The sequence below is a fragment of the Cervus canadensis genome, chromosome 11 (genome assembly GCF_019320065.1).
Source record: "Cervus canadensis isolate Bull #8, Minnesota chromosome 11, ASM1932006v1, whole genome shotgun sequence".
In the NCBI taxonomy this organism is placed as follows: domain Eukaryota; kingdom Metazoa; phylum Chordata; class Mammalia; order Artiodactyla; family Cervidae; genus Cervus; species Cervus canadensis.
In genome coordinates, this window is record NC_057396.1 from 13,676,971 (window position 1) to 13,786,557 (window position 109,587).

Consider the following 109,587-nt stretch of genomic DNA (forward strand, 5'->3'; position numbering starts at 1 on the left):
CCCTGATTTTCATACCAGCTCCACCTTCTTGAGAGGTGGAGGAATTTTTGTTCTTATTTAGTCTTGGTTGGAATTGTCACGGTGTAGGAACCTGATGGGTACTTCTTACCTTCAAGGCTAATTCCATTGTAATGAGAATACAATGAACAAAAGGTTACATTTGGAAGCTGGAGATTCCCACCTTTCTTTGCCTCCAGGATATTTATTGACCCAAAATATGTCTAGAGATTCCAGCTCTTCTTTGTCCGCCCAAGGATCCCCATTGACCTCCATTGTTTGCAAGGCATGTGGGTTCTTGCCATTTGGCCCATGTCCCCTTTCTCTGCTCATGTCTAGCTAACTGCCTTCTTTGACATTATTATCATAAGAATGTGTGATGAACACATTTTACAAAAGTTTACTTAGTATAATTTTTGTCATGTTTCATATTTGTGTCAAGCCCATTCATGTGCACATACTGGCTCATAATGTTCCTAGTGCTGGACAACTCTTCACATTGTCCTCTGCCCACCTTTTACCTCCAGCCCTTGCTGTGGTGATCAGCTGCACACAGTGTAACCTCGGCTGCACCATACCTCTCTCTCTCCAGCTTCCATCCTGGGGCTTCTCTGCTACTGCAGGATACCCGTAGGAACTCACTCAGCCATTCCAATAGAGGAGCAAACCTGGAAGTGTGAAGAAGTTCACATCTTACACTAAACTTGGCCAGTGTGTCATGGGAAATGCTGGATAAATACTCCCTTCTCCACCCATTGGGCAGACTGCTTTGTGGTGCACTCTATGGCTTCACAGAGGGTCCGAGTGGGATCAAGTATCAAATGTCACAGTGGTGCTCACCTGGTAATGCACTCTTGTGTGGACTTCATCGTCCCTGTTTCACTCTTCCTTCTCCCTCTCTATTGCGTCTTGCAATCACTTCCCAAAAACAGACTACTTGCATGCAAACCTTATCTCAGGTTCTATTTTGGAGGGAACCTAGTATCAGTTGAAACAAAAAAAAAAGTGCAATCTAACAGGGGTACAATCTAAAGGTACAATCTAAAAGTACAATCTAAAGGAGAATTTGTTTTATGTAGTGGTCTTTCTGCGGACTTCAGGCCTGGGAGGCAGTCCCTCAGCAGGGACTGCTCCTAAGAGATGTATCAAGAGTCTGTTCAGTTCAGTTCAGTTCAGTTGCTCAGTCATCTCTGACTCTTCGTGACCCCATGGACTGCAGCACGCCAGGCTTCCTTGTCCATCACCAACTCCCAGAGCTTGCTTAAACTCATGGCCACTGAGTCAGTGATGCCATCCAACCATCTCATCCTCTGTCATCCCCTTCTCCTTCTCCTTCAATCTTTCCCAGCATCAGGGTCTTTTCAAATGAGTCAGTTCTTCACATCAGGTGGCCAAACCTTTAGCATCAGTACTTCCAATGAATACTCAGGACTGATTTCCTTTAAGATTGACGGATTTGATCTTTTTGCAGTCCAAGGGACTCAATAGTCTTCTCTAATACCACAGTTCAAAAGCATCAATTCTTTGGCGCTCAGCTTTCTTTATGGTCCAACTCTCACATCCAGATATGATTACTGGAAAAACCATAGCTTTGACTAGATGTACCTTTGTTGGCAACTTCAGCTTCTTCAGCATTACTGGTTGGGGCATAGGCTTGGATTACCATGATATTGAATGGTTTGCCTTGGAAACCAACAGAGATCATTCTGTCGTTTTTGAGATTGCATCCAAGTACTGCATTTCGGACTCTTTTGTTCACCATGATGGCTACTCCATTTCTTCTAAGGGATTCCTGCCCACAGTAGTAGATATAATGGTCATCTGAGTTAAACTCATCCATTCCAGTCCATTTTAGTTCGCTGATTCCTAGAATGTCGACATTCACTCTTGCCATCTCCTGTTTGACCACTTCCAATTTGCCTTGATTCATGGACCTAACATTCCAGGTTCCTATGCAATATTGCTCCTTACAGCATTGGACCTTGCTTCTGTCACCAGTCATATCCACAACTGGGTATTGTTTTTGCTTTGGCTCCATCCCTTCATCCTTTCTGGAGTTATTTCTCCACTGATCTCCAGTAGCATATTGGGCACCTACTGACCTGGGGAATTCCTCTTTCAGTATCCTATCATTTTGCCTTTCATACTATTCATGGGATTCTCAAGGCAAGAATACTGAAGTGGTTTGCCATTCCCTTCTCCCTGCTTATTTAACTTATATGCAGAGTACATCATGAGAAACGCCCGGCTGGAAGAAGTACAAGCTGGAATCAAGATTGCCAGGAGAAATATCAATAACCTCAGATAGGCAGATGACACCACCCTTATGGCAGAAAGTGAAGAGGAACTAAAAAGCCTCTTGATGAAAGTGAAAGAGGAGAGTGAAAAAGTTGGCTTAAAGCTCAACATTCAGAAAACTAAGATCATGGCATCTGGTCCCATCACTTCATGGGAAATAGATGGAGCACAGTGAAAACAGTGGCTGACTTTATTTTGGGGGGCTCCAAATTCACTGCAGATGGTGATTGTAGCCACGAAATTAAAAGATACTTACTCCTTGGAAGGAAAGTTATGACCAACCTAGATAGCATATTAAAAAGCAGAAACATTACTTTGCCAACAAAGGTCCGTCTAGTCAAGGCTATGGTTTTTCCAGTGGTCGTGTATGGATGTGAGAGTTGGACTGTGAAGAAAGCTGAGTGCCGAAGAATTGATGCTTTTGAACTGTGGTGTTGGAGAAGACTCTTGAGAGTTCCTTGGACTGCAAAGAGATCCAACCAGTCCATCCTGAAGGAGATCAGTCCTGGGTGTTCATTGGAAGGACTGATGCTGAAGCTGAAACTCCAATACTTTGGCCACCTCATGCGAAGAGTTGACTCATTAGAAAAGACCCTGATGCTGGGAGGGATTGGGGGCAGGAGGAGAAGGGGACGACAGAGGATGAGATGGCTGGATGGCATCACTGACTCAATGGACATGAGTTTAAGTGAACTCCGGGAGTTGGTGATGGACAGGGAGGCCTGGCATGCTGCGACTCATGGGGTCACAAAGAGTCGGACACGACTGAGCGACTGAACTGAACTGAATTGAACCGTTGTTGGCAAAGTAATGTCTCTGCTTTTTAATGTACTGTCATGTTGTTCATCACTTTTCTCCCAAGGAGCAAATGTCTTTTAATTTCATGGCTGCAGTCACCATCTGCAGTGATTTTGGAGCACAGAACAGTAAAGTCTCTCACTGTTTCCATTGTTTCCCCATCTAGTTGCCATGAAGTGATGGGACAAGATCCCATGATCTTAGTCTTTTGAATGTTGAGTTTTAAGGCAGTTTTTTCACTCTCCCCTTTCACTTTCATCAAGAATCTCTTCAATTCCACTTTGCTTTCTACCTTAAGGGTGGTGTCATCCACATATCTGAGGTTATATTTCTCCCAGCAGTCTTGATTCCAGCTGTGCTTCATCTGGCCCAGCGTTTCACATGATGTACTCTGCATACAAGTTAAATAAGCAGGTTGACTATATACAGGCTTGACGTACTCCTTTCCCAATTTGGAACCAGTCTGTTGTTTCATGTCTATTTCTAACTTCTGCTTCTTAACCTGCATACAGATTTCTCAGGAGACAGGTAAGGTGGTCTGGCAGTCTCCTCTCTTGAAGAATTTTCCAGTTTGTTGTGATCCACATAGACAAAGGCGTTGGCATAGTCAATAAAGCAGAAATAGATGTTTTTCTGGAACTCTCTTGCTTTATCTGTGAGCTTTTTCAAGAGCCTGGGTTCATTGAAACTATTCCTTTGATATGCACCGCAAATATTTAGGGCCACTATCCTGTTTTTTTTTGGGCCTCACTGGTGGCTCAGACAGTAAAGAATCCACCTGGGATGCAGGACACCCAGATTCCATCCCTAGGTTGGGAATATCCCCTGGAGAAGGGAATGGCTACACACCCCAGTATCCTTGACTGGAAAAATCCCTTGGACAGAGGAGCCTGGCAGACTCCACCAGATTGCAAAGAGTTGGACACGACTGAGCAAGGAACACACATAGTGACTTCATGACTGTAACAGTCTTTGTTTACTGATATATCAGGCAGCATTTTTCTTTCTTTCTCTTTTTTTAGGCAACATTTTTTCATTCAAACTAGGCTAGCCTCGTTCAGAAAGCAAATGTAGTATTTACTCATTTAAAACATGTTTCACACACACCCTGGACACAAACACTGGTATCTGAATTTTATCCTGCAGATCAGCTGTAAAGTTTTTCAGTTATTTTTCAGTTTTTCAGTTATTCATTCCAGTGGTTGTAGCTTAAATTTTTGAAATGATTTTTATTAGGAAAACCCTGCAAACAATGACAACCTACTAGTGCAGGCACATGGTTGAATACCTGTGAAATTAGTGTATTAGTGGTGTTGTCATCTTTGGACCTTATTTTAACACTTTAAAATTAACACTGGATTAATTTTAAACAGTTTCATTTTTTAACTTTTTATTTTTAAATGTATTACATTTACAGAAAAGTTGCAAGACTAGCCCAAAGAACATTTCACAAGATTCACCAGTTAACATTCTGACATACTTGTTTTATTCTTTTCTCTTCATGTTGAAGCTAAATCTGGCCTCCGTGTTCCAAGGTCAAATTAAATCTTGAAGGCAGAGTTTTGGGTGAAGTTCAAAACTGAAAGAATAGCTTTAGTGCTTGGCCAGGCAAAGGGGGCTACAGTGAGCTAATGCCCTCAAAATTGTGAGTCTCCCCAACTTGGAGGGGATAGTGAGAAGTTTCACAGTAAAGATTCAAAGAGAGCATGATCAGGTGGTGGACATTCTTCTGATTGATTGGTGGTGAGCTGAGTGGGAATCAGCATCATTAACCTTCTGATTCCAACCAGTCTGGGGTCTACGGCATACCGTCCCTCAGCCATTAACTTTTCCCACCTAGTAGGGGTTTCAGTATTTGCAAGACGGCTCAGAAGATCTTGTTGTGTGAATCCCTTGATGGGGAACAAGGACCTTGTCCCAAGGCTGCAATACTGTTTCTCTTGACTTTGTTTTTCCTTTGTCTCTCATCCCCTCTTCTTCCCTAATTTACAACTGCTTCTGTCTACCCACTGGAACTCAGGAAAGGTCATGCTGAATGAAGACTACTTCCTGTAATCAAAGAAATGGGGGAACACAGAAAAGCTTTGTGCCCAGGAGCCCCAAAGGGCCCTGCTCATTATCAGTGTGTGTGTGTGTTGCTGACCCATTTACAAAGTAGTTGTAGACATTATACCCTTTGACCCCCTCATATTTTAGTGTGCATTTGTTAAGAATAACAATATCTTCCAATTTTCTTGTATAACCACCAATCCAATCCCAAAATGTAACATGGATAAAATACTGTTGTCCAAGTATCATCAATACTTAATTTAGACAATATTCCCCAAATGTCCTTTAAAACTTTATTTTTTTTTTGCTTCTCCAGAGCCTCAGTTTTTTCCTTTTATTGTCATTTTTTAACCAGCCCGTGTGGCATGTGGGATCTTAGTTCCCCAACCAGGGATTGAACCCACCCTTGTCCCTTGTGTTGGAAACATGGAGTCTTAACCACTGGACCACCAGGGAAGTCCCTGTCGCAGTCTTTTATTTGTGATGTGAACTGCCTCTCTCTCTCCCTCTCTCAGCAAATTGTAAAAAATACACTACTGTCATTACTAAAATATCCAGAGAAAGAAAAATTCCCACTATGTGTGTTAACTGCTTAGCGACTGTGATGGGAATCTTTCCAAACCATTTCATCTGCCTTTTGGTCTGCAGTGAATGCTCTGCATTCAGTGAATTCCTTCTGGAGACATGAACTGACTAGCACTGAGTGTTCCATGCTGCAGAGGTATTTTTATCTCTGTGTGCCCGCTGGTGCTCCAGGAAGGATTTGAGGTTACTTATACATGTACAAGGTAAAAAAAAAAGGAAAATGTTTACAGTAGAGAGCTCCTCTATTCCCTAGTTCCTACCCTAGTTCTCTAGCCATAGGCTTTGTAGACTTCCTGCACCTAAAGCCTGTTTTGGTTGAGAAAATCCGTCCAACAAAAAACTGCACCCCAGTGATTTCAGAGCACCATTTTGACTTTCCTTGGCTATAAGCACCTTCACCTTGGTGGGCTCCTTTTTCACTTAAAAGATATTTAAAATTATATCTTATAACTTAGGTGATATAAAGATGAATATATTAACATTATATAATAGAATATTTTCTTGGAACTCAAATTTTTCCTTTTTCAATTTAAAAGAAATGAAACATTTTCAAGCACTCCCCCCACCAAAGTATTATGGGCCCTAGAGTGTTAGGGATGGCCCCCGACTCCCATTTCCCACCAGAAGTTCACAGAAGGTGGGTGAGGGTGGATCCCAGGCCAAAGATTAATAGTCAAGGGCAGATGTGAGTCCTCCAGGTCCGATTTCCTTTACAGCAGTCCCCTCTGTGTGAGCTGTATGTCCACTTATTTTCTTTAATTATGGCAACTCTTTAGTTTTGTTGATTTTCTCTTTTGATTTCTGGCTTTTGATTTCATTGATTTCTGCTCTAATTTCTTCTGCTTCTTTTGTATATAATTTGCTATTTGTTTTCTAGTTTCCCAAGGAGGAAATTTAAGTGATTGATTTAAGATCTTTTTTCCTTTCTAATGTGTGTGTTCAATGCCATACATTTCTCTCCAGCACTGTTTTCACTGCATCCTACAAATTTTGATAAGTTATGTTTTCATTTTTATTTAGTTCAAAACATTTTTCAATTTCTCTTGAAATTTGTTCCTTTACCCATGTATTTAGAAGTGTGTTGTTTACTCTACATGTATTTGGAGATTTTCCAATTATCTTTCTGCTAATGATTTCTTCTTTATTCTCACTGTGGTTGGAGAGCAGACATGGTATGACTTCTATTGTTTTTAATGTGTTAAGTGCGTTTCATGGCCAAGAAAGTGGTCCATCTTGGTGAATGTTCCAAATGAACCTGAGAAGAATGTGTATTTTTGTGTTATTGGATGAAGTAGTCTATAGATGTCAATTATGTCCAGTTGATTGATAATGCTGTTAAGTTCAGCTATAGCCTTATAATTTTCTCCCTACAGTCTGTCCATTTCTGAGAGATAGATGTTGAAGTCTCCCACCATGAAAATGGATTCATTTATTTCTCTTTGCAGTTCTATCAGTTTTTGCCTCATGTAATTTAATGGTCTGTTGTTAGGTGCACACATGTTAAGGATTGTTGTGTCTTCTTGTAGAACTGACCTTTTTATCATTATGTAATGTGCTCCTTTATTCCTGATAACTCTCCTTGCTTTGAAGTCTGCTCTGTCTGAAGGAAAATTCTATCCATTCCTGTATTCTGTCCTGGAAAATTCCATGGACAGTAGAGTCCATGGGGTCGCAAAGAGTCGGACATGACTGAGCGACTTTCACTTCACTTCACTTCACTGTCTGAAATTAACACAGTTACTCTTGCTTTTTGAAATTAATGTTAGCAAGGTACAATTTCCTCCAACCATTTAACATTTAATCTATATGTGTCTTTATATTTAAAGTGGGCTTCTTGAAGACAACATATAGATAGTTGGATCTCGTTTTTTAAAATCTTTTCAAAGTCTTTTTAATTGATGCATTTAGATAATTGATGTTCAAAGTAATTATTGGCAGAGTTGGATTAATATCCACCATATTATATCTACTGTTTTCTTTTTATTGCACTCATTCTTTGTTACTGTCTTTGTCTTCTACACTTTCTCTGGGGTGTTTTTTGTGGTTTTAACATATTTTTATTGAAATATATTTAACATGCAACACTGTGTATATTTAAGTCTTCCCAGATGGCTCAGTGGTAAAGAGCCCACCTGTCAATTCAGGAGATGAAAGAGATGTTGGTTCTATTCCTGGGTTTGGAAGACCCCTGGAGGAGGAAATAGCAATCCACTCCAGTATTCTTGCCTAGAAAATTCCATGGACAGAGGAGCCTGGCAGGCTACAGTCCATGGAGGTCTCAAAGAGTTGGACATGACTGAGCAACTAACGCTACTACTATTACACATACACCACATATTTTGTATCTATACACTCATTGATTGGCTAGTAGACTATTTCCAAATCTTAGCTATTGTGAATAATGTTGCAATAAACATAGGAATGCATATATATATTTGATATCTTGTTTGTTTTAAATTTCCTTTGTTTATATACCCAGAAATGGAATTGCTGAATTATGTGGTAGGTCTATTTTCAACTTTTTGAGGAACCTCAATATTGCTTTGCATAGTGGCTGAACCAATTTATGTTTCCACCAACAAAGTGCAAGCATTTCCTTTCCTCCATATCTTCACCAGCATCTGTTATCTCTTATCTTCTTGATGATAGCCATTTTAACAGATATGAAGTGATATCTCCTTGTGGTTTTGATTTGCATTTCCCTGATGATTTATGGTGCTGAGCATTTTTTTCATGTACCCGTTGATTATGTGGGTGTCTTGTTTGGAAAAATGTCCTCTGCCCGTTTTGAAATCAGATTGTTTGCTTTTTTTAATTATTGAATTGTATGAGTTTTTTTTTTAATCTATTTGGATGTTGACTCCTTATTGGAATATGCTTTGCAAAGAATCTCCCATGGATGCCTTTTAATTTTGTTAATTATTTCTTTTGCTATGCAAAATGTTTTAACTTGATGTAGTCCAATATTCTTTTGGACCAGTATCATAGTTTTTACTACTATGGCTTGATAATTTTGCTTGAAATCAGGAAGTGTAACACCTCTGGTTTTGTTTCATTCCACCAGAGTGCTTTGGTTATTCAAGGTCTTTTGTAGTTCCATACAAATTTTAGGATTGCTTTTTCTATCTCTCTGATAAATACCATTGGTACTTTGATGGGGATTGTGTTGAATCTATAGATGTGCTGCTAAGTCACCTCAGTTGTGTTCAACTCTTTGTGAGCCTCCGGACTGTAGCCCACAGGCTCTCCTGTCCATGAAATTCTTCAGGCAAGAATATTGGAATGGGGTGCCATTTCCTACTCCAGAATCTATAGATGGCTCTGAGAAATATGGACATTTTAACAGTTATAATTCCTCTGATCCATGAACACAGAATGTTTCCCATCTGTGGCTTCTTCAGTTTTTTTTTTAGCAGTCTTATCAGTTCACTTTAGTCACTCAGTCATGTCCAACTCTTTGCGACCCCAAGGACTGCAGCACACAAGGCTTCCCTGTCCATCACCAAATCCTGGAGCTTGCTCAAGCTCATATCCATTGAGTCAGTGATGCCATCCAATCATCTCATCCTCTGTTGTCCCCTTCTCCTTCAATCTTTCTTAGCATCAGGTTCTTTAACAAGGAGTCAGTTCTTCGCATCAGGTAGCCAAAGTATAGGAGTTTCAACTTCAGTGTCAGTTCTTCCATGAATATTCAGGATTGATTTCCTTTAGGATTGACTGGTTGGATCTCCTTGCAGTCCAAGGGACTCTCAAGACTCTTCTCCAACACCACAGTTCAAAAACATCAGTTCTTTGGCATTCAGCTTTCTTTATAGTCCAATTCTCACATCCGTACATGAGTACTGGAAAAACTATAGCTTTGACTAGACAAAGCTTTGTCAGCAAAGTAATGTCTCTGCTTTTTAATATGCTGTCTAGGTTGGTCATAACTTTTTTTCAAAGAAGCAAGCATCTTTTAATTTCATGGCTGCAGTCACCATCTGCAGTGATTTTGGAGCCCAGAAAAATAAAGTCTCTCACTGTTTCCATTGTTTCCCCATCAATTTGCCGTGAAGTGGTGGGACCAGATGCCATAATCTTAGTTTTCTGAATGTTGAGTTTTAAGCCAACTTTTTCACTCTCCTCTTTCACTTTCATCAAGAGGCTCTTTACTTATTCTTTGCTTTCTACCATAAGGGTGATGTCATCTGCATCTGAGGTTATTCATGTCTCTCCCAGCAATCTTGATTCCAGCTTGTGCTTCATCCAGCCTGGCATTTTGCATGATGTACTCTAAGCAGGGTGGCAATATACAGCCTTGATGTACTCTTTTTCCTATTTGGAGCCCATCTGTGTTTTCCATGTCCAGTTCTAACTGTTGCTTTCTGACCTGCATAGAGGTTTCTCAGGAGGCAGGTCAGGTGATCTTGTATTCCCATCTCTTTTAGAATTTTCCACAGTTTGTTGTGATCCACACAGTCAAAGTCTTTCACATAGTCAATAAAGCAGAAATATATGTTTTTCTGGAACTCTCTTGCTTTTTCGATGATCCAGTGGATGTTGGCAATTTGATCTCCGGTTCCTCTGCCTTTTCTAAATCCAGCTTGAACAGCTGGAAGTTCATGGTTCACATATTGTTGAAGCCTGGCTTGGAGAATTTTGAGCATTACTTTACTAGCGTGTGAGATGAGTGCAAATATGCAATAGTTTGAGCATTCTTTGGCATTGCCTTTCTTAGGGATTGGAATGAAAACTGACTTTTTCCAGTTCTGCTGGGTCATATGGTGGTTTTATTCCTAGTTTTTTAAGAAATCTCCATACTGTCTTCCATAGTGGCTATATCAATTTACATTCCCACCAACAGTGTAAGACCGTGTCCTTTTCTCCACAGCCTCTCCAGTGTTTATTGTTTGTAGACTTTTTGATGACGCCCATTCTGACCAGTGTGAGGTGACATCTCATTGTAGTTTTGATTTGCATTTCTCTAGTAATGAGTGATGTTGGACATCTTTTCATGTATTTGTTAGCCATCTGTATGTCTTCTTTGTAGAAATGTCTGGTTAGATCTTTTCCCCACTTTTTTCTTGGGTTGTTTGCTTTTCTGGTATTGAGTTGTATGAGCTGCTTGTATATTTTGGAAATTAATCCTTTATCAGTTGTTTCATTTGCTATTATTTTCTCCCATTCTGAGGATTGTCTTTTCACCTTGTTTATAGTTTCCTTTGCTGTACAAAAGCTTTTAAGTTTAACCAGGTCCCACTTATTTACTTTTGTTTTTATTTCCATTACTCTAGGAAGTGGGTCATACAGGATCTTGCTTTGATTTATGTCATCAAGTGTTCTGCCTATATTTTCCTCTGAAAGGTTTATAGTTTCTGGTCTTATATTTATGTCTTTAATCCATTTTGAATTTATCTTTGTGTATGGTGTTAGGAAGTGTTCTAATTTCATTCTTTTACATGTAGATGTCTCAGCACCGTGTATTGAAGAGTCTGTCTTTGCCCCATCGTATATTCTTGCCTCCTTTTTCAAAAATAAGGTACATGGGTGCATGGGTTTATTTCTGGGCTTTCTATCTTGTTCCATTGGTCTATATTTCTGGTTTTGCTTTTTTTTTCCCCAGTACCATGCTGTCTTGATGACTGTACCTTTGTAGTGTAATCTGAAGTCAGGGAAGTTGATTTCTCCAGCTCTATTCTTCTTTCTCAAGACTGCTTGGATGGACAGGGTCTATTCAGGGTCTTTTGTGTTTCCATATGAATTGTGAACTTTTTTGTTCTAATTCTGTGAAAAATGCCAATGGTAATTTAATAGGGATCACATTAAATCTGTAGATTGTGTTTGGTAGTGTGATCATTTTCACAATGTTGATTCTTTCTACCCAGGAACATGGACTATCTCTCCATCTATTTATATTGTTTCTGATTTTTTTCATTAGTGTCTTATAATTCTGTGTACAGTTCTTTTGTCTCCTTAGGTAGGTTTATTCCTAGATATTTAATTCTTTTTGTTGCAATGGTGAAAGGGAGTGGTGCCTTAATTTCTCTTTCTGAATTTTCATTGTTAGTATATAGAAATGCAAGTGATTTCTGTTTATTGATTTTGTATCCTGCAACTTCGCTAAGTATACTGATTAGCTCTAGTAATTTTCTGATACTATATTTAGGGTCTCTATGTACAGTATCATGTCACCTGCAAACACTGAGAGCTTTGCTGTTTGGCCTCTTCGGCCAGTCTTTCTCCATAGCTCTGCCCATTCAGGCACTTAGAAGGCTCTTTTGCCTGGGATTGTTCTCTGTTGTATGGTGTGTCAGGCACACAGAGGGGCCCCCCTGGCTGGGACCCTACTCTGTAGTTCAGTTCACCAGGCGTTTGGTGGGCCAGCCTCTCTGTTGTTCAGCTGCTGATGCTGGTATGTGGGAAGAGAGAGGCTATGGTGATGGCTTCACCCCCTACATGTGCCTCAGCAGTATCACCTTGCTTCCATGGCTGCCTGGCTTTCCTCCACTGTCTTTTCCCACCGTGATCTCCTCCCTCATGTCCCCTCGATCCGTCTCTCCACAGTCAACATCAGCCCTAGCCCTGGAATTGCTCCACAATCCCCAAACTCCAGCTCCTAGCCACTGCGCCTTCCAGGGGACCTGCGTCCCTGTCCAGGGTATGTATGGCTGCAGCAAGGACTGTCTGATTCTCATCCCAGTTAGGCTGCCACAGATCAACTGTTTTACTCTCAGCCTTAAATGTTTCTCCTGTGACTCAGACAGTTGCCCCGATGTGGGGATCAGAACCCTGCTTCAGTTCCCCCACCCACTGAGGGTAGGTCCAGTCCTACTAACACTCCTGTTTTTCTCCCTTGTTCCTTTGTCCTACCGAGTTTTGTGTGGTTCTATACATTCTTTGCCACCCTCAGCTAGTGTTCTGCATGCACTTCTGTGTCTGAAGCTGTGTTCCTGATGTATCCATGGAGAGAGATATACTCCACATCCACCTACTCCTCCACTATCTTGTTCTCCCTTTCTCTCCTTGCTATTTTTTGGAACTGTGCATTCTGATGGGTATATCTTTCCTTTCCTCCTTTGCCTTTAGCTTCTCGTCTTTTCTCAGCTATTTGTAAGGTCTCTTCAGACAATCATTTTGCCTTTTCGTATTTCTTTTTCTTGGGAATGGTCTTGATCACTATCTCTTGTACACTGTCACAAACCTCCATTCCATAGGTCTTCAGGTACTGTGTCTCTCAGATCTAATCCATGGAGTCTATTTGTCACTTCCACTGTGTAATCCCAAAGGATTTGATTTAAGTCATACCTGAATGATCTAGTGGTTTTCCCTAGTTTATGCCATTTAAGTCTGAATTTTGCAATAAAGAGTCATGATCTGAGCAACAGTCAGCTCCTGGTCTTGTTTTTGCTGACTGTATAGAGCTTCTCCATTCTTTGGCTGCAAAGAATATAATCAATCTGATTTCAGTATTGACCATCTGGTGATGTCCATGTGTAGAGTCTTCTCTTGTGCTGTTGGAAGAGGATGTTTGCTATGACCAGTGCATTCTCTTGGCAAAACTCTGCTAGCCTTCTCCCTGCTTCACTTTGTACTCCAAGGCCAAATTTGCCTGTTACTCCAGGTTTCTCTTGACTTCCTACTTTTGCATTCCAGTCCCCTATGAGGAAATGGACATCTTTTGGGGTTGTTAGTTTTAGAAGGTCATGTAGGTCTTCACAGAACCATTCAACTTCAGCTTCTTCAGCATTACTGGTTGGGGCATAGACTTGGATTACTCTGATACTGAATGGTTTGCCTTGGAATTTTGTTGTATACATCTTTCGCTTCCTTGGTTAAATTTATTTCTAAGTATTTTATTGTTTTTGACTGTAATTATAAATGGGATAGATTTTAACATTTCTTTTTCAATGTTTCATCATTTGTGTATGGAAATGCAACTGATTACTATCTGTTGATTTTGTATTCTCCACCTTTACAGAAATTGTTGATTAGTTCCAATAGTTTTTTGGTTGAGTCTTGGATATTTTCTCTATGAAAAATTATGTTGTCTGCAAATAGCAATAACATTACTTCTTCCTTTCTAATGTGGGTGTCTTTTATTTCTTTGTCTTGCCTACTAGCCCTAGTTAGGACTTTCAGTACTTTTCTGAGTAAGAGTGGTGAGAATGGGAATCCTTGTCTTATTCCTGTTCTTGGAGGAAAGGCTTTCAATTTTTCTTCATTGAACACAATGTCAGCTGTACATTTGTCATATATGACAGATATATCTTCATTATATTGATGCATGTTCCTTCTAGGAGAAGGGAATGGCAAACCACTCCAGTATTCTTGCCTGGAGAATTCCATGGATGGACAGAGGAGCCTAGCTGGCTAAGATCCACGTGGTTGCAAAGAGTCGAACACGACAGAGCTTCTAAGCACAGAACAGCATGTGTTCCTTCTATACCCAATTTGTTAAGGTTTTTGTCATGAAAGGGTATTATATTTTGTCCAATGCTTTTCTGTGTCTATTGAGATGTGATTTTTATCTTCCTTTTACTAACATGATGTGTTACTTAATCAATTTGCATATATTGAACCATTCCAGGGATAAATTCCTCTTGGTCATGACATATGACCTTTTAATATGTCTTGAATTTGGTTTGCTAATATTTTATTGAGAATTTTTGCATTCATATTGATCAGAGATATTGGTCTATAGATTTCTTTTCTTGTGGTTTCCTTATCTGGCTTTGGTATCAGGGTAGTGCTGACCTCAAAAAGAGTTTGGCAGTGTCCCTTTCTTCTCAATTTTATGGAAGACTTTGAGAAGGATTGATGTTAATTCTTCTTTAAATATTTGGTCAAATTTGCCAGGAAGCCCTCTGGTCCTGGTTTTCTGTGGTGGGACACAGTGATTATTGATTGAATCTGGTTATTAGATATTGTTATATTCAGATTCTCTTTTTTGTCCTGATTCAGTCTTGGTAGGTTGTGTATTTCTAGAACTTTACCCATTTCTTCTACGTTATACAATTTGTTGGCTAATATTTTCTATTAGTAGTCTTTTATTTCTGTATTAGTATTTCTATTAGTAGTCTATGTATTTCTGTAGTGTTAATTTAATGTCTCTTCTTTCATTTCTAATTTTATTTGTATTTTCTCTCTCTTTTTCTTAGCCTAGCTAAAGGTTGGTCAATTTTGTTTATCTTTTTGAGAAACCAGCTCTTACTTTGTTGGTCCTATTATTTTTCTGTCCTCTAGTTCATTTATCTTTGCTCTGATATTTATCTTTTCCTTCTTCTGCTAAATTTGAGCTTAATTTGTTCTTTTTTTCTAGTTTCTTGAGATATAAAGTTAGGTTGTTTATTTGAGGTATTTCTAATTTCTTTTTTAATTTATTTGTTTTTAATTGGAGGATAATTTCTTTATAATATCGTGTTGGTTTCTGCCATACCTCATCATGAATCAGCCATATGTATACATAGGTCCCCTCCCTCCTGAACCTCTCACCGCATCCCACCCATCTAGGTTGTCACAGAGCACCAGGTCTGAGCTCCTTGCATCACTCCACAAATTCCCATTGGCTGTTTACTTTACATATGGCAAACAAGGTATATGTTTCAATGCTACTTTCTCAATTCCTCCCACCCTTTCCTTCCCCTGCTGTATTCACAAGTCTCTTTTCTATGTCTCTGTCTCCATGGCTGCCCTGTACATAGGTGCATCAGTACCATCTTTCTAGATCCCACATATACGCATTAATATATGATCATTTGTTTTTCTCTTTCTGACTTACTTTATTCTGTGTAATATGCTTTAGGTTCATCCACGTAATTAGAAATGAGTCAAATGTGTTCCTTTTTATGGGAATGCAAATGTGTGTTAAGTCACTTTAGTTGTGTCTGTGACTCTGCAGACTGTAACCCACCAGGCTCCTCTGTCCATGGGATTCTCCAGGCAAGCATACTGGAGTGGATTGCCGTGCCATCCTTTAAGCGGATCTTCTTGACCCAGGGATCAAACCTGCATCTCTTATGTCTCCTGCATTGGCAGGCGGATTCTTTACATGCTAATTCTGTAGCATTACATGGGAAGTCCTTTATATGGCTGAGTAACATAAAATATAAAATGCTTCATAAATTTGAAAAGCATCCTGTGTTCACTGATTAGAAGACTTAATGCTAAGCTAAGATGGAAGTACCTCCCAAATTGATCAATAGATTGCATGCAATCCCTATCACAATTCAGCTGGCTTTTTGGGCAGAAATTGTAGACATTTTAAACCATTTTTTAAACGTAAAAATTATATTTGATCCAAAGGAATGGACTCAAATGATGTCATTTGTAAAAAGTAAATTGCTTACAAATCTATAGTGTACCAGATACCATTTTAAATTCTGGAGATTAAGCAATGACTAGGACAAAATCTCTGCCTTTCTGGTGATTTATCACCAGACTATAATCTCTGGTGATTTATAGTCTAGTTATATAATTTTTAATGTATAGTTTTACTCTTTGTGGTTATAGAATCTATATATTTATGTTTAACGGAAAGCAAATATTTAGCATAATTTTTTTCCTTTTCATACTTCAAAAATTTTCAACATTTAGTTCTGAAATATATTTTCACATATGAAAAAATAATTTTTTACCAGTATCTTTTATCTTATATTCCATTCTTCAGTCTGTTTCTGAAGTTTTTGTTTGTTTGTTTATTTCATTGTGCCAACACTACAGCTCCCTGGCCCGCGCCCCCTGCAGTGTAAGTGTGGGGTCTTAACCACTGGACCAACAGGGAATTCTCTACAATGTTTTACTTTTAATGGGTTTATAATTTGCTTTAATATCTATCTATTAGGGAACTTTTTACTGTAATGAAATGGCTAAAATACCATTCTAATATAGTTACAATTTCCTAACTTTGACTTTTTTCCACCTATACCAGAATGTTGTGTACTTTCCTATGTTTTTATGTCACTCGCATCTTTTCATTTCAAACTGAAGAACTCCCTTCAGCAGGTCTGGTGGTGGTGAGCTCCCTCAGCCTTTGTTTGTCTTATAAAAGCCTTTATTTCTTCTTCATGCATAAAGGATAACTATGCCAGATACAGTATTCTTAGCTGGCAACTTTTCTCTTTTGACACTTGGAATATGTTATTCCACTCTCTCCTGGCCTCATCAGAGTTTCTTCTGAGAAATTCACTGAGACTCTAATGTGATCCTTTGTAGGTAATTTTCTTTATCACTACTTATTGACAATTTCATTATAATGCATCTTGGAAAAGGTCTTTTTGCATTGAGAAAACAGGTGTTTTATTGACTTTACGGATGTCCAATTCTTTCCCCAGGTTTGGAAATTTCTCGTCTTTAAATAAACTTTCTGGGTCCTTCTCCCTTTCTTGTTCTAGCACACCATCTATACTTTTATCTATATTTCCAATCAAATTTGATAAATCTTGTAGAGTTTCTTCACTTTTTAGAAATCTAATCCTCTCCCAACTGAATCATCACTTATTCTTTCTTCCATCTGATCTGCCCTGTTACCTGTGCTCTCCAATACGTTCTTTATTTCATTCATTGAATTCCTCAGTTCCAGAATCTTCGTTTGGTTCTTTTTTATAATTTAAATTTCTTTGGTAAAGAATTCCCATTCGATAATTTTATTCTTCAGTTCATTAAATTGCCTGAGTTTTCTTGTAGTTGGTTAAATTTCTTCATAACAGATATTTTGAATCCCCTATCTCTTAGATATCAATATTCCATGTCTTTAAGTTTGGTTGCTGGAGAATTATCATTTGCTTTTTCTGAGGTCATATTTCCTTTATTTTTCATAGTGTTTGATAGTATGAGTTTCTGCTTTCATACTGTTTACATTCGTTCTTACATTTCAACAGGCTGACAATTAGAAAACTTCCCTGGTGGCTCAGACAATAAAGAAACTGCCTGCAATGTGGGAGACCTGGGTTTGATCCCTGGGTTGGGAAGATCCCCTGGAGAAGGGAAAGGCTACCCATTCCAGTATTCTTGCCTGGAGAATCCCATGGACAGAAGAGCCTGGTGGGTCCATGGCATCACAGTCAGACAGGACTAAGCAACTAACACTTTCCAACTTTCAACCTTTGCATTCCAGAAGGTGGCGCAATTGTTCGTTTTAAAAAATTTCTATTGAGCTGGTTCTAGGAGCTGCACTCAAGGGCACACACAAGGAACCCTCAGCAGAGTGGGGAGCAGTGTGGGTTTTGCATCTGGGACTTTGGGGGTGCCCACAGGCCTCACAGGGGACTTCCAGAACTTGGAGTTGGACATCCTGCTGAAGACCCCAAGCATACAGCAAGAAATGTGTTCCTTGGGGCCCTCTGATATTCTTATCTGACTCCTTCCCCTTTCTTCTCTCACTCCAGTCACAGACGTCCGTCCCTCATCAGAAATTTGGGCGCTGCTAGAGAGAAATGGGTCCCTCCAGCTACAAGCACTGTGGTCAAGCAGTCTGTCTCTCACCACTCTTGCTCTCCACCTCCTCTGCTGGAGAGGCAACTTCTGCAGTGTCACCTCGGGAAGGGGCTGCCCTTTCCTCCCTCTCCTCTGCTGCCAACCTCATCTCTGTCCTGCACTGATGGCATGTCACATTCCCCCAACAGGCAAGCCGGACCTCCACAAAATATCTCCTGTGGATGTCTGCCCAGCTTTGCACTCTCCAGGCTTCCATTTCCCCAGTTACAGTGAGTGGGGTGGGGCAGGCTTACCGACTCTGATTTGCAGCCCCCTCCGAGGTCCTGCTTGGGTGCTAAGTCGATTCAGTTGTGTCCAGCTCTGTGCGAGTCCATGGGCTGTAGCTCTCCAGGCTCCTCTGTCCACGGGGATGCTCCAAGCAAGAATATTGGAGTGGGTTGCCATGCCCTCCTCCAGGGGATCTTCCCAACCCAGGGATCAACCTGTGCCTCTTATGTCTCCTGCATTGGCAGGAGGGTTCTTTACCACTAGCGCCATCTGGGAAGCCCACAGTGCCCTAATTTACTGCACAGAGACTCCTGTTCAGTTATCAATGTTCAATTAATTGTAAATCAAAGAGAAGAATAAAAGGGAACAACTCAAACCACATGATGCTGATGTTGCTATACTTCTTATGCTTTGACAGGATTTTAATAACCAGAGGGGTGTCTCTATGTGATCATTTGTTTCCTTATTCCTTTTACCAGAGATATTTTAAAGATAAGCATGAACTGGACAAGGTTTTATCATTTGCAATATTGAAAAATAAATCCCAGGCACCCATTGAGATCCTAAACTGAGCTAACTTCCCTAAAGAAGTTGCTAAAACCCTGACTAATTGGAACTAGCTGTTTGTCTTCCATTTTCTGACCATGACAGACCCACCTGTCCACTGGAGAAATACTTACTCAAAACTTTGTGACTAGAAATAAGATTTCAGGTGGCAGTCCAACCCTGGCAGTCCAGTGGTTGAGACTTTGCCTTCTAATTGCAGGGGGTTCGGGTTCAATCCCTGGTTAGGAAGCCAAGTTCCCACATGCCTCGTGGCCAAAAACCCAAAACACAGAACAAAAACAACATTATAACCAATTCTATAAAGACTTTAAAAATGGTTCACATCAAAAAAAGAGGCACATGACTACTCTAGAGGCAGTATGCCTCCTTCCCCTGAGTGAGCTCTCCCTGGCCAACTAAGATCAGGTACACGAAGAAAAAGGACAAGAGTTATGACACATTCATACACAGATCGGCCCACAAGCAACAGCTCAAGGAAGAGGGCCTTGCTCATCTGAATCACTATGCCTATATTACAGCCATAGCATCCTCTTCCAAAACAGTTTCTTCAAAGACTTTTGTAACTAGTTTCCCTGGCGTGGGCTCTTTTCACCAACCACATCCTGGACTTTGTCACAGTAGTTAGGGCTACTTGACCTGTCAATCTTTTCCCTGGTTTCCTGGTGTCTAAGGCTGCTGTGTGGCAGTGGGTTCCTGAGCCAAGAAGTTACAACCCCAGTGGTAGGCCAGAGGAAGCTGGTGTCTTACTGGGCTACTTCTGCATTATTCCAGGAGTCACGCCAGAAAGATCTAGAACATACTCTTTCAGCATGTCCAACATTCCTGAACTAAATCCCTCTCTTCCTAATTAAAATAAATAAATAGAAATACACACATGCACAAACATACAAAAGATAAATCTTTTCCTAATTAAAACACCTTATTTTTTTTAAAACCCAATTCAAATGTCTCTTCCTTTTTGAAAGCTTCTTGTGTCTCCAAGAAAACATTTTTCATGCTTTAACTTCTTTAACATTTCGTATCTTTCTTTTAGTGCTGACCACAATGGTTATTGGGCTTCCTAGGTGGCACTAGTGGTAAAGAACCCACCTGCCAATATAAGAGATGTAAGAGACCACAGTTTTCATCCCTGGGTCTGAAAGATCTCTTGGAATAGGGCACAGCAACCCACTCGCGTATTCTTGTCTGGAGAATCCCCATCGACAGAGGAGCCTGGCAGGTTACAATCCCGGGGGTCGCAAAAGAGTTGGACACAACTGAAGCAACTTAGCATGCATGAACAATAGTTACTGGTAAGGCTGTCTTTTCAAAGTTATTGAATCATGAGTTCCTTCAGCACAGGAACCAGTCTGGCTTCTAATACCATCCTAAATTTAGAATAGTTCCTTGAACACAGTAAACGATCAATAAACATTGGTTTGAATACTTGAATTGGAGTTTGGCTTGTAAAAGTGTAAAGATTTTTTACAGAAGAAAGCAGAAACTTAAGAAGACACAGCCTACAAAAATGGCAAAAGATGAAAAAGCTTAATCGCTCAGTCATGTCTGATTTTTTGCAACCCCATGAACTGTAGCCCACCAGGCTCCCCCCCAATGGAATTCTCCAGGCAAGAATACTGGAGTGGGTTGCCATTTCCTTCTTCGGGGATCAAACCTGCCTCTCCTGCATTGCAGGCAGATTCTTTATCATCTGAGCCATCAGGGAAGCTCAAAAAAGTGCATAACAAACAGAAAAGGAAACACAACTTGCCCTCATGGAACACAAATAAGGAACACTGATTATCTGGAACACAAATAAGGAACACTGATTATCTTTCTGTTCTAATCAACAACAGCAAAGAGAGATTATCAAGACTATAGGTTCTGGTTCAACGACCACGTAGGCAGATACTTTGCACACCTCCTCCAGTGGACACATCAAATCTATAGCTATATATGGAATAATTGACACTGAAAAACAAAACCAGAAGCCAAAAGTAGCTGAGTGACTTCCATGCTTTGGGCAAACTGGGAAATACCCTCGTGGTATTCCAAGTGGTCATGAGAGGCCGAGACACAGTCCTGCCATAAACCCCATCCCTGGCATGGTCACCCACAATCAGGAGGGAACTCTCACAAACCCGGGTTTCTCCCTGAGGAGTGAAGGGCTTGAAACCCAAAATTGGCACTCCAATTTTTAAGAGTTATACCTGAGAGACAAGCCCCTAAAATATATAGCTTTGAAAGCCATGAGACCTACAGTGAATAGGGAACTGAGAAACAGTTCTTAAAGGACTTGCCCATGCAGATTCACCCATCCCAGGACCCAGTGCAGAAGAAGCCGACTGAAAGGTGCTGACTTCCCATGAAATATGCTTGTTTGCTCAACTTACGCCATTAGCCTGAGGGACAGGCATCTACTTTAACATACATCTAGGGGCCTACTGAAACAGTCTCCAAAGACAGAGCTTGGTGCATGCCATTTTAGCGCTCTCTTTCTGCTCTGCTCTGTTAATAGCTTCCTAGTTATTCTTTAGTCACTAAGTCATGTCAGATTCTTTTCTGACCCCACGACTGTAGCTCGCCAGGCTCTTCTGTCCGTAGGATTTTCCAGGCAAGAATACTGGAGTGGATTGCCATTTCCTTTGCTTGGGGGATCTCCCTCACTCAGGGATTGAACCTGTATCTCCTGCTTGGCAGGCGGATTCTTTACCACTGAGCCACCAGGTACCACCTAGAAAGGAGTTTGTACCCTTGTGTTGTGCCTGGGTTTTTATGGCTGGGGCTCAGCGTGTGATCTTTGATTGCTTGTCTCCAGTGGCCAGCAAAGCTTCAGACTGTGAGTCCCCTGGGGCTGTTACAAACAGAGGGGCAGTTCTTAGCCAGCTACCACCCACAGGCAGTAGCACAGGCAGCTTATTGAAACACAGTCTCAGCCTTTCTATGAAAGAGGCCTATTTGTCATCCTGGAGCTTTGGCCCGAGGGGCAGGCTTCTCTGGTTTGGCACACACTTAGAGGTTGCCCTGGGTGCTATCTTTGTGCTCTCCCTGGGGCTCACTCCTGGGCTTCCTTGGTGGTTCAGACAGTAAAGAATCTGCCTGCAATGCAGGAGACCTGGGTTTGATCCCTGGGTCAGGAAGATCCCCTGGAGAAGGGAATGGTTACCCACTCCAGTATTCTTGCCTGGAGAATTCCATGGACAGAGGAGCCTGGGAGGCGACAGTCCTTGGGGTCACAAAGAGTTGGACACAACTGAGAGACTAACTTTTTTTTTTTTAATTTTTGAGTCTGACTCCATACTGCTGATATCTCCCAGAGAGGAGCTTGCACTGTCATCTGGAGTTCCACTTTAGTGGCTGTAGCCCCGTGAACACTTCTAGATGGCCTGGTTCTGGTGGTGGGTGGGGCATATGCTCATGGATCCCACAGGATTGTAACCAACAGGGAAAGAGCTCTTCAGTGGCTAACACCCACAGGACTCAGCTCAGAGGCAACAGACTGAGTGAGGAGCCCTGAGGCCTGTTAGGCTTGCTGCACAGCTGTGGCCTGAGGGCCAGGCTTCTAATGAAACACACAACTAAGGGCTGACTGTAAATCCATCCAGAGACCTCAACGGGCAAGTCCTATGTCACAGTCTTCCTCCTCTGCTGAGTCCCAGTATCTCTCAGAGGGCAGCTTGTACATGGATCTGGTGCCCAGTTTGTGTGTGTGTGGAGGGGGGTGTACTTCCCTGGAAGATGCCCCTTGATTGCCTGGATCAGGTGGCCAGTATAGCCTGTGTTCCTGAACTCAGCAGGATGGTAGCAAAGAAAGAAAGAGTTCCTAACTGGCCATCACCCCATCGCTCAGCCCAGAAGGAGAACACAGAAATGCCCAACTCCTGTTGCAAATAAATTCATCAAGAAGGAGCATTGTTGAGTGGCCAAGGTGGTAGAGTTGGAGGACTTGAGCTCACCTCCTCCCACAGGCACACCAAAATGACAGCTATTTACAGAGAAACTATTGATAAGAAAAACCAGAAGATGGGCAGAACAGACAAAAGGCATCTTCTACAACTAAAAATATAAAGAAGGAACCCCAACAAGACAGGTAGGTGGGGTTGAGTCATGATACAGTCATGTCCAACTCTGCGACCCCATGGACTCCTCTGTCCATGGGGTCCTCTGTCCATAGAATTCTCCAGGCAAGAATACTGCAGTGGGCTGCCATCCCTTTCTCCAGGGATATTCCCCACCCAGGAATCAAACCCGGGTCTCCTGCATTGCAGGCAGTTTCTTTACCATCTGAGCCACCAGGGTGAACCACAAATGGGAGGATAGTTACAACTTTACAGATTCTTCCCAAGTAGCAAGGAGTCCAAGCACCTCATCGGGCTCCCCAGCCTGGGGATCTTGCACCAGGAAGAAGAGACCCCAAAATGTTTGGCTTTTAAGGCCAGCAGGGCTTATTTAGGGCAATCCATAGGGCTGTGGGAAATAGACGATCTACTCTTAAAGAGCACACACCAAATCTCACAGCTCTGGGACCTAGTACAGAAGCAGTAATTTGAAAGGAACCTGGGTCAGATCACCATAGGACTTCCCAAGTGGCGCAGTGGTAGAGAATCCACCACTTCTGCCAATGCAGGAGAAACAAGAGACCCAGTTTTGATCCCTGGGTCAGGAAGATCCCCTAGAGAAGGAAATGTCAACCCATCCACTCCAGTATTCTTGCCTGGAAAATCCCATGCTCAGAGGAGCCTGGCGGGCTACAGAACATGGTGTTGCAAAGAGTCAGATGCAACTTGAGCACATGTGCACATGCGCGCGCGCACACACACACACACACACACACACACACACACACCTGCTGATCTCAGGAAGCCTCCCAGAGAGGCAGGAAGCAACTGGAACTCATCCTGGGGACACAGACACTGGCAACAGTCACTTTGGGGGTGCTTTTTCTACCATGTGGATACTGGCGCTGGCAAGTGCCATTTTGGAATCCTCTCCCTAGCTTATTAGCATTGGGATCCACCCCCAACCCTCACCAGCCTGTTGGCACCAGTACTAGGATGCCTCCAGCCAAGCAACTAGCCAGGTGGAGATATAGCCCTGCCCATCAGCAGACATGCTGCTTAAAAAACCCTGAGCCCACAGCTGCCCCAGACCTGGCCCTTTGAAACAAACTGGTTTGCTTATTGCAACAAGAGGGATTTTAGGGTAAGGTAGAGTCGTTTTCATTTTCATTTGGCATCATTGACTCATGAGTGTGAGCAAACTCTGGGAGATAGTGAAGGTCAGGGAAGCCTGGCGTACTGCAGTCCATGGTGCTGCAAAGAGTCAGACACGACTTAGCCACTGAACAACAGTCATTTCAGAGTTCAGTTACTTAAACCATAGAGCTTCAACTTCCATAACTGAATGATGGAATATTACAATCTATCTTGTATAGTTATTGTGATAATTAGAGATAATACACACAAAACTCCAATAAGATTATTAATGTACAGTAGAAACAAAAGGTGTTTATCATTCTTTTATTTCAAAGCAAAAATGACAAAATGATTTTTAGTGACTGATTGTGGACTCCTGGTACACTATCATGAGAATGGTATGAGTTTGTGGTTTGACTCAAGATCCATGACCCAGGGTGAGTGAGAAATCTCTGCCATGGGCACAGTGACAGAAGCTGCAAACTGAGTCACGATTTACTGCACTCTTCCAGTTAGAAGTCCTATCTGAAAGGAGGGAATGGTAAACAGAGAGGGTAAAAGTAAGTATAGTTCCATGAGCTCTCCTGAATCTATGAATCAATCACTGAATAAGTTCAAACAATTGACAACTGATCAGCTAAAAAAATGTATTTTACAAAAATCTGGAATAGTGTCTACTACCCACAGGCAAAGTCAGAAGGCAACTAGCTATGGAGAGGAGATGAAAATTTTAAATAAATAGGAGGTTATTGCAAAAAAAAGAGAGAGGGAGAAATCAGTGTCAAAGTACTAGAGATGAATATTTACTGATGGTTTTATAACTGATTCCCACTGTACTACGTGGGACATGCTTAAAGTAGTCAGAAAAGTATTTGCAAAATACCACTTTTTGGATCAACAGGGCAGCAAATATTAAAGTGGACAGCTGACACCAGAAGCCTAATTGCTATACCTTTGCTTTTTCTTCAGAATATATTTATTGCAAATATTCTCTACTCTTTTTGCCTGGCTTTCATAAGAGAAGCATAAACAATAGCTCACCTAAATCACTACAGTCATACCATCAGTTATATTACAAAAGGCAGTTAAATGCGATTGTTATTATTTTTGGCTGTGCTGGGTCTTCGTTGCAGCTCCGAGGCTCTTCATTGCTGCCCCGAGTTTCTCTGGTTGTGGCAAATGAGGGCTACTCTTTGTTTGTGGTACACAGGTGTCTTGTACTTGGTGGCTTCTCTTGTTATAAAGCAAGGGTTCTAGGGCATCTGGGCTTGGTAGTTGTGACACACATGCCTAGCTGCCCCATGGCATGTGGAATTTAGTTCCTGGACCAAGGATCAAACCCATATCCCCTGAATTGGCAGGCAGATTCTTAACCAATGCACCACCAGGAAAGCCCCACAATTATTACTTTCTTTAAAAAAAAAATACACCTTTATTTTGTGGCTGTGCCTTGCAACTTGTGGGATCCTAGTTCCCCAACCAAGGATCCAACCCATGTCCTCTGTAATGGAAGCTGGGAGTCTTAACCACTGGACCTCCAGGGAAGTCCCTGCCATTATATTTTATTACAAATATTACAATAAAGAATAGATCTCTCAAAAAACATGTAATGGGTTATTAATACCATTCTAAATAAATTGACAAAATTTTAAAAAACTGTTTTACTCCTAGTATGGTAAATATTGCATGATAAAACCTACATAAACAAAATTATCCTTAGGGTACTACCATATCATCCAGCAATCACACTCCTGGACATATGGAGAAAACCATAATAGAAAAGGTATATGCACCCTTGTAGCACCCCACGTAGTTCACTGCATCTCTATTTACAATAGCCAGGACATGGAAACAACCTGAATGTCCATCGATGCAGGAATGGATAAAGATGTACTGGGAATTCCTGGTTGTCCAGTGGTTAGGGCTCTGCACTTCCACTTTGGGGATCACAGGTTTGAACAAGTTGCTACTCGTGACCAAAAGCAGAAAAAAATTGTGTGGTATGTATATACAATGGAATATTATTCAGCCATAAAAAGAATGAAATAATGCCACCTGCTTTAACATGGATGGACCTTGAGATGATCATACCAAGTGAAGTAAGTCAGAGAGAGAAAGACAAATATCATGTGATATCACTCAAAGGTGGAATCTAATTTTTTAAAATGTTACAAAGGAACTTACTTGCAAAAGAGAAACAGACTTACAGATATCAAAAACAAATTTATGGTTACCAAAGGGGAAACAGGGAGGAGGGGTAAATCAGGAGCTTGGAAAGATAGATAACCAACAAGGACCTACTGTGTAGCAAAAGAAACTCTACTCAATATTCTGTGATAACCTATATGAGAAAAGAATCTTAAAAAGAATAAATATATGTGTATGTATATTGGAATCACTTTATTGTACACCTGAAAATCAACTATATATATTTCAATAAATTAAAAAAAATTATCCTTAGGGTTCTCACTAATTCTTGGAGAAGGGAACGGAAACCCACTCCAGTATTCGTGCCTGGAAAATCCCATGGACAGAGGATCCTGGAGGGCAGGCTGCAGTCTACCGGGTCACAAAGAGTCAGACATGACTGAGTGACTAACACTTTGTCACTAATTCTAAGACAATATAGATAATATTGAATCAAAATGTTTTGAGAATGATGAGTCAGTTCCTGGGGCAGGACTCAGGGTGACGGTGTGACAAAGAATGTTTCAGACAGGAGGAGAGGGCTCCGGGCAAAGCCCGAGGCCTCCCCCTGGTGTGGGTGTCAGGTCCCAGGTGTTTCCGATAGAGGAAGCTCAGTGCTGCGGTGTCCCGTCTCCCAGGAGTTTCATTTCTTCCTCTCACAACCTGTGTCAGCTCCTCCTGCTAGAGTATTCACCACTTTGCCCCAGGTCTTAACTCCCAATGCCAGGCCCATTTCTGGGGCTGTCAATCCGGGTCATCAAAAGTGTTAGTCGCTCAGTCACGTCTGACTTTGTGACCCGGTGGACTGTGACCCCGCCAGGCTCCTCAGTCCATGGAATTCTCCAGACAAGAATACTTCTCCAGGGGAATCTTCCCTCCCAGGTATCAAACCTGGGTCTCCTGCATTGAAGGCGGATTCTGTACCGACCAAGCCACCTGGGAAGCCCAGGGTCACCGAGGGTCCTGGTTAAAAGTCCGCACAAAGCCAGGACTGATTCTCCCCAGACTCCCAGGATCCCGATTACGGCGCCCCAACCTTTCCAGTTGCTGCTCTGTGGAGGGGGGATGGTCAGCAGACCTGGGAAGCGAGTGCGGGCCCAGCAGAGAAACGAAACTTGTCCGGGAATAGCTAAGAGGGCGGGACTATGTGGGCGTGGTTGGTCGCTGGGGCGTGGCCAGGACCTCAGAGCCTGCAGGGGATTGGTGGAGGCGTTTTGACAGACGTATCCTCCGCAGGGGACCGTGAATGCGTTGCCTGCGACGGCGACGTTCCCTGGCCCCGAAAGAGAGCGCTGTCTGGGGTCGCGTATCGCAGGGTGGCTCGTGCCGCCTGCGCAAGCGAGACGCAGCCGGTGAGGCGGAGCGCCACAGGAACTATTTGGAGGGGCCATGCTGCGGGGGGTGGTACCCCAGACTGCTGGAGAAACCTACTGGAAGGAAATGCTGAAGCGGATCTCCCCGACCTCCCTCTGGGCTGACGCTAGCTTCCCACAGGAGGGAAAAGTGAAATCAGCGTCAGAATACAGCCCTCCTTCCGCTCTGTCTAGACTTTTATCTTCTGTACCAGAAAGTGACTGGCCCAGAGGGCCCTCCTTTCTTTATTTTTTCTTTCTATTTTTGTTTTTCTTTTTTCTCATACATTAAAGTGAAAGTCGCTCAGTCGTGTTCGACTCTCTGTGATCCTATAGTTCATGGAATTCTCCAGGCCAGAATACTGGAATGGGTAGCATTTCCCTCCTCCAGGGGATCTTCCCAACCCAGGAATCGAACCCAGCTCTGACACATTGCAGGCGGATTCTTTATTAGCTGTGTCACAAGGGAAGCCCAAGAATACTGGAGTAGGTTGCCTATCCCTGCTCCAGTGGATCTTTCCAACCCTGGAATCGAAAGGGGGTCGCCCGAAATGCAGGCGACTTCTTTACCAGAGTTAATTTCTCATACATTAAAATCGACTCTTTCTGATGTACAGTTTCATAAATGTTGACACATGTATGGATTAGTGCAACTATCACTACAGTCCAATATGGAAAAGTTCCTTCACCCCGGAAACAGTCTCTCAGCTGTCCTTCTGTATTCACATCCTCCTCCACCCAACCCCTAGCAAAAGCTGATCTGTTCTCTATCACTATGGTTTTGTCTTTTGGAGAATGTGGTAGAAACAAAATAGTTGGGCTTCCCCGGTGGCTCAGCAGTAAAGAATCTACCTGCCAAGCAGGAGACTGTTTGATCCCTGGAAGATCCCCTGGAGAAAGAAATGGCAACCCACTTCAGTATTCTTGCCAGGGAAATCTCATGGACAGGGGAGCTTGGCAGGCTACCGTCCATGGGGTCTCAAAAGAGTCAGACATGACTTAGCCACTCAACAACAACAAAAACACAATGTAATTTTTGACACTGGCTTTCTTTAAAGGACTATTAAAGAATACAGTCTCTCAGGATGGAGGGAGAGATGATCCCTGAAATGACTGATCAGAGGTTCCTTTTAACCCTAGCGGCTGGATTGGGAACTAGGACTTTCTTTCCCAAGGCCCATTCTCCACCTGAGAATGCCTTTGGAGGCCTCCTTCCAGCATTTTTAAGTCATTCACCCTCTACCCAGTCAGGACCAGCAGTCTGTATTCTCTTTCTTAGAGACCTGAGGCCTTCTACCATGGGCTCTCACTTAAATCTAAGAACTTTCCAAGGAGCTGAAGATTAACCCAGATTCCCCAGTCCAGACTGATATCTGGGTTTTCTGCTTCTTCCTTCTAAACCAATTGTGCTGAATATTCTCAGGATGGGCAGGCGTGCCTAATCAATGCTCAGTGTATCCTGGGCTTGGGTGTGGTCACTCCTCAGCTGGCTCATCTTCTCTGCTCCTTTGTCCTTGTCCCTTTGGTAGAGCCTTGTCCCACTAGCACCTGTGGTCACAGGGGCGTGAACACCACCTGGGCCCTGTCCTTTCCAGGACCGGGGGCGGTGAGGGCTTCGTGTAGCTGGGTCAGCCTAGGCTCAGGCCTGAGTCCTGCCCTCAACTCCCATCATTTGCGTGCAGTATTTCTCTGGATTATGCCTGCTGTTTTTCGTGTCTGGAGTTCAGGTCTCTTTCCCCTATGCATTTGCCATCTCTCTGACAGAAGCAGGGCTCATTTTGCCTGTCATTGTCCCCTCAAGTCTCAGGGCAGCCCATGCTCACAGGCATCTCGGTGGGACTGAAATGAATTCCAGACTAATCCAACTCTTGCCTTTTTTCTAGGGGTGTTCCCTGGATTTTTTCCCCCATTCTTTACCAATGTATTTTTTAAGATAAGATTCTGGAGTGAGCAGAGAAGAGAGATCTGACAGTTTCTCATCTTAATTAAATTCTTCTTGGGTTTCTATCTTCTCTGCATCCTGTACCTTCTCTCTGCCTTAGCTCTAGTAATCTGATTCCTGGCTCCAGTGCAAACTCCTGGATTTATTGCATCTGATTTTGATTCACAGTTGGTCAGAAAATGGGACCTACAAGCCTAAGCTTGTCTTTTCTGGAAAGAGAAATGTAAATGAGTATAACCGTGCGCTGTACTGTGCAGGAGGGTTGGTGTGGGAGGGAGGTGCTTCGTGGAGGGAGGGGAAGGCAGCACTTGTGAGAAAATTACAGGGGGCACTGATGTCAGTGTGAGTGATGCTGTGCTGTAGGGCTGCCTCACAGCAGTATTTGGCCTAAGGCTACATTAATAAAGATATTTTCTCTAGAATAGGGAGGTGCTCTACACTAATCATTCATTCAACTGATATTCGTTGTGGGTCAGATATATGACATTGTATTTTTTGCATCTAGGAAAGCTCAGTGAACCAAAAACAAAAAACCATTACTGACCTTGTAGGGCATGTTCTATTGGAAAGAGGCAGGCTATACCATAAGCATATTAAATGGGGAAGTGTTTATGTTAGAGGTTGTGTAGTATTTTGAGGAAGTTGACTCAGTATAAATGTGTGGGAACAGCATAGCTGGCTGTTTTCTGGTGTGGTCAGTGTGGTTCTCAGTGAGAAGATGACCACTGAGAAAAGATGTGAAGGACATGAATTGTCCAAGAGGATATCTAAGGGAAGTTCTGTGCAGACAGGAAAAATCTCCAGTGCAAATGCATTAGTGCAGGAGTGAGTCTGTGTGTTCAAGAAAAGCGAGGAGGCTCAAGCAGCCAGAGCAGAAGGGAGCTGAGGTGAGGCCCGGTGTCTGGATCACGTAGGCCTCAATGATACTAGAAAGATTTCAACTGTTCTCTGAGTAAGACGTGAAGTTACAAGATAGTTTTGAACAGAAGACAGATCTGGTACGACTTCTCTTTAGAAGCAGCAGTCTGGCCACTGCACAGAATGGACAGGTGAAGGTTGAGTGACTTGCAGAGGAAACTGTAGTATGCAGTGGCCAGGCTGGAGATATTGGTTGCCTGTCTGGGATGTGAGCAGGGAAAATAACAGAAGGTGGGTGAACTCTGGATATATTTAAAGATGGACTTTACAGCATCTCCTGATGGATTAAATCTGAGAAGGAAGAATCAAGGAGGACACTCAAAGCTTCAGACAGGATGAGGAGAAATATAGGAGGACTTCTGTGGAAATGGTGACATCATAGGCATCTAATTTAGTAAAGTTGAAGCTAAGATGTGATAGTCACTCAGTCACGTCTGATTCTATGCGACCCCATAGACTGTAACCCACCAGGCTTCTCTGTCCACCAGAATTCTCCAGGCAAGAATAATGGAGTGGGTTGTCATGCCATGCCCTGCTCCAAGGGGTCTTCCATGCCAAGGGATCAAACCTGAGTTTCCTGAATTGCAGGCAGACTCTTTACCATCTGAGCCACCAGGGAAGCCCTGAAACTAAGGAATCTATTAGAAAATAGAAGTGAGGTTATCAGGTGGATACAAGAGTTTAGGCAGATATCCTGACCGGAGAAATAAATTTGGGAGGTGATACCATGTAAATGATATTTAAAGCCTTGAGAAGGGAGAGAAAGAAAAGCTGAGCGAAAGAAGCAAACTTGCCAAAATGTTAACATCTGCTATATCCAGATGAAGATACATTGGTATTTATCATACTATTGCAACTTTTCTAAAGGTTTTCACTGTCCACAACGATAAGATGGAGAAAGAAAAGCAAGCTAGGTTTGATTCTAGCTTCATCTTCATATATAGTCTTGGTAGGAAATAAGCAAAATTCCATTGAATTTAATAAGCCGAAATAAATTAACCTTGACTTTCAAAAAAAAGCCTTGAGAGCGGATGAGGTTAACCAGGGGAGTAATGACTATAGAAGAGAAAGGATCAGGGCTGAACCCCGGAACGCCCCTGCCCTGTGCTGAGGGGTCTGATCAGACCACACACCAAAAGCAGACTGCACAGTCCTGACATCACATCTGAAGGCATGACGACAAGGGAGTCCCAAACGTTACTGCGCACAAGAATCACCTGGACATCTTATTAAGATCTAGATGGTCTAAAGCAGAGCATGAGATTCCAAATTTATAACAAGATGCTGATGCTGCTGGTCTTCAGATTACACATTTAGAAGCAAGAATGTAGACCAGAATTCCAACATGGCTGTGAGTCAGCCTCCTATGTAGGGCTTGTTAAATTATGTGTTCCTGACTCCATGCCCTACATTCTAAGATAAGGGGTCTGAGGACAGGCCTGAGTGTTTTGTAATAAACTCACAGGTAATCCAGCCAGATTGGGATCCGGGGAGCTCAGAGATCAGAGAGGACTCAGGGCAGAGAGGGGTCTTAAATCCACACGGAAATTTTTTTTTTTTAGAGAGAAAAAAAAGACAAGATGTATGCTGTTTTGTCTACTGTGGGGTAGAGGCAAGTGGAAGATTTAGGAAATGACTATCAGCTCAGCATAAAGAAAACTCTTGAATAAGAAAACTCTTGAGTTGCTAAGAGTCTAGATCTTAAATGTGCTCCCCACAAAAAAGAAATGGTAATAATGTAACATGAGACAGATTTTAGCTAGTGCTATGGTGGTAGTCCTCCAGTACTCTTGCCTGGAAAATCCCATGGATGGAGGAGCCTGGTAGGCTGCCATCTATGGGGTCGCACAGAGTCGGACATGACTGAAGTGACTTAGCAGCAGCAGCATGGTGGTAGTCATTTTGCAAAATGTAAATGTATCAAAGCAACAAGTTGTACAAATTACATTCCCACCAACAGTGTAGGAGGATTCCCCTTTCTCCACATCCTCTCCTGCATTTATTGTTTGTAGTTTTTTTGATGACGGCCATTCTGATTGGGGGCTTCTGATTAAGGGCTATTCTGATAAGGTGGCACTAGTGGTAAAGAACCTGCCTGCTAATGCAGGAGATACAAGAGATGCAGTTTCGATCCCTGGGTCGGGAATATCCTGATGTTTTTATATTTTTTTAATATAAAAATATATTCATATTTTTATTTATTTTATATATTTTATATTTTACAGTTTATCTATTGTTGCCTGGAGAATCCCATGGACAGAGGAGCCTGGTGGGCTGTGGTCCATAGGGTCTCAAAGAGTCAGACCAACTGAAGCGACTTAGCACACATGCATTCTGACTGGGGAGAGGTGATACCACATTGTAGTTTTGATTTGCATTTCTCTAAAAGTAAGAGATGCTGAGCATCTTTTCATGTGTTTAATGGCTCTCTGTATATCTTCTTTGGTCGGGGGGAGAAAGCTCAAGAAGGAGAGGATATATATATTTATATTATTATATAGTATATATTATATTATTTATATATTATATATTATATATATATTTTATATATATATATAATTAAGACTGATTGGTGTTGATGTACAGCAGAGACCACCACCACATTGTAAGGCAATTATCCTCCAAAAAAAAAAAAATAGCAACAGGTTATACATCTTAAATTTACACAATGTTATATCTCAATAAATCTGGGGGAAAATCTCGGAATCCTTGCCCTCTGAGACTATTTCCTACATGAATTTCTCACTTCTTGTGTGAACAATGGATTCCAAATTGTTCTAATTGAAGCATAAGTGAAAATGTATGCATGTATATATAGGGTGGTGGTTCAGTCACCAAGTCATGTCCAACTCTTGCGACCCAATGGACTGTAGCCTGCCAGGCTCCTCTGTCCATGGGATTCTCCAGGCAAGAACAGTGGAGTGGGTTGCCAGTTCCTTTATCAGGGAGGTGTACATATATACATATGAATTTGGGCCTTGTTTTATTTCAGGGAAAGCCATAGAACAGTCTTAAGACTACATAGCTAAGAACCGGATCTAGAATCTCACCCCAGGTTGGGTCCCACAAAGGCACCACTGCCATGCTGTTAGGCCCAGATGCCAGTGTTCACACCGCTGGCTCCCCTGATGCTGGACACTGTGCCCTGGCCCTAGGACTGCTTTCTCTGTTGCTCCTGGCAACTGGATAACACCACTGCCTCTCCTGCCACCTGTGCCCAACGCATTCTGCACTGTCCCAACCTGTCTGTCACCAAGTCCTGAGCCAGGCGAGGGCTTCATGTCCTGCCCATCTGCAAGAATGCTTGGAAAAGTGAGATTTCCTCTCTTATGCAAGGAAGTGGTCTCTGGGACAAATAAGGTAGAGGTTTACTAGCTTATACTCACTCTCAGTACTTACATGTATCTTATTGTAGGCTGATAACAAGCAGTTCACAAACCAGCACTGGCTTGCAGAACACGCAGAGTAGCTTTGCTTTAGGTAGATTTGTATTTCAGTACTTATATCCTGATGCAAGATAAACAGCAGAAATGAAAGGAAAAAAAAAGGTTAATTTGGGCTCCATTTCCAGTTACAATGTAGGTTAGGTTTTAAAGCTGTCTCTTCCACTAAAAATGACTAGAAATAATAGATGAAATATAAAAACATCCAGAAGAATGCAATCAAGAAAACAATCAAGAGAGTAATCATTTAGACCAAAAATATCTGTGTGGTTATGGAAAGAGAGAAAAGTTGTTTTTATCTTTAGGGCATTTGCCAAATCTGAAAAAATCTTAGCTTTTGTTTTCTCAAGCTCATGAGCTATAACAGACAGGAAATGATACCCAGAGCTCAACCACATGGGGAACATATGAGACGTCCTCTAGCGGAAAGTCTGGGGATCCAAAACTCACATGCTCAGAGTAAGGATGAAACAAAACAAAATCTGCTGTATCCTCTAATTCAAGAGTATTCTAAGAAAATTTGCCTTTTGAGGCAGGAAAAAAAAAAAAAAAGAGCAAACAACTGTTTTTTAAGATTTGCAACCATGGTTTAGCCCTCCTATGATTTGCAGTCCAAACCTGCTTTACTATTTGGGGCCAAAATAACCTCAAGCCCTGACTTTATGTTATAATGGCCCTGGATTTGATGGATGTGATGACCCCAAAAAAATGGAAGAAAGAAATAAAATTCTCTACAGAAATCTATAGTTAACCTGAGTATCAAAGAATTTACCAAATGATTACACCAGGAAAAAGAGCAACTCATAGCAAGAAATGTATGGAGAACAAATGGGAAAAAAGACAGTGATTGAAAACCAGTATAATAAAATACAATCTATTTATATTTTAAGGCAGGAAAAGAAATTATCTAACATAAAATTCTTTTTATTTGCTTGTTTGGGCCTTCTCCCTCCCTAATATATACCATGCATCTCCATTACACATTAACCAGAGCCCCTCAAAGATGGGAGTGCCTGCTGATGCTAGCAATGTAACTTCTTAAAAGAATACAGTGATAAATGGTGTGGCCTTAAGCAGGCAACTCAGCCTCTTCAGTTCAGTTCAGTCACTCAGTCGTGTCCGACTCTTTGTGACCCCATGGACTGCAGCACGCCAGGCCTCCCTGTTCATCACCAACTCCCAGAGTCCACCCAAACCCATGTCCATCGAGTTGGTGATGCCATCCAGCCATCTCATCCTCTGTCATCCTCTTCTCCTCCTGCCCCCAATCCCTCCCAGAATCAGGGTCTTTTCCAATGAGTCAACGCTTCGCATGAGGTGGCCAAGGTGTTGGAGTTTCAGTTTCAGCATCGGTCCTGCCAGTGAACACCCAGGACTTATCTCCTTCAGGATGGACTGGTTGGATCTCTTTGCAGTCCAAGGGACGCTCAAGAGTCTTCTCCAACACCACAGTTCAAAAGCATCAATTTTTTGGCGCTCAGCTTTCTTCACTGTCCAACTCTCACATCCATACACGACTACTGGAAAAACCATAGCCTTGAGTAGATGGACCTTTGTTGGCAAAGTAATGTCTCTGCTTTTTAATATGCTGTCTAGGTTGGTCATAACTTTCCTTCCAAGGAGTAAGCATCTTTTAATTTCATGGCTGCATTCACCATCTGCAGTGATTTTGGAGCCCAGAAAAATAAAGTCAGCCACTGTTTTCACTGTGTCTCCATCTATTTCCCATGAAGTGATGGGACCAGATGCCATGATCTTAGTTTTCTGAATGTTAAGCTTTAAGCCAACTTTTTCACTCTCCTCTTTCACTTTCATCAAGAGGCTTTTTGGTTCCTCTTCACTTTCTGCCATAAGGGTGGTGTCATCTGCATATCTGAGGTTATTGATATTTCTCCCGGCAACCTTGATTCCAGCTTGTGCTTCTTCCAGCCCTGCGTTTCTCATGATGTACGCTGCATATAAATTAAATACACAGGGTGACAATATACAGCCTTGACGTACTCCTTTTCCTATTTAGAACCAGTCTGTTGTTCCATGTCCACTTCTAACTGTTGCTTCCTGACCTGCATACAGGTTTCTCAAGAGACAGGTTCAGATGGTCTGGTATTCCCATCTCTTTCAGAATTTTCCAGTTTATTGTGATCCACACAGTCAAAGGCTTTGGCATAGTCAATAAAGCAGAAATATATATATATATATATACAGAGAGAGGATATAATGAGGATCATAAGACAACCCCAGGGCTTCCCTGGTCTTCTAGCAGTTAAGAATCCACTTGCCAGTGCAGGGAACACTTGTTTGATCCCTGGTCCGGAAAGATCACACATGCTGCAGAGCAACTAAGCCCGTGTGCCCCCACTACTGAGCCTGCACCCTAGAGCCCATGAGCAGCAACTACTGAAGCCTGCTCATGTAGAGCCCATGCTCCGCAACAGAGAAGCCCCCAAAATGAGAAGCCTGCACACCAAAAGGAAGAGTAGCCCCCGCTTGACGAAACAAAAGAAAGTCCTCAGGCAACCACTAAGACCCGGCCCAGCCAAAAATAAAATAAAATAAATAAATAAATCTTAAAAAAAAACAACACAAAGTAATATGAACTTGTAGTTTAAAAAAATGTGTAAACCCCCATGGGGTGACAGAGGATGAGATGGTTGGATGGCATCAATGACTCAATGAAAATGAGTCTGAGCAAACTCCTGGAGATAGTGAAGGACAGGGAAGCCTGGTGTGCTGCAGTTTATGGGGTTGCAAAGAGTCATACACAACTTAGCAACTGAACAACAACAACCCCCAGGGAGCGTTGTGACTGTAAAATAGGATAATGTGTGTGGGAAATGTATGTGGACCAGCTTAGGTGGGCATACAGCAGGTGCAATAAAGTTCACCTTCTCTGTGCTCCCCTCCTCATTTAGGACCATGCTATATATATATATTCTTCCTGTGAAAGGAATTTCTTTCTTACCCTATGGTGTAGAACTAGCTTTCTCTTACTCTAGCCCCGGCAAAGATTAAAAAAAAAAAAAAGCAGGATATCACTCTGAACAATGAGCCCCCCCTCATGTATTATGGAAAGTTACTTTCTCTGTCTGGGTACCTATTTATTTTCTGTTCCCTTCATATCATTCCACCATGAAGAATGAAACTTTGTATGCTGGCATCTTTAACCCCAGCAAGGAATCAGGTCCTAGTACTTGGCAGAATATTTTTTGGATGATGGAAGATGCTTGAAGAGTATGAGAAAACTCCCCTTAGCTTTTTCTTCTCTGGTTTATTTTGTTCCATCACTTCACACTTTCCCACAGGGCACTTTTATTCCAACTCTTTAATTATGTTGTCCAAATGGCTCAGTGATTTTGGCAATTATGAAAGCAGAATACTAACATAAGACAAAATCACTTATTCTCATGCATTATAACACACAGAAGTAAACTTAAATCTTGCTTAGTTCAACTGGCTCACTGTCTGGAGTCTAGGTCCTAGACTAGTATGCTCAATAAATAAAACAAGATATTATATCCATAATCCTAAAGTAATGCAAATGGAAATTTAAGCAGAATGGCAGGGTTGCAAAAGCTGATGTCTAAATAACTGTGGTTTATGGTATATGCTACATGCTTTACAGACTTACGAGGCATAAAGGACTTGGTAAATCTTTAAAGAAGGAAAAGACAGGGTATGACTATTTCTGAGTGCTACATAAAACTTTCAATTATTTTTATTATGAAATAATGAAAAAAGTTTAGAATTTTATTAGTCATTCTGGAGGACTGCTGGCAACTAAGTGCCCTCAGATAGAGCAAGGCATATGTAAGGAGTACAGACATTCATTTATTTTGGCCTCAAGGGGAGCTTATCTGTTCAGACTGGTAGAAAGAATAAATGTAATACAGAAAAGTACTAAAACAAAGGAGCAAATAAATTTGGGCAGGGGAAACTTTCAAAATGGCATCTAAATGAGAATTTTCTGGTCAGTTATGGACGGAACATGACAAATAGTTGCTCACTTAAAACTGTAACTCAGAAAAAAAAAAAACAACTGTAACTCAGAAATTCTTACAAAGTGTCTATGCCTGAAAACTCAAAGAGATTCCTAGCTAAGTGGAAACAAAAAGGAATCTTTGTAGTCAGTCTTACTGATTTGCTTTACAGACAAAACTAGAAGGCAAAGCTGCAGGTGCTACTATAAATTAATCACCATAACATCACATGAATCCTTCTCAATCAATGGATAGTAGGACTGGCCTGTTTACTTGTATGGGATGGTTTCATTCGAGGCTTCCTACGTGTTCCAACTCAAACAGCAGTCCCGACTTAAAACCAAAAGTGGAGCCACATACAGCTGTATGTTTGCCATTTTAGTCTCCTGGGTAAGAATATCAAACCATTTCCTTTCCAGTACGTTACGTAGAATTGCCAGGCCTTTAACCAACAATGAAGAAGAATGTAGTAGTAGCAAGTAAGACAGCAAAAAAAAAAAAAAAGAAAGAAAAATATCAATAGTTTCTTCTTATTTCTTGGGACATAAAAACCTGTATTCAGGAATTAAAAGGAAGGAATTACTGACAGATACAATAATATTGAAGAGTCTCAAAAGCATTATGTTAAGAAAAAAGGAGCCATATAGAAAGGCTGCATACAGCTCAGGTTCATTTATGATATTTTAGGAAAGCAAACTACAGCAATAGAAAACAGATTAGCAGTTGTCAAGAGCTTGGAGTGGTAGGAGTTGTGTCTGAAGAAGTATGAGGAAAATCTGGGGAATGATGGAACTCGACCACAAGACCTGGTTTCTAGATCCTGGAGCGGCCTTGGCAGTGCTGTGCCACGAAAATCACTGGACTAACTAAATTTCATTAGGCTTCAGGCATGCAGGGGAACATGGTGAACTGCACACCTAAGACTGCTATCCACTCTGGGACCCGGAACGTGGGCCTGTATTTCTTGGGCATTAATAAATCTGATTGACTAACTGTCTGACTTTGGATTTCTACCACCACTTTGTTTTCAGATACAAAATTTATAGAGACTAAGTTAGACTATAATAGTGGGAGAAGATAGTACATACCAGGTTGGAGGGGTCATAGTTGAGCATTGATTGCCTACAGATCACCCATATGCGCACCATTCAGGAAATTCTCGTGTCACGGCTTACACACTATCAAGATGACAGGCAAATCAGACTACCCAACGTTCCTACATACTCTTCCAATTTGATCATGGTTCTATAGGCCCAGATTTAATCTCAAGTATAATAACAAAAAACTGGACTATGACTGAAATACTTCTTACTCTGCTTTGAGGAAAAGAAAAAGTGACAGAGATGGGGGAAAGAAGACAATATACTTCGCTTAGATAATTATTGGGGATGGAGCTAGGTTTAGATGAATGAGACAAAAATGAATAAATAAATCAATCAACTATTCACAAGGGAAGAATGTAAAAATTTCAAGGTGATTTTCATATGTAATTTTGGCATAACAATGGTTTCTTTCAAATATCCTTTCAATTTAGTAAGTTGGTTACAATATAGAATTCAAGTAATATAAATGGTATCTATAAATATGCAACATATTATTTGGTTATTATTGTTAAAACTGGGCTTCCCTAGTGGCTCAGTGGTAAAGAATCTGCCTACCAATGCAAATTTGATCCCTGGGTCAGGAAGATCCTCTGGTCAGAGGAAATGGCAATATACTCCAATATTCTTGCCTGGGAAATCCCATGGGGAGAGGGCCCTGGCAGGCTACAATCCATGGGGTCACGAAAGAGCTGGACATGACTTAGCAACTAAACAACAGCAATAGCAATGTATGCACGTTTATCCTTATTTCCCGTTTGCATTTAAAAATGGGGTACCAAAACTTTGGAGGACAGCCTTCCTGCTCATGGTGACTAAACATTTTTGACAGCTGTGGTGGATTCCCCAGTCCAATCTGGACAAACTTCTTTTTGGGAGGGGAGGGGAGTGCATGGTGGGAGACCAGGGAGATGTGCTGAGCTGCGCACTGGAGGCTCCTGATTATTTCTTTGCTTTTAGAGAATCAGAAGTTTCGAGATGGAAGAAGTTTATTCAAAAGATGCTCTCTTGGATTGAAGCTGAAATTTTTATGTAACACTAAAAAAAAGCACTTTACAAAGGAGTTTGGTAGCTAGCTAAAACATTTTGATCTAAGTATTACTGACATAATGTGGATTTGTGGATTTCTCCTGTAAGAATTACTCTAAAACTAGAATTATCTATCCTCTCTTAAATATCAGCCATTTCCTTTCTTGCTATAGTGTCATTATTCTGAAATTATATTCATATCGAAGGCATCTTTGTCCTAGAATTATGTTTCTGTTACTAGTAGACATATATTACTTAAGCTACAGACAAACAGAAATAGCTAGAAGGGATGATAAAATCTGAGCAATACTGTGTGGCATGAAGGATCTTAGCTCCTCCACCAGGGATTGAACCCTTGCCCCCTGCAATGGAAGCACAGGGTCTTAAACCCTGGACCATTAGGAAAGTCCTTCAATAGTTATTTCAGTGACCACAACTCAAAATTATTACACTGATTTTCAAAACTAAATAATTTGTTGTTGTGGTTTAGTTGCTAAGTTGTGGCCGACTCTTTTGTGACCCCATGAAGCCTGCCAGGCCCCTCTCTCCATGGGATTTCCCAGGCAAGAAGACTGATATGGGTTGCCATTTCCTTCTCCAGGGGATCTTTCTGACCCAGGGACTGAACCCCCATCTCCTGCATTGGCAGGCAAATTCTTTACCTCTAAGCCACAAGGGAAGTCCCACGCATACATTACAAAATGCTATAAACTGAGTCATCTAAGAAAATTCAGGGCCATGGCTACAAGAAGTCAAGAGCTGAGATCAATGGCCAGGGCTCCATATTTTACGAGGGTCAGCACCCTTTCATGTTACCGCCTCTTCTGTTGTTCCTTCACTGGGAATGCAAAGAACTAGAATGCAAAGAATGAGGAATCTGGCACCAGACAGACCCATCAAGAAAAGCAATTATGTTTTCTAGTCTCCTTCCCCAGCTCTGCTCAGAAGACTTGGAATCTTCTCTAGCTCTTGCCAACCTTATCCACTTAGGGGCTGGACCCCACTTATGCACTCCCAGCCCATTGTTGTGATCCTGCTTTAAACCACATGGATTGACCACCTGAAACAGCAAGGTTACCACTACCCATTTGGCCACACGGACACTCTTGTACTCAATCCACAAGGTCAAAACTGCTATTAACTTGAATCTGTCCCTCACCATGAGGTCTCTGGGCTTTCGTTGATACCATAGTAAGAGCTACTGGCTGCCACCCAAAGGCATTGCCTCTAGTGAGTCAATTACCCTTGTCTAAACCCTTCAATGCAGGAGACCTGGGTTTGATCCCTGGGTCGGAAAGATCCCCTGGAGGAAGAAAGGGCAACCCATTCCAGTATTCTTGCCGGAGCATCACATGGACAAGAGGAGACTGGCAAACTACAGTCCCTGGGGTTGCAAGGAGCTGGACAAGACTAAGCAACTAACTTAAGCCCCTCCCAGTTCTGAATCCTGCTTCTTCCCAAATGCCCAGACACCGAGGTCCCAGCAAGCTTCCTGGTAAGCCAGTGCTAAATATGTGCCTCCATATTTTACAGATGAGAAAAATCCAAATTTAGAGGAGTTGAGAAGATTGCCTATTTAATCAGCAAAAGATTAGGGAAACTTATTACATATTCGGACAGAGGGGCATACCTCACAGTTACTGCAACACTTAGACTTAATGAAAGACAGGGTACTATAATGAAAGATTTGGAATCAAATGGAGTTATATTAGAATCCTGGCTTGGGTACTATCTGCAGGACTGTGCGTGCCTAACCTGTTTCTCATTTTTCTTATCTCTAAAATGGGAAAAATACCAGTGTTAGTGATCTATTGTTACATAACAAATACCTCTACAGAAACCCTAAAACAGGAGACATCTATTATCTTACAGATCCTGTGGGCCGGGAATCTGGGCATGCCTCCCCTTGGGGCCTCTGACTCAGGGTCTCTTGCTGCTGCTGCTAAGTCGCTTCAGCCTTGTCCGACTCTGTGCGACCCCACAGATGGCAGCCCACCAGGCTCCTCCGTCTCTGGGATTCTCCAGGCAAGAACACTGGAGTGGGTTGCCATTTCCTTCTCCAATGCAGGAAAGTGAAAAGTGAAGTGAAGTTGCTCAGTTGTGTCCGACTCTTAGCGACTCCATGGACTGCAGCCCACCAGGCTCCTCCATCCATGGGATTTTCCAGGCAAGAGTACTGGAGTGGGGTGCCAGGGTCTCTTAAGAGGTTGCAGTTAAGATGTCAGCCGGGCCTGGGTCTCCTCTGGAGGTTCCCGCATCTGGTGGGCAGGACGCAGTTCCTCACTGGGTTGGTCAGAGGGCCTCCCCCTGTTTCCTGTCCCAGGGTAGCTCACATCCTGTCAGAGCAAGCAAGCTATAATGCAAGAAAGGCCCCCAGAATGGAGAACCAGGCCTTTCATGATCTAATCTCGGAAGTGTCAGCTTTTCACTTCTGCCATATTCTTCTAATCCAGACCAAACTCAAAAGGAAATAATTACACAAAGGTGTGGACCACAGGGAGCAGGAGTCAATGGGGGTTATCTTAAAGACCGACTACCACAATGTCTAAAATGTAAAGAGTTAAAAAACAGAAAAGGAAATATGTAAAGCACCCTGCATATACTAGGAGCTTAATAAATAACACATATTAGTGAGCTACAATTTCTAGCAAAAAATCCTTGTGTAAAAGTAACAAATGTATATATATCTACCAAAGAAGGTGGCTTGAGAAATCCTTAGATGTGACTCATTTTTATCTAAACATGTTTCTGTTTGATCAGTGTGATGATGGTGCCTCATTGTATTTCAGAATAAGTTTCAGGAAGTAGAGCAGAAATTCCTAAAGTGTTTCTCTAATATTATGAGAAGGAGAAAACCAAAGGGTATGAGTGGGTGTGCCTAGCTGCTAGGAGAGCAAAATCCCTATAGAGATTGACATTTAGGTTAGTTCCATGTCTTGGCTATTATAAGCAGTGCTGCAATGAACATTGGGTGCATGTTTCTTTTCAGACCATGATTTTCTCTGGATATATGCCCAGGAGTGGGACTGATGGGTCATAAGGTAGCTCTATTTGTTTTTTAAGGAACCTGTATACTATTCTCCCTAGTGACTGTACCAACTTACATTCCCACCTACAGTGTAAGGGGTTCCCTTCTCTCCACGCTCTCTATAGCACTTACTGTTTGTGGATTTTTTGATGATAGTCACTCTAGCTGGTGTGAAGTGATACCTCATTGTAGTTTTGATTTGCATTAATCTGATAATTAGTGATACTGAACATCTTTTCATGTGCCTATTTGCCATGTGTATGTCCTCTTTGGGGAACTGTCTATTCAGGTCTTCTGCCCATTTTGGAGTGGGTTGTTTTGATGCTGTTAAGCATCACGGGCTGCTTGTGAATTTTGGAGACTAACCCCTTATCAATCACTTCATTTGCAAATATTTTCTCCCAACCTGTGGGTTGGCTTTTCATTTTGCTAACTGTTTTCTTTGCTGTGCAGAAGTTTTTGAGTTTAAGTAGGTCCCATTTTTTTTTGTTTGTTTTTATTTCCATTATTCCTGGAGATGTATCAAAAAAGATGTTGCTGTGATTTATGTCAGTGAGTGCAGAACATATACTTTTTGAGTGCAGAGTGCTTGCCTTAGTTTCATTTACATCCCCAAGTCCTAGCACAGTATCTGCACAGAACAGACACCCAAGAAATGTTTGTAAAATGCTGTTGAAATCCATTTCCCTATAATTCAGATTAAGACTTGTAATTCTCATGATCTAACAGAGTATTAGTTTTTAGCATATTTAGGGAAGATTCAGTAATTTTCAAAAACTCTAAATTGAAGATCTCAGAAATACAATTCTTTACAAGTTACTTGAAATAGTTTTACAATAGGTTCCCCATGACACTAATAAGGTACTAAACGTTCTTTATCCCTTCTATGTTTTCCTCTGACTCTTCCTCAATGGAGTCAGTTGGTGATTGTGGCTATTTTAAAACACAATAAATTTCTCTAAAAGTAGATACTGAATACAGTTGAAGCATGCTGACTGGAAATAAAAAATAAAATAATCTGTCACAAACGTGATTTTTCTCCAAGATGAGAAAGAAGCATTCACAAGAGTTCAAGAAGCTGTTGTAATCAATTAAGGGCACTTCCATATTTCTGCTGAAATGTTAGTTTATTCCTTGTTAAGTTCCTGACTCTTTGTCAGTAATTTTAAACTTCATGATTTTGCTTCTCATTTGCCAAAGGACACTGCATTTCACAGGGGAACAAAGGTTTCTTTGGAGGACAGTGGTATTGAATGGTAGATTTTACTGTCCCTTCATTCTCTGGACAGATGTTCCTCCTTTATCCTACTTTCTTTGTCATCTCACTATATCTTCCCTCTCCTCTTTTTCTATCTTCTCACTTTCTCTTCAAGCTCTTTGTACTTATTTACCCCAACGTCTTTCTTTTTCTCTTCCCTCCTCACATATACTCACCACCTGTTCTGCTTTATAATGCATTTCTTTTAACTCTTTCATTATGGAGTCCTCTTTTCCTGTCACACCTGCTCCTACCCCCTACTGACCATCATCATTTTTCAGTACTTAAATGAGCACATCAGTGTGTGCCTACTGGAGAAGGGAAACTAGGGGAAATAGTGATCTTCCGAGTTCCTCTTTTCCCCTTTTAATAATTTGAGCATCAGCAGTTAAGAAGAGAGATACCTCTGCCCACCATCACAGTCCCAGACTTTAGTTCACCTCTTTTATTTTTAATTTTTTGGCCATGATGCATAGCTTGTGGGATCTTAATTCCCTGACCAGGAATCAAACCCAGCCCTTGGCAATGAATGTACAAAATCCTAACCACTGGATGGCCAGGGAACTCCCATTATTCCACCTCTTTTAAAAATGGTATTATTTAATTTAGTGCACAGAAGCTAGAGATAGTACAGAGGACATCTGAGCTCTTAGCAAAATAAACTGGAATAAGAGAAAAGAGTATGCTACTTACACCCTTGGAGAGGAGTCACTGGGTTAAAGTGAAGAAGCCAGACAAGAAAGAGCAGAAGGCAAGCTGAATGAGACCTTGTGTGGTTCAGAAAAGGCAACGTCATCACATTTCAGTTCCCTTTCTAGAACCAGTGAGCTTACAGAAACCCCTTGACCAAGAAACACCCAATGTATCATTGTTGAATTCACTAGTACCTGGGGAATATACATTATAAAAAAAGAGTTATTTTTGATCTCATTACTTTAATCGTTTTGTCAAAATAATCTGAACTTGGGTACATAAATACTCAATTTGTTATTAGAATGTGCACCTTAAAAGTCCCTGAGAAACATTCAAAATTGACTGAAATGTATTCAATGTAATTATTTACCATACTAATTGCCAAGGACTTGGCTCCTTCTCTGATACTTAAGGCATGCAATGTATCATACATGTATACACACACAACATCAAAAAACTTAAGGTCACGGCATCCAGTCCCACCACTTCATGGCAAGAGGAAGGGGGAAAAGTGGACGCAGTAACAGATTTTATTTTCTTGGGCTCCAAAATCACTGTGCACAGTGACTGCAGCCATGAAATTAAGATACTTGCTCCTTGGAAGGAAAGACATGAAAAACCTAGACAGCATATTAAAAAGCAGAGACATCACTTTGCTGACAAAGGTCCATATAGTCAAAGCTATGGTTTCTCCAGCAGTCATATACAGATGTGAGAGTTAGACCATAAAGAAGGCTGAGCGCTGAAGAATTGATGCTTTTGAATTGCACTCCTGGAAGATTCTTGAGAGTCCCTTGGACTGCAAGGAGATCAAACCAGTCAATCCTAAAGGAAATCAACCCTGAATATTTTCATTGGGATGACTGGTGCTGAAACGGAAGCTCCAATACTTTGGCCACCTGATGCGAAGACTGACTCACTGGAAAAGACCCTGATGCTGAGAAAGACTGAAGGCAAAAGGAGAAGGGGGCGGTGGAGGATGAGATGGTTAGATAGTATCATTGACTCTACAGACATTGAATTTGACAAACTCCAGGAGATAGTGGGAGACAGGGGAGCTTGATGAGCTGCAGTCCAAGGGGTTGCAGAGTCAGACATGACTTAGCGACTGAACAATAACAATATGTTCACATATATAATGTAAATTTATAATTACATATTCTATATATATTTATTTTATATTAATGCCACATCAGAGTCTCCCTCTCTGTTGCCTGCATTTTTTTTTTTTTTGCCAATTTACTGATGCTGCATAGTAAGTCATTTCCAGACGGGAAGGCACTTAGGGAAGTAAATTAGTTCTTTAAGCCCTAGGGTGCCAGTTAGTCGAGTAAGGACAATGGAACTAGAAGGTCGCAAAAGAAGATGTTGCCCAACCCCCTCATTTTTCAGTTCAAGTGACAAAGGCTCAAAGGGGTTGTGCCTTGCACAAGCATGTCTGGTTCTGCCACTATTACTGTGAAGTAAAACTGGAAGTGTTAGTAGCTCCAGTGTCCAACTCTCTGTGACACCATGGACTTTAGCCTGCCAGGCTCCTCTGTCCATGGAATTCTCTAGGCAATGGAGAATTCACTGGAGTGGGTTGCCTTCTCTAAGGGGATCTTCTCCACCCAGGGATCGAACTCAGGTCTCCTGCATTGCAGGCAGATTCTTTACCACATGAGCCACGAGGGAAGCCCCAACTATTACTGTAATCTTAGACAAGTCCTTAACTACATCTGGACTTCCACTCTCTTCTCTGTAAAATGACAGGTGATCATCACAGCTAACATCTTTCAGGTGCTTCCTGAGTTGCCAACACTGCCCTGAGTACTTTAAGTGTCTTTTCTAATTCTCCCAACACCTTCATAAATTATATATAATTACCTTCAATTAGAGATGAGACTATCAAAACACAGAAAGCTTAAATAATTTGCCCCAATAAGACAACTGAGAAATGTTGTAAAGCTGGCCTAGTAATCTAGGAATAACCACCTCCAAGATTCTCATATTCCAATTCTTAAATCCCTTCTAAGAAAACTCCATCAGGAAGCTTCTCAAATTCCTCTAGCTCTGAAAGTCTAGAGCAGAGTTAACAAACTATGTCACCGCCTTTGTTTACAGATAGGTATTGGCTGCCTTTGCACCACCAACAGCAGAGATTAGTACCAGCAATAGAGGTTGTATGGTCAGTAAAACCTGAAATATTTACTCTCTGCTTCTTTACAGAAAAAAGCTGTGCTGACACCTGCTCTAGAGCTTTGAAAATTTAGAGTATGCTGAAACTGTACAGCATTTTACAATGTACAAAGCACCTTGGCAAATGTCATCACATTTAATCCTTGTTTTGCAAGGGGCATTCAAGCACTATAAAGGAGGAAGTTAATTTAAGTAACTTGCCTAATCAGGGTCACAGAGGCAGACAGTGGCAGAACCACACACCCAGGTTTGGACTCCAGATTGTGAGCTCTTTCCATGAAGCTACCCTGTCTCCTCTAAATTACTGTTAAGGAAGGGTTTGGAAACTGGAAAAGACCTGTAAATACTGAAGGTGAGTCAGACTGTCTTCCTGCTGTCAATATCATTCCAGGTGCACTAGTAATTAAAGTCATCAAGCACTAAAGATAATAAATTAAATTTGTAATAAATTGGAAAGAAAAGTTTAAGAAAGCCACTTTGGAATATATGATGTATTTCTATGTATTTTTGTACTAACGTATATGAAATTTTAAACTACTCAACTTAGAATGACTTGAAAAATGAAATTACATAAAATGAGCAATTGCCCATTTCTCTTGCTCTTTGATGAGATTAGCCTTAAAATACACTGTTTTTTTCCCTACCTAGAATTTGCCCATGAATAACACTGCAATTATCCTTCCTCATGCTTAGCAATAAAAAAATACATGGTTAGTTTTAAACAGACTTAATACTAAAGAGAATATTAGTAAAATAATACTTAATTTAACAACAAAAACTTAATATAACTTAACAAATTAAAAAATAATTTTTTTCAAAGAAAGCATAGGTGCTTCTTCCTACCCTGCAAATTCAAGCTCAATCTAAATAGCAATGATGCATCTTGAATAGTTAGTATGGCTAGCTTTAGGGATTCATTTGAAATACATGATATGAGGTCACTTGCTTTTTATTTCAGATATATTCTGTAACATATCTTGAGATTTAATTTTATAATCCATATAAGTGGATATGGAGACACCCTGAAATCACTCCAAGGGGAAAAAACCCTATTTTTCTGTCGCCAATTGAGTCACCACTATGTGTTAGGCACCTTTTTACTCTGTTCTCTGAACAGCTCATAAGCCGCTGTGAAGCCATTTCCTGCTCCATTTAAGATGAGAAAACTGAGGCCCCGGGTTATTACTAATTTGCCTGAGGTCACATGGCTGGAATTCAAATCTAAGCCAGATTACCTTCACAATCCAAACTATCCCCCAACTGTCCCATGTAGATTTCCAATAACCCCAAGATCATTAGCCAATAAGTCATAAATAGTTATTTAAAGAGTAGAATTTTTCCTTCTTTATTGAATGACTCTACTTGATATTGTAATTTTGCCCATACTATTTTAATGAGGAAATTTTATCCAGGGATTTCAATTTCTCTTTTTAAGGAAAAGGAAGAACTGAAGCACCTAGATTTTAGTGAGTTTTTTAAGTCTGCAACAAATGTTTACAAATAAAAGTTACTTTATGAATCAGCTCATTGTACTAGTCAAATGCAAAATTACTGTTTACAGCAGAATTCTGTATAAACCTAATTAATGTTGGACCTCACCTGCAATAATTAGTCACTGAGGATGCTTATTATAATAAATCAAGGAGGAAAAAAAGACCCCATTATTTTAGGTTTTAAATCAACTGGCTTTCTAATAATTGATTTATGGTACTATTAAGAATGTCACTTTACTCCTAATTATTCTTCCTCTTCATATTAGGAGTTTGGGATTAACAGATACACACTACTATATGTAAAAGATAAACAACAAGGACCTACTATATATCACAGAGAACTATATTCAATATCTTGTAATAAGCTATAGTAGAAAAGAATCTGAAAAACAATATATATTATCTATAATATATGTTATAGAGAATGTAGGGCTTCCCAGGTGGCGTTAGTGATAAAGAACTGGCCTGCAAATGCAGGAGACATAAGAGACTCGGGTTCAACCTGTGGGTCAGAAAGATTCCCTGGAGAAGGGAATGTTTACCCACTCCAGTATTCTTGTCTGGAGAAACCCATGGAAAGAGAAGCCTGTAGGACTATAGTCCATAGGGTCACAAAGAGTTGGACACGTCTGAAGCTACTTAGCATGCACACTCATAAAACTCAATCACTTTGGCACACACCTGAAACTAACATGACATTGTAAATCAACAATATGTTAATTTAAAAAAAAGAATGTTACTTTAACAAATAAGGTCTGCCAATTGCTTTTTGACAAAGGTAGATTTCAAGAGCCCCAAGATAGGGATCCTGCCTTACATATTTTTGTCTTTCTCACGCTCAGGGTTTCACACAGTGCAGGTACATGTTGACACCTAACATGCTGTTCATTCAACAGTTTTTAGTCAATGGATATATTTACAAGGTTGATCCCACAGCACAGTCTCAAGGGCTGTAGAAATGTTTGTATCTAGATGGTAAAGAATCTGCCTGCAATGCAGGAGACCTGGGTTTGATTCCTGGGTCAGAAAGATCCCCTGGAGAAGGGAATAGCAACCCACTCCAGTATTCTTGCCTAGAGAATCCCATGGACAGAAGAGCCTGGCAGACTACAGTTCATAGGGTCACAAAGAGTCAGACATGACTAAGCAACTAAGCACCTACATGAACATACTACTGGGCAGGCCAGAAGGGGAACCTGGTGGCCCCAGGGAGAATTGCAGATTTTTGTACAAATGATAAAGTTTTACTGCAGGCACTGATTTAGTTCTATTCCCTAGCAACCAAACATTTAACTTCAAACTGACAAGAGTCAAAAACTGCCATTAACAGCCGCCAGGAGACTTTTTCCCTTTTGCATGATTCCATAATACAGTGCAACCTCACTCGCTGTTCTGCAGAGAGGTAATGCCGGCACCCCTGGAGGACTGACTTTCCGGGTTTAAATTTCAGCTCCAGTAAAGACACAAAAATAAATAATTCTGTGGAAAATGACATTATGGCTTCCTTTTCTAGGTAAACATAGGCTGGATTTCTGCAGTGAAGGGAGAAAAAGGTTGCTTCTGCTTTATTTTCACATCTGTAATTATGGTTTTTAAAAAATCTAGGTTATAGAAAAACGGATACAGAAGAAATCAGGAGACGATTATTCACATTGTAAAGGGATTCTCCACAGGGTTCCACTAAACACTGCGCTCTCTTATAAGAGTGGATTTGATTAAAAAGCGGCCTTTCAGGAACACATTTGTATAAAGCGAGGTACACCAAATATTCACTCTCACTCTTCTCCAAGGACAATCCAGCATCTTGTTTCCATTCATAAAGCAGGGGAACAAACAACACTAGTTGTTACTGAAGTCAGTGGAGGCCTGGACCACCCTCCTCACCTTTCTTAGGCGATGAGGCTTTGAGGAATCCAGGTACAAAGAGTAAGACCCACTGGTAGCCACAGTCCCTTTGCTATCCTGCAACAAGGCTCTTTCTAAAGCCAGGGTTTTGCAGCATTTGGCCCAGGGACATGTGAGTGGAGGAGTCTGTGAAATTTGGACTCAGCAGAGGTCACAAATATAGCCTGTGGCAGATGAGGAAATTCAGAGCCATGGGACCATGGTTTCTTGTAGGTAAACTGTTTTCTCAACTTAAAAGGAGGAGCAAAGGTCCCCTTCTTCACCCCTGAACTCGGATGCCCTCAGACAACCACGAGTTATGCAAAACCCACGAGCACCCAGGATCCTTCCCACCCAGTCTTTGTGTTGAATGAGATTAACTGGTAAATCAACTTGTTCCCATAGATTAAAAACAGGTATTTGGGAAATGCAGTCCCACGACTCAGTGGTCAAGGAGAGGCACCGCAGAGCATCCAGACTTGGCCTCCAGGGTCACACCCGGGGACAGTGGCCTCACTGTTGAAACCAGCCAGCCAAGTTGGGGACGCTCTTGCGTTGGTCCCCAGCCTTCTGCACAGCCTGGCAGGCCAGGCACCAGGGCTCATCCCAGAAGGAGGTGACATGCACGGCATGGCTCCGGCGCCACCTGAAATAGCTGCGATAGGCCGTCGGGTTGCGGTCCAAGAACTGCAGGTGGGCGGCCAGGGAGGACGCAGAAGGGAAGTCGTCCACGTGGATGAAGGCATAGGAGGGCACGAAGCGCTCATAATTGGTGCGGTTGGGGCCCAGCACTATCGGCACGGCTCCGGCCAGGAAGGCGTTGCGCCAAAGCTTCTCGGTGATATAATCCAGGTGCTGCGAGTTCTCGAAGGCCAGGTAGAACTTGTAGCGGGCCACCGTTTGCACCAGCTCCGCGTCGGGCAGCGGCTGCCCGGGCCCGGCCTTGCCGAACACGTCCACGGGCACGAACTGACTCAGCTGGCGGTAGTAGCGCACGCGCGCCTGGCGCTCGTCCCAGTTGCTCACCACCCAGGCCACCAGCCCCTGCTTCCGGGCCAGCGGGGGGACCAGCCCCGGCGGCTGCTCGCTGAGATGGGTCCTGGGGTAGAGGTAGCCGTAAGGCACGAAGATGTCCGAGTCGGCCCTGTAGGAGAGCGTCCAGTTGAAGATGTTACCTGCCAGGCCCTGCAACCCCGGGGAGTGGGAGGGCGACTCGAAGTTCATCCACACCCAGCGCTGGCCCGGGGGCCGGGGGCCCAAGGCGGCCAGGGCTTTGGCCTCAGCCGCTTGCCTCTCGTCGTCCATCACCAGCACTTTCTGCTCCTCCGCCGGGGGCATTTGGACGCCCCAGGGCGGGGGCCAGTCCGGGGGTCCCTTCACCAGGTCTCGGTGGTGGAAGAGCACCGCCTGGGCCTCCCCGTAGGCCGCGCGATCCGTGTGCAAGACGCAGCCGCTGATGTTGAAGCGCCGCTGGCAGTCGGGGGGCGGCCTGCCGGAGTTGTGTCGGCCCCTGAACGGCTCCCACCACAGCAGCACGTTCACCGGCCGCGGCGGGCCAGGGGAGGCCCAGGGCAGAGGCGGCAGCTGCTTCAAGCAAACGTAGATGGCCAGGACGGTGGACAGCAGGCTGGCGGCCAGCAGCGCCAAGTGGGTGCCGGGCAGCCCCGGGCCTCCGCGCCGGGAGCCCCGCCGGCCCCAGCGCGCGCGCATGGACAGCGCCGGCAGAGCCGCCGCCGCCGCCCGCCGCGCGGCCGCGAGCGTGGAGCGCCGGCGCCCGCTCTCATGCTGCCGAGGCGGCTCCAGCTTTCTTAGGCGCTCGCCCCCCGCCCTGGAGCGCGAGAGGGCGGTCCCGGGATCTGAGGACCCGCGGGTCCCGCTCTCCTCCCCGCCGCTCCCCTCCCGGCGAGGTTCCCGGGCGAGGGGGGCGGACCCGACGGCCCAACCTGGCGCCGCTGGGCCCCTCCCCTCCACCGCGCCCCCGGCCCGACCGGCCCGGCCGGGCCCCGGGCGCTTCCTGCTGCGCCTCCGTCCACTCCCGCGCCCCTCCAGGGTTTCTGGATTCCCCGGCCGCGCCCCACCCGCGGCTCCGGATGCCTATCTCCGCACACCCCAAGCCCCGGCCTGTAATATTCCCTCCCAGATACGCCCCGGCCCTCAATCGCGGCGGCCCAGACGCTTGCCTTCCAGGGTGAGGGCCGGGTTCACCCCCTTGCGCGGGCAGGCGGCGTGAGACCCTCCGAAGCCGCGGCGGCGGCGCGAGAGGATGCGGGCACCGGAGAAAGGCGGCCCGGGGGTGGGACCGGGGAACCGCTTCCTTCCTCTCGTGCCGTCCGGGGCCGGTGACGCCGGCGGGAGGAAGGGAGCGCGCGAGGCCGAAGTGCGGAGCGGACGGGGGCGCAGCCTTGATCTCGTGACCTGCCGCCCACCCCGCAGGCCCTGCACTCGGCCTCCTCGGCGCGGCCCACAGAGGTGGTGCATTTTGTGAAACCAAGTTTTCCAGGAAAGCCTGCTGTCAAAAGGACCTTCGCTTTGCCTATCGCTCCAGCAGTGGAGAGAGAATTGCTTCTGAACAATGGAATTGTTCTGTTTCTTCCCTCCACCACTGAATGAACGCTTCTGCCTGCTGGCTCAAAGCTTTCTTTGTACCAGAGCTAGGAGAACTCGTAAACCAAACGTAAAAATGTGGCCCTTGAGGCCATTGTCCTCAGGGAAATTCCTGCCTATTCAATGAGATGAATGAATGAACACTATTTTTTTCCTTCTAAGCACTTAAGAATCGGCTTAGTATCTGCACTTAGGAATAGGAAGATCATACAAAACACAGGACTATAAAATGATGACTAAGATAAATATCATAGCATCCAAGTTCAGGATATAAACGGTAAGTATCTCAGTGGTACCTTCCGGTTGATCAGCGAAGCAACCGAGGCATCCACCTCCACAGTGACTTAAGGAATTTTTCCCCTACGGCTTGATTTTGAATTTCTGGGTTTTGACCTTCATTTATGTAACTAAACTTTTCTTCAGCAAATTTCTAAATTGGGCATGGGCCGGCTGCTGACCTGAGAAGAGCGGGCAGTTTTGAGAGAATTTTTAGAGCCCAGCAGTGCATGGGTGGTGACCCAGCCCACTACCAGGTAAGTTACAAGATGTTAGGGAAGAAATAGACATGCTGGGAAGGGGCCAGCCTGACAGGTGTTTTTGATGTTATGCCGTTCGGATTTATTGTGAAACACTTTTTCATTGAAAACCAAGTACAGATGGTAAAAGCTTCCATAAAATGGTTTCAGGTGGCACTTCCTGCCTGCCTACACTGACAGTTTGGAAGCTGAATGAACAGTGTTAGGTGCTCTGGCTATACCCATCAACCTAGTGATACTTTCTCCTACACCGAAACTTTTTATAATGTTTTTCTTTCCATAGAATCACTTTTCAAGCTATTAATAGTTAAGCAAATAGGCTTTGAAATAAGAGATCTCGGTGATTCTCCAGTTTGTTTTTAATTAGAAAGAAAAAACTATAAATGAATGAATAACTTCCTTTCACTCAAAAGAAGGAAAGGACATGTTGGGTTTTCTTTTTTTTTTTTTTTTTGGGTTTTCTTTTTATACGATTCAGAAATCTATATCTTTATGCCCATCCTCTCTCCCCCACTTCAGTAAAATGAGACATCATAGATAGAGCCTAACATCGTGTTTGGCATTTGGTAAATGTTAATCTGCTTGCTTATTTATTCAATTTTCCTTTGTTGTTGTTCACTCGCTCAGTCATGTTTGACTCTTTGCAACCCGGTGGAGTTGCAGCACACCAGGCTTCCCTGTCCTTTGCTCAAACTCATGTCCATTGGGTTGGTGATGCCATCCAATCATCTCATCATATGTTGCCCCCTTTTCCTCCTGCCCTCAATCTTTCACAGCATCAGGGTCTTTTCCAATGAGTCGGCTCTTTGCACCAAGTGGCCAAAGTATTGAAGCTTCAGCTTCAGCATCAGTCCTTTCAGTGAATAATCAGAGTTGGTTTCCTTTAGACTGACTGGTTTGAGCTTGCTGTCCAAGGGATTCTCAAGAGTCTCTCCAGCATCACAGTTTGAAAGCATCAGTTCTTCAGAGCTCAGTCTTCTTTATGGTCCAACTCTCACATCCAGACATGACTACTGGAAAAACCATAGCTTTGGCTAGACGAACCTTTGTAGGCAAAGTGATGTCTGGCTTTTTAAAATATGCTGTCTAGGTTTGTCATTACTTTTCTTCCAAGGAGCAAGTGTTTGACTCCTGGAGAAGGAAATGGCAACCCACTCCAGTTTTCTTGCCTGGAAAAATCCCTATGGACAGAGAAGCCTGTTGGACTACAGTCCATGGGGTCGCAGAGTTGGACATGATTTAGCAACTGAAAAACAACAACAATATAACCAGTTAACAATGTTGTGATAGTTTCAGGTGGACAACAAGGGACTCAACCATACATATACATGTATCCATTCTCCCCGAAACTCCCTTCTCATCCAGGCTGCCACATGACATTGGGCAGAGTTCCATGCGCTATACAATAGGACCTTGTTAGTTATCCATTTTAAATATAGCTGTACGTACATGTCCATCAAGATTAGTATTCTTAAAAGCTCACTTGTGAAAGGAGATGGGTATACACATGAGATGGGCTTCTGGTATGCTGGCCGTGTTTATTGATGTGGGCACTGGTTAATGGGTGTATTTGGTTGAGGAAATTCATCAGACTGTATGCTTACATATGTAATTTTATGTATGTATAGTATGTCAATAAAATGTTGCTAAGAAATCATTCTGTCATCAGTGAAGAATGAACTGGGTATGGTGCTTAGTTGCTCAGTCGTGTCTGACCATTTGGACTGTAGCCCGCCAGGCTCCTCTGTCCATGGGGATTCTCCAGACAAAACACTGGAGTGGGTTGCCATGCCCTTCTCCAGGGAATCTTCCCAACCCAAGGGTCGAACCCAGGTCTCCCACATTGCAGGCAGATTCTTTTCCATCTGAGCCACCAGGGAGATTGGGTATTAGGGACCAGGATAAGAGTAAAAGTATCTAGTCCAGTTAGAAAGCTCTTGCTATAATTAAGATGTGAAATGAGAGCCTGAACTAAGATAGTAGCTGTGAGAAAGAGATTAAAATTAAAGGAATCAATTCAGAGGTATGTAGCAGGCCAGTCTCTTTCTCCAGGAAGCCCTCCTGGACATCCATACACATACATCTGGGGTAGGTCACATGGTCCTCCTGTGTGTGCCTATATATACATCTTTCAGAACATGACTGGGCAGTGATCATGGCTGTTTCTGTCAAACTCTATCCCTAGCACAGAACCAGGCATCTAGTTGTATTCATCATCTCAATGAATACTTGTTGAGAGAATGAATGCTCTTATTGTATCATTAAAATGCTCTGTTAATATCACTGATCCCCAGCTAGAAAGTGGGCAAGTATCAGGAGAAGCTGGCTATTTGAATGACTTGTTGTGACTTTAAGAAGTTCCTTAGGCTTTCAGTGGTAAATGCTATACATATATTAATCAGGACCCTGAGGACAGTCATCAGAAACTCCATCAAATTAGGCTGGGTCTCACTGGCACAACCCGGACCAGGCACCTATGCCTGAGCAATCACTGGTCAGGGCATGTGGACTTCCTTCAGACCCTCTTCTGGGTCTCAGAGGTAGAATCAGTCCCATATAAAGACGGTGGACTAACAATGGGGGAAAGGTAATTCCCCAAAGGAGAAAGTGAAGTGCTCTTCTTACCTGAAGAAGAGAGAAGGGACAGTGGCAGACACCGAAATCATGTGTCTACCCGCCTTGTGCAATTCTTAATAAATTCTAAATCACTTTAGAACTTTAAACATTCTATGATTCTTTTTAACTTTGTAACAATAAGCAAATGCTTCTTTTGTATGTATTTAAAGACCTCCTAGTTTCCACAAAATATTACACAAGAAGAACTGGATTTCAGTCGTAAGCATGATGACAATGTCAGGTATCAATAAGGAATTTTGACTAAAGGTTTGTAACTTTAGTGACAAACTAGAGGAGAGCTCCAAAATTCAAGGCTCACTTCATCAAGATGGTTGACGGAGCCATGCACAGTGGGACCAAGGATGGTGTATTCAGTTCCAAAATTTGATATAGGGACTGGATTCTCTGGGGGCAAGAACCAGGCCAACTGTGGTTCCTAAAAATTCAACTCATGCTTTGTTCTTCTCCATGGGAAGAGTTCATTCTAAGCCTGTCCTGCTGCTCCTCAGGACTTCCCAAGTGGTGCAGTGGTAAAGAACCTGCCTGCCAAAGCAGGAGATGTAGGAAACATGAGTTCCATCCCTGGGTGGGGAAGAGCCCCTGGAGTAGGAAATGGCAACACACCCCGGTATTCTTGCCTGGAAAATTCCATGAACAGAGGAGCCTGGCAGGCTATAGTCACGAAGAGTCAGACATGATTGACTGAGCACACACACACACTGCTCCTTCCCAGAGACAGATGCTATTTTCCAGAGATGCCTCAGAATGTGTTGTGACTGCCCCGGGTCTGCCCACCAGCGCCAAGCTCACAGTCAGCCTGGGGTCCGTGAGAATCAGACTGTCCTCAAATGGGTTGCTATTTTTGATTAGATCTGAGATGTCTGCAACTGAACATTGACCTGCTAAATATACTTCAATTTTTTTTTTCCCTTGAAGACAGAAAAGGGCAAAGTTCCTCCCAGGATGACATACTTACTAGGAAATGGGGAGCAGCCAGTGAGCAGGTATAACTGGAAAAGCTAACTCATACGCAGAAAGGTGATTATTTCTTTTGTCAGATACGATTTTTCTCCTGTGCATAATTGGGCTGATGATTATGGAGTTATTTAGTTAATAACTGTTAAGGATTGTGTAAGTTCCATAACAATCCACAAGTTATTGTTCATCGCCCTATTAAATCCTTGATAGAAAAATAAAACTAGCACCAACTTTTAAGGTTGCTGGTCTTTATCTCAGTGCAAAATTTCACTGCCCCTAAAAGATTGTGATGAATAGTCAATATGAGAATGTATTACACTTACTTTAGGATTTTAACTCTTATGCACTCAAGTTCTTTCTGTATTCTTACTTGATTTGAACAGGTAATGCAAGAATTTTGGATGTTCAGGAGAAGGTACATTGTGAAATTCTGGTTTACAGTCAGAAATATTTGTATCATATTCAAAATGTTTGTAGGGCTTACATCTGCATTCTCCTTGTTAAACTACTCTTTCTTAGAGTGTATTTGCAGTCACGTGTACAAGTTATGGAATACAAGACTTACACGACAGAAAATTATTTTGGCCTTCTGAGGTGACCCACAATCTGTCTGTGGAATGTGTTTCTCTCTAAATAAACCCACTTCTTACTGCCCAAAAAGAGAAATAGAAAATTACGTTGACATTGCAATGAACATGTTAATATCACACAGTGCAGTGCCTGGCACATGCAAGGTGTATAATAATTGTTTGTTAAATAAGCGAATAGATGAGTGAATGAGTGAACACCACTTTTATTTATTTATTTTGGCTGCATCAGTCAGTATGTGGGATCTGAGTTCCCTGACCAGGGATTGAACCCACATCCTCTGAGGTGGAAGTGCAGAGTCTTAATCACTGGACCACCAGCGAAATCCCCACTTTTAATTTTACATTTCATGAAGCACTTATGAAACAGTTCACTTTGTTCATTCATGAAGAGTATGGAAAAGACTTTGGACTGAAAAATAACAACTAAGATAAATAATATAGCACAAGTGTAGGGTAAAAACGTGGAGTATCATACTGGCCTCCCCAAGCCCTCTTCATCTTCACCAGCACTATCTTCATACCTCACTTGAAGTCTATCTGGGTCCTCAGTCAAATGAGTTAGCACAAATCCTGTATAGTCTCAGGATTGCAAACAGGTCTGATCTGGGTTTACTATGGTACTGGCTCCACATCAGAGCTTATGTGTGGCCATACTCAAGGCAATCAGACCCTAACTCAAGACAAGACCCGAACTCAGGGAGGCAGCCCAGCTCTTTACAGTTGGAAGAAGGGATCCTGAATCCCCTCATGTTTCCCCTGTCCTGACCCCACTTCTCACACAGACCCAGGGCACAACTCACTACAGAAAATGGAGAGGAGGTGCATTTTCCACAGAAGTCAGGGAAGTCCGCCTTGACCAGCAAATTTCCCTCAAGCAACCACTGAGAACACAAAAGTAGTCAGATCAGATTCCATCACGCTTGTTTCTGTGATTCTTCTTCTAAAAGGAGTCTGAGGTACTTGAAATATTAAGAAATACTTGCTGGATTAAAGTCAGCAGAACTTGTGACATATGAATGATTTTGAAAACATATGGGAATGGAAGGGTAAATGCATGTTGCTCATGCATGGCAAAGGAAAATTATTGTCAAAGAATTATTGCCACATTTTGTAGTTCCATGACCAGCTTACTGTGGTCAAATAAACCACGGCCCCAAAATCTTGCACGATTCACTGTGGTGAAATCACGATAAAAATGCTGGTTATATTATTTTCAATCACTCCAAAAAGAGCCTTTGGGTCTGAATTTACCCTTAGCAATGTTTCTGTATGCTCAGTTGTGTCTAACTCTTTGCTACTCCATGGACTAGAGACTGCCAGGCTCCTTTGCCCGTGGAATTTTCTAGGCATGAATACAGGAGCGGGTTGCCATTTCCTACTTCTGGGGATCTTCCGGACCCAGGGACCAAACCTGCATCTCTTGTGTCTCCTGCATAGGCAGGCGTATTCTTTACAACTGCACCACCTGGGAAGTCATAACAATGTTTAACCAGATTCAACAAACATTTGATCTCAGGAGAAAGAGACTCTACAGGTGAATAAACACTGCCCCAACTGTCTGATTGCATTGCCGGAACTACTTCTGGCCTCACAGCACCACACAATTCTGCAAAAAAAAAGGAAACTTCTTTGCGTGAGTCACTGTTCAAAGACAATTTCCAGGAGCATCTAAGACAGTAGGAGGAGAGCAGCCCCTCTTAAAGTCAGAAAAGAGAAATTCGATGTGATTGAAGACTGGAGATGCTGTCTGATCACCATTCACAGAGCCCGCTCTTCATCACTGCAAAGCTGCTTTGCCTCCTCGGTTCCCTCCAAGCTCTCAAGGACCCATTTCCCTGTCCACAGTTTGAGAAAGAACTTTAGGGATTGTTGTTAGAAGATTTTGATATGATGACCTCAGAATTGTCTGTGTTCCTTTAAAAGGTAAAATGCTGTGATTTTTCTTTATTTTGATATATTTTCACATTGTCAGCTTGCAGAGCTTTCCTAAAGTGTTTTCCAAGCCATATAGCACTGAGAATCACTCTGTATTGATATTGGGTTGGTTTAAAACCGAACAAACTTTTTGGCCAACTCCATATTTGCAGGGCTACATTAGGGTCAGAACTTGTTTGGGTTTAAAAATTTGCAAAAGCTGTAACTTCATGCAGTAACACTTATTGGATGTCAAGTGTGTGCCAGGCACGTGAGGTATATCTAAACAAACAAACAAACATTTCTGCCCCTGTGGGACATGCTAACTATCACATTCAATCCATACTGTGAATTGTAGCTTTAGAGAAATTTCAGACTTGAAAAATCCACAAGTAGACTTCAGAAGCTGTGATGTGAGGTGAAAAACCGTGCCCCTTCCCTGGCTAGCCCGAATTTGCATAGGGCAGGCTCACTGGGGAGGAGACAAAAAGGAACAAAAAGAGGCAGCCTCTTTTGAGGCCTCTCCATTGGAGTCCGCCTGCCCTCACACCTGGAGGTTGCACGATTCTTTGTTTGCCAAATAAAATTCTTGAGCTGTAACTGAACTGTAAAAAAAAAAAAAAAAAAGCTGTGACGTGTTGGGCCTTTAGTAATCCTGCCTGTTTGCCTCTTGAAGCAACATTTCCTTGATTGCCTTGTCACTTTGTTCTTTGTCACTTTGAATTAATCAAGTGTTACCATCAGAGTGGAAAGTTCTTTTAGACACCTATCTCTGCAACTCATTATTAGTTAAGCAAGATTTTTTCATACTGTCAAATAACTTTTTCAGGTTAAAGGGAAGCTAGGGTTTGTGAGAGGCGGGGTGTAGACATGGATCTCTCCACCCAAAGTTTCTACTTTCTCACCTTTAGTTATAAAGATGTGGAATTATAAACTGGAAGGAAGCTATTTAGCCCATAGGTGTGCTCCAAGGAAGCACTATAATTAAGACAGATAAAACTAAAAGCAGTTGTACTACTAAGGATTCTTTTGGTTGCAATTACAGTGACCTACTAGAGGCAGCTTTTGACAAAAAAGAAAAGGGTGAGGGACAAAATTTACTATTATGTAAGAAGTAGGTCTCATAGTGACCCTTCTGTTTTTTTTTTTTAAGAGTTGAAGAGTTTTATTAAAAATAATAAGAAAGCTAGTGTAATTAAGTTAAAGAATCACTCAGCAGAAACTTCCTTAAATGATGCAAGATTAAAGCCATCTGTGAGGCCAAAGGCCCCTCCACTGAGGGACAGTATCCAGTGATGCTCTGCAAGTCCACTGGCTCCCAGACTCTCACCTGACATCATGAGTATCTAAGGCCCTGGTGTCCTGCACCCAAAGCTAGTCTGTGACAGAGGGCTCACTTGAACAAAAGTTACTCTCTTGTGAGAGGGGTTTCAAAGTCCAAAAGGAGGACTGCGGGGCAGAGAACACTGTCAGAATTCTACATCTGCTTCTTTCCCTCCACCCCGCCACCCCCATCAACTCTTTCTGTGTTTCTCCCATTTGCTGGGCAGAACAGAATCTTCCGTAGTTCCAACAGCAGTGTCTGACAAGCAACTTTGATTTTCAATTTTAAGTCTTTGGCAGCAAGAATCTGACTGCACTGTCTTGGGTGTGGTGTACACCCAGTGAAATTAGCTATGGTCTGGCATAGGATCCAGAGGTGTGGTGGTCAGTGGGTGGGCTGGGGAAGGGAGAGGGGATGGTAGTTCTCAGAGAAATGAACACCTGTGTGAGCTGAACAGTTCTGAAGAGGTGCCTGACTCTTGTTTTTCTTCTGATTTTAGACATGACCAAGGAAGGAACTTTCTCAGTCTATTATTTCCATAAACAAATGTTTCCTTATGTCTACTCTAAAACAACTTATTATGAAAAACTATAAACACATACAGACATAGGAAGAAAAGGGTGGTGAGCCCCTCAGTTCCCTTCATCAAGATTCAGCAATTGTTGATTATTGATTACCCACATATGTTCCACCTAACCACTTTCCCTTTATTTCTTTTATGTTTTCAAGTAAATCCCATTTATCATATCATTTCACCCCTTCATGACTGCCACTACAAAGTCTACTTACTCAAAAGTGATTACATGAATCTAATCAGGCCTGGTAACTTAGCCCTGGTAAGTTGGTAAATTGGTAACAGTGTCCCATTGTTGCACTTACATCATGTTAAGATTAATTACAGATTCTGGTGGTGCCCAGCCTGCCCTCCCAATGAGGAATCTCCCGTCAACACTTGTCTAATGGTTTCATCCACTGACGAGCAGAGTCAGTCAATGCTTTGTGGATTATAAAATGATGGTTTCATTAATCTATCATTCTTTCCACATTTATTAACTGAAATTCTGTAAAGAAGATTTCCCTTAATCTACTAGGGCTCTTAGGTACCTAAATTACCAAATTGCTCAGAAAAGGTAAGAGAACAGATGATTCTTTCTTTTCAGTTACTACCTTTGTAAATAAGAATTAATGCCTTTGCAAGATCTTGATTGGTATTTAGTGAAGCTGGCTTTTGTTTCTGTTGTTGCTGTTTGCCTTCATTCTCTCTCATTTAAAAAAAAATATCCATTTGAACTCATGGCTCTTTATATATTCAGTGAGTGTCAATTATTTTGTGCTCAAATTTCCCCATCTTTGCCCAGAGGACTGCTTTATGGTGACTCCTAAGTGCTTTGGATTGTGACCTATTAATTTTGGAAACTTCCCTGTTTTCTGGAACAACAAGATGTTCTAATTGCACTCCTGGAGATTTCCTGCCTCAGGTCTAGAATCAGACATTTTTCCAAGGAGCCCTGGTTTCTTTTTTAATCTAAGTGTTTTTAAAAATCAGCTTTATTGAGGTACTAGGAGTTAGGCTTTCAACATAAAATTTTTGTGGAGACACAATCCAACTAATAATACTCAAACCGGGGAGATTTTTTTTAAAATGTTATGAACAATATTATTTAACTTATCAGGATTCCCTTTCAATAATGGCTACCAGGATCAAACTTGATAAACTTTAAATTAGAATTTAAATGAAAGAATATAGTGAAGTAAAGATCAGGATCAGGAGGAAAAAGACATAGCTTTTAATGATCCATGCACACTTACAGCAGGGAGACTAAGAATCTCATTGTACAAGAAACTGAAGTGATAAATCTCTTTTTGAAATTGACCAGAGCATAAGCAAATAAAGGGTAGATGGGGAAGGAAGGAAGGAAGGCAGACAGACACTCAGAGAGAAAAAAACAAAGGAAGGAAAGAAAAGTGAGAAAGAAGAAAGGAAAAAGAGAGGGAGTGTGGCAGGGGTGGAAATGAGAGGAACAGAGAGAGACGGACTCTGGCCAAATTAGGAAGTGGGATGAAGCCCTATGACTCAAGTGACCCAGCACCCTATGGCAACTGTCCCTGGCTTGAATCCAGGCAGCATGGGAATTCCAGACCCAGGAGTGGATAAAATGAAGGAAGAAGGTGGGCAAGATCCAAACATCTTAGGAAAAAAGCAGTTTTCTTTTGTCCTCTCCTTGAAAAGAATGCTGCTGTCGCGTTTCATCAAGAATAAAAAGAGCCATTGGTTTAAGATTGCTATAGATTTTTATCATTTGAAAGAATGTCCTTGTAACCCTGGCTTTCAAGGAGGTTTCATTTAAAAGTGCTTTTTAAATTTAAAAAAGAAAAATAACAAGAGGCATCCTATTATATAGTAATTTAAAAAATCATCCTCTACATTATTCATTATTATAAATAATCCTGGCATGAAAAACCCTGTACATGAAACAGGTTCGGAAGATGTGCAGTGGGGCCGTGAAGAACAGAATTTGACCCCAGAAGGACCAAGGCCCCAAAGTAGAAATGGGAGGGGAATCCCAGCAAGGAAACAGTGCGGTGACATCAGTCCCGAGGGGGAAGGCTGCCGTGTGAGCCAGCGGTTGGTCCAGAAAGGAGAGGCTGCTGGGGAGCCCCCAGCCCAGACCGCAAAGCCGAGGATGAACTGGGGGGAGCTTGTTTGGGGGCAGAAGTAGAGCAGACATGGGGAAGGATATTTCTCAAGTCACCCTGAAAGCCCAAGTGCAAAGAGGACATCATTTCTAAAAGCAGGTGGCTCAGTGGTAAAGAATCTGCCTGCCAGTGCAGGAGACTTAGGAAACTCAGGTTTGACCTCTGGGTGGGGAGGATCCCCTGGAGGAGGAAATGGCAACCCACTCCAGTATTCTTGCCTGGAGAATCCCATGCACAGAGGAGTCTGACCGGCTATAGTCCATGGGATTCCAAGGACATGACTGAGCTGCATGTGCAAATAAAAGTCAGTCACCTACAGAGTCCCCCTTGGGGTCTGTGAGCTAACAGCAAGGTTTGTATCTTCTCCACAGGTAGAACCAGTGGAAACCAAGCTATCTTTCTTATAGTGAAACAAGATTTCGACTTATGGCATTAAGAGCAGCACTGCTGCTGCCTAGATGGAACTACCAGCCAGCTCCCTTTGGGACAACATCATTCCAGGTCCCTTTTGGCCCTGGCCACATGGAAAGGTATATGAGCCCAGAAATCTTCTCTGAGTATTATTGTCTGGTGTTGTATCTGTACTTGAGTACCTAATAACCATTTTTCTATTACAGTAGGAAAACATTTTTCAAAGTTCTTTTCTAATCTTTCCTTACACAACATGTTTATTAATCAGAAATAAAAGGATGCTGCCTATTTTGTCATGAAAGTTCAAATCTATTCAGCCAATATTTGCAGAGAATAGTCTAATCATCTGGCATTTATGTCATCTTGTGAATTAGGGCAAGTTTTGGGATTTGGGGCAAATTACTTAAATATTCACTCTTGGCTATCTTGTCATATGTATATGTGATTTGTAACATGAGATTGAAGTGAAGTGAAATCGCTCAGTCGTGTCCGACTCTTTGCGACCCCGTGGACTATAGGCCACCACGCTCCTCCGTCCATGGATTTCCCAGGCGAGAATACTGGAGTGGGTTGCCATTTCCTTCTCCAAACATGAGATTAGCAATGTATTTATTGTTAAATAGGATCTTGCTATTCAAGAAAACAAGACTTGCCCCAATGCCTGGAGCCTAGTAAATAATGAATAAAAGGTAACTGACAAAACAATGATGCCAGTGATGATAAGTAGGAATAAAGTCACATTCATCATTCATTTTCTGAATACTAATCATAGCAATCTATGTTTTATGCCTTGGAGCACATTAGTAAAAGTAGTGTATATATATATATATATATATATATATATATATATATTTCTGTGTGTTGAAATGTTGCAGACATGTTGATGGTAAGAATTTTGATAAGGTTAAGATTTTAGATTTGTTAGAATAGTAAATGCTTTACCCCAACTCCAGGTAGTTTTTGGTGTTATATTTCTTGGCTCACTGAAGACATAATCTCTCCAATTTTAGCCACTGGCTCACAATGCTGTTTTTTAAGTATCCAGTGATGAGAGAGTTCCATAAACATGGTGGTGGCTGGAACTGGCTTACATGTAGGATCTCTGAATGTGTGGAAATGAGTGGAAATTTTTACATTAAATCTGGAAAAGTTTGGATTTTGACTTCAAGAGATTGTTGACTGTTTCATAGTATAAATATTTTTAAGTAGGGAAGGGACATACCCAGTCAACAAATCTTTGTTGACCTGAGTTGATTTATTTCATTAAATCTGAGAGAACTTGAGAACTATAAACTGGGGAAAGCTTTAAGATGAGCTTGAGAGAGGAAGGTGAATGAAAGTTATGTAATCACAAGACTAGGAAAAAAATTTTTTTTTAATTTGAGGGGAAAGCTGTAAGTAAATTGGGCTTCCCTGGTGGGTCAGCAATAAAGAATCCACCTGCAATGCAGGAGATGCAGGAGACACTATCTGAAAAACCCAAATATCCAAAAAGTAGAGTAATAAATGCAAAAAAAAATTAGTACAAACATATACAGATTTTTTGGAGAAGGAAATGGCAACCCACTCCAGTACTCTTGCCTGGAAAATCCCATGGACAGAGGAGCCTGGTAGGCTACAGTCCATGGGGTCGCAAACAGTCGGACACGACTGAGTGACTCCACTTATACAGATTTTTAATGTAATTATTCAGTTATATTTTAATGAATAGGAATGATATGTTAAAAAGGGGTAAAATATATAACATACAATGTGAAATAAACATGTGAAATAAAACATGCATAGGAAAAAAGAATAAAACTGTATCAGCATGTTATCAGTGGTTAGTTCTAGAAACGAAATACAGATGGGTTTTTTTTTTTTCCTTTATTTTCCAGTTTTTCTATATGGTATATGTATTACTTTTGACAATTGTGGGGGAAAGGAAGGTTAGGTTTTTTTTTTTTCTCTCCTTTTTAACCTCTTTTTAGCCCAGTTGTATTATATTGAGTATTTGTAAAACCTCTCACCCGACTCCTGTTTTCAAGATCACTTCATAAATTTCCCATTTCCTTACTTTTTAGTGGACAAATTCCAGAGAAGTGATGAGCTCTACCAAGGCTAGCATTAAAATGGTTGTCTCTGAGTCAGAGGCTTTTCATCTCTGCCATTCATTTACTAACTTTTACCTACACCTGGATATTCTTTTTAATAGATGACCATAATTATACTACAGTGAAAGGTTAACATTTATAATGTTTACCTTGAGGACTCAATAAAATGTCTTTGTTTCTTATCATATTTGGCATGTTTAATAAAATAAGCTGAATTAGACATCCAATGTATTCCAACTGTGACAACTAAAAATAAATATAATATTTTCCTTCATTGTTTTCAGGTGCTTAGCAAACTTTACCAATAGTCTTTCATTGCTTTGAATTAATTTACAGATAGGAACTAATACCGATAATAGGAATTACAGGCTAATATATGCTTTTTGTACACATCTAAGCTGTGAAATAAGCTTGGGTTTCTTCTGTGACATCAGGAGATAGAAGTTTCTTCTCAATGGAAAAGTTGTTCATCTTATCCTAGAGTAAAGAAATAAGTGGACAAATAAGCAAGTTTATTCTTTGGGGGAAACATTCTTTAGTCCCAACCCCATTTTAATCTAAAATTGATTTAATGTTCTCAGTAGTGTTTCACTGGGCAGAGCAGCATGTAAAAGCATGTAAATCACCCAAGTGATTCAGGTAACTGGAGAAACCCCAGTCTTCTAGACCCTCCTCACTCAGAGCATAGTGTCTGGACTGGCACCTGCATCATCACCTGGGTGCTGGTTAGAAATGCAAAACCTCAGACCCTACCCAAGACTGACTATATCAGAAACTGCTTTTTAATAACATACCCATGTAACTGACATGCACATTAAAGCCTGAGAAGAGCTGGGCTAGATAGCTTTATTATTATTATTGCTTTGTTGTTCAGTTACATGCCACAGAATAAAAAGGAAATGATAAAAGTAAATAATTCAATCTTATTAGTATAATGAAAGCAGGAGATACTTCACAGTCTCTAACTAAAGCGGTTTTTAAAAATTTTTTAAATTATAAAAGCATGATAACACATTCACAGGAGATTTGGAAAATACAAAGTTACATCTAGTCCCACTGTATATTACAATTACTTTATTATTTTATTTTTTATTGGAGAATAATTGCTTTACAATATTGTGTTGATTTCTGCCAACATCAACATGGATCAGTGCTTTTCAGGTTTACTATATCCTTCTACTTTTCTGTCTATTCATTCTATTAATTTTTGAGAGTTTGATATTGAAACTCCAACCAAAAACTTCAACTTAAAAAAATAAAGATTTTTAGCTGGAGTTTCAATATCAAACCCTCAAAAATTAATAGAATGGATAGACAGAAAAGTAGAAGGCGATAGTAAACCTGAAAAGCACTATGAACCAATTCAACATAACTAAGATTTATACAATTTTCACACAACAGCAGGATACAAATTCTATTCAAGTTCCCATGGACTATAAACTATAAGACACTGGAACATATCCAGGGACATAAAACAAGGTGCAAAAATTTCATGGTCTAAAGGTATTGAAATCATACAGAGTCTGTTCTCTTATAACTGAGGCATTATGTTAGAAATCAATATCAAAAGATATTTGAAAATAGCCCACATATTTTCAAGTGCAATGTGACATTTTCCAAGAGAGACATTTGACTTAGTCATTGAAAGCCTCAATAAAGCTAAAAGACTGAAAAAACACAGATTGCAGAGAAGAAAGCACTTAAACAAGAAATTGATATCAAAGATGTTTTTAAAATCCCATATATTTGGAAATTAAATGTCCACTTTTAAATGATGGGTATATTGAAGAAGCCATAACAAGAAAAATTAGAAAATAATTGTAAGAGAATAAAAATGAAAATAATTTATCAGAATTTGTTGTATGCAGCTGAAGTTGCTCAATGCAACTAAATACAATGTGGAATGTTGAATAGGTATGAAAACAAATAATGGAAACTAGCATAAAATTTTGTGAAATTTGAACAAATCTGTACTTTAGTTAATGATACTGTATCACATGTTAATTTCCTGTTTTACTTTTCTTTTCTTTTTTTACAGCTTAGTATTTCTTTGTATTCTCAGAATTGGTTTAAAAGTTTCAAGCTTCAAAAAATTGTTTTAAATTATTAAGATAATAAGCTGTCTAGACTTTTTCGCAGTAATACTAGATGCCAGAATAAATGGAACTATATCAAAGTTTTGAGTGAACATAAATTAGAAATCTAGCATTCTATTCATACTTAGTCAAAGAAGTGGAACCAAAATGTCATAAATTTTTTAGCTAGGCAAAAATTCCTAAGTTTCCTAAGCTATAAATATTATGTCAGATCTGAAGGTGGCTGGCAGTGAGGGGCAGCAGGATTGCTCTTGAACTGGCTTTTCTGGGTCTGGCATTTGAGAGAGAGTTTCTGACAGAGTACTTTAAGAGTGGTACTCCTTTTTTTTTTTTTTTTTTTAAGAGTGGTACTCCTTTCAGATACTCTCTTGAGATCTCCTAGGGGCAGGTCCGGATATCTGGGAACTGAGTGTTGGGGCAGAGAACTGCTCACGGAACAGCAGAGCCGGGTTCAGAGTCATCTTCTAGCTCCTATTTAGGTTGAACTTCGGTTCGGTCAAGTGCTTAGGGTAGCGCCTTGCACAAATTCCAGGTCAAGTTGGTGGAGCAGGACAATCCCGGCTCACCTCCTCCCAGGGACACACCAAAACTACAACATCATAAAGAACAGCTGTCTCTCAGGACTGACCTGAAGACTAGCACAACAGACTTTCTACAACCAAGGCTATAAGGAAAAGGCCACGATGAGAAAGGCAGGAGGTGCAGAGTCCTGGTCCATGAGAACCAAACCCTGGTTCTTCTCCTGTGAGGCAACCCACAACCCCAAGAGACATCACAACCACAGAGATACCCCCTGAGGAGTCAGGGGGCCATCATGCTCCCCAGCATCTGGACCTGCATGGGGAAGCTGAGTCCCCAAAAGAGCTGGTTCTGAAAACCAGCAGGGCTTACACCTGGGGGAGCGGGGGTGCGGGGACCAGGATGGGGGGTTGCCCTGGGAAACAGCAGAGACACCACTCTTAAAGGGCTCAACGCAGAAACTCACTCACTCCAAACCCAGCGCAGAGGCAGCAGCTTGAAAAGCTCCTGGGCCATACAAGACGGGGAGTCCTTGACTCATTTCGCGGCCCAGAGGGGTAGGGGTCCAGTGGAACTTCCTCTGGGGGCGGAAGTGCCCGCAGATCATCGTTCGTTTTCACTTTCTTCTCATGTAGCTGGCCTGGTGCTAGTGAGCCCCGTCTCTATCAGTCTCCAGCAGCACACACAGCAACTGCTGTCCACCCATCACAGGAGGGCACACGCAGCCTACACAGGGGATACCCCGGGGGCACCTGGCTGGTTGACCAGGGGAGATTGTACTGCTGGGCCCCATAGGACACCTCCTACATAAGACCACCCTTTCAAGACTGGGCGATGAAGCTGATATACTCAAACAGAGTTCAGGAGTCAGTCAGTTCAGTCGTCCGACTCTTTGCGACCCCATGAACTGAAGCCCATCAGGCTTCCCTGTCCATCACCAACTCCCCGAGCCTGTTCAAAGTCATGTCCACTGAGTCGGTGATGCCATCCAAACATCTCATCCTCTGACGACCCCTGCTCCTCTCACTTTCAATCTTGCCCAGCATCAGGGTCTTTTCTAATGAGTCAGACCTTCCCATCAGGTGGCCAAAGTATTACAGTTTCAGCTTCAGCATCAGTCCTTCCAATGAATATTCAGGACTGATTTCCTTTAAGATGGACTGGTTGGATCTCCTTGCAGTCCAAGGGACTCTCAAGAGTCTTCTCCAACACCACAGTTCAAAAGCATCAATTCTTCAGTGCCCAGTTTTCCCTTTTAGTCAACTCTCACATCCATACATGACCACTGGAAAAACCATAGCTTTGACTATATGGACCTTTGTTGGCAAAGTAATGTCTCTGCTTTTTAATATGCTATCTAGGTTGGTCATAACTTTCCTTCCAAGGAGCAAGTGTCTTTTAATTTCATGGCTGCAGTCACCATCTGCAGTGATTTTGGAGCCCAAAAATAAAAGTCTGTCACTGTTTCCATTGTTTCCCCATCTATTTGCCATGAAGTGATGGGACCAGATGCCATGATCTTAGTTTTTTGAATGTTGAGTTTTAAGCCAACTTTTTCACTCTCCTCTTTCACTAACATCAAGAGGCTCTTTAGTTCTTCTTCACTTTCTGACATAAGGGTGGTGTCATCTGCGTATCTGTGGTTATTGACATTTCTCCCAGCAATCTTAATTCCAGCTTGTGCTTCATCCAGCCCAGCATTTTGCATGACGTACTCTGCATATAAGTTAAATAAGCTGGGTGAAAATATACAGCCTTCACATACTCCTTACCCAATTTGGAACCAGTCCGTTTTTCCATGTCCAGTTAGAAACAGAATTAGGCAAAATTAAAACAACAGAAAAAAAAAAAAAAACTAAACAAAGAGGAGATAAAGTTTATCAGATAAAGATTTCAAAGTAACAATTATAAGATGCTTATCAGACTCAGTAGAAAACTGGACAAATTCAGGGAGAGAATCAACAAAAGGCTCAAAGAATTGTAAGTCTCCTTCACCAAAGGGCTAGAAGATATAAAAAAAGAAAGATTCCACAATTTTGAATTCATTAACTGAAATAAAAAATATACTAGTAGGAACCAGCAGGAGATCAGAGAATGAAAAAAAAAAAAAAAACAAAAAAAACCCCCAAAAACAGACAAGTGATTTGGAAGACAAGGATAGTAGAAGTCACTCAATCAGAATAGTAAAAAGGAAAGAGAATAAAACAAAAGAAATAAGAAGAGGGCCGTGAGGGGTCCCAGCTCCTCTGGCAGCAGGAGGAGCATCAGTAGACAGGCAGCCCAGCTTCTGGATTTCTCTCAGCACCCCCAGCGTGCGCCCGCCCCACCACCAGCATGTCCGAGAAGAAGGGCAGCTCTGCATAGAGGACAGTAAAAGAGGACCCCAAGAGGAGATCCGGGAGGTTGTCATCTAAACCTGCTCCTCCAAAAGTGGAAACAAAGCCAAAAAAGGCAGCGGGAAAGGATAAATCTTCAGACAGAAAAGTGCAAACAAAACAGAAAAGGGGAGCAAAGGCAAAACAGGCAGAAGTGACCAACCCAGAGACTGGAGGTTTACCTGCGTAAAATGGAGAAACTGAAAAGGAGGGGAGCCCAGACTCTGAGGAAGCAGGAAAGAAAGAAGCTATGTGTGGTTAACATCACACACCAGGTCCTATCGGTGGTCCTAGTCTACCTTCTCGTTCAATCCAGATGCATTATTATTATTATTATTTATTATTAGTTTTTTTTTTTAGTGGTTCTAGTAGTATTTTTAAGAAGGAGGGAATCCCACTTCATTCATTTTTAAACTGTAAACCTTTTTTTTTTTTAATTGGAGTATAGTTGATTTACACTGTTGTGTTAGTTTCACATGTATAGCAAAGTGAATCAGTTATACATCTGTGACTCTATTTCTGTTTTGTAAATAAGTTTATTTGTACCATTTTTAAAGATTCCACATATAAGTGATATCATATGGTATTTGTCTTGCTCTGTCTGACATTACTCAGTATAACAATCTCTAGGCCCATCCATGTTGCTGTTGTAAACAATTTGCTGGTTGTTTTCTTTTTTTTGGTACAATCAGAAATAGTGGAATATTGAATATGGGAAATTTTGATTGTGTTAGGTGTCAGCTTAGTATTCCATAGATGAGGTAGCTTTTATATCCTATAACTCAAAGACTACCAAATGACAATTTGGAGTCTGTTGTGCATTTAATGTCTTGAACACTTTTTTTTTTTTTTTTTGGCTGTGCCGCATGGCATGCAGGATCTTAGTTCCCCGAGCAGGGATCAAACCCATGCCCCTGCATTGGAAGCATAGAGTCTTAATTACTGGACCACCAGGGAAGTCTCACTGAACACTTTACTTCTCTTCCCATGTTGATTTTGGGTAGAATTGTTTCCTAAAACAAACCACTCCTTGATCTTGGCTATCCTGGTCAGAATTTTGTGCACTGTGTACCATCTTTCTTTGGTCATGGTAGTCCAATTTTCCTAGAAACTTTGTTAATGTGCTGTGAACTCATCGAAAACTTGAAAAACTTGAGTAGGTATTGTATATAATATCAGACTGTGAATTAGTGGGACTTATGATATAACAGCACATCAACATTTGAATATATTGGTGCCTGTATCCTGTTAAGGAAAATTTGCCTCCACCTTTTCAGCTGGATCATGAGAAACGCTGGGCTGGAAGAAGAAGCACAAGCAGATATGATGACACCACCCTTATGGCAGAGAGTGAAGAGGAACTAAAAAGCCTCTTGATGAAAGTGAAAGAGGAGAGTGAAAAAGTTGGCCTAAAGCTTAACATTTCAGAAAACTAAGATCATGGCATCTGGTCCCATCACCTCATGGGAAATAGATGGGGAGACAGTGGAAACAGTGTCAGACTTTATTTTTGGGGGCTCCAAAATCACTGCAGATGGTGACTGCAGCCATGAAATTAAAAGACACTTCTTGGAAGGAAAGTTATGACCAACCTAGATAGCATATTAAAAAACAGAGACATTACTTTGCCAACAAAGGTCAGTCTAGTCAAGGCATGGTTTTTCCATGGTCATGTATGGATGTGAGAGCTGTGAAGAAAGCTGAGCGCCGAAAAATTGATGCTTTTGAACTGTGGTGTTGGAGAAGACTCTTGAGCGTCCCTTGGACTGCAAGGAGATCCAACCAGTCCATCCTAAAGGAGATCAGTCCTGGGTGTTCATTGAAAGGACTGATGCTGAGGCTGAAACTCCAGTACTTTGGCCACCTCATGCGAAGAGTTGACTCATTGGAAAAGACCTTGATGCTGGGAGGGATTGGGGGCAGGACGAGAAGGGGACGACAGAGGATGAGATGGCTTGGTGGCATCACTGGCTCGATGGGCATGAGTTTGGGTAGACTCTGGGAGTTGGTGATGGACAGGGAGGCCTGGTGTGCTGCGATTCATGGGGTCGCAAAGAGTCGGACACGACTGAGAGACTGAACTGAACTGAACTTTCAGCTGGAAAGTCACTGGAATAAACTGTTCAGAAAGAATCACAATTACATGATTTTTTGGTATATATATTAAGAATTGTGTACAAATTGAAATGTCTGTGTCCTGATCCTCAAAACAACCAGTAAAATCTCAATTAGAAAGAAAAGAAGACAAAAGTGAGGATAGTAAAGGGACCACTGAGAGAACATCAAGGGGAGGAACATTCACATAAAAGAGGTCCCAGAACAAGAAAGAGAAAGGGACAGAAAACCTATTTGAAGAGATAATGGCTGAAAGCATCCCTAATCTGGCAAAGGAACCAGACAACCAAGTCCAGGAAGCACTGAGTCCCAAACAAGACATACGCAAAAAGACCATCATGAAAACACATAATTAAAACCTCAAACTATCCCACAGGCCTCATGGCCAAAAAAACCAAAAAACAGAATATAAACAAGAGAAGTGGGTTTCCTGGTGGTTCAGTGGTGAAGAATCCATCTGCCAATGCAGGAAACATGGGTTTGATCCCTGGTCCAGGAAGGGATCCCTGATCCCTTAGTTGCCGCGAAGCAACTAAGCATGTGGGCCACAGCTCCTGAGCCCGAGAGCCATAACTATTGAAGCCCGTGAGCCCTGGAAACCATGCTTTGCAACAAGGGAGGCCACTGCAATGAGAGGCCCGAGCACTGCAACAAGAGAGTGGCCCCTACTCTCCGCAGCTAGAGAAGGCCCACACGGCAATGAAGACGCAGCACACCCCCCCCCCCCCAAAAAAAAATCATGATAGAGGGTTACCCTTTTTGCTTTTGGGATGCTGATAAGATTCTGACTCCTGTTCTAAGTGCTGGTTACTCAGATGTGCTCAGTTTGTGAAAACTGAGCTGGACACCTACAATATGTGAACTTATCTGTATGTATATTATGCTTCACTTTTTAGGTCCCTCCTCTACTGTCTTTCCCCTCCCTAGAGACAACTCTGTAACCAGTTTCTTAGGTCCTTCTTGAGCTATTTTAAGCATATAAAAGTTTATATCTTTTAAAATATATATATTATAATATACATATTATATATTATTTATATGTGTGTGAGTGTGTGTGTAAGTTGCTCAGTTGTGTCCAACTCTTTGAGACCCCATGGGCCCCCTCTTTGAGACCCCACCAGGCTCCTCTGTCCATGGAATTCTCCAGGCAAGAATACCGGAGTGGGTTGCCATGCCCTTCTCCAGGGGATTTTCCCAATCCAGGGATCAAACCTAGGTCTTCTGCGTTACAGGCAGAAACCTTACTATTTGAGCTACCCGGGAAGTTCCATTTATATACATATGTATACAGAAGCTTTTCTACTACATTTGATAAAGGCTTGAGAAAGAACAACAACAACAAAAAGAGACAAATTGGAAAACATAAACTAAATGAAAGCACTGAATTGAAATATAAAGAGTACTACAAACTAGATAAAAGTAAGAGATCATCATAGAGTCCAGTTGTTTTTAAACACGGCTGCTCATTAGAATCGTATCTGCAGTTTCGGAGAAAAAACCAGTACCTGGGCATGTGTATTTTTCCAAAAATTCCAAGATAATTCTAATGTGCTTTTGGATTTTAAAAAGTGATTACAGGTTTTTTTTTTTTAATTAAATGGTAGTTTTAGTGATATAGAATTCTATTATTTTCTGTTGACCAATCATGATACAATGGTATTAAAATGAATAATAGTTCCATAATCACAGTAGTAAAAGATGTTTATCAGTTTTCACAATCAGCAGCCAGACAAAAATATTAAAGATAATTTCAATTGCAAGCCATAATGGAAACATGATTAATCTAACAATTTAACATAATTATGTACAATTTGGGGAGTTAAGTAGAGTGACGTTGTAGGTGGACGTGCATACATGCACACATTTTCATCCACTCAGCCAGTCTATAACTTTCGGTTGGTGCATCTAATTCACTTACACTTAAGGTAATTTTCGATATGTATGATCCTATTACTATTCATTGCTTTTGGTTTGTTTTTTTTTTTTTAGGTCTTTTTCTTCTCTTGTGTTTCCTGCTTAGAGAAGTTCCTTTAGCATTTGTTGTAAAGCTGGTTTGGTGGTGCTGAATTCTCTTAACTTTTGCTTGTCTGGAAAGCTTTTGGTTTCTCCATCAAATCTGAACAGGAGTCTTGCTGGGTTCAGTATTCTTGTCTAACTTAAGTGTTTTAGAGTTTAGAACTACAATTGATTCTAGAACTGGAAAGGATTCTAATTTTAAATGACATGTGTTAAATGTTGGAGGAGTCCCAGCTACAGTAATCACTGTACCATAGATAGTGATTCTTAGCTATCAGTTATCAACAGATTCTTATGGATTCATCAACTATGATTTGTATAGCAGATAGAAGCATTTTAGATGGCAAAATGCAGCTGGTAACTTACAGAGTTGAAGCTGAAACTTTCAACAATAACAGTTACTGTAACATCATCACTGTAAGAGCTTGACACTGGGCTGGAGATAGAGGGCTGAGGGCCGCTAGGAAGGTAGTGTGGATGAGTATCAGTGAGTGGGAGCTGTGAACAAGTTTCTCCTAAACTGTATGAGTGAAAGTATGGTCATTATAGTCAAAATCAAACATATGTTTTTTATTATATGCCCTTAATTGATAAGTCAGGGAATCTGTTGCACTTCTAGGTCTTAAGCTGAAGGTAACTTGTTCTTCAAACCAGTCTTATAATATGACCTTTAGAAAATCACCTTTAAAATAAATTGCTTTCTGAGTTTTATTGGAATGTTGGATTTACTCTCTAGAGCTGGGACCTGACTAACTGGGTGGAAAGTTGAAATAAACCATCCCCACTGGGCAAGTGTCCCAGACTTCGGTTGAATAACCATTACTTTAGGACACTCACATCTTTGTGGATTTTGCATTCAGTTGCCTCCCAGGTTCCTAACCCTGCATTCCTATGGCCCTGGCATTTGAGCCTGTTTAACTGCTACTATTCCACCTTTGGTGTCCAATGTGTGAATTTCTCTGCCATGGTTTCACAGAGGCTGAAGCATAGTGTTGAAAGTTAGATAGACATGGGCTTGTAGTTCTGGCCTCACTACCCTCTAGACATAGGAAGTTGGGTAATGCAAACGTCTCCAAGCCTCAGTTTTCTCACCTGGAAAATGGAGACTAAAACCCTCATCTTGTGTGACGCTGCAGATTACATAACTATAAAACACCCACTGCCATGCCTGGCACACGGTAAATGGTGGTTACGACTATGTTATTATTATTAAACCTAGGTCTCCATTACTGGTTCCTTTTCGCTACGTGAATCCCTTAGATAACAAGTTTTTGTTTATCTTTTCACCTTGTGTGTCAGTCTTTAGTGGTTGTATTTTCCTCCTCCTGGATCCGTATTCCAGAGGCTGCCTCCCCGGGAGCCCCTTCTTTTGTGGCAGTCGGGCTGAGCCAGGCCCGGTGGACAGCCCAGATTCTATGCACCGCTGGCTCAAAGGGCTGGTGGTGTCTAGACACTGCTTCTCGCTAGCTGACTGACTTGGGTAAATTATTTAAAGCTTTCTAGGCCTCAGTTTCCTCATCTGTGAAATGAACTGTACCTGCTTCATGTGATTGCTGTGAAGACTTAATAGATAATTACATGAAAAGGGTCTAGAATACGAAGCGCTCTATGGCACTTGCCAGTATGATTCACATTTAGGTAAAGAGTACCCAAGCTTGGCACTTACCCACTTCTCTCTTCTCGGCCCAGGGTTCCCTCTCAATGTAGAGCTGTTTTCAGGACCTAACTGCATGTCCCTCCACTATCTGGACACTGCTTATGCCCCCATCTGAGAATCCCTGCCTTCTCCACATCCTGCCACAAATATTGCTGGCAGACGCTGGCGGGGAGAGTGAGGAATGAGTAATACTTTTTTCCCCAAACATAGTGTCTGTGAAGAACAGTGTCCTGGGGCCAGCCTGTTGGCCTCCTACCTAAATAAGGTAAAACTCAGGGAACTGAGCAAAGCAGTTACCTTATTCTTCCTGAATTTCCTCATCTCTTTTTCCTCTTTGCCACTAGTAAACACAGATCATCCATCTGCAAGAAAAGGACAGTGCAAGATTCCTACCCACTGAGCCTGTGGGCTGCAAAGTGTACCATGGATAAAAAGAGTCAGGGGTGTAACTCAGGAGTGTGAACTCCTATTGTATTCATGGGGTAAATTGGTTCCCTGAACTGTAACTGTTCAAGTTCCACGATGAGGCAACGTATTGACCTGCTAAACTACAAGTAACCTGGGAGAAGCAAATCGAAAGGAGATTGGATTTTGACTGAGAACTATAAATAAAGTACATCACTGGCTTATAAACTGCTCAGCACTAGTGGTAAAGAACCTGCCTGCCAATGCAGGAGTCATCAGACGCAGGTTTCATCCCTGGGTTGGAAAGATCCCCTGGAGGAGGGAATGGCAACCCACCCCAGTATTCTTGCCTGGAGAACCCTTTGGACAGAGGAGTCTGGTGGACTACGGTCCATGGGGTTGCAAAGAGTCGGACATAACGGAAGTGACTTAGCATAGCATAGCAATAGCACCCTCCACACTAGGCTTGGAAATCAAGTACGAAAGAAAGAAAGTGTTAGTTGCTCAGTCCTGTCCAACTCTTTGTGATCCCATGGACTGTAGCCTGCCAGGCTTCTCTGTCCATGGAAATCTTCAGGCAAGAATAGTGGAGTGGGTTGCCATGCCCTTCTCCAGAGGATATTTCCAACCCTGGGGTCGAACTCAGATCTCCCACACTGCAGACAGATTCTTTACCACCTTTACCATTCTTTAGCCACCAGGGAGCAGGGGGAAACCAAGAGTATCAGGATCTTACTTCTCAGGCCTCCGTGCCTTGAATAGTACTTGGCTTGTGGCAGTAAACTGTTCCTGCTCGGCAGTCCTGGCTTCAAGCCTCCCACAGGGAGGTTCCTTTTAATGCTCCAAATCCCTTCCAGGGCCACTGTCAATATTTTCAAAAGCAAGATAATGATTATTAGTTTCTACTCTTTTTAGCACGAAGTGTTTTTAAACTATTTACCTGGCGATTATTTTTCTCAGATTTGGGTGGAGACTTATTTGACTTAATTACACTACCCAAAGACTTCAGCATTTGTTTAATGTGTAATTCCAGTTCATTTGTTCAATTATTTCCTATGCAGTTAAACATCTACAGTGCTACTAATTTAACTTCCCCTAAAGAAAGAGATGAAAAGTCAATAAAGAAACCAACAGCAAAACACAGAGAAATTAGGAATACGTAATAGGCAGTGTATGGACTTCGTCTGTCAGTCTTATCTGAATCTGATTTAACTTCTAGAAGCACAAAATATTTCCAAAGATAACATAACCCAAAGTTACCAGATTAACTCCTCCAATAGATCCTACAATCTTTTAAACTAGATGCTGGTTAATCTCCCTCTTGAAAGAAACAGTAAACTAACTGGAAAACATCACTGCAAAATATAAAGTAATGTCTACTCATTGCAGAAGGCAAATTATAGTCCTAAATCCTGATACTATCAATAAGTGCTGGCTTAGTAATGATTTGCACTGGGTTCTCTGTATCTTAAAATCACATGTTTAGATTTGGGGAGTCAGTTAACAAGTATTTAGTGAGAATTTACTGTGTAGAAAACTGTGACCCAAGTTAAATAAAGAAATGAATTCAGGTAAGTGCCATAAGTTGGTTTTCCCATTTCTGAAGCTACAAATGTTAATATCCAATATTCTCCATAGATGTAAGGTTGCCCATGGCAAATACACTGACATGACTGCTCCTGAAAGGAGTCTATGCCATGTAACGACTAGGGGCACAGCCTTTGGGATCCGAGGCGATCTGGATTTCAGTCCCTTCTCTACCACCTACCAGTTTTATGACTTTGGGCAAGTCATTTAATCCAGTATGTGTCAGTCCCCTCATGGGGATGACAATAATATCTACCTTGAAGGATTGTTATTGCATTTGGATGAAATGGACATAAGTGCTTTGTATCCAATAAATAGTAGCTTTTTTTTTTTTTTTTTTTAACAGAGACAATGATTTTCCTGTCCAAGCATGGACTGAGACTCTGTTTCCAGAGGCACAGTCATTGAACTGACTTACTGAACTGACTCTTTCTCTGCTCCTGAATGGAGTGCCTGAAGCTATCTATCAAGATTAGTTTCCCACCGCCCTTCTAAAGACCTTCAAGGAAGCCTCCACAACCTCCTTCTGCCAAGACCTTTCAAAATTCAAGCTGTTTCTAATATTTAACCCAAATCTTCTCTTACTGATCAAGCCGGTTTCCTCTTCTGCCCTGTCTAGACATAGGAAAGGGTAATAAACTCTCAGATAAGGAGTCCACAAACATTTACTCAATGCTTTCTGTGACACCCTATGTGAGACCAAGGAAATAGGTTTAGATTTATTCCATATTGTGGGAAGGTGTGGTAAATAGAAAACAGTTAAAAATACAGAGGCAGGGACTTCCCTAGTGGTCCTGTGGCTAAGACTCCGTGCTCCCAATGCAGTTGACTGAGTTCGATTCCCAGTCAGGGAACTAGATCCCACATGCCACAGCTAAGAGTTCAGAAGCAGCAACTAAGACCCAGAGCAGATAAATAAATAAAAAAAAAAAAGATCCGGGGGCAAAACTCTGTAGAAAACCCATCTCAAATTAGGTAGAAAGATTGTACCAGTCTAATTTCGTTTGCTCTTTCAGATGCAAGCACAGCTTGATAGAAAAAAAATTTGTTGCTGCTGTCGTTGTTTACTCCCTAAGTCACATCTGACTTTTTGCAACCCCGTGGACTGTAGACCGACAGGCTTCTCTGTCCTTGGGATTTCCCAGGCAAGAATACTGGAGTGGGTTGCCATTTTCTTCTCCAGGAGATCTTCCCGACACAGGGATCAAACCCGAGTCTCCTGCATTGGCAGGAGGATGCTTTACTGCTGAGCCAACAGGGAAGCCCTAACAGAGAAAGTACCTGAAACACAAATGCATATGCCCACAAATGCCTGGGTGAAAAAAGAAAACTCTCAAAGCAAAATATTGTTAGGCACAAGCATTTGTTGTACTTGGGGACAGAGGCTGCTGGGATAAATAGCATGATTTTGAGCGGATAGGATATTTTTGGATGAAAATGTTATGGAAAGTGATACATATTCTACTGGAGGAAAAGAGGATCAGCAAGAAGTATGAATAGCCTTTGAAGCAGTGGCATCTTTATAAAGGGAGCTTCAGCCTCTCAGCTCTGGGCAAATGCTTTCCAGGTGGAGAAAGGAAGACAAGGGGTAGGGTGGGGGGGGGGGGTGTGGAGCTGGCCAGAGAGACCTCAATGCTGGCAGCTTAACCTGAAAAGAGAAGCAGGCACAAGAGAGAAGCCAAGAGAAAAGAATTAAGTCCTTTCTAGAAGGTAGGAATATTACAGAGATTCTTTTCTTTCTCCTCTTTTCTTGCCTCCAACCCTCTTCTACTCAGAAATCTTTTTAGGTGTGTTTTTATCCTGAATTTTAAAGTTACAGAACAAAGTCTTTATGTTGAAAATTTTGGCCGATGGGATCTGACCTGGTCTGACAGAGAAGGCTTCCATTTAAAAATATTTTTGTAATAAAAAGAAATGAAAAAAAATATTTTTGTTTCCTTCAGCTGTCTCCAGACTGTGAATAATGAACATTAGACCTTGAAAAGTCAGCTTAGAAACATATTGTCTATGCTTCCTTTGTGTAAACATGGTCAGAGGAAGAAAATTTTAAGTCATTTAAACTTATATTTGGTGACTTCTAAGCTCTGTAATTATCTTTTTTTTTTTTTGTAATTATTTTAACATGCTTTTGGTGTCTAGTAAGTTCCTTGTATATATATTGTAGGTACAAAAATATTTTTGTTGAATGTGTCAATGAATAGCAAAAATATCTGCAATTGCTGGGTAACATTTTAAATTTCTTAAATCTATACTATACATAATAAACCAGACATATAGACACAAATAAATGTGTCTGATAGCACATTCCCAAAATTAATTGGGAAATAGAATGTTGTATAAGAGAAAACTAGTAAGCTTCATTAATCAAATTTTTCACGACCACCATAAACTCTGCTAGTTTTAGCCAGAAAAATACAAAAAACCCTAGCAATTTAAAAACATTAAATTACGTATGGCAAAAACCACTACAATATTGTAAAGTAATTAGCCTCCAACTAATAAAAATAAATGAAAAAAAAAACCATTAAATTAGTACATTAATTTACTTCTGTGTGGTCCTCTTACAGAATTTTTTGAAATGTAGATGTAGTTTTAAAATAAATGGCAAAATGAATGCAATAGTCCCATAATGCATGCCTCATAAACCTACCTCTTCTTTTAAAAAAAATTGCAAGGAGGGGAAAATCTTCAGGGAACCACTAAGAATACATGAATGATCATGCTAGCTAAATTCTTCCTTATCCAGAAAGTTACATGGTGGTGGTCAGTGGTTTAGTTGCTAAGTCATGTCCAACTATTGAGACCTCCATGGATTGTAACCAGCCAGGTTCCCCTGTCCATTAGGGGAACACTAATGTCCATTAGGGAACACTCCAGTGGAGTAGGCTGGAGTGGCTGCCATTTCCTTCTCCAGGGCATCTTCCTGACCCAGGGATTGACCCACATCTCCTGTAATAAGGGCTTCTCAGGTGGTGTTAGTGTTAAAGAACCTGCCAGCCCATGTAGGAGATGTAAGAGATTTGAGTTTGATCCCTGGGTAGGGAAGATCCCCTGGAGAAGGAAATGACAACCCACTCCAGTATTCTTGCCTGGAGAATCCCATGGACAGAGGACCCTGGGTGCTGTACAGTGCATAGGATCACACAGAGTCGGACACGACTGAGCCCCTAGCACACACACACCTGTGTTTCAGCCGGTCTTCTGCATGGCAGGCAGATTCTTTACCTCTGAGGCATCAGAGAATCTGACATCAGAGATCTGACCAGAAAATTGCATTTGTTTTTTTTTGTTTTTCAGGATAATGAGATCCTGTAGATTCAGGCCCAATGACTTATCTGAACCTGTAAAGCCTCTGAAACCTGTTCTATCTCAGGTTTGGACCTGAACCTGGAGAAGATCCTGACAATATTGTTTTTACCGAAAAGAATACTATTCACTACCAATGCAGTTTCAAATCTTTTTTCCCTCTAAGAAAATATAATCTCATAAAGTATAACCCAATGACAAAGAACAAAGATATCAGCTTTAGATGAACCTACATTCATGTATCAGTTATTCCAGTGAGTGACAACAGTTACTGTTCCTCCCCTAGTCTCAGCTTCTAGAGCTACAAAATGGGAAGAATAGTGATAAGGAATGAGTAAACAGACAAAGTGGGTGATTAAATAGCTAATCCCACTGGGGGAGTAAAAGGTACAGGAGACTCCTGTAAGTTAATGATAACTCAAGGAAGCAGACTTGCTTAACAACAAAACCAAGTAGGCTTGTTTAGCAACAACATCATGTAACAAGAGCAAGAGACATGCCCCCAAACAATGAAACAATGCTAGAAGTGAGGCCCAGTGAGGTCAATAAGTTAATGATTCCCAGAATTTAGATAGGCTTGGGTGTATATAAGGAACAGTAGAAATTGCTTAAATTCAAATAAAAATATATATTCATATATGTATATACACATAGAAAAAAGAGAGAGAAAGGGCCAGGCAAGTAATATAAATAAGTAGAGCAGACTAGAGGTAAGAAATAATTGGCTCTCCCAGGTTTTTCTTTTTCTACATTTTTTGGAGGCATGGATACCACAGAAATACATTTTTTCTTATTTCTACCACTTGCTCCATGGAAGAAAAGCTACAACAAACCTAGACAGCATATTAAAAAACACAGACATCACTTTGCTGACAAAGGTCTGTATAGTCAAAGCTTTGGTTTTTCAGTAGTCATGTACAGATGTGAGAGTTGGACCATAAATAAGACTGAGTGCTGAAGAATTGATGCTTTTGGACTGTGTTGCTGGAGAAGATTCTCGAGGGAATTTCAAGAAAAACTGTGCAGCTAAAGTGGAGTCAGAAAGTACGGGAGACGAGTTCACAGAGGTGAGCAGGCCACCCGACAAAGTTGAAATTTAGCCTAAGGAAAATAAGAAGGCATTAGAGAGCTTTAAGCATGGAGGTGATGGGCAAAGATTTATGTTTGTCAGAGATGCCTCTGGTTTCTGAGAAGAGAATCGACTGCAGGGGGAAAGAGTAGAACCTGTCACTGGGGGCTATTGCTGAGCCTTCAAGAGATGGCTGGGGTTTGGGGAAGATGATTGTGGGCAAAGTGGTTGCTGTTGTTCAGTTGCTTAGTCATGTCTGACTCTTTGAGACCCCATGGACTGCAGTACACCAGGCTTCCCTGTCCATCACCATCTCCTGGAGCTTGTTCAAACTCATGTCCATTGAGTCAGTGATGCCATCCAAACATCTCATCCTCTGTTGTCCCCTTCTCCTCCTGCCTTCAATCTTTCCCAGGATCAGGGTCTTTTCTAATGAGTCAGACCTTCCCATCAGGTGGCCAAAGTATTGGAGCTTCAGTTTCAGCATCAGTCCTTCCAATGATTATTCAGGACTGATTTCCTTTAGGACTGGCTGCTTTGATTTCCTTACAGTCCAAGGGACTATCAAGAGTCTTCTCCAGCACCACAGTTCAAAAGCATTAGTTCTTCAGTGCTCAGCCTTCTTTATGGTCCAACTCTCACATCCATACATGACTACTGGAAAAACCACACCTTTGACTAGACTGACCTTTGTCAGCAATACGCTGTCTAGTTTGGTCATAGCTTTTCTCCCAAGGAATAAATGTCTTTTAGTTTCATGGGTGCAGTCACCATCTGCAGTGATTTTGGAGCCCCAAAAAATAAAGTCTCTCACTATTTCCACTGTTTCCCCATCTATTTCCCATGAAGTGATGGGACCAGATGCCATGATCTTCATTTTTTGAATGTTGAGTTTTAAGCCAACTTTTTCACTCTCCTCTTTCACTTTCATCAAGAGGTTCTTTAGTTTGTCTTCACCTTCTGCCATAAGGGTGGTGTCATCTGCATATCTGAGGTTATTGATATTTCTCCTGGCAATCTTGATTCCAGCTTGTGCTTCATCCAGCCCAACATTTCTCATGATGTACTCTTCATGTGAGTTAAATGAGCAGGGTGACAATATACAGCCTTAATGTACTCCTTTCCCGATTTGGAACCAGTCCGTTGTTCCATGTCCAATTCTACCTGTTGTTTCTTGACCTGTATACAGGTTTTTCTGGAGGCAGGTAGGATGGTCTGTCATTCCCATCTCTTCAAGAATTTTCCACAGTTCATTGTGATCCACACAGTCGAAGGCTTTAGTGTACTCAATGAGGCAGAAGTAGATGTTTTGGGCAAGGTCAGGAAATTTCAAATATCTTTCAAATGTAGATTTCACAGGATTCACTGATAGACTGACCATGGAGAGAGGATTTGCCTTCTAGGCCTAGTCAACTGAGTGAGTGGCGGTACCATTTCTTGAGATGGGGAAGACCCACTGAAGAGTGGGATTTTAAAAGCTGGGATGTAGGGACGTCCCTGGTGGTCCAGTGGTTAAGATTTCACCCTCTAAAGCAGAGGGTGCAGGTTTGATCCCTGGTCAGGGAACTTGGGCTTCCCTTGTAGCTAAATCAGTAAAGAATCTGCCTGCAATACAGGAGACCAGGTTCAATCCCTGGGTTGGGAAGATTCCCTGGAGAAGGGAATGGCAACCCACTCCAGTATTCTTGCCTGGAGAATTCCATGGACAGAGGAACCTGGCGGGCTACAGCCCATGGGGTCGCCAAGGTCGGACATGACTTAGCGACTAAAACACTACCACCAGGGAACGAAGATACCGCATGCCTCGTGGCCAAAAACCCAAAACGTAGAACAAAAACAATATTAAAAGATTCAATAAAGACTTAAAATGGTCCATATTAAAAAATCTTTAAAGATTTTTATTCTATTCTATTCTGGTCATGCTAAGTTTGAGAGGCCTTTAGATATCCAAGCCAAGTAGACTTCTGGGAATTTGAAAATCAGAGGCTGGAGATATAAAATTTGGAGTTGTCAGCACAAAAGGGCCAAGCGTGATCTGCAGGGAGGGAGCATGGGTACAGAAAAAGGTCTGTGACTGAGTTTTCCACATTTTAGAGCATAGAAGAAGCAGAGTCAGCAAGGAGGATAGAGGAAGAGAGGTACAACTGAAACCAGGAGACTTGAGTGTGGCGACCTGGAGGCTGAGCGGAGAATGTGTTTTCCGGGGAAGGAGTAAATGGTTATGTCATATGCTGTGGAGAAGTTGAGTTTGTGGATTGGATTTGACCTTGAAGATCACTACATTTGACCTTAATGAGAAAGGTCATTTGCAATCTGGAAAAGAACAATTTCCTTGCATGTGTGGAAGCAAAGGCCTAGTTGGGGGGGGGGTGACAGAGCAGATGATAAGTGAAGAAATAGAAATAATGGGTTAAGTGTACTTACTTCCAACGTCTAGGAAGAACTGCTTATACATCATGTGTGTGCCTGCTCAGTTGCTGTTTTGTATGACTCTTTTGCAACCCCATGGACTGTAGCCCTCCACGCTCCTCTTTCCATGAGATTTCCCAGGCAAGAACACTGGAGTGGGTTGCGATGCCTTCCTCTAGGGGATCTTCTCCACCCAGGGATTGAACCCCTGACTCCTGTGTCTCCTGCATTCACAGGCAGATTCTTCACTCCTGCACTACCTGGGAAGATGACATTCAAGCCCCTAAAAGTTTTATGCGGAACTCTGGATGTGTGTGGCAAGGTGTGTCCTCCAGCAAGAGAGGCCATATCTTTCTTCTGATATTTAAAAGAGTTTGTCACTGTAAACCTTCTTCCAGGTTACAGTAACTGATGCAAGCTGCCAGCCTTAGTTCTCGGGGCTAGGCTGGAAGAGTGTGGAACTCTCCCTAGGTGCTAGTTTCCTGTTCTGGTCAATGTGGGGATGCCAGCAGTGAAAAGGAGAAGAAATGAAAAAGAAAAAATATAGTAGGATTCCGTTTTTCATCATTCAGTCCAGTTCAGTCTCTCAGTTGTGTCCGATTCTTTGCGAACCCATGAATCACAGCACTCCAGGCCTCCCTGTCCATCACCGACTCCCAGAGTTTACTCAAATCCATGTCCATTGAGGAGGTGATGCCATGCAGCCATCTCATCTTCTGTCGTCCCCTTCTCCTCCTGCCCCCAATCCCTCCAAGCATCAGGGTCTTTTCCAATGAGTCAACTCTTCACATGAGGTGGCCAAAGTACTGGAGTTTCAGCTTCAGCATCAGTCCTTCTAATGAACACCCAGGACTGATCTCCTTTAGGATGGACTGGTTGGATCTCCTTGCAGTCCAAGGGACTCTCAAGAGTCTTCTCCAACACCACAGTTCAAAAGCATCAATTTTTCGGTGCTCAGCTTTCTTCACCATCCAACTCTCACATACATATATGACCACTGGAAAAACCATAGCCTTGACCAGACGGACCTTTGTTGGCAAAGTAATGTCTCTGCTTTTAATATGCTATCTAGGTTGGTCATAACTTTCCTTCCAAGGAGTAAGCGTCTTTTAATTTCATGGCTGCAGTCACCATCTGCAGTGATTTTGGAGCCCCCAAAAATAAAGTCTGACACCATTTCCACTGTCTCCCCATCTATTTCCCATGAAGTGATGGAACCAGATGCCATGATCTTAGTTTTCTGAATGTTAAGCTTTAAGCCAACTTTTTCACTTGCCTCTTTCACTTTCATTCCTCTTCACTTTCTGCCATAAGGGTGGTGTCATCTGCATATCTGAGGTTATTGATATTTCTCCCGGCAACCTTGATTCCAGCTTGTGCTTCTTCCAGCCCAGTGTTTCTCATGATGTACTCTGCGTAGAAGTTAAATAAGCAGGGTGACAATATACAGCCTTGATGGACCCCTTTTCCTATGGAGTTCCTATGGAACCAGTGTGTTGTTCCATGTCCAGTTCTAAGTGTTGCTTCCTGACCTGCATACAGGTTTCTCAAGAGGCAGGTCAGGTTGTCTAGTATTCCCATGTCTTTCAGAATTTTCCACAGTTTATTGTGATCCACACAGTCAAAGGCTTTGGCGTAGTCAATAAAGCAGAAAAAGATGTTTTTCTGAAACTCTCTTGCTTTTTCAATGATCCAGTGGATGTTGGCAATTTTATCTCTGGTTCCTCTGCCTTTTCAAAAACCAGCTTTAACATCTGGATGTTCACGGTTCATGTATTGCTGAAGCCTGGCTTCGAGAATTTTGAGCATTACTTTACTAGCGTGTGAGATGAGTGCAATTGTGCGGTAGTTTGAGCATTCTTTGGGATTGCCTTTCTTAGGGATTGGAATGAAAACTGACCTTTTCCAGTCCTGTGGCCACACCTGAGTTTTCCAAATTTGCTGACATATTGAGTGAAGCACTTTCACAGCATCATCTTTCAGGATTTGAAATAGCTCAACTGGAATTCCATCACCTCCACTAGCTTTGTTCATAGTGATGCTTTCCAAGGCCCACTTGACTTCACATTCCAGGATGTCTGCCTCTAGGTAAGTGATCACACCATTGTGATTATCTGGGTCATGAAGATCTTTTTTGTTTTCATCATTAGAGCCCTTTAAAACATTACCTTACAGAAGCAGCTCTCAGCTTTGATTTTTTTCTAGGCTAAAATAGCACCTCTGTGCGACCTCTGGTGGATGCTATAAAAAATGCAGCACCCCAGGCGGTCTTCATTTTATATGAAAAATATTTGAGAGGTCTTCCCTGGTAGCTCAGTCCATAAAGAATCCACCTGCAAGGCAGGAAACCCCAGTTGGATTCCTGGGCCGGGAAGATCCTCTGGCAGAAGGGATAGGCTACCCATTCCAGCATTTGTGAGCTTCCCTTGTGGCTCAGCTGGTAAAGAATCCGCCCGCAATGCGGGAGACCTGGGTTCAATGCCTGGGTTGGGAAGATCCCCTGGAGAAGGAAAAGGCTACCCACTCCAGTATTCTGGCCTGGAAAATTCCATGGACTGTATAGTCCATGCGGTTGCAAAGAGTTGGACACGACTGAGCCACTTTCACTTTCGATATTTGAGAAGATTGCCTAGAAAAATGAATTTTTATAAACCAAATGATTTTTCCTAATTATTCAGACTGACATAAATAAATTTATCCATTTATTTATAATTTATAAATAAATAATTTATTTATAATTTATAAATAAATAATTTATTTATTATTTTATATAAATAAAATTTATTTAAATAAATAAATAATAATAAATTTATTATTAAGAATCAACACACCATCCAAATAGTGTATAAATTAGCTTTTCTGTAATCTCTGAAATGAAGGGGACCCAAATACAATTGCATAGACTTAAAAATTCTTTTTTAATCACAAGGGAAACAGTATATATAGATTGGGTTTCAGAGAAACAATTTAGTTGGTCATTCTGCATCCATCCGTAGAGTTCAAACTCTAAGACTTTCAACTTTCCTTCAAGACACTGTATGAACAAAATTAGCCATTCCTTTGACCTCTCTTTCCATAAGAATGGGTGATACAAGAAGACCTTAAAAGGCGTTTCTATGCTGGTTTTAAAACGTGAAGTGGAGGGAAAAATTCTTAAAGGAAAAAGAAGACATTATTTAAAGCTGTAGTATCAATGTGGCATTGGTATTGAGATCAATAAATAGATCAACGGGACAGAACAGGGAGTGAAGAAATAGGAAAAACCCCATAAAGTGTGAAGCTATGTCATGGGGTCTGAAAAGCTGTCCCTCTGGGCCTGCAGCCTCTGCTCCAGTTTGGGCCCCACCAGCTTGGGCTTCCCCAGCAGCATGAGAGGTGAAGAACCCGCCTGCCAGCGCAGGAGATCTGAGACACAGGCTCCATCCCTGGGTTGGGAAGCTCCCCTGGAGGAGGAAATGACTACCCACTCCAGTATTCTTGCCTGGAGAATTCCATGGACAGAGGAGCCTGGCGGGCGGCAGTCCATGGGGTCGCCAAGAGCTGGACAGGACCGAAGTGGCTTAGCACAGCACAGCCTGTTGTTCAACAGTTCTCCTCGGAAAGTGTCAAGTTCTCTAAGTTCAGGAGTCAGGTCTTACGTTGCTTTTGTATCTTCAAGCAACTGCTGGTATCCAAGAGGGTTTCAATTAAAGCATGAAATATGCACCTGCTAATCACCGAGGAAGAGCTATAAAAATAAGGAGCTTCAGCAGTCTCAAAACAATGTCTATAAGGGATTCTTTAGAGTATGCACGTGTGTGTGCCCAGTTGCTTTAGTCATATCCAACTCTGTGCGACCCTAGCCTGCCAGGCTCCTCTGTCCATGGGATTCTCCAGGTCAAGAATACTACAGTGGGTTGCCATGCCCTCCTCCAGGGAATCTTCCTGACCCAGGGATCGAACCCACATCTCCTGCATGGGTAGGCAGATTCTTTATCGCTGAACTGCCAGGAAGCCCTCTTTAGAGCATATCATTTTTCAAATGAACCGTCAGTGTGAGCTATCAAAGCCCAGACCATGTAACCCATATACTATGTGTATATGAGATAAAATCCTGGGATGAATTGACCTATTTAAATGACTTAGATTCTTCTGGGTCAGTGATTTCAAAGTGGGGTCTCTGGACCAGCATCATCAACTTGGGACTTGGTAGAAATGCAAATTCTTGGACCCCCACCCCAGACTTTCTAATCCAGTTACTCTATAGATGGGGCTCAGCTATCTGCTTTTAACAGGTAATTCCTAGATAATTCTGATGCAGTCAATACTTTGAGAATCACTGTTATTGGTATTACTTATTTGATAAAGATTGAAGATATTATTGTGCTTTCCAGACACTTGGAAAAAATTCTACTTATCATTAAGTAGAAATAAACCCACCAAAAATGTGGGACAGCAATGTAAATGCAACAGTTTATTTGGACAAAGGCAAAATAATTATAAAATTAGCCAAGAACCTCCAAGGGGGCTGTTTTTCTTTTAATACTCATGGTTTTGCAATAAATAAGATAATCACTGCCACCAAACAGGCAATTTTATATCCATTTTGCAAATATACTTCATTTCTCACTGAGATTACCTGCAGGTGGATGTTTAATGTGGCATTCATCTCTTTTAATATAAAGTTCTTCTTCGAGTACTTCTTTAATTCTCTTATGTGGTTCACAATATAAAAACTTCTTCCCTGTAAAGACATTAACAAAATTGTTTGCTTATCATAAATTCTGCCCAACCTTCTAGTCATTATTTACATAAATAACTATTTTTTAAAGAGACAAATCCTTCCATACAAATAGCAGGTGTTTCATCCTGCAGACTCTATTTTGGAAAGATCCCTTCCAGTGTAACTTATAGCATTGCGGGGGACCGGGGTGGGGGGATGAACTTTATATTTTGCGGTTAAGTTTCAGACAACTTATTTTAAGTATTATGAAATAATATATGAAGTTTTCTTCATTAGCTTGAAGAAAACTTTCATTTATTCGATAAATTCTTATTAAAGACATACTCTGTGCCAGGCATTTGGGGCAGAGGACACAGCGGTGAGTAATAAAGATACATGGTGGCTCAGTTGATAAAGAATCTGCCTGCAACGTGGGAGACCTGGGTTTGATCTCTGGGTTGGGAAGATCCCCTGGAGAAGGGAAAGGCTATCCACTCCAGTATTCTGGCCTGGAGAATTCCATGGACTGTATAGTCCACGAGGTCGCAAAGAGTGGACACGACTGAGCAACTTTCACTTTCATGCATAGAGCCTACAATCCAGATACATAATATAGAACAGTCTAGCAGTATTTCATCACCTTTTTAAAAGAATAAATCTGAACTGGAGTGGAGTGTCACTAATGGACATATGACCTTTTCCTGTTCTCCAAACCTGGCCCCACAAGACTTCACTGCTATAGTTGAGGATGGACTATTTTTTCTAAGCTCTTTAGTTACATTTCTTCTGCTCAGCCCAGGGAGTGATCTGAGTCTATCTGTCTCTCCACACTCTCCTGTCAGCCCTTCTCTCTGTTGCTCTCTGAGCTCCAGCCACGTGACCTTTCTGTCCATCACCACACATTGTCTCTTTTGTACATTCTATTTTCTCTGCCCGAACTGTCTTTCTCATAATTATTTTTGCCTGGGTAACTTCTACCTGAATGTCAGGTCTAGGCTGAAATGTCAGTTCTTTAAGGAAATTGTCCTTGGCTCCACAATCTTGAAATGTCCCTGGTTACTTTTTCTCATAGTATTCTCCTCTTTTCTTTCATTTGATTTATTGCAATGTGTATGCAGCCTCATTTACTTTATATACAATTTTATTTGTGTAACGATTAGGACCGTATGTCTCCCTTGCCAGACTATATACCATAAGAGCGGAGGTGTTGTCTGTTCAGTTAATCAGAGTCCTAGAACAGAGTGTGACATAATAATAGATGCTCAACAGGATTTCCCTGCTGGTCCAGTGTTTAAGAACCTGCCTGCCAATGCAGAGGACATGGGGTCCGATCCCTGGTCAGGAAACTAGATCCCACGTACCTCGGGGCAGCTAAGCCTGTGCACCCCACCTGCTGAGCCTAGAGCCTGTGAACCACAACGACTGAAGCCTGTGCTCCCCAGAGCCTGTGCTCCTCAATGAGGGATGCCACAGCAGTGAGAAGCCAGCATACTAGAGAGTAGCCTCCTCTTGCCACAACCAGAGTGTGCCGGTGTGAAGCTACGAAGACCCAGCATAGCCAGAAATAAATAAACACAGATTTAAAAAAATAAGAGATGCTCAACAAGTGTGTGTTCAAGTGGCACTAAAGCACAGTCCAATCAGGTGGAGTGCAGGTTCCTCTATGTGTGTGTCTACCCACACAGCCCTGCGAACAGCAGGCAGCCAGTAGGTTCCAGCCCTAGTGCTTCAAAGCTCCATCTAGGGAGCCATGGAGACTCTCAATGACCAACGCAAAGATATGGCAGGTGTCATCTTTTCCAGACTAACTGACAAGGAACAAATTTGACCTGTGTGCAGACTGGCCCAAATGGGGCAAGAGACCCACTGCTTCTCGCTGTGGGTCTGGGTCATTCCTGGTCGTAAGACCCAAACACACCCTCAGACATGAACAAGGTAGAGTGAGATACTCTCTGGGTCTGGTCTTGTTTTCGCCCAGATTCCGTCATATGAATGAGAGATGAATGTGGTTCAGCATTACTCAAGTTTAACTCTGGTTTAAAATTCAGTCAAATCATGATCTTCAGGCAGAAAAGGGTTTAAGAAATTTGGCTAAGAGGAAAAGTCTATAATAGCTCAGTAGAAAGGAAGAGATCACGTGCTGTAATTTCAAGTCTCTTGACAAATTCCAGCCTTTCTCTCACAAGAATTCACAGAAGAAATCATCAAAGGTTTTGAGGAACTATGAAAAATGACTTGTAAAGAGCTGTGTGTGTGTGAGTGCGTGCACACACTCAGTCATGTCCGACTCTTTGGGAGCCCATGCACTGTAGCCTGCCAGGTTCCTCTGTCCATGGGATTTTCCAGGCAAGAATACTGGAGTGGGTTGCCATTTCCTACCGGGGCATCTTCCTGGACCAAGGATTGAACCCATGCCTCCTGCATTGGCAGGTGGATTCTTTACCACTGTGCCACCTGGGAAGCTCATAAGGAGCTAGTATGGGCAAATGTTCCTTGCTCCAAGTAAGACAAAGAAAGGAAGGAAGCAAACAAGCTGGCTATTAACAAGTGCTACGATTTATTGAATGCTTCCATGCCCTAGACATCTTATGTATACTATCTTTCTTCCTGACAATCAGCCTATGGGAAGGTAAAATTATTCCTACTTTATGGATGAGGGGCTTCCCTTGTGGCTCAGCTGGTAAAGAATCCACCTGCAATGCAGGAGACCTGGGTTCAATCCCTGGGTTGGGAAGATCCCCTGGAGAAGGGTAAGGCTACCCACTCCAGTATTCTGGACTAGAGAATTCCATGGACTACAGTCAATGGAGTTGCAAAGGTCGAACACGACTGAACAACTTTCACTTTCACTTATGGATGAGAAGGTAAGTTTCAAAAGTCTTAAAACTAGTCATAAAAATTAAAAGAATTTGATGCTTTCAAACTGTGGTGCTGGAGAAAACTTTTGAGAGTCCTTTGGACAGCAAGGAGATCAAACCAGTCAATCCTAAAGGAAATAAACCCTGAATATTCATTGAAAGGACTGATGCTAAAGCTGAAGCTCCAATACTTTGGTCACCTGATGTGAACAGTCAATTCTCTGGAAAAGAGCCTGATTCTGGGAAAGATTGAAGGCAGGAGGAGAATGGGACAACAGAGGATGAGACGGTTGGATGGCATCACTGAGTCAATGGACATGAGTTTGAGCAAACTTCGGGAGATAGTGAAAGACAGGGAAGCCTGGGGTGCTAGCAGTCCATGGGATCACAAAGAGACAGACACGATTTAGCGACTGAACAACATAGCTGACCCTCTCAAACCAAGTTACTAAACTGACTAGATTAGGGAGATGTTGCAGCCATAGTATAGTATTTGCATTTCAGCAAGACATTTGATAAACTGCATTCATATAGGAGGCAGAGTGCCCACGCCAAAGATGCTACTTGACAGATCAGGGATTTCCAGAGACTCTACTTGGAACTGTGAGGTTCACCATTTAATTAGTTAATCTGAATATAGGAACTTTCAGCAAATTCACCAAATGTGAGAATGACACAAACTTGGTGAATGGTTTATGTGCTGAATGGCAAGCTCAGGACTCAAAGGGCCTTCCATACTTGGAATGAAGTGTTCACATCCATAGGATGGTATTGATGGGGATAAATATAATGACCTGCATTTAGGACCAAACAGAGGGACTGCATAAGTACGGGACAGAAAAGGCCTGGGTCAAATGTTTTCAATTGGACAGAGGGGAAAAGAGAAACTAAGGATGTCATAGATTGCACTTGTCATGTGCTAGTAATCTAATGTGTCTGCCAAAACAGCTATGGTAAATTTATATAGATTCACTTAATAGAAGTATAATGTTCAGATTAGGGGAGGTTATGGTCCGACCACACTACCCTAATCTAACGGTACCTAGAATACTGGATTCAGTGATTTAATAAAACGGAGAATGTTGGGATAGTTCAGCCATCATGGTGAGAGCACTAGAAATTATTTTAAAGGCATGAATAAAAAATAAAGGTAACAATAAAGGTAACACTGAGGCAATAAAAGATTTGATGGGGCTCAAATAGCCACCATTATATAATCCAAAGATGTTTCAGTGGGAAAGGACCATATTTTATCTGTGTATATTTGGGAGCAGATGTGTGATTAGGGAGTAGAAGCTGTACAGACACTGAGGACCTTTCCAAAAAATAGAGACTGAAGATTTCAAAAAAAAATTTTTGAAAATTAAATGGGTACTTGTGCAGGTATGAATAATCTGTCTCTACTTCAGCTGAAGCCCTAATCGATGAGCTCAGGAAGCTTAGGCAGGCACTCTTCATATGTTCCCACCCTGACTCTGTGCCCCTGAGTGTTTGGATACCAGCCTTAACTCATTATTCATTTCCCAGCAACTGCCCAATGGCAGGCACACAATCAGCACTCAATACTTGTTCAATTGACAAGAAAATGGCTAATTCCACCTTTTACTCCTACAGCCAAAAAGAATAAAGAACCTTTAAATTCTAGCATCGCTTATGAGAAAATTTGCAGGTAGAATTTCAAGTCAGAGTAAGGAATTCCTTAAATATACTGAATACTTACATATACACTGAACTTAGTTGCTCTAAATAAGGCCTCTGCGTGCTGTTGACAAGAACAAGAATGAGGCATCATAATCAGGTATATTGTGACTGATGCTGAGGAAAGAGGCAGGCAACAGCAGTTCTGAGGCTCCTCCGGAGGTCCCGGGCTCCCAAGACGGGGTGTGGTCCCTGGGGGAGCAGAAGTCGCTGCTCCTCCTCTGGAGCCAGGCGGCTCTCTAGAGGGGCAATCAGCGAGGCAATGCAGGACTGGGACTCGCTCACGTTCTTCACACTATTATTTTCATCTTCATCATTCCTTAGCACCTACTGAAGACGTGTGGGTTACACGGGGCTGGGAAATATCTGTAAATTTATGGAACAAGATGGATGAGCGCTTCGACCAGGCGCGGACTCAAACTTTCAACTATGTTGGTTGTGACTCTGAACCAGACCTGCTTTTTACTTCTTGGAAGGTTGTTTGTATGTTTGGCAGGGCAGGAGGAAACAACGTGTTAGCATGTGGCCCATAATTGTAAGATTCTGAAAGGGTCAGATAATCATAATTTAGGAACGGAGAATCCAAGAAATGGGAGTTTAATTGTTTGAAGGAGTTCTCCTGCCACTGGGTGATGGTGGGTTAGGTACGTCCTTCCACTAGTCTAGACTTCAATTTCCCGGTTTGAAAAATGAAGGAATTGACAAAAATGATACGCGTATTTCCATGCGTGTGTATATAATTTATGTATTTAAAAACTAATTTCATATTTTATATGTAAAACAAATTTAAATATTTTACACATTTTATAATTAAAATCTATTTTGTAATTTAATATTTTGAATACTATATGTATGTGTATTCACACGTGCACAATTTTTTTCAATACCTTCCAGGCCAATGCCACTACCCATTAAGTTGGAGGCTACCTGGGCTCTGATAACCTTTTATGAAGGAGAGCTTGGGGAAATGGACCAGATGGGCTTCGGCCCTTAGCTTTGCCAAAACAGCAACTCCAACCCCTCCCTCCAAAACCTTTGCGGCTTCAGCTAGTCCGACCGCGGTTTACCGTTCGCCTTTCACGGCTTCTCCTCGCCCACGTCCCTCCCACGGTGTCCACGGCTGGAAGGGAACTCACACTGCTTGCGGGACTCCTGGGTTCCGCCGCCGTCCGGCTCTCCGCGCGCCGCGCACCCCAGGCCTGCGGGCGGCCGGGGCTGCTCGCCATCGCGGCCCGCCTCGGGCACCGTCACGACTGCCGCCGCCTCCTCCCCCCTCATGCCGCCTGGGTCTTCGGGGCCGGCGGCCGGCTGGCCTTCTCCGCTCTGCCGCCGGCGGCCGCGAACGCGAGGCGTCTCCGGTTGCCATGGTGGCGGGATCCTCCCCGCGCCGAGCAGATCTAAGCTGGCGTCTCCTGTGTCCCGCGCCCAGGAAGACAGACGCTGGAGTCGGGGAGCCGTGATTACTAACCCACCAAAGCAAAGGAATTTCTGTTAATTTCCCGTATGTTTGTCACAGCAATTTTGCAAGAGAGGCTTTACTATTGCCTGGTAGGGAAGCTGAGATTCGAAAATCTAAGAACATTGTCTGAAGTTAGGCAACCAGAAGTGGCACAAGCTGGAATCCGAATTCAGAAAAGTTTGGTCCCAGAGGCCAAAGAGTAGATAGCCACCTGGAACAGGTAAGAGCGGGACTGGACGCGTGAGTTGAGGTAAGGTCACTGGTTTCACGCAGTGATGATGTTTGTCGTGTCCCGGCTCCTTGCTACACACACAACATGATGGAATAAATCAATGTTAAGGATTCCTAACTTTTGGATTGTAAATTCTTGTTGTTAAACAACTCTTGTAGTGTCAAGCACTTTTGTATTCACAATCTATTTCAATCCATATAATAACTGATTTTACGGATGAAGTCAAACTCAAAGTTTAATTTAAATAGCAAATGGGAAACTCTAGGGTTTTTGGAGTATGAGGTTGCGTTTGTTTTTGCAGTTATTTAAAACAACGTTGTGGTGTTACTTTTATATGGGGTTGAATGCATGAGACAAGTGCTCAGGGCTGGTGCACTGGGAAGACCCAGAGGGATGGGATGGGGAGGGAGGTGGGAGGGGGGATCAGGATGGGGAACACATGTAAATCCATGGCTGATTCATGTCAATGTATGGCAAAAACCACTACAATATTGTAAGGTAATTAGCCTCCAACTAATAAAAATAAATGAAAAAAATAAAAATAAAAGTGTATAAAAAAAAAAGAAAGCTAAATGTGCAGAATTAAACAGTTCTACAAGGAATGTAGTCCAATGCAACTGCCTCCATTTTACCTCCATTTTACTCCACTTTTCACATCTTTGGGCTGATAATTTAGTATCTACAACACATAACCAAATGCTTACTTAGTCACTTTTTATATTTTTCAGTTTTAGGTATCATATCTTGATTTCCTAGTACAGGAGATGAGAATTTAGCTCTCTTCCATGCTTCCCACCTCACATGTACTTACTACACCTTCAGACTCTGAATATAGATTAACTGAAATTTTTTCTAGAGTTTTTTCATTACTATGGCTATGTAAACTCTAACTGTAGTCAAGTTTAACCACCACCTAATACCCTAGGGTCACTTTTTTCATTTGCATAGCCTTTTAATTACTTGGAGTTAATAGTTACCTGGGCTTCCCTAGTAGCTCAGACGTTAAAGCATCTGCCTGCAATGCAGGAGACCTGGGTTCGATCCTTGGGTTGGGAAGATCCCCTGGAGAAGGAAATGGCAACCCACTCCAGTATTCTTGCCTGGAGAATTTCACAGACAGACGAGCCTGGCAGGCTGCAGTCCATGGGGTTGCAGAGAGTCGGACACGACTGAGCGACTAACAACCACACACACACAATAGTTGCCTTGCTCTTTCTTTTTTTCACTTCTTTCTTCTTAATTGAAGTATAGTTAATTTACAGTGTTTTGATAGTTTCAAGGGTATAGCAAAGTGACTTGGTTAATGTATATGTGTATATGTAGTGTATATATATACACTACATATATTATTATATATGTACATATATATTGTTTTTCAGATTCTTTCCATTATAGATTATTGCAAGATCTACAGTATAGTTCCCTATGCTACACAGTAGGTCCTTGTTGTTTACCTATTTTATATACAGTAGTGTGCCTCTGTAATCCCAAACTCTTAATTTAGCTCCCCTCCATCCCCTTTGTTAACCATAAGTTTGTTTTCTATGTCTGTGAGTCTATTTCTGTTTCATAAATAAGTTCACTTGTATCATTTTTTTAGATTCCACATATAAGTGATGTATGATATTTATGTTTCTCCTTCTGACTTGCTTCACTTAGTATGATAATCTCTAGGTGACTTGCTCTCTAATTTGTTAGATTTTTCATGTCCTTATCACTGATTAATTCCCAAACTCTCCTTGTGTAAATCTCTTAATATGTTTAAACACATGAAGAATTGTATCAATTTCATCTTTTTTAAAAAGTCCCTTCCAGAGAGACCTGTGATCTGCTCCAGTCTGCACTGGTTGCTCTCCAGATCTGTGGGTGCACAGCTGCTGGTGTAAGGATTTCCCTTCACCATCATACCTCTCTCTTGCATTGAATCCCTGATTTGTGGAGCCCCTCTTCCTCACTTTCCTAGTTTACTTACTTATTTGGTGGAGCCTACCTCTAAGAGCTTTTTTTCAGGAATGGTATATGGGAGATAAAATGTCCAGGGGTAGACATTGACCGTGTCCAGGGTAGTCCAGGGGTAGAAGTGTCTTTATTCTTTACTAAAGTGAGGGTCTAGCTGGTTAAATAATCTAAATTGGAAATCATTTTTCTTCAGAGTATTAAAGTCGTTGCACCCATTGTCTTTTGGCATCTACTGTGGCCAATTGAGAATTCTACTATCATTCTATTCCTGACCCCTTGGATAAAGGCTGTCCTTTCTTTGAAACGTGGAGGATCTTCTCTTTGCACTCACTGTTCTGAAATTCATGATAATGCACCTTGATATAAGTAAATTTTCAACCATTTTTCTGGGAACTCATTTCAATCAATAAATTCACCACCTTTATTTTGGAGATGTTCTTGAGTTATTTGTAATCTCTATTTTCTCTGTTCCCTCAGGAATTCCTGTCATCTGTATATTATTAGTAGATCTTCTGATTTGTCCTCTAATTTTCTGACCTATTTTTTTCTATTTTATATCTATTTCTGCACTATTTGCTAGGAGATAGCCTCAACATTATTTTCTAAACATTTTATTTTTCACTTCTGCTATCATGTTTCTATTGGTTTGCCCCAAAAGTTCTTAAAGACATGATTTTCATTTTTACCAAGAACGTTATTGAACAATGTATTCACCATTTTGTTTCACTACCTTCTGTCATTTTCCAGGCAACTTTATAATTCCATCTTCCCAGAACTTTTTATCTTTTTAAGCAAAGAACTGTCCCAGGTGCCCTTTACAGTCTTCCAGGGAATTAAAATTTCTTCCATTAAGAGAATTTTTTAAAGATCAAAATAAACAGACATATGAAGGTGTAATGTCTGGTGAATATGGAGGATGATTCAGAACTTCTCAAACTGTAACAGTTTTTGCCTGGTCATCAAAAAAACATGTGGTCTTCCATTATCCTGATAGAAGATTGTGCATTTTATGTTGACTAATTCTGGGTGCTTCTTATTGAGTGGTGTTTTCAGTTGGTCTAATTGGGAGCAGTACTTGTTGGGATTCATCCCTTGCTTTTCTGGAAGGAGTTCCCTTCTGTACGCAACATCACCTTCTTTGGATGAAGAGCAGTGTTTGGCATGGTTGGTCGTGATTCATTTTACTTGTCCCATGATCTCTTCTGTTCCACATTATTGTACAATATCCACAGTATTCATTGCCCATCACAATTTGTTTTATAAATGAAACATTTTTGTTACATTTCAGTAGAGAATCACAAGAAAAAACACAGTCAAGGTTTTTTCACTTAACTTATGTGGAGCCCAAACATCAAAGCGATTAATGTAACCAAGTTGGTGCAAATGATTTTCAGCACTTGGTTTGCATATTTTGAGTATGTTGGCTATCTCCCTTGTGGTGTAACGGAGATTGTTCTCAATTAATGTCTCCATTTGATGGCTATCAATTTCAACAGGTCTACTGGAATGTGAAGCACCATCCAGCAAGAAATCTCCAGCACAAATCTTCACCAAGCACTTTTGACACATTTGATAAATCAGATGTGCCAAGCACTTTCTCAAAACACTGCACAAATCTTTATTTTGTGTTTCAGTTGTGTTTTCACCTTTATTGACATAATAAAGTATAATATGCTGAAAACGTTGCTTGTTTCTTCCATTCTTAATGTTAAAATGGCTAAACAAAAATTCACCACTTTTGATAAGATTTTTAAAAAATGCAAGCTAATATGATAGCTGTCACAATAGTCTAACAAAATTGTTTTGGATGAAGTTAAAGACAACTCAGTGCTACTAGAGGTCATCATACTGAAAAAACTGAACAAACTTTTTTGGCCAACCCAAAAATTTCTCAGAACTCTTTTGTGCATATATGTAACACCTTGCCCTTATATCATGGATGGAACATCTTATCTCTCTAAGGATATTAGTGATGTCATTCCAGTGTTACTTTTTCCTTGCATAACTGCTGCACCCTCCCAGTTAAGTGTTCTGGTCTGTTTTGCCCTCTGTCTTTGTAGCTGCAGGTGATCGTTGACCATCTTGCCCCACCTAGTAGGAGAGTGTGACTCTCTGCAAACAGGTGGACTTGTCGACTGGGGGTTTCACTGATGGGTGACCTGTTTGGGGGAAGCCCTCATGTCACTATTACAGTCTTATCTCTTGAACTTCTCTGATTCTTCATAGAGTGACTTGTCTTGTCCCCCTGCTGGAGAGTATCAGTCTGGTGCCAGCACCCGAGGAAGTGAGGGGAGGAAAGAACTGAAGGCTCAACAAGAAGAATGTAAATATTCATGAACTTTCCATTTCGGTGTAGTGGTCCTACCCTCAAGAGTGCTGTGTACCTCCCACCCCTGAAAGCCTGTTTGACTTCCTTCAGAGAATTACCCTCAGTCTTCTGCTAGGGTAGAGCTGGGGGTGTCATTCATCTGGCTGCCAGGAATGGGGGTTCTGGGGGGCTAACTGCTTTTATTATTGTGGTAAAATGTACATAACATAAAATTGACTATTTTTTTTTTACTATGTTTAAGTATATAGTTCAATGGCATTAAATACACTCACATTGTTATACATCCATTACCACTATCTATTTCCAGGCTTTTTTCATTATCCCAAACAGAGGCTGTATCCATTTAACAATAATTCTCAGTTTCCCTCTCTCCCAGCCCTCTGGTAACCTCTTCTCTTTCAGGCTCTATGAATTTGACTACTTGGGCACTTTGTATAAATGGAATCATACAAAATTTTCCTTTTGTGTCTGGGTTATTTCATTCAACAAAATGTTTTTAAAGTTCATCCATGTTGTAGCATGTATCAGAATTGCATTCTTTAAAGTTGAAATAATATTCCATTTTATGTACATACAAAATTGTGTATATTTGTTCATCTGATGGACATTTGAGTTGCAAATAATGCTGCAAAAGTGTAAAAAGATCAGTTCGAGTTCCTACTTTCAGTTCTGTTGAGAATATACTTGGAAATGCAATTACTGGATCATATAGTAGTTTGATGTTTAACTTTTTGAGGAACCATCAAACTTTTTCAAGTCCCTACACCACTTGACATTCCCACCAGCAATGCACAAAGGCTCTAATTTTTCTATATCCTCGTGGATATTTGTTGGTTTCCTTTTTTAAAATTTAACAGCCAGCTATTCTGATGAACATGAAGTGGTATCTTTTTGTGATTTTGCTTTGCATTTTCCTAATGCCTAGTGTTGTTGAGCATCTTTTCACGTACTTATAGGCTGTTTGTACATCTTCTTTGGAGAAATGTCTATTCAAGTATTTTATCCATTTTCAAACTGGGTTTTTTGTTGCTGAGTTTTAAGAGTTCTTTCTATATTCTGGATATCAATCCTTTATCAGACACATGATTTATAAATATTTTCTCCCATTTAATGAGTTGCCTTTTCACTTTGTTGATAGTGTCTTTTGATTTTAAAAATGTTTCAGTTTTGATGTAGTCCCATTTATCTCTATTTTTCCTTTAATGCCTGTATTTTTGGTGACATATCCAAGATTTCATTGCCAAATCTAAAATCATAAAGATTTTTCTCATATGTGTTTTTCTAAAAGTTTTATAGTTTTAGTGTTTACATTTAAATATTTGATCATTTTGAGTTAATTTTTGTATTAACATTATAGTATGATGGATGAGTCCAACTCATTCTGTTGCATGTGGACACCCAGTTTTCCCAGCACCATTTGTTGAAATGGCTATTATTTTCCTTCATTGAATTGTCTTGACATTGTTGTCAAAAGTATTCAAAGATCCATAATGTGAGGGTTTATTTCTGGGCTCAAAATTCTGTTTCACTGATACATATATATATATATGTATATATATATATATTTATCATTATGCCATTACCACAAGGTCTTGTACTAGCTTTCTAGTACATTTTGAAATCAAAAAGGGTGAGGCCTCCAACTTTGTTTTTTTTCAAGATAGTTTTGGTGCTTCTGGGTTCTTTGCATTTCCATATGAATTTTAGGATCCGTTTGTCAATTTTTGTGAAGAAGTTAGCTGGAATTTTGACAGATTGCATTGAATCTATATATCAATGTGGGAGTGAGTGAGTGAGTGAGTGAGTGAGTGAAGTCACTCAGTCATGTCCGACTCTTTGCGACCCCATGGACTGTAGTCCACCAGGCTCCTCCATCCATGGAATTTTCTAGGCAAGCGTACTGGAGTGGGTTGTAATGTGGGAGTATTGCCATCTTAATAAGAAAAAGTGTTTTGATCCAGGAAAATAAGATGAACCTTTCTGTTTATTTAGTGCTTCTTTCATATCTTTCAACAATATTTTATAGTTCTCAGAGCAAAAGTTTTGCACTTCTTTTGTTAAGTTTATTCCAAAGTTTTTTTTTTCCAATGCTATTATAAATGAAATTGTTTTCTTAATTTAGTTTTCTTTGATACTAAAAATTACAATTTCTTTGGCTCATATAATTACAATTTCTTTGGCTATATAAAAATACAATTGATTTTGTATATTGATCTTGTATCTTGGAGCATTGCTGAAATTCTAATAGTTTTTTTCCAGTGGATTCCTTATGATTTCTTATATGCAAAATCATATCATCTGCAAAGAAATACTTTTAATTCTTTTTCAATATGTCTTTTGTTTTCTTTTCTTGCCTACTTGCCCTGGCTGGAATTTGCAGTACAATGTTTACTAGAAGTGGTGAAAGCAGACATCCATGTCTTAATCTTAGCGTGAAAGCACTCAGTCTTTCACCACTAAGTATGATGATGTTAATGTTAAATTTTGAGTTTTTGTAGATGTCCTTTATCAGGTTGAGGAACTTCCTTTCTATTGCTAGTTAGTCTGTTAAGTGTTTTTATCACAAAGGTCAGCTATAACTGTTTGCTTTGTTATTTTAGTGGTTGCATCTGTGTTTATGGCATACATCCTTAATTTTTCATGGGCTACTTTCATGAGATATTATACTGCTTCAGGCATAATTTAAGAACCTTCCATTTCTCTCTTCCCAGTCATTATATAAATGTCAACATATATTTTACATTTAGATATGCTATAAACTGTAAAAATTGTTAATATTTTTGTTAAAATGGTCAATTATCTTTTAATTATACTTTAATATATTTAATATTTATGTTTTTATATTTAAATAATACTTATTTTCCAAATCTATATTATAATATTTATTTGTAAAATTAATGTATGAGACGGTTTAAACATTTTGACAATCACAAACAATTGCAATTATATTCTTTATATGACTAATAGTTTTTTTAACCATCTTAACCATTTTAAAGTGTTGAGTATATTTACATTGCTGTGTAGCAAGATCTCTAGAATTCTTTCATCTTGTAAAAGAGAAACTCTATACCTATGGAACACCAACTCCCTGTTTTTCCCTCCCCCCAGCCCCTGGTAACAACCATTCTATTTCTATGAATTTGAATATTTTAGATGTCTCATATGAGAATTTACTTAACAATCCTTTCATGCCTTCCTTTGTGTGTAAGACCAAGGTCACTCCTCCACATATCAGTTTACAAAGCCTGGCCCCACCCATTAGTCTGTGTGGTGCTACCAGCAATGTTCCTATTTCCTGTGGAAACAGAGGCTAGAGAGAGACAGAGCCCTCAGTTCGTTTAAATTCTCTAGGTCCCCATGCTGGAAAAGATTGAAGGCAGGAGAAGAAGGGGACAACAGAGGATGAGGTGGTTGGATGGCATCACCGGCTCGATGGACATGAGTCTGAGCAAGCTCCAGGAGCTGGTGAAGGGCAGGGAAGCCTAGGATGCAGCAGTCCATAGGGGTGCAGAGAGTCAGACATGACCGAGTGATTGAATTAATACTGATGAGTAGTTCGTCAGCGCCAAGTCGCTTCAGTCGTGTTCAACTGTTTGCGTCCCTTTGGACTGTGGCCCACCAGGCCGTCCGTGGGATTTTCCAGGCAAGAACACTGGAGTGGGTTGCCATGCCCGCCTCCAGGAAATCTTCCCGACCCAGGGATCGCACCCACCTCTCTTATGTATCCTGCATTGGCAGGTGGGTTCTTTACCACTATCGCCACCTGGGAAGTTTGTCTGTTTGTGATTGACTTATTTTATTTAGCATAATGACCTCCAAGTTAATTCCTGTTGTAGCATGTGTCAGGATTTCCTTCTTTTTTAAGGCTTAATAATACCATATTTTACACATACACTGCATTTCTGTATTCATTATCTATTTATTAATCATGGGCATTTGGATTGTGTCCATGTCTTAGCTATTGTGAATAAAGCTGTAATGAATGTGGGTAAGCAAATATCTCTTCAAGATACTTCTTTGAATTCTTAAGTGGAATTAATCATATGCTAAATCATATGATAATTCTATTTTTAATTTTTGAGGAACCATGTCAACATGGTTATACACATAGAAAATACAAATGAATGTACACATAAACTATTAATACTAGAATTAATACAGTTATTAAGATCATTGGACACATAGCCAATAAAGACAAATAAATTTCATTTTTATATATAGAAACAAAAATATAGAAAAATGGAACTATTTACAATAGCATAAAAAGTGAGAAAATACTTGGGTAAATCTTTTTTTAAAAAAAGGAAAGAATACCAGAACACACTAAAACATAATCAAGAACAAATAATGAATATCTAAATACATGAAGGGATATATTACATTCAAGAATTGTGACACTTTATTATAATGTTGTTAATTCCTCAAATTGATCTATAGTGTAACCTCAGTCTAGCTCTTAGCAGGGTTCTTTTAAAACAGAAACTGACAAAGGGACTCTAAATTGAAAAGCAAATGCAAATATCCAAGAATGGCAGAAACAGTGTTGAAGAATAAAAACAAAGTTGGAACATTTATACGACTACATATCAAGATTTCCTATAGGGGAATTCCCTGGTGATCCAGTGGTTAGGACTTGGCGCTTTCACTGCTGGGGCCCTGGTTTATTCCTTGATTAGGGAACTAAGATCTCATAAGCCACATAGCCTGGCAGAAACAGAGAAGACTTACTATAAAGCTGTAGTATTAAACCTGTGGTATTGAGGGAAAGATAGGTCAATTTGAACAAAACAGAGAGTCTAGAAACAGGCCCAATCACATACAATCACCAAATATATGACATAGTTGTCACTGGAATGTAGTGTGTGGCATTTGTGTGTGTGCAAGGTTTTGTTGTTGTTTTTTTTTTTAATACATAGTATTGAATATATGGGATATTTATATGGGTAAAAAAGTGAACTTTCACTCCTACCACAATCCAACAACAACAAAAAAATCAAAATGGATTATAGCACTAAAACTAAAAGAGTAAATTTCCTAGAAGAAAACTGTGAAAAAAATATGTTCATGATCTTGATGCAGGCAAAACTTCTTAAATATGAACTAAGAAACCCTAGCCATAAAGAAAAACTGTCAATAAATTAGAGGTCATTGAAATTAAGATCTCTTCATTAAAATCACCATTAAGAGAATGAAAAGTCAAGACAGAGACTGGGAGAACATTTTTGTAATTCATATATTGTATGAATGACTAGTATCTAATATATAAAGAACTTCTACAAACTGATAAGAACAGGGCACACAACCCAACAAGAAAATGGAGAAAGATTTCACAAAAGAGAAGATCCAGATGTACAATCAGCATATAACAAATTGTTCCACATCATTAGCCATCAGAATAACACAAATTAAAACTTCAGTGAGACAATATTACATATGCAATAGAATCAGTTCAATTCAGTTGCACAGTCATATCCAACACTTTGCGACCCCATGAACTGCAGCACCTTGGGCTTCCCTGTCCATCAAAAACTCCCGGAGCTTGGTCAAACTCATGCCCATCAGATTGGTGATGCCATCCAACCATTTCATCCTCTGTCATCCCCTTCTCATCCTGCCTTCCATCTTTCCCAGCATCAGGGTCTTTCCCAATGAGTCAGTTCTTCCATCAGGTGGCCAAAGTATTGGAGTTTCAGCTTTAGCATCAGTCCTTCGGATGAATATTCAGGACTGATTTCATTTAGGATGGACTGGTTTGTTCACCTTGCAGTCCAAGGGACTCTCAAGTCTTCTCCAACATCACAGATCAAGAGCATCAGTTTGTCTGTGCTCAGCTTTCTTTATAGTCCAACTCTCACATACACACGTGACTACTGGAAAAACCATAGCTTTGACTAGATGGACATTTTGTTGGCAAAGTAATGTCTCTGCTTTTTGATATGCTCTCTAGGTTGATCATAACTTTTCTTCCAAGGAGCAAGCATCTCTTAATTTAATGGCTACAGTCACCATCTGCAGTGATTTTGAGCCGCCCAAAATAAAGTCTGTCACTGTTGCCATTGTTTCCCCATCTATTTGCCATGAACTGATGGGACCAGATGCCATGATCTTAGTTTTCTGAATGTGGAGTTTTAAGCCAACTTTTTCACTCTCCTCTTTCACTTTTATCAAGAGGCTCTTTAGTTTTTCACTTTCTGCCATAAGGGCGGTGTCATCTGCATAACTGAGGTTACTGATATTTCTCCCAGAAATCTTGAATCCAGCTTGTGCTTCATCCAGCCTGGCATTTCGCATGATGTATTCTGCATGTAAGTTAAATAAGCATGGTGACAATATACAGCCTTGATGTACTCCTTTCCTGATTTGGAACCAGTCTGTTGTTCCATGTCCAGTTCTAACTCTCGCTTCTTGACCTGCATACAGATATCTCAGGAGGCAGGTCAAGGTGGTCTGGTATTTCCATCTCTTGAAGAATTTTCCACAGTTTGTTATGAGCAACACAATCCCAGGTTTTGGACTAGTCAATGAAGCAGAAGTAGATGTTTTTTCTGGAACTCTCTTGCTTTTTCAATGATCCAATAGATGTTGGCAATTTGATCTCTCATTCTGCCTTTTCTAAATCCAGCTTGAACATCTGGAAGTTCACATTTCGTGTACTGTTGAAGCCTGCCTTGAAGAATTTTGAGCATTACTTTGCTAGCATGTGAGATGACTGCAATTGCGTAGTAGTTTGAACATTCTTTGGGATTGCCTTTCTTTGGGATTGGAATGAAAACTGACCTTTTCCAGCCCTGTGGCCACTGCTGCATTTTCCAAATTTGCTGGCATATTGAGTGCAGCACTTTCACAGCCTGGTCTTTTAGGATTTGAAAGAGCTAAACTGGAATTCCATCACATCCACTAGCTTTGTTTGTAGTGATACTTCCTAAGGCTTACTTGACTTCACATTCCAGGATGTCTGGCTCTAGGTGAGTGATCACACCATTGTGGTTATCTGTATCATGAAGATCTTTTTTGTATAGTTCTGTGTGTTCTTGCCACCTCTTCTTAATAGTGTCTGCTTCTGTTAGGTCCATACCATTTCTGTCCTTTATTGAGCCCATCTTTGCATGAAATATTCCCTTGGTATCTCTAATTTTCAAGAAGAGATCTCTAGTCCTTCCCATTCTATTGTTTTCCTCTATTTCTTTGCACTGATCACTGAGGAAGGCTTTTTTTTAATCTTTGCATGCTATTCTTTGGAACTCTGCATTCAGATGGGTACATCTTTCCTTTTCTCCTTTGCCTTTCACTTCTCTTCTTTTCTCAGCTATTTGTAAGGTCTCCTCAGACAACCATTTTGCCTTTTTGCATTTCTTTTTCTTGGAGGTGGTCTTGATCACTGCCTCCTGTACAATGTCATGAGCCACTGTACATAGTTATTCAGATACTCTATCAGATCTAATCCTTGAATCTATTTGTAACTTCCACTATATAATCATAAGGGATTTAATTTAGGTCCTACCTGGATGGTCTAGTGATATTCCCTACTTTCTTCAATTTGAATCTGAATTTGGCAATAAGGAGTTCATGATCTGAGCCAAAGTCAGCTCCCAGTCTTGTTTTTGCTGACGGTATAGAGCTTCTCCATCTTTGGCTGCAAAGAATATAATCAATATGATTTCAGTATCTACCATCTGGGGCAGGGACTCAGTGCAGCAGACCTGGGTGTGGCATAAGTAGTCTTGGAGGAGGTTGCCATTAACCCCACCACAGAGCCACCAGAACTTACATAGGACTGGGGAAACAGACTCATGGAGGGCACAAACAAAACTTTATGCACACCAGGACCCAGGAGAAAGGAGCAGTGACCCCACGAGAGATTGAACCAGACTTGTCTGTGAGTGTCCAGGAGTCTCCAGCAGAGGCGTGGGTCGGTGGTGGCCTGCTGCAGGGTCGGGGGCACTGAGTGTAGCAGTGCGTGCATGGAACCTTCTGAAGGAGGTCGCCATTATCTTCATTACATCCATCATAGTTTGGCCTCAGGTCAAACAACAGAGAGGGAACACAGCCCCACCCACCGACAGAAAATTAGATTAAGAATTTACTGAGCATGGCCCTGCCCATCAGAACAAGACCCAGTTTCCCCCTCAGGCAGTCTCCCATCAGGAAGCTTCCATGAGCCTCTTATCCTTATACCTCAGAGGGCAGAAAGAATGAAAACCAGAATGACAGAAAATGAATCAAACTGATCACATTGACCACAGCCTTGTCTAACTCAATGAAACTATAAGCCAAGCTATGTAGGGCCACCCAAGGCGGGCGGGTCATGGTGGAGAGTTCTGAGAAAACGTGGTCCACTGGAGAAGGGAATGGCAAACCATTTCAGTATTCTTGCATTGAGAACCCCATGAACAGTATGAAAAGGC

General features: G+C 41.5%; 3 protein-coding genes and 1 pseudogene across 3 annotated transcripts; 1 reads left to right on the forward strand and 3 right to left on the reverse strand.

Annotated features, from left to right (window-relative positions):
- Positions 1-50,282: 50,282 nt before the first annotated feature.
- On the reverse strand, positions 50,283-52,472 carry FUT4 (fucosyltransferase 4). Its single transcript, XM_043481939.1, has one exon. It carries the CDS (start codon positions 52,336-52,338, stop codon positions 51,142-51,144), a length of 1,197 nt encoding a protein of 398 aa, XP_043337874.1. The 5' UTR covers positions 52,339-52,472; the 3' UTR covers positions 50,283-51,141.
- Positions 52,409-62,074, reverse strand: LOC122450054 (translation initiation factor IF-2-like). The gene is made up of 3 exons (XM_043482191.1): positions 62,070-62,074; positions 60,417-60,471; positions 52,409-53,137 (listed from the first exon to the last, which is right to left on the reverse strand). The coding sequence occupies exons 1-3, from the start codon at positions 62,072-62,074 to the stop codon at positions 52,409-52,411; spliced, it is 789 nt and encodes a 262-aa protein (XP_043338126.1).
- A 4,495-nt stretch (positions 62,075-66,569) lies between these two features.
- On the reverse strand, positions 66,570-96,548 carry C11H11orf97 (chromosome 11 C11orf97 homolog). Its single transcript, XM_043482149.1, has 4 exons — positions 96,340-96,548; positions 90,564-90,668; positions 78,311-78,436; positions 66,570-66,868 (listed from the first exon to the last, which is right to left on the reverse strand). Exons 1-4 carry the CDS (start codon positions 96,479-96,481, stop codon positions 66,864-66,866), a joined length of 378 nt encoding a protein of 125 aa, XP_043338084.1. The 5' UTR covers positions 96,482-96,548; the 3' UTR covers positions 66,570-66,863.
- LOC122449520 lies at positions 71,341-71,643 on the forward strand (annotated as a pseudogene).
- Positions 96,549-109,587: the final 13,039 nt, after the last annotated feature.

Bases quoted from the DNA above. Each gene is read 5' to 3' on its own strand.
- C11H11orf97 (XM_043482149.1), bottom strand. From the start codon at position 96,481: ATGAGGGGGGAGGAGGCGGCGGCAGTCGTGACGGTGCCCGAGGCGGGC. The intron at 90,669-96,339 runs GTGAGTTCCCTT...ATGTCTTTACAG, and splicing joins CCAGGAGTCCCGCAAGCAGT to GGAAGAAGTTTTTATATTGT. The intron at 78,437-90,563 runs GTAATCTCAGTG...AAATATTGACAG, and splicing joins CATTAAACATCCACCTGCAG to TGGCCCTGGAAGGGATTTGG.
- FUT4 (XM_043481939.1), bottom strand. From the start codon at position 52,338: ATGCGCGCGCGCTGGGGCCGGCGGGGCTCCCGGCGCGGAGGCCCGGGG.
- LOC122450054 (XM_043482191.1), bottom strand. The intron at 53,138-60,416 runs GTGTGAGGGCAG...TCCTTTTGACAG, and splicing joins AAGAATCGTGCAACCTCCAG to CAGGCTTTCCTGGAAAACTT.